The 121,896-nt window shown below is 35.2% G+C and overlaps 6 protein-coding genes across 12 annotated transcripts; 3 read left to right on the top strand and 3 right to left on the bottom strand.

Annotated features, from left to right (window-relative positions):
* The first annotated feature begins 2,519 nt into the window (after positions 1-2,519).
* LOC106061603 (heterogeneous nuclear ribonucleoprotein 27C-like) lies at positions 2,520-22,997 on the top strand. 5 transcript variants are annotated; one of them, XM_056018583.1, is made up of 12 exons: positions 2,520-2,676; positions 13,927-13,967; positions 14,389-14,555; positions 15,752-15,805; positions 16,374-16,484; positions 16,640-16,688; positions 18,033-18,115; positions 18,908-19,129; positions 19,207-19,291; positions 19,443-19,505; positions 22,112-22,174; positions 22,283-22,997. In XM_056018583.1, the coding sequence occupies exons 1-12, from the start codon at positions 2,660-2,662 to the stop codon at positions 22,411-22,413; spliced, it is 1,086 nt and encodes a 361-aa protein (XP_055874558.1). In that variant the 5' UTR covers positions 2,520-2,659; the 3' UTR covers positions 22,414-22,997. The 5 variants fall into 5 exon arrangements, with proteins under 5 accessions (XP_055874558.1, XP_055874557.1, XP_055874567.1 ...); XM_056018582.1 differs by having other exon boundaries at positions 19,207-19,306; XM_056018592.1 differs by lacking the exon at positions 19,443-19,505.
* Positions 22,998-26,664: 3,667 nt separating this feature from the next.
* On the bottom strand, positions 26,665-34,257 carry LOC106061616 (15-hydroxyprostaglandin dehydrogenase [NAD(+)]-like). The gene is made up of 7 exons (XM_056018580.1): positions 33,939-34,257; positions 32,733-32,856; positions 31,726-31,832; positions 30,080-30,176; positions 28,504-28,580; positions 27,906-28,048; positions 26,665-26,975 (listed from the first exon to the last, which is right to left on the bottom strand). The coding sequence occupies exons 1-7, from the start codon at positions 34,029-34,031 to the stop codon at positions 26,843-26,845; spliced, it is 774 nt and encodes a 257-aa protein (XP_055874555.1). The 5' UTR covers positions 34,032-34,257; the 3' UTR covers positions 26,665-26,842.
* Positions 34,258-34,355: 98 nt separating this feature from the next.
* LOC106061602 (adenylate kinase isoenzyme 6-like) lies at positions 34,356-44,792 on the top strand. The gene is made up of 4 exons (XM_013219781.2): positions 34,356-34,627; positions 40,244-40,395; positions 41,697-41,842; positions 42,124-44,792. Exons 1-4 carry the CDS (start codon positions 34,585-34,587, stop codon positions 42,308-42,310), a joined length of 528 nt encoding a protein of 175 aa, XP_013075235.1. The 5' UTR covers positions 34,356-34,584; the 3' UTR covers positions 42,311-44,792.
* A 69-nt stretch (positions 44,793-44,861) lies between these two features.
* LOC106061601 (protein obstructor-E-like) lies at positions 44,862-50,265 on the bottom strand. The gene is made up of 4 exons (XM_013219780.2): positions 49,884-50,265; positions 47,824-47,998; positions 47,127-47,333; positions 44,862-46,200 (listed from the first exon to the last, which is right to left on the bottom strand). Exons 1-4 carry the CDS (start codon positions 49,992-49,994, stop codon positions 46,013-46,015), a joined length of 681 nt encoding a protein of 226 aa, XP_013075234.2. The 5' UTR covers positions 49,995-50,265; the 3' UTR covers positions 44,862-46,012.
* Positions 50,266-52,642: 2,377 nt separating this feature from the next.
* Positions 52,643-65,076, bottom strand: LOC106061600 (LRP2-binding protein-like). Its single transcript, XM_013219778.2, has 8 exons — positions 64,884-65,076; positions 63,795-64,015; positions 62,286-62,399; positions 61,268-61,410; positions 59,620-59,783; positions 57,512-57,683; positions 54,259-54,430; positions 52,643-53,314 (listed from the first exon to the last, which is right to left on the bottom strand). Exons 1-8 carry the CDS (start codon positions 64,885-64,887, stop codon positions 53,249-53,251), a joined length of 1,056 nt encoding a protein of 351 aa, XP_013075232.1. The 5' UTR covers positions 64,888-65,076; the 3' UTR covers positions 52,643-53,248.
* LOC106061599 (armadillo-like helical domain-containing protein 3) lies at positions 64,682-106,684 on the top strand. 3 transcript variants are annotated; one of them, XM_056018569.1, is made up of 28 exons: positions 64,682-64,699; positions 66,739-66,885; positions 67,336-67,463; positions 68,656-68,712; positions 71,708-71,773; positions 71,930-72,010; positions 72,203-72,310; positions 73,893-73,985; positions 74,167-74,241; positions 74,450-74,536; positions 74,730-74,786; positions 75,424-75,467; positions 75,601-75,661; positions 76,552-76,598; positions 77,204-77,279; positions 77,403-77,475; positions 78,563-78,697; positions 78,821-78,879; positions 79,558-79,623; positions 80,140-80,209; positions 81,293-81,353; positions 81,589-81,677; positions 81,785-81,867; positions 82,044-82,170; positions 83,742-83,817; positions 85,433-85,511; positions 103,026-103,142; positions 104,763-106,684. In XM_056018569.1, exons 3-28 carry the CDS (start codon positions 67,341-67,343, stop codon positions 104,853-104,855), a joined length of 2,103 nt encoding a protein of 700 aa, XP_055874544.1. In that variant the 5' UTR covers positions 64,682-64,699; positions 66,739-66,885; positions 67,336-67,340; the 3' UTR covers positions 104,856-106,684. The 3 variants fall into 3 exon arrangements, with proteins under 3 accessions (XP_055874544.1, XP_055874539.1, XP_055874531.1); XM_056018564.1 differs by lacking the exon at positions 64,682-64,699 and adding an exon at positions 65,265-65,363; XM_056018556.1 differs by lacking the exon at positions 64,682-64,699 and adding an exon at positions 65,265-65,438.
* Positions 106,685-121,896: the final 15,212 nt, after the last annotated feature.

Genomic DNA, 121,896 nt, shown 5'->3' with positions numbered 1-121,896 from the left:
GGCTGTCGTTGGTCCACATTCGGGTTAAGTAGCAAAGGACTGGTATACTTAGTAGTGAGACTCTGAGGAAGCTGAAGGATGAATCATCATGTTATGTGTTTACCCTAGTGAATAAACACAACTATTATTTCCTGTTAATCTGTGTTGAGTTGCATGCCTATTCGTTGAGTGCCTAACCTAACTTCGATACTTCTGTTTTCACCAACGGAAGAGGCTCTGAAGGTGGTCAGAGGAACCCTGCAGCTGACGGACTTTTGCACCTGAAACGTTGTAAAGGTGCCTTACAGACAATTCTCCCTGAGACGGCTGAGGTTGACAGTTTGTTAAACAGCGTGGCTTCATGTGGGTCTACAGCTCTTTCACAAGTCATCCTTAGAAAGGGCCCGATGAAGCGCAGCTCTGAATCAACTCCATTAACAACAACAAGAGCTGTCACTACCACTCGATGTGTCAGATGGCTGACGCCAGCGCCAACCGTTAGGATGGAGAGGCCACGTTTGCGACATCGTGTCGAAAGAAACTTGGTCAACTGGAGAAGGAGAAAACGGCACCTGCAGAGAGCAGTGTGGATCGCTTTGTGGGGAGCACGCTCCATGCAATCTGTGACTCCCACTGACCGACCTCCACCTGCTCTGATCAACCGTGAACATTTTCTTTTCGGGACGAAAAGACTAAGGTGGGGGTAGTGTTGTAACCCTGCCTTGCACCAGTGCTTGAGGTGCGCACTAGCGCACTAGTAAACGTAAACAGGAAGAGACTAGAACGGAGAGAATAACAGTGCATCAGGGATTGTGAAGAGTCTGAATGTTTGGGAAACTAAGAAGAAGCCAGCTTTTGATGCTGCCTGAAGGTTGTAGTAGGGACCTGGAGCGAAGCGGGGAAGGCTGTCGTTGGTTCACATTCGGGTTAAGTAGCAAAGGACTGGTATACTTAGTAGTGAGACTCTGAGGAAGCTGAAGGATGAATCATGTTATGTGTTTACCCTAGTGAATAAACACAACTATTATTTCCTGTTAAACTGTGTTGAGTTGCATGCCTATTCGTTGAGTGCCTAACCTAGAGTTACAACAATATTGAAACCTGCCTTTTTAGCTGCCTGGGCGGACCACTTCTGATAGAATTTAATACCGACATTCTTCAGAAAATATTGAAACCTGACACACCAACTATCTTTGTAACCCTGTTTTTTTTTTCTTGCTTTCTTTGCCTCTTTTTGGTCTCTCTGCGTCTATTCCATTATATTTTTTTTCTTTATCTTACTTCATTCTGAATTTAGATAGCTTCAAGATTTCACTGCTAAAGCAAGATAACTATAGCAAATGTCAAAAACAAAGTAGACATTTTTTGATGGGGTAGCTCAGATTTTTGCTTGTTTCATCACAGGCAGTTAAATCACAGGAAATATGGGCTCATACTATATTATTGTATGTGTGTGTGTGTGGGCTTTCTGCCTATACTCCACGATAAATTTAGTTATCGCTCTGTTTGAATGTTTTTACAGTTTTCCTCCCGAAATCTTATTTGTTTTGACTATGGTTGAACAAGAAATTGAACATCTTTAACTATTAGTAAAAGAATACGATGATACTTATGCTTGCATAATTGACGATTATACCTAAATCGTATATTAGATTTCTGTTATTTGAAAAATAAAATAAAATGCTTATTTAAGCTTTACGAAAGTTGAATAATTAACAGCTGTGTCAAGATTTTAATTTGGACTTTCAGGACCATTCCTATAGACCTAATTGTCGTTCCTTATTTTCTTGTGCTGTGCGACACGTCAATATTTTCGTAACCAAACTCTCTCACCCCCTCCCTTTTTTTTTTCGATTCGGTTATACTATTAATGTTTTTATTAAGATTATATACATGGGGAAAAAACAAACTTCACCATTAACTCACAGTGCGATTAGGGCTAGACGCTATTCAAATAAGTCTGTTAAAAGCAGTTCCAGGCTTCTGGCACACAGATTCAAGCTGAAAACACAGGTCAAATTTTTAAAGTTGATGTTAAGTTTGGGAAGAAGGAGCATTTGTACAAATTTGTCCTAGCATATGGAACGAGGAATGTGCCTTTGTTTTTCTGAGTATTTTATTAGATTTCGTTTTTGTATTGCTACTTTACTTTTGAGTCTTCTATCCTCATCTAGATAAATATGATTTAAGGGTAATGATGTTCGGGCATAATAGTACTGTTGGGGGAAAAAAGGGGTGGGGTGGGGATTTTTGTATTTTCACAACGGCAAATTTATCACACAAAGAGGGCGCTTCTAGCCTAGATTTAACTACTTCATTGTTTATCGTATATGCCACATAAGCTACAAAAATATTTAATACAATGTAGATTGGCAAAAAATATAATTACTAAAGATTGCAAATGAAACATATAAGCTTTTAATGAAATGAATGAATTATGTTTTAAAGTATATAATAAGTCAAATAAAATGCAATAGCTAATTTTTACATGCTAATTAATTTTCCCTTATAGTTACGTTTTAAGTAAAATTACCATGATCCTGACTTAAGCACCTGGCATTTCTTACGCCATTTTGAAAAGCGTGTTTAGGAACACCGTAGATCTACACCCTTTGTTGTTCTTAGTTTTTTTTGTAGAGTCTAAGTAATAAATTTATCTTTGACAAAAAGTAAATTAATCATGTCTATGGAAAAAGGGTATGTAACAATGCATTCATAGTTAATTAAGTTAAATTGTATCGTTTTAAAGCAGTGCCTGCCCTGGTTCTGGTAATGTAAATTTTGAGATCTAACTTGTTACTTGAGAGTTGAAGTCATTGGATTGAAGTAAGAAAAGTTGAAGAATTAAGTTAAGTATCTTTGTTAGTATTCTTAGTATGCGGATCATCCCTATGGTATGGCCCTACCGCCCTCTGATCATCATCATGATGTACTATAGATTAGTATAGATGAGTCAATTTCGTTGACTAGTCTAGATAAATAAGTTAAAATAAAACATTAATTTAATTTACAAATTAAAATTGAGACACCAGACAGTAGGGAGGTGAACAAAAAAATGTTTTTTTGAAAAAAAAAAATTTGCTTAGTAAATCATTAAAATACTTTATTAGAACTGTCCATTGATGTAAAAATTATGACTGTATGTTTAACGGTTAGAAAGTTGTGATTTTTTTTGACGCGTTTTTGCTTAACATTGACCCCAATGGAAAAAGTGAGACGACATTTTGTAAAATTCAACAAAAAAACACACAGTTTCGTTAATTTTGACCTCACCATTTATTATTATACATCAAATGAAAGCTTTTGCTGTGCCCTACACAAGCATGTTATTAATTTATATAATGCTAAAGTAATTAAGATAAAAAAAATTAGAATAATGAGGTCACTAAACATTTTTTTTAACGATAATGCTTATAATTTCGTTATTTTTAATAAACAAACACAAAACCATGTATCAGAAGAAAGCTAAAGTTGTACATTACCTATCTATATATTCATTTGTATATTAATTAACATAAAAAAAAAGTTAAACTCATCAATGATGGGTAACAAAGTCACTGATGACAACTTACAATCAATTGCTTCATCTGGATATAATAAAGTTTCTGATGTATGATACTGAATATGACATAGAAGATACAGGCGATTCAGTATGGTAATATGAGGTATTAGCCATGACATGAGTTGTAGGCAGTAGTTGAAGATGATACAGTTGATTCAGTATGTCAAGATGAAGTATTAGCCATGACACGTGATGAAGGTAGTAGTCGAATGCAATGAAGATCTAGAGTGTTAGTACAACATTCATATAATACTGTTGATGGTGACATACATTAATACAGGTGATTCTTAGTAAGTTCAGGTGTTAACCATAGCATGAGTTGTAGCCAGTAAACGATAAGTACATGACATGAGTTGTAGGCAGTAGTTGAAGATGATACAGTTGATTTAGTATGTCAAGATAAGGTATTAGCCATGACACGTGATGTAGGTAGTAGTCAAAAGCAATGAAGATCTAGAGTGTTAGTACAACATTCATATAATACTGTTGATGGTGACATACATTAATACAGGTGATTCTTAGTAAGTTCAGGTGTTAACCATAGCATGAGTTGTAGCCAGTAAACGATAAGTACATGACATGAGTTGTAGGCAGTAGTTGAAGATGATACAGTTGATTCAGTATGTCAAGATAAGGTATTAGCCATGACACGTGATGTAGGTAGTAGTCAAAAGCAATGAAGATCTAGAGTGTTAGTACAACATTTATATAATACTGTTGATGGTGACATACATTAATACAGGTGATTCTTAGTAAGTTCAGGTGTTAACCATAGCATGAGTTGTAGCCAGTAAACGATAAGTTCATGACATGAGTTGTAGGCAGTAGTTGAAGATGATACAGTTGATTCAGTATGTCAAGATAAGGTGATTCTTAGTAAGTTCAGGTGTTAACCATAGCATGATTTATAGCCAATGAAGCTCTAGTGTTAGTACAATGCGATGAAGCACAAGAGTAATATGGGTGAAGCAAAGCAAAGCACAATGGAGTTAATTGAAAATTGTGGCAGTGGATGAAGTGAAATGAAAGGGTTATGATGTGAAGAAAATAGTGTTACTAGTTTAAATTACTTTTAAATGTTAGATATATGTGAGGTTATGAAAGCAATTAGTAATGTTAAAAAAAAAAATAAATGTGTAATTGTAATACTAAGAAAAATAAATGAAGAAGAAACATTACACCCAAGAAAACAAAACCATTTCTTTACTGCACGAGTCTTGAAGAGAGGACTGATAAAATATATTATTATGGTATAAAAAAATAGCAGTCAGTGGTCACAAAAATTAATTTTTAAGCAATAAATAGTAAATAAAAAAATTTCTTTAAATTTTTAAATATTTATTTTTTTATAAATATTTTTTTATTGTTTAATGTTAAACCTGCTTGAAGAAAACAATACAGATTTGTAAGTGTAGAACAAGAGACGTAAACCAAAAGAAATTTATGCAAAAGAATTCTGAATACAGTTGGTGTGCATAAAATAATATGAAGTAGTAAACATGTCAAAGTAAGAACTAATTTAATTATATGTATATAAAATGGAAAGTAGAATAAGTTGAAATATGCCACAAAGCATAATGATTTCAGCATGAAATAGGAAGAAAAGTAGTTAGGGAAGCAAAGCTTAGTATTTAAAAAATTAGAAAAGTAAATGACTATGTACAGTTCAATATGTTACATGAAAAAAAATTTGGAATTAAAAAAAAAAATTAAACTGAAACTGGCAAAGAAAAGTGTTATATCAGAGCAGCACTGAGAACTAGAGAATCACAATGTACTCTAATTCGTTTTGCGAAAGCGAGTTATGGAAATTATTGATTTAAATAAATATAACATGTACTTTAAAAATAAATATCTAAATTTACCATTGGAATTAATTTTAAATTCATATATGAAAGAGAACAATTTAGTAAAATCTAATTTTCACTTATAAAAAAATTAATGAAAGATTTAAAAAAGGTAAAAGAAGATCAATATAATAAAAGTAATTCTAAAATTAAATCCTTGAAGAATGTTCTTTAGAATTGGATAGTTTAATTTGTGACTTATTAAACACATTTTTTATTATTAAGTATTAATTTTTTAGTTAGTAATTAATTTGTTGTAAGGTAGATTTGAGGTTACGAATGATTGTATATTTATTAATTGTTTGTATTTGTTTGTGACCCAATTCAAAAGAACACCCATTTGCAAGACAGAAATCAAACTGCACAATTATTGCCAATGGATAGAAAAAAAACCATGATGTCAATAGTGTCTAATGTCCAGTCTAATTTACATTAAAGTCAGGTCTTTAAATAGTACGTCACAAGCTAATTCGTATTTATTCATGTCATAATCAACACCGTCACTTTCATCCTCATCAATCGACCAGTAGGACACCTCATATACATCTTTATTATATACAACTTTCTTTCCTTTCCATTCTTTCTTCACTCTCATTATTCTACCATAATAGGGTACATGCGCACCTTCGTCAAACCAGTAATGGCAAATCAACCTCCCAAAAATATTCCCTGATAAAATGTCCACAACATCAGTCAAGGTCTCTTTAGTCACATCCTTCATTTCTGTCCTTATTCGGTCAAAGTCTTCCTTTTTAATCAAGTTCTCAATCTGTTTCCATTCTCTCTTCTCACTTTCTCTGGCCTTTTGCTCTGCCCTCTTAACAATCTCTTCATTCACACTAGACGACCTCACTTTATTAGCCCGCCTTCTAATGCGTGCAGCTCCCATGGCCCATTCGACCCTTTCTTTCCGAGCTGATTCCGTCAGGGAATCTAGATAGGCCACAGTTTTGTTCTTTTTGGAACGGACTTTAGAAGAGATGTAGCAGACTGTTGCACTGGGTGCACGTTTTTTTTCTGCACTGAACATGCCAACCACCTCTTCTGAGTCCATATTATGTGACCTAGCAGATTCTGCTTCAAGCTTCATCAGCTCAGATTCATCCATACTTAGAAAACTTTCATACTGCCTCTGGATAACAGACGCAATAGAAGACAGGCAATCTTTCAACATACGCTCAACTTGCATATCTTGAGGGCAGAGCAAAAGAACTTGCAGTACAAGGTCATTGGCATCAAGGTCTTCATCAAAGAAGTCTAAGCTCCTTGTAAAAATGCTGAAAGGATTTTTCAGACATTCATTTACTCGGGCTAGAACTCCTTTAATGACTGTGACGCCCTCATAATAAGAAATATTTCTCACATCATCTTGGGATGCGTAAAATTTTCTCATCCAAGGGCCAGTCAACAGTTTTCCTATTAGGCCCATGACATATAATTGTTTTTTTGCAGTTTGAAGTTGGAGGTCATACAGCAATGCTGCTGTCAGACCTCCACAAGGAAGGGCAGAGGCAGATCCCAAGAAATCTAAAAATTGTTGAGAATGAAGGACCAATATTCCACAAGTATGGAATAATACGTGGAAACGATTACCCCTATACCGTGGAATAAGGCCCTTCTTTAATTTTTCTTTAACTAAAAATGATACAAAACCTTTGGGATTGCCTGTACCCATTTTGTAACGCATTTTGGTCAGCTGCAAAACAATGTTACCTGCCAAGCAGTCACGACCAAAAAGCTTACCTTGTTCTGTCTGCAGGGTCTTAAGTGCCTCCGTGCAGCCTTTAGCAATGCTATCAAGCGGGTGCACGTGGCAATTAAGCTCAGTCAAGGATTTGTCCCACAACTCAGACAATCGCATCACAGTGGCATGATTTACACGAGCCCGGTCAGACATTGTGTTGGAAATATTTTGGATAATTTTATCCCGGCACTCATGTAAATCTGTCTTGTGAAAATTGGAGTACACTTCTGCCAAGTTTTGAATTGCTTGACAGATGTGATTCCCATAATCCTCAGCCGTCCCACCACTCAGGTCATCTAAAGCAATTACTAAAGTATTAGACTTGGTGGTGAGATGCACTGCATTGACATGTACACCCTCTTGGGTTGTGGCATCGAACCCAAGAGTTAGGCCTGGTGTAGCCATGACAACTTCAGCGGCTTGCAGGTCTGATATAACACCAAGTTCCCTTACACAATTTTCAATAGAACTTTTGTCAGGGACAGAATCAATAAGGATCCCCATTCTGTGTGACAAACTATCAATTACAGAGGGGATTCTTTTGGTGGGGACATTGTTGCAAATACAATCATAAATAATTAATCTGGCTATTACATTATAAGTTTTTTTGTCTTTTTTAAGGGAAGTAGCATCAGTATTTTCTAATTGGGAAACTTTATCTTCAAGGACCAGTTTGTCACACTGAAGGGCCTTAATGATTGTGTCCCTCTCAAGCAATTCTTTATTATGATTTGATTTCATTTTAATTATTGATTGATCATATTTATTTTTTGTGGCTTTTAATTTATTTTTCAATTTAGCTATTTCTTCTTTGCCAGATTCAGTTTTAAGTTTTTTTAATTCCTCTTTAAGATTTCTAATGGTTTGTTTTTTTCTCTCCACTGACTGTTTAAAGTTTTTAATTAAATTAGGCTGATAATTAATTTTTAGCTTAAGTTCCTTCATTTTTTTTATGTGTCTTTTTCTTTCCTCACTCCTAGACTCGGCGAGAAAAGATAAACGCCTTTTTAAGGCTTTTTTTCTGGGTGTAAGTTCCCCTTTTGTGTTTAAAGCAGGGGGAATAGATTCAGTGACTGGTGTATGTATGTTTTGCACAGCTGGTATTTCAATATTGGAATTAGGATTAGGGACAGTATGAGAAGGGAGTTGATAAAAAATTTGAGAGCATATTATTTTTATTTGTCCTAGATTTCTGTTTAAATTTTTTTTATATTTTATAAGTGTACTGTGAATTAATCTTTTTAAATTTACTAAGGTTTCAGAGGAAGGAATTCCAAAGGAAGAACTTATAATTTCTGTAGAATTTGGATAAGATGAGTCATTGGCTATAAAAACATGAAGTGCATGGCCATTTAAGCACATCTTATTAGTAGTGCCAGATCCAGGTTCTGGTAAATCACCATAGTTTTCAGATAGAAACTGAAACAGTTCTGAGTCTTTAAGTGACCAAACTGCTGCAGTCCTTTTTTTAGACATGATTTCTGAAAATAAAACTGCATATTAATATTTTGTGTAATAGAAATTTTGCCCTATACTTAGCAATTAGAAAACTGTAACTGTAAGGCATTTTTAAATTTTACTTCTTTCTAATCTGAAATATTCCTACTCTTAGGATTCTAATATAATTATGCCAACCATTTATATAAAATAATAGATGTATTGCATCATTACTAATGCTTACATTTATGTGCAAATTATTTTTATTTAGTGTAATGTAAAGAATACAGTTAGTAAGTTGGGGAGAATGCAGGTGGTAACAGTTTTTACATTTAGTATTTACATAGCAAAAAGCAAGCCAGATGTTAATGATAACTTCAGGAAAGATGAATGACTAATTAAAAATAAAAGGTGAATCTAACAATGATAACAATGTAAATATTAATCTAATCTATACTATAAATATAATATTAGTAATGTTACTAGTTAGTAAATGAAGCTTTAATTAATAATTTAATTTAATAACTTTAAAGTTAATTAATAAATTATTAATAAAATTTAAAAAAAACTTGAATGAAGTAGCCAAAATTAAAATTCAAAATCATTACTAATAAATAAATAATCATTATTTATTTATTTAAATATTAGTAATGATAATTTAAATCTTGTAAATGAAATTATTATAATTATTAAATGATTACGATCTCACTGGCTGACTCAGTGACTGACTGCTGAGTCATCACTGAGTGACTGAGTCTGACTCACTGACTGCTGCTGAGTCAGCTGAGTGAGAGTCAGAGTGACAGTCAGCCGGGCAGCTATTTTTTAAAATTTTTTTACACTTGTCACTTCATAGACATAACCAAATCAAGTTTTAGTCTAGTCTATAGCTCAGTATTTTCATATTTACCTATTCTGTATTAGTATTAAGACAATTAAACAGTTTAAAAACTGAAAAATTATCAAAAGCTAACGTAAGACTTGTGGCTTGAAATGAAGTTGAAAAAGCAAATATGGCGGAAAGTAAATATTTAGAGTTATCTCGCTTGACAACCGTTTAAAAATTGTAATCAAAATATTTATAAAACAATTTTATTTCAAATGCGCTTTAAGATTAATGCGACGATGATTAATACACAAAAACTATTTGAATATATCCAGAATATTAGGCCTTACATGACCTCAAGTGATTATAAGTTGATGACGAAATTTTCTTATGAAAATTCACAAAAACTGTAAGTCCCATAGCCCACAATGGTAACCGTATTTTCAAGTTTTTGAACGATGCGACGGAGATATCGCGATAAAACTTGGTAGAATTATAGCCAGGCATGATATCTACCGTGAAAAAAAAATGAATCATTGATCATTTTCCTGGACCGAGTATTGCTAAAAACAAAAAATGAGTATTTTTTTATAATAAATGTAAAATTGACGACAAACTTTTAAAAACAAAAGTAATTCAGCTTTATATAGGCCATTGTCTAAAGTAAACGATAACACAAGTTTAAAACTTCTCGCATTTCATTCAGAAGTGCTATAAATTTGCAAGTGTGGCCGATGTGAAAAAAAGTCGAAAAGGCAATCTCAAGTTTATCGGTCATTTTTTACTTTCACACTTCCGGGTTTTTTCGCCTAGCTACAGACAGCCAGACCCAGAGCAGATTTCCATCTAGACTCTTAGTAGGTATGTGACAATTTTTTTTTTTTTTATAAAAAAAAAATTGTTGATACCAAACTATTAAAAGCACTCTATCTGAGCTTTCCAATGATATATAAATTATTGTTATAGGACTATCCATGAAAAAAAATAATTTTTTTTTTGACGCGTTTTCGCTTAACATTGAAGTCAATGGACAACATGAGGTTGAATTTTCTGAAAATTTTAATTTATTTTAAATGCGTACCATTTCGATAATTTTTATCATACAGTTAAAAATAATATATCGAATGAAAGCTAAGGATGTGCTTAATAAGAGAATGCTATTGTTTTATACAATTTCTTTACATAATTTCTTTTTTTCTTACTTTACTTAACATGACATTATTACCTTTAATTTTTGTAATAAAAGTTTATTTTATTTTGTTGAAATCAAATTTTTGATAGTAAATCAGCAAAGAATTAGTTGTAATTAGTTCAATCCAAAAATTAACCAATTAGTTAGTAAATAACTACTACTTAATTAATTAAGTCTTATATGTTAGAAAGGGAGTGAAACCCTTTTCAGAAAAGGCAGAAATTAGCAGTTTTTATCTTAAATACATTTGAGACCAAAAGAGAATCTGCTGCCGAGGACAAGTACAAAAAAAGTCTTAAAAATCTTAACGACCACCGGCAGACAACGGTTATGCTAACTCTGGGTGTGGCAAAATATGTAGGTCACAGCTGAGGCTGCATAGCCACGGGAAATACTGCATTCTTCAATAATCTTCAGACTCGAAGACAAGCTTTATTATATATGCATAAATGATATATATATGTATATAGTGTGTGTGTGTGTGCATGTTATATATATATATATTGTTATAAACCTGGTGGTGGCACAGTTGGGGGTAGTGGTGTGTGTGTAGTCAGCCGACGCAAATCGCCCCAGGCCAGCGCTAGACGAGCGGTCAACCGTGACGATTTACCACGGTCAGCCGAGACGAGTGTCAACACGGCGGTTCGGGAAGGATCGACGGCGGTCCGGGAAGGATCGACGTCGTGAACAGAGCTCAGGAGCGTCACGAGAGTTGTAGTCATCTGACCACCTAGAAACGTCGAGCGGCGTTCTGTCCGGTTGGAGAAGGCCAGTAGGGACCCTATATAAAGAGCGGAGGTGTCGCAGTCAAGACAGTCGAGAAAAGGGGCTCAATACAGCAAGGTTCACGGCAGGGGTTCAGAGCCCGGTTCACTACATTCCGGTCGACTACAGCACAGTTCAGCGGTGTGGTTCTGTACGGAGCATTACGACGGTTCAGTTCGGAGTACTATCAAGTACAGTTGAGACGAACGGCGTCTTGATCTTGGTCTGTGATCGAGTCCGACACAACGAGCCTAGTGTGTGAAGTCAGTCCTGAACTGTTGAACCCAGTGAAAGCCCGGAACGAGACGGAGAGGCCAGTGCAAGAGTTGATACGGCGGAACGGTGTTATCGAAGAGGTATTTGTACGGTCCCGTGTTAAGTGCTGCCAATTGTACAGTATTGGCTGTTATTTATTCAACTATTAAAGTGTTACGTTAATTTGGAGCCCTGAGTTGTCAAGTTCTTTAAGTTGGTGGTGTATGGTGCAGTTTGCAGAGAGCCTGGATAGTGAGATTCGTAACAATATATATATGTATGTATATATATATATATATATATATATATATATATATATATATATATATATATATATATATATATGTGTATGTATATATATATATATGTATATATATATGTATGTATATATATAATATATATATATATGTATGTATATATATATATATATATATATATATATATGTATGTATATATATATATGTATGTATGTGTATATATATATATATATATATATATATATATATATATATATATATATATGTATATATATATATATATATATATATGTATATATATATATATATATATGTATATATATATATATATATGTATATATATATATATATGTATGTATATATATATATATATGTATGTATATATGTATATATGTATATATATATATATATATATATATGTATGTATATATATATATATATGTATGTATATATGTATATATGTATATATATATATATATATATATATATATATATATATATATATATATATATATATATATATATACATAAAAACTCAACTGAAATTTTTTTTTTAATGGGAATATGAGATTAAATTTACTATCACTCTATTTCTTTCTTTGTAAAATGGTTTTACTTTTTGCATACATCATATTACTTAGCTTTTCTTTATGAATATGTTATGAATTTTTTTTTTAGTGAAACAAACCCACACAAGAACACATACGTAACTTAAATATACATTTTGTACTATATTATTTTGACAAACAACAAAATTTTTTATATAATTGTTTTTAAAAAAAAATATTATTTCCCCTTCTTTACTGTGTCAAGTTATTTCCCTTTGATGATTTTTAAGTGGGAAAGGAGAGTCTGTGTTGTGAAATGTATCTGTTTCTATTTGGAAGCATTATATCTGGGTTTTAAGTGGCTAATGCATCTAGGGACTTAAAAATCATCTTAACTCCAGACCCTACCTCCTTCTTCCCCTCGGGAAGAAAAAAGGTCAGTTTTACAGTAGTTTATTTTGACCCCAGATAAAATTACTTTCTTTCAATGAAAAGGTACATGTTGGAAGTGTGGCAAAGTGGTGCATTTGCAATATTTATGAGGAAGTTGGGTAGTAAACATTCAAATAAAGAAGATCTAGATAAGTCATTAGAATAATTGGATCTAGCAGAATCTAGCTAGACTAAATGTGATTGTTTTTATGTCTAAATTGACTAGAACAATATATCTCGTAATTCTAGAACTATTATGAGTATTCTATGATTGAAGTTAGATCTAAATAGATATTTAATGTCTTCTGCTAGGTTACAACTTTTTTGTTTCAGCTTCCCCAGGATTATTGTATCTAGAATCTAAATCTAGGTCTATAGTGACAATTTTTAACACCACCTATTTTCTGATATTAACAACACCTTACAGTATTTGTTAAAATAAGCCTTTATTTTGATAGCTATGTCTGAACTAGTCCTGTCCATATATATTTTATCACATAATTAAAATCAATTTACATAGTACCAAGACTAGTATAGTAAGGCAGTTCAATAAAAGACAATGACTCTAAAACCTGTGTCTACATTGTTGAAAAGAAATTGAAAAATTTAAGTATTTTCCTACTACACCAAATAGATTTTACTTCTTCTTAACTTAGTTAATGTCGCTATTGCATTAAGTGCTTTTTTTTTTTTTTTTAACAATGTTCGTTTAGTTTTATTATCATTTTGAAATTTGTATTGAACTGCCTTGATTTTGTAGATGTTCATCAACTTTGAGGTTATGATCAAAAGAAAAATTAAAGCAAATGTGTTGGATATGTAGACAAAAAAAAATGAGTATGTGCAGTATGAGTTTGAGTTTTGGCACATCAGCACAATTTAGGCCACGTATGTGCAGTATCACTTTAGAGATTAACAAAAATATTAAGGTGCACTGTTGGATAGTTATGACTAAATGTTATTTGATAAGTACACACTATACAATATATATATATATATGTGCTTAGATATTTCTTATGAATTTAATGTCATTATCTCATTGGTTGTTTGGAATCACTTTGTGCATTTTTAAATTTCAGAAAAATTTTTGTTGGTGGTCTTAGCTGGGATACAGATAAAGGTAGGTCTATAATCATTTTTTTTTTCAAGACTACATGTCTCTTGTAGGTAAAACACAATGTTTATCAATTACTACCTTTTTGCATGTGCAAATGACTAGATTTGTATAATTTAAAATATTTAGACTTGTAGCACAATGTATACAGCAGACTGAGCTCCAACCAACAAAATGTGAATCAAAACTTACACATTTATCAACTGGCTGAAGTAGGAAATAGAAAGCATTTGCCAGCCACAATCTTTATTAGGGCTGCAACTTTTTCATATGTAAAATGTAGAAATTCCAAAATTTTATAACATTTCTTACACATTGCCATACTAATTTTGTGACCTAAAACAAGTTTGAAAGTAAAGTAGAGCAAATCATTTTTCTAAACCTTTTATGTTACACTAAATTTGAGTACATTTTTTTCTTCTTTTAGATGCATTACAGTCATATTTCTCTCAATATGGTGAAGTCACAGATTGTGTTGTTATGAATAATCCTCAAACTGGTAAATCTAGAGGATTTGGATTTGTCACATTTAAAGATCCTTCAGCAGTTGATGTTATTTTGGCAACACCCAAACACACTCTTGATGGTAGAAATGTAAGTACACCTCTACAATCATGTCTACTTTTTAGAATATCATTAGGGTGATGCATTATTGATACCCGTATAGGTCTTGGGTGATGCATTATTGATACCCGTATGGGTCTTGGGTGATGCAGACCTGCCTACCGTTACGCAAAATGCGTATTCGTTACGCAAAATCTCCCAAAAATGACAGCCAGTACGCAAATACGCATTTAACCCGTCGCGTTACGCATTTCGTATGCTTTTTTTTCCTCCTCTCTAGACTAGCTTACAAGCGGTCACGGAGGTCACGCTAAGCCCACCTGTGGGGAGAGGGGCGAAACAGAAAAGGTGGGGTGAACACAATGTGCCCAGATCTATACGTTGATTGGTACTTAATAGCAATTAGATGTCTAGAAACGAAGTACGCGAGAGTGAGGGGTTGGCGGGCTGGTACCAGGTTGGTACCGTCAGTTAGCTGATTCACCAGCGTGACTTTTTTTGTGTGTAAGTTCATGAGTAGAAATTAATTATGTTGGTGCATTCCTGATTCTCGTTTTCATTTGTATAGAAAAAAAATCGAAGAGCTATCGATTCAAAACACATTGAGTGACATTGTAGATATCTAGTCTAGATCTAGAATCTAGATAACTTGTTATACAGGAATAGATCTAGCTCGAGTCTAGCTAGTCATTACGTTATGATTCTCTACATTACCCTACAATCTATTTGTAGTATTATTTAGAATTTAGATTGACTAGATCTAGATCGATAACATCTACTACCATCTAGTCTAGATCTAGACTAGATTCTTAGTCTTAGTATAGAATAGATCAAGTATGAAGGTAGGCCTACGAAAGTTTGGAGTAGACCTACGTTTGTAGTGGATCCACTGTTTACATCGACTTCTTTTTCGTTCTGTCTCCAAAACTAATCCTTGTTTTTACTAGTCACAGCATTGTCACTAAGTCAAAACTTCCCCTATTTCCGAAACAAATAATTAATTCCTAATCGTGCCATAGCACATACTGAAAAATAGGGAAGTACCCAAAATAATAACAGAAGTCTCGTTGAGTTAATCGTCACATTTTTTGTAAAGTTGACAATGTGACTGGTCTATACTTAGTGTGGCTGCTATAAAGTTACTGAATTCAGTTGACCAGTTTATATAGCCATATAGTTTTTATTGTGGACTTTTAGAACTGAACACATTTTTTTTGTTTTTACAGGTAGATGCTAAGGCTTGCAGTGCACGGGGAGCAGGAGGGCCTAGTGCTAACAAGGTTGGTTTTATTATATTAAATATAATAGAAGCAACAACAAATTTTTTTTATTTTTTTTTGAAAGACAATTCCTCTTAGATGAAGCCAATGATTGCTGACTAATTAATGATAGGTTTTAACAAAAATGAAACTTCTTTTAAAAAATATTTTTTACCCCACCCCAATTTCCCCTTCTCATGAAAAAAAAATCTTGATTAAGCAAGCATAAGCAGATTCATCAGAGATAAAATTCTAATGATAGGCCTAGAAGATGTTTTAATTTAATAAACTCTTTAATGAATATGGCCTACATGTGGAATTACCTGAAGACTTAAATTTGTTCAAGAAAAAGATGTAGTCCTCTAGCCAAATTTAAATTATTTTTTTTAATACTTTTATTACTGCCAAACTTGAGTTTTCTCAGTGTTGCCTTATAGCTAGTAATTCTTTTCCCAAAGATATACATACATCAACTGTAAAATTTATAGGAAAGTCATTAGAGCCATTATCGATAATAGTATCAATGTTTTGCAGATTTGAAAGCTGAATAGAGGAATAGTACAAATAGTTTCTTATTTTTTTTTTTCAGGCTCGCACAGGAAGTAACTTTACTGGAAGAACGACAAAAATATTTGTTGGGGGGTTACCTAATGATGCTACTAGTGATGGCCTCAAAAGTTATTTTTCACGCTTTGGTGAGGTATGAATTACATTTTTTTTTTATTTACCTTTAGTAATTTTTTCTAAAACGTATAATTAAATATATTTGTCTGATGGGTTTTTATATTCTAAATATATGCATGTTTCTTGTATATCGCATGTTAGGATCATTAAAGTAAAAATGTTTTCTTCTAGGTCGTTGATGTGGTGATAATGTATGATGAAGAAAAGACCAGGCCAAGGGGTGAGATTTTAAACTTTGAAAAATACTTTTTTTTTGTGTGATGTTCTTTGGTGGGAATTCTCTGAATCTGGACACTCAATATTTATGACGAAGCACTTCAGTTGGTCTTCATAACAAAACAAAATATTTAATAGAACTTTTTGTTGAAGTTTTAGTTTTATTCTTTTCTAATGATTTTGGCTACAAGCTTAGTTACACTAATTAATTTTAAGAAAGGTAGTTTTAGCTTTCATTTCTTCTTGTTTAGATATAATTTTGATTGCCTCATTTCTTGTGGCGAATGTTTTACTCTAGATCTTAATAAATGTTTATCCAAAACTTGAGCATAATTAGTGTCTCGGTTTGAATGTGTATATTATTCTATACACCTAATTACAATAACAGATCAATTACTCTTTCTTTGACCTTTATTTTTGTGGTCTATACCTTTCTTTTAGACTCATGCATTTTATATGTATCTAAAGAAAATATAGAAAACTTGTACATCTAGTTTCAATTTTAAGAAAAGTCTTATCTTGTATCTTAGTTTTATTCAGTGTTCTTAGGAAACCAATTTAATATTGGTATATTATTTAAATAGTTTTTCCTAATTAATAGTCTTTCTTTTTATAAGAAAAAATCTTAGCTCTAAGTTCTATGTGTTAATCTTATCTTGGTATTCATTCACTTACTCTGTTAGTGAGGACTGTTCATACTTTCCTTTGTTTATAGACCTCGAGTTCATATAAAAGATTTTATATATAGTACAAAATCCTTTGTACATCTTAGTGTTTAAATCTTTTGATTTGTTACTTCTTTTTTAGTAATAGTGCTGGCATTGTTCAGATATTCACTACACTTAAGGATTTAATAATTTTAGCCTTACTAAATTGATACAGATGTTGTCTAATGGTAGTCAGAAATTCATGATTACAAATTGATTTGTACATGTTTTACGTTTTAATATTTGTATGTTGTTCCAGATACTTGGTAAGATTCTTCACAAATTTAATGATCTTCTAACTTTTTATGTTTTAAATGATCAACTTTTAAATCATCCTTTTAATAACAAAATATTGATTGAGTCCATTACTGTTCCATCTTCTTTAGGGTGGGGGTGGTTTGTTGGAATTTTATTGCCCTTGGTCACATTCTGGCTTCTATTGTGACACTGATTAATCAATAAATTTACTAAATGGATTTGGGATTTCTCATCCCAATGCTTCTTTTTTTTTCTTTCACAAAGTTTTTAATTTAAAAAAAAAATATTTTTTTTTGAGAAAAAAAAAAAACAGCCACTTTTCGTTTGAGCATGTTTAGCTGACCTTGCAAATGTTATTTCTCTTCTGGTTATGTTACTCGTAGGCTTTGGATTTTTGACCTTCGACACTGAAGAAGCAGTAGAAGCAGCAGTTAAAGAGCACTTTGTGGACTACAATGGAAAAAAGGTTAAATGAGTCTCTTTGGTATATCATTTCATGACTTAGTCGTTGCTAAGTGATGATTCCCTTGGTTTGGTTAAGAAGATGGCTTTACAATAATTTTTTTCTAGAGATCCACGACGATGCCTCTGATGGACCACAGTTTATTTTAATTAAGTTAGCATTAAATTACGCATTTTTTATAGACAAAAATTGTTAAATTAATTTTTTTTAAAGTATTAATCTTAATTAGCCCTTACATAATTAAATTCATAAAAATTGTTAAATTTTTTTAAAGTTAGTTATTAAGCTTCTTTTAGTCACAATTGTACACTTTTTAAATTAATTAGTAGCATAAACAGTTTTATGAGATGTTATTACTGTTGTGCATTTGTTTGAATACATGCCATTGTTAGACATTAAGATGGTATTTTTTTAAAGTGCCTTATGTGTCACTAGCAATAGATGTAGGATTGCGCTATTAAATTTTTTTTACAATTAAAATATTGTAATTTAAGCTAACAATTTTAATGTTTAATTTAAAGTGGTTTAAATTATGCCATCATTTTAATGTCACTTCTTAATCAATATACCAACCTTTTGTGTTTTACTTTTCTTTGTGTGATTCTTGGTGAAATCAAATGCAAATTGCTAAGAGAAACATTTCATTTCATTTTTTTTCCTTCTAAAAAGAAAAAGGGAGGCGGAGGGTTTAGTCAGATGTTCTATCAAATTATAAATTTTTGTGGGCATTTTCTTTTTAGTTATGTTAAACCATAGTTAAATATTTGTTAATGAATGTTGTGTTTATTTCCTTAGGTTGAGTGCAAACGAGCTGAACCCCGTCAAGGTGGTGGAGGTGGTGGTAGAGGCGGTAAAACCATGCATGGTGGTGCTAACTTCAATGGTGAGCAGAATTGGGGCGGTATGGGAGATGGATCCAATTGGAATCAATATGGTTATGGCCAGCAAGGCTATGGTTATGGAAATCAGGGTTATGACCAAAGCTGGGGACAGCAAGGCTATGGACAGTATGGACAGGTAACTTCTTTTTTCATATGCGTTAACAGATACGTTTGTTGTTTGGTGATAGATATAATTGGATTTTTTTTATTCAGGGCTGGGGACAACAAGGCTATGGCCAGCAAGGTTATGGTCAGCAGGGCTATGGGCAACAAGGATGGAATGGCCAGCAGCCTAATGGTGAGTTAGCTGAAGGTACGTGTGGATTTTCTTTTGTTAAATATAAATGTTATGATTCTGTACAGTAGCTTGTAGACTGGGATACCTGCGGTAATTGATTCAGCAGTAATAAAACAAGTTGATCACAGGACATTTGCATCTTTTTGCTCAGGTCAAGGCCAAGGCTATGGTGGCTACAGTGGTGCAGGATTTAATAATTTTGGTGGCAGTCAAGGTATGACAATGGAAACTTGACACATTCTTTTTCCATTATCATAAAATCTGTCTGCAACATTATATTCTCATATACATAGTGAACACCAACTAAACTAATGATTGTTTGTGACACTATTTGATCAACATCAGTTGCTTGTTGGAGAATCCAAATCAATTTTTGCTCTTTATATATAAATAACATCATATGGTGGCCAAAAAATAAAACTTGTGTGAAATTGACAAAACTTCATTAATATCATTCATAACACATGATGTTATTTCAGATGCTGTCACAATTTTTGTTGCACATAAGCTATTGGCTGCTACATTTTAAAAACCTTAAAATATTATTAGTAGATAAACCAGATAGGTTGACATCTTGTTAATGTACATCAGGAGTAGTAGAGAAAAAAAAGGTTGGATATGAATTAAAAAATATGGCACTTTAAAACATTTTTATTTTATGTGTATCTGATGGAAAAACACTGTTATTGCTTTAAAAAATCTGTAGCCATTTTTATGAGTCAACCTTTTTTTTTATATATGTGTGTATATATATATATATATATATACAACACTAGCACTTATCTATGTATATTATAACGTTTTTTTTTTCATTTGAAATGAAAATGTTATCTATTATATTTAAGTTTTATGAAACTATCATTGATTGAAAGAATTCTATTGATGACTTGAAAAAGTAATATATTAAGTAGTATCATAATATCAAAGATTTTCTACTTTTTATGGCCATGATCATATGTAGGATCTAGCTTGCTTTCGCTGCAAAAAAACAACAATGCTTATGAGTCTGTAGAGAAATTATAATTTTTTAAAGTGATGGTTTTAGTTCAGAAGAAATAAGCAAAAACATCTTTCTTTTTTTAGTAAAGCTTTTTTTTTTTTTTTGTTGATTTATTAGTGAAAAGCCTTTTTATTTTTATATTAGGTCCATTATTTTGATTGTGTGTTAAAATAAAAGTAAAAATCAAAATTTATTTCACTTTGCATTTTTCAATGACAAGAAACACCTTACATTGTCTGTGTACTCAAGAACAGAATGGACTTGTCAAATTTCTTTCTATTTAAGGCTTTTTAATTGTTTAGGAAAGTCTCGTTGATTGGCATTCACTATAATACTAGCACTTCTATTCTTGAAAGAAAGGTCAATTGGTGAAGTGCTTATTAGCTTAGCACACTATCACCTGCATGCAGGCTAAATCAATTATACCTGCCTACCTAAACAAAAGTTTTTAGATGTAACAGTAATGGTCAAAATGTGTATTTTGGCACCATAATGTGTAACACTTACATGATCGACTATTTTGTAAAGTGTCATATATATTTTTTTGTGTGCATGTTTATACATTGAAAACCAACAGAATATGAAGAAAATTTCCATTCCATCACTGTAGTCACAACTGTCTCCAGAATTCACTAGATCTAGTAGAGTTCTTTATCTAGAGTGTATATCTAGTATCACTAAATACAAAAAAATATGCATTTTGTTATCCATAACGGTACGTAGGTTTTAAGAGTAAAAACATAGCCCACCCATTTCTTTCCCAGCCTTTTCAGTTTTTTTTTTTATGAACTCGGACTTTGCCAGATTTTTTTTCCAATAGTAGTATACTGTTGTGAGAAGTAGTAGGAATAGATCTACTAGCTTAGCTGAGCTTACTTAATTGAACTCTAACATGCTTTTCCTTGGGTGAATATTTAATCAAGTATTATGCAATTAATAACGAAAATGTAATTAAAACAGTGCAGTTCAGGTTGCTTTAATTAAAATAGTTATTTTTTTAAGTTTTAATATTAAATTTAGAATCAACTAAAATCAAAGTATAAGCTAAATCCAGATTGTGGACAAATTTTGGCCTGTGGCTTTAGAATTAATGCCTTTTGTCCAGTGAATTAAAAGTTAAAACTATGTATCTAGCTATCAAAAAGTAAAGGTAGAAGTGTTGTGGCAAGTAGGTTCATGCGTATATCAAGGATCTTAAGTATTAGTACACAATGAAAAACAAACATTCTGTTTATATTTCAATAATTTGCTTTTTTTAATGCTTGCATATTGATATATCAACAAAAAAGTTTGCTGTTTTTCTAACATCTAGAGAAGACATACATTTTAGAACGTACAATTTGATTTTTATTTGTTAGCCTGAGTATCACAATATGGTTACTTCATTGTTACAAGTAGAAGTGTTTCTACAGGTCTTTGAATCTGTCCAAAGATCAAATAGGCTTTAAGCTTATTTTTGATTTGCTAATATGCAGAGGTTATTGAAAGGTAGTCATGAAAAAATCTGAAGTACAGTAAATGTGAATTTAAACAAAAGATATTTGTATTGATTTACGTTTCAGTAACTTAAAAAATGTATCTAATGTAACAGAACTTTGCCATTAAATACCTTCCTTTTTAGCCAAAATAAAGTCTAAATTTAGATTAGGGACTAAGCATTAGTAGTCTGTGTTATTAGATACCAATACCTTGAAGTTTAAATCTGGGAATCGTGTAGATTGTTCCCTACTGTACAGCATTTGATTGGGTTGCTTGCTTTCATTGTGTATGAAATTGAGACACACTAAGAAAGTTGAAGTAACATTTTTTATTTTATTCAGGCCAACAAGGCTATGGTGGTTATAGTGGACAAGGCTTTAGTAATTATGGTGCTGGCAACCAAGGTATGCTTGACAATAAGCTACTGTTATATATTTCTGCGTCATTTCTTACTAAGTACCCACAAGTAACAGTTTAGTTTCTACATTTTTTTATATTTTTTTTTTTTATAGCTGGATACACTCAACCAGGAAACCAAGAAGGCTATGGCAATGGATATCAGCAGGCACAACCTCAAGGCAGAGCTCCAGCTCCAAGTGCAGCCCAAAGTACAACTCAAGGATATCACCCATATAAGCGTTAATTTTTGTTTTATGTAATGTCATTCTTAAAGCCCTTGTAAATAATGGACACACAATGTTGTTTTTTTTTTAAAGCAAATTACAATGGTTATTTTAGTTAAAAGTCAGCTTCAAGTATTTCTTGTCTGTTTTTTTTTTTTTATTTATGTATATTGTTTGATTGTTTTATTCCTGGCCAAGACAAATGTACCACTAAGACTCAAAATGTTTATTTAGGCAGTATTAAAAAGGAAAAAAGTGTTACATTTGTTTTTTTTATTACTGTGGATGCATGAAAGTAATGATTATGTGAATGGAGTATGAAAAGAAATAGTTGCTTTTAGTTTCAGCATCAACTGTGAGTATGCTGTGTTTTATTAGAAGGACCAATTTTGTTTCTTTGGTTAGGTTTAAATAAAAGTTTTAATTTAGAGCAGTTCAGAACTGTCAGTTTTGTATAGTATTGGCAGCTCAGTGTAAGTTTGTACAAGAAAAATGTTCATTTCTCTTCATTTACATGTTGTCATGTCTTGTTTTTTTTTTTTTTTTCCCTCAATGTCCATCATGTGTAAATAGTTAAAAATAAATCTCATTTCAAGAACACTCACTGCATTTCTTTTCTGATGTTTTCAATAGGTACATTTTAAATAGAATATAAAATGAATTATTATTTATAGATATGAATTTTTTAAGAAGTGCTTCAAAAATATATAATATCCATTAGTTGAAAGTGAAGTACAACAAATTAAGTTAATATTGAAATCATTAAATAACTTAACCATCCTTTCATTGCAGCAAAGGCACTAGGTCTGTAGTAATAGAAGTAGTAGTGGTACGTGTATTGACACCATTTTTGAAGGTTTATGCATTAAAAAAAAAAAGACTTTCTACTAAATTTAGTGAATTATTGCATCGATCAAATAAGAGGTATTCAGATGTCACACTAAGTCCTATGAGAGATGGTTACCTTTTTTAAATTTTGGTTTATGGAAAGTCATTCAATTAAATTACATTTTAATTTAGGTATAACATTAAAGTGCAAAAAGTTATCTTTGAAATATTATTCAATCTACATGTGCATTTTAATGACATGTTGGTTAAGTGGGTTTACATCACTCAGGGCCAAGTCTTTTAAATTACCTTACTTCATAGTACAAGTAGCTATCGTTTTAAAAAACCTTGATTCTTGACTCTCAAATTGAACCCTAATGAAATTCCTTTTTGACAGCTAAAAAGTGGAAAGAGTTAAAAAAAAAAAAAAAAGAACATCAGCTATTATAGACTTGTTTTGTCATCACTAAAGAATTTCATGAACTCAAGACATTTATAAACATCTGCATTTTATGCCTGAAAATCAGACATTTTTAAATATTTAGGAAGCATGAGTCATTCCAACAACTAGCAACAGTGCTTTCTAAACACATAGTTAATATCAAACTTATATCAATGAAAACAATAATCAGACCTGCAGTCCTATATGCAAGTGAAACCTGGAGCTGACAAAAAAAACCCCAGAAAATATGCTCAATTACTTGGACAAGAAAAATGTATGGTGCCATATATGAGGAAACTGGATGGAGTATTCACACCAAGAACTATACCAGCTATATGAAGACTGCTCCATAGTGACAGAAATAAAAAGGAACAGATTTCGTTTATAAGTTCACCTCGAAAGAATGCCATAGAACAGAGGAGCAAAGATTGCTCACCGGCAAAAACCAAAAGGCAGGTGCCCCAATGGCAGACCACGTGGACGGTGTCTTGACGTAGTGGCAGATCTACAACAGCTAAAGTACGGGCATGGAGACGTAAAGCCCAGGATAGATGAGAATGTAGAGACGTGCTAAAGCAGGCCAGGGCCATCTATGCGCTGTAGCACCACTGGCGTGATGATGAAAAATACAAAGTTAGGGTAAAATTAAGCATACAGCTAAATTCAAGTTGTCTTTCCTGCCTTTGCTTCAAATCAGTTACTTGAGCAAGCAAGCAGAATGAACTTTGCTAAAGTAGTTTACACAGGAAAACTAAGTTATTGAAATATTGTTTCTAAGCTGTACCCCTATGCGAATTGTGAATAAGAAATAAATTTCAAATCAATTTTCCTTCATGCACATAATATTTACTACTGACATCTTTTGCCTGAATTTTTCTTTTCATTGTTGCATAGTTACTGGTAACTTAAGCCAAGGTGTCAATAAACTCCAAAATTTTCAAAAGCTGGACTCACACAACTAGTGAGGTAAAGCATTTCAATTCATTGATCAGTTTGAAACATGGTCTTACATTGTTCACACCGCAGGGCCCAGATTTTCAAATTCATGAGTAGTATTTGCCTTCAACATATTTTTGAAATTTAAAAGGGTTGAATAATACCTGGTAGTAATAATGTGTCTTGCAATTGTGCTTTACACATAACAATACATAATAAGCACACTTTACATGTGAACTTAAGGTCTTTGACTTTGTGAAGTTAACTTTAGAAAGGTGAATTTTATTAAATGATTTAATTGCTAAGAGTTCTTGTGCCTGTCTGTTTGTATGTTTGGGGTCGCAGAAATGACTGTTCCACAGTTTCTCAGACTTCTTCCTGTTCAGATCTCCTACAAAGCACCTTCACTGTTCCTTACTTTACTAGCCTGTCCAATGGCAATGATCCCTTTTATAATTTTAGGAAGATCAAGCCAAGCTCTAGCCCATAAGACATTCTGTCTCTTCTTTCCCTTAGGCAGAAATCAATTGTTTCTTATTTCTCATCAAAAAAGTCTGTCAAAATCCAGTGTTGAACATTGTGCTAGTGCCTTTGCAGAAGCAGTGTTATTACAATAACATGGCATCTAGCTTTAGGGGTTCAGATGGGTGTAGAGTACATGATCTGATAAAAGTGTTCAGAACATGAATTTTTTAAAAGTGATAACCCAATAGGTTAATTAATGTTGAAAAAATATATTTCTATAAAACATTAGATTAGAAGAACAAGTATTATTTAAAAAAAAAGTTACAAAGACAGTTTGTGTGGAAACACAAACTCAAAATCGGCCCCCGAAGTGGTCCACCCAGGCAGGTAAAAAGGCAGGCTTTAATATTTTCAGAAAGAATATCAGAATGAAATTCTATCTCAGGCAAATGACAGAGAAGAATGGAGAAAGAAGGTTGACAGATCTTGTGTGGTGCCTCAACGGTTCAGCATATCAAGGGAAAGGTGAAAGTAAAGGAGAAGTTCGATATGTACCTGGCTTAACTAATGTCCTATAATGATTATCTAATTGATGTGTTGTTCACATCCGTCTCAGACTTCTGTGCTACTGTAAACTGCATTTAGTTTAAAGAGTGGCATTGGTCTGTGCGAGCCAATTCTCACTTTAAAAATCACTTTATCTCCTTAAAAATTCTCTGCGCAGGCTGGAGGCAATGCAGTAATTAGCCCAAAAATGACTAGTCACAAACGAGTCGATAAAAGGATACCTATCTAAATCGACCACCTGCAGACAATGGGTGTGCTTGCCCTGGATGTGGCAAAATATTTAGGTCACAGCCATGGGAAATACTGCATTCATCTCTAATCTTCAGACTTGAAGACAAGCCTTTTTATAATTGTAATTGATCTAATTGCTCTGTAAAGGGTCAATTTCTTATTCAAAGCCTCAAGAAAAAGAAACATTTTCGTAAAAAAAAAAATAATTCTCCCCTTCCTTTAGTTCGGTGTTCCATGTCTCTAGTGGAGCCTTGCAGTTCATGTAATATTTTAATAATATGAAAATCTACTTATTATTTGTTTTAAATTATGTTCCATTTATATGCATACTAAATAGATTTTTTTGTAAAGGTAGTAGTTAGTATGACATAACTTACTTAACTTAGCAATACAATTTTTTTACAAAAAATCTAAAACCATTTGCATTAATGTTAAAAATATTGGTAATTTGAAATCTCCCTTACTAAATAGCCTCAGTGTTTGTTACTATTTATAGTGAATAGTTGTAAAAATGGTGTATTTTTATGAAAAAACAGCTTGCATAGTTGATTTTAAAAATTAAATTTTTAATTTTCAGAAAAAAGCACATTTGCACCAGCACTTTGAAAGGTCTAAAACATCATGATGTCAGATTTTCAATATCTTTTCTAGTTTACGAGATCTAAACAGAATGGACAGACAGACAGACCACACAAAACTAATAGCGTCTATTCCCCTTTTGGGGGCCACTAAAAAATGTAGCCTACAATCTAATAAAGTTAATTACATGTAAAGACAATTTTAATTAAAAAAACAACTCAGGTTTGCATATATAAAAAAATTTATAAAATATAGAATACAAGTTGTAAAATAAAAATATATATATATTTCACTTGTAAATAAATTATATTCCAAGATGGTTTTGAGCACATTATAATGCATTGAAGCTAATTTTTTTAACAGAATCAATGTCTCAGAAAAATTTTTATTTGTAAACACATCTATAAATTACTTTTCTTTAAATTTTCTTTGTAGTGATACTGAATGCCATCCTGTGCAGTAACTGTAATAATATCTTGATTACAATTTTCTGACTCCACTAACATGAGAAAAGCTTCAACTACAGTCTCCACTCTGTGCAGATAAAATAACAAAAAACATTTCTAAGTTGAAACACATTTTTTCAAAGCTAAGTAAAATTTTGCATTGAAGAGTAAAAAACAACTAAAAACAAGAAAAAAAACAAACTAAGATAAAGTGTAATTGTATCAATTAGTTGGCATTATGAAAAGAAAAGTATAAAAATACTTAAAAAACAACAAATAAGCTTATATTAAGTGTAGTTGTATAAATTAGTTTGGATCAGTCATGTCAATAAATTTGTAAGAGATCTAAACTAACAATAATATGTCTGTGGGAATAGAAATATTTTTACCAATTGTTTTTGTTTAGCACTATATCAAACTTTTTTAACTTTCTAAATGCACTATGATCTTATTATTTGTCTGGACCACTTTGGAAAATGGGGGGGGGGGGGGGGGGGGGAGGGGGGGTGAAGGTTACTCTGATAGCTTTTACTTTACTTTATGAAAAAAAAAATTTTATGAATTGAATTCAAACATGACATTTCAAGCCTCCTCAAGTCAATACGTCAATACACTAACCACTGTATGCCAGATAAGTGCTTATGAGAATAGAATGTTTTATAGCTATCTATTATTAGCTTCAAACTTTTAAGTGACAATCTAATAGGCCCCTACTCTGCACAAAGTATAAAAGGGACTAATTCAACTTATATTGCCACATCTGTCAAGTAATATTTCTTTCCCTTTTTCAATATCAAACAAAATAATTAATTACCAATAATTAATTAACTAATTCATACATTTTTTTTTATTGATTCTTGTTTTGTCAGGTACAAACAAGAAATAATAGTGCAAAATTTCAACTTGATCTAAGATATGGCAAATAACGTGTATAAAATTGTACGAGACATACAGATAGACAGACAGACAGAGTAAATTGATATAAACTACATAAAAAAAGAAATAAAAATCATTATACTTATTCACTCCATATTGGCCAATGAATTTTTTGAAATCATCATCATACTGGCTTTTGCTTTTTGGATATAAAATGGCTGTGTCAGTGAAGGCAGGACAAAGACATCCAAATTGCAGACCAAGTTGGCCAATGTAAGGGTTGCTCTAGTTATAATTAGAATTAAAATAAATGCAAATAAAATTCAGATGTACAAACATTTAAGAGAAGGAAAGTAAGAGCTTATTTGAAAAAGTAATGTCTTGTTAATCACACTGTCAGCATGCCTTTTGTTAGTTCAAAGTAATTGAAATGCTGCCCTTCAAGACATAATATGGTTCATGGTCTTTTATTGAATTCAATTCCAAAGTGTACCCATAAAAAAAAGGTACTAATTGCAAAATATGAATAACTTTTCTCTCTGTTACCTTTGTATGAATTTACTGAATGCATAATATCAGTTTTGAGAACAGGCATTTGACACTAGCTATCAGCAATCTATTGCATTCCCATTTTAACAACAAAAAAATACCATAATAAGGTTATAGAATCCCATTATCAAGTTAAGAGAGTTGTTGGTTCTGTAAGAAAATTTTAACTTAAAACAAAAAACAAAACTTACTGCCCAGCTTCGATGAAATCCAACAAGCCCAAACTTGGCAGCACTGTAGAATGGTGTGAAAAAAACTCCTGTGAGTCCTAAATAAAGTTTAAAAATTGAGTTATCAATTTTTAAAGAAACTTCAAATCTCAATTTCATATTTTTTGTGTTTTGAAATAAATAATATCCATTGTATATGTTTTTCAAACTTTTGTTCAAAGTGGTATTGAAATTTATTAAACCATCCTTTGAATTTTCATTAGCAATTATAAATCTTCTATGGTGTTAGTTTTAACCCAATAGCTCCTACTTCTGGTTTAAATAGTTGTTATTTAAAAATTATATATATATATCTTTTTTTTTTACAAAAAAAAAAAAAAAATACAAAGCAAAAAAAAAAAAAAAAAATTGTAAAGAAAAAGAACAATATGTCTAGTTAGAAAATAAGTTCAATATATCTAGAACAGAAAAAAGCCTTTTAAAAAAACACTCAATTTCTATGGTTGGCATAAGACACTTTTGTTTGAAAGAGGAAAAAAATTAAAATAGATATTTTATTAAAAAAAAAAAAAGCTTAGTTTCTCTTCTTGCTTTGAATGAGACATGAAAAGCTCTTCTTATACAAAATATTAACTTACTATCAAATTGCTCCGTATTAGGAGGTATAAGAAGTTAACCCTAAACAGGATATTCTACTGCAATAGAAATTAAGAACAAAATAAGGATGCCACTTGACTATTAATATATAGCCAGTAATATAAGACTTGGGAAATAACCTTGGTGAGTAGAGTTGGTAGAGTACTTTGATAAAGATAAAAGAATAAAGAATAAAGGAAGAAATTATTGAATAATTTAATTAATCTCATTGATATTTATTAAAGAGTAGCAAAACAGAATATTCGAAAAATTAAACTTTCCCATCCTGCCATGATCAAGTAATAAATTAATTTCTTGTTAATGGTTAACAATAACCTCAAAAACAACAACTTGTGAACTTAAGATATGTATTAAAATATCAAAATGTAAAAAGTCATTTTATAATGGGATTCAAACCCATCACCCACAATTTGGAAGCTAAGCACTTTATCAATCTGATACCATGCCTCCATGTAAAAATATAGTCCTACTAGAAATGAAAGATTTCGAAATAATGTAGCCTACTAGTAAACATTCCATTTTTTAAAATCAATTTAAATATGTGAGAAAGATTTCATATTTTTATTGCTTTTTTTTTGTTTTTAAATTATACTTATCAAAACAAGGAAGAAGTCATCCTATAATGATATTGAAAGTTGACTACCAAACTTGGTCATTTTATTTTAAGATTTTCTAGAACTATCTTTATCTTATAATCTGTGATGGTCCTCCTAAAAGAAAATTGTATATGTCCTGCTAAGCAGATTCGAATGATATGGTAAAAAAGATGTTAGTAATATTGGTTAGAGTTGGAAAAAAGTCAAAAGTCGTAAAAAGGTCAAACAAAAAGTAAGATTCACCTATTTGTTGAAAAAACAACAACACATACACACAGCTAAAGAACCTACATTGAAACAGTGTCTTCACATTTATAATTTTAAAACACTGTTTTCCAATGTACCTGCAGTAGAAGCAATGTTGATTATCTTTCCACCTTTTCCGCCTTTATCTGTTCTCATATGTTCAATTGCTAACATGGAGCCTTCTAGAGCACCAACCTAGAAACACAAAAAATGAATAAAGGACTCAATGAATGAGCTAAAACTTGCATATTTTTTTAAAAAACTTTCAAATTTTTCAATTTTGACATTATTCCAATCAATCCTGTTCATGATATTTTTTTCCTTGTTTTTTTTTTTTTTTTGCCTTGGTCCAATAGCTAGAAGAAAAGCTGGATGAGAATTCATTCAATATTTCATCCAAATAATCTACCATCTGAAATATAGATGATCTAATAAAAGACCTCCCACCACCCCATGTCACAGAATTGTTTGAATCACTGTGACATGAAATGAATAATGCTCAGTACATCAGTTCGTATAATCTCATGTGAAAAGTTTCAGTCTGAATCTGGCCATGTGGTCGTAAGTTAGTTGTTACTTAGTCCTTGGAGAGGAAAGATGTATAATCCATATTTTTTATGTTGCAGGGAATAAAGTATTTTTAAGTATCATTATGAAGAGTATTTGATGTTGGATTTTACAATTGATTCTTGAAATATTGTTTATTCATTCATTGAGCCTGTGTATTATTTTATATATTAATAAAATATATTATATATATTATATGTGTGCTGACAAAGTGTTATTCTGTGAATTTCAAAGTTTGTGTCATACATAAGACTCAAAACACGCACACAAGAACCCAAAGTAACATCTAATAATTAACCAGTAATAGAGGTGTTATCCCCTCCCCCCCCCCCCAAAAAAAATAAAAAAAATTTAAATAATAAAACACAGAAACTCATATATATCTATGGTTAATATTTTAGTTTGCATACATTTTGCTTCTCATTGGCATCTGAGATGCCCATGTCACAGTTAAGTGCTCTCAAGAAACATTACTCAATCCTAGTTAACTCTAAAATTAGGCATTTAAAAAAAAATACATTAAAGACACCACACAACAAGAAATACAAAATGTAGTATGGTAAAACAGCAAATCCCATTTTCAGCAAAGGCAGTAAAGTTAAACGCCACTATTAGTTTTGTGTGATCTATCTGTGTGTTAGTCATGTTCAGGTCTTTAAACTTTGAAAACTACTGAATGGTTAATCTTCTTAATTATTTGCAAATTAATAAAACTTGTCTTCGAGTCCAAAGATTAATGAGGAATGCAAGTATTTCCCGTTGTTACGCAGTCCATCTGCGACCTACATATTTTGACACATCCAAAGCAAGCATACTGATTGTCTGCCGGTGGTGGATTAAGATTTTCTTTTCAATGTCTGTGTCTGTCCTCAGCAGTGGATTTTCTTTTGGTCTCAGATGTGTATCCCGTGGCCTTTGTAAGTGACCTCCAGCTGTCTCGTTCTGAATCTGCATGCAACCAGGTGCTCTCTTCTGTGTAAGCTAAGGCAAAGTTGGCGCCTAAGCTGGTCTTTAAAGTGTTTCCATGGGGCACATTTGTTAAGTCGACCACCATATAGCTTAACAAAAAAAGACTGCTTTTGGCATACCTTTGTCCCCCATATGGGGTGCGTGCATTGCCCAGCATCACTGTCGGAGCATAAAAAGTCCCTTTATACTATATTTGCAAATTACTAACCAAGTTTATGTTGATCACATTTTTCCAATTTTCCTCATCAACAATGCCAGCATTATTAACCATTATATCAACACCACCAAATGTCGACACAGCTCTTTGGAAGCAATCTGTTGATAAAAGACACATGTACAGTAATTAAGTATAGAAGTTAAAAAAAGACAATCAATATCTGAAACCTATTCAGTGTAGTGTATAGCCAACATATATCATGCCATTAACAATTGTTATTGGATATACAGATTACACTGTAATCTTATAACTCGATAAAACAAAAAAGACAATATCCAATCTCCAAACAGACTATAAGCATTAAAAAATTCACATTCTGCAACTTCAAAATGAAGTAAATCTATTATTACCTCCCTTTTATTGACTACCAATGCCACTAATGATTAAATTAAAAAGTTTTTACTCTGCCCTAATAAACTCTTCAAAATTAGTATTTACCAGACAAAAGTTTTTAAAATGTTTTAATATTTATCCTTCTATCAATAACAAACTACATAGAAATATAAAAAGTTTTCTGGTAAACATTATATATATGTGTAGAATTCTGGAATGTTTGGATTTAAACCTTATTGAGTCTAGATTACAACTAACCACTTTTAAAAGTAAAGGTACTTAAATTGGTCAAAGAACTTATCACATAATATAATATTTTTACAAAACTCACTTCGTCGGTCTGGTACAAATATTGTGCACGTTTTTTCTCCCACTTCTCATTCTCGGATCTAGTTGAAATTTTTCACAATTATTCATAGTTGATGACAATACATGAATCAATAAAAAAAGTTAGTTAATCAATTTCTAATAATTAATTATTATTGTTTTACATAGAAAAAGGAGTTAAATCTTTCAATATTGAAAGATGTGGCAATGATTTTTGTAGATAAGTTTGTTTAAAAAAAGACTATTTTAATAATATTTTGCTTGTTTAAATCTTGCATCAAACGAAGCTGATATAGTTCCATTAAAAAAAAAATTTTTTTAAAGTACTTAAGACTTACTTTTTAAATTTTGAGATGACGACACATCGCAGGTTAAAAACAAAACATTTTTTTGTCCATATTTCCCTTTAAAATCACTTTCAACTTTTTGACCCTTTTCTCCCTGAATATCTGTGAAACACACCTAAAGAAAAAGAATTGAGTACATGTTTATATCATTACTTTTTGTCCTCATCATTGTTATTTACAAATATTTTTCGTTTCATATTCTCAAAGACAAATATATTATAGGTTTAACTTTTTTTTTTGCACAACACATAAATCTGTGATGCCTTATTGTATTCATTTTAACAGAGCCATGCATATGGCTTGATGATGGGGCATGACCTGAGAAATCAATCTTGTTGTAACAATTATTTTGTGGGCATTTGAGGATTTAAAAAAAATTAAATAAAATTAACTTTTAGTTCCGAATGGCATTGGCATAGAAGAATGCTGAGATCCCCTCATTCCTTTTTTTTAAGGCTTGGTGTATATTAATGCAAATCTGTAAAATAGAAGTGGACTATCCAGGCCTTAAAATGTGTGCAATATTGGCCTGTCCTTTCTATTTTTTTTAATTCATAGTTTTCAATGAGTGAAAAAAAAAAGAATTTTAAGCTTTCATAAAAAAATTGTTCAGCATCAAGTGTACCACAAAGCAATGCCATTTTTGCAGATGACTTAAAAGTTAAAACATTGCAATTGCTTCTTTAACTTATAAATTACAGACATCCCTTCAAAAGGATGAACATTTGAAACTTTCTGAATGAAAAAAATGGAAATACTCATAAAGTGTTACTAGTTATAAGTTCTATCCCAACTCCTATATACACCATGAAGTAGGATATTGACCTGGGGCATCAATCAGACACATTTACTTCTCCATGTTCAACTTTTGTATTTAAAAACAACAGCTGGGTACCTGAGCCTATTTAAGTAAATTAATAGTATGGGTCTATACATTTTTTTTATATAAATTATAGATTATTTTATATGGCAGGCGATTAACTTAATTATTTAAATATTAAAAGGAGTCAAAACTTGAGACTAAAACCACAACTTTAATAATTTTATGATTCAAGAATATTTATGAAATAACAATGCCGGTAACATTAGGCATAGCAGCTAGCCCTACGATAAATTAAAATATTTCACAATTTAACAATCTAACATTATTAAAAGACAAAGATATTAAGATTAGATTAAAAATTAACTTAGAATTACCCTTGCACCTTTCTTTAGTAGTGCTTCTGTAAAAGCTTTTCCTAGACCTTGGGCAGCCCCGGTTATAAAGGCTACTTGATTTATAAAATTCATTGTGATTGTATTATGAACTTTCTGACTTTAATTAAAGTTATTAGTATTAGATCTGTAAGATTCTAAATCTGGTCTATTAATGGCAACGCAGTTAATTGGACTTGAACTTAGATCTAGACTAGACTGTATTATATAAGATATATATGATATTATTTTAAAATGATTTTATTATTAATATTAATAATACTAATAATATAGATCTATCTTAATGTTTTTTTTTTTTTTTTTTTTTTTTTGGGGGGGGGGGGGTCAAAGTTCAAAAATTATATAAAAAGATTTTAGATTCTAACAGTAGTCCTCTAAAATCTAGACCGATCTAGATAGAGTAGCATTACAGATATAGATTTATAAGACTATCTAGATAAATATAGGTAGATAGTCTATCAATCTAGATTAGATATTGTCTTATAGTAATAGATCTAGCTAGATGTAGAATATTATTGAAAGACGGTTAAAAAAATAGTTTCCATTCAAAACTGCGTTCTTCCATAGGTCAGTGAATAAATTAAAAGTTAGTATCATTTCTCCGAATTCAATAGATTTATTTACAAACATGGCTGGGGCTTCACGTGGTGCTCCTAATATAATGATAGCAGGTAAACTCAAGAATATTGTCTAGAGTAGTCTAGATATAGACCTATTGATATTAAATTAAGATGTAGAGTCGCGATCTACTATTAAATTAATAATTAATTATATTATTAAATTTCTCGATTGTGTATTAAATTAAATCCAAAAACAAGTCCCAAGCGTCGTGACTACAGACTCAGTACAGACTACACTAGGATGGCTGCCTGGTCGTGAGGTTTGCGCGCTGGACTGTCGTTCAGACTTATCGATGGTCAAGGGTTCAAATCCTGCCCGCTCCCATCCCCCGTCGTCCTGCGGGAGGTTTGGACTAGGAAGTAAACTATCTTCAACTCTGAAGGAACATCCGAAACATGTAAAACATTTTACAAACAAACATACACTCCCCTACAGACTAGATGTAGTGACTAGTGAAGTGACCACTTCTCACTGTCAGTTCACTGCACTGACTTGACTGACTAGACAGAGTCACAGACTACTAGACTTACTTATGACTAAGACTCTATGTCTTATACCACTTAGACTTTGATTTGATTTAATTTAATTTAACCCTAACCTTAACTTAGGCATTGTAAACCTTAAACTAGATTTAGACTAGACTCCTTTAAAAACTAAAATCAAGAACAGTCATCATGAAATTGCTCTGGCTATTTATCCTAATAATCACCAAATGCACACTAGCTGAACACAGAACTAGATCTACCTTTGTCAACACTAAACTTAAAAAGGAAACAACAGTCATAATCAATCATCACACTTTAGAACAATGCAACTTCAAAAATAACCTAACATACACATCTATAACATTAAAGAAGATTACCCATCACAAATGGAAGTTCTCAATCAGACACAGCAGAAATAAATACCTATCACTGTTAATATTAATGGCAGGAGATGTAGAGTCAAATCCAGGGCCTAGATCTAAAGATAGATGCAACATCTGCAAAAAAATATGCACCCTGAAACAGAAAGCCATTCAATGTGACACCTGCGATGAATGGTACCATGCATCATGTCTCCATATGAATACACCTGTGTATTATGCCTTAGGCAACAAAGACGCATCATGGCACTGTGTACCGTGTGGGTTACCTCAGTTTACATCAGGACTGTTTGATTCCTTTGATGCGGACACTTCTAACCCATACAACATCCTAAACACCATCCCGAACCAAACTCACCAACCACTAGCCAGATCCACTCCTGTTAAACCTAAATCTACTAAAATTAATACAACAGCCTCACTAAACAAACCTACTAAAGAAGTAATACCAAAATACCTTAAAACCTTAGTTATAAATTTTCAAAGCATTAGGAACAAAACAGCAGACTTAGAAATTTTATTAGAATGTGAGAAACCAGACATAATTGCAGGAACAGAAACTTGGCTGCATCCTGAAATTTATAATGCAGAAATTTTCAATAGTAATTATGAAATTTTTAGAAAAGATAGGGCTGATAATCATGGAGGAGTTCTTTTAGCAATAAAAAACACTCTTATAGCAGAAGAAATTACCTTACCTAACTCAAAAAATGTAGAATCAACATTTTGTAAAATTAATACCACCTCAACATCCCTAATAATAGGCAGCATTTACAGACCACCAAATTCTAGTTTAGAATACATGCAGGAACTATGTAATCAGATTACTACACTTAAAGAGACAAATAAAAATGCAGTTTTTTGGATTATGGGTGATTTCAACCTACCTGATATAAATTGGAAAACACTAACCATAGATAAACACCAAAACCTTAAGGACATAAATGAGCTTTTCATAGAAACTTTACACAACCTAAGTTTAGATCAAATCATTAAAAAGCCAACTAGATTAAACAACACATTAGATCTCTTCTTAACCAACAGACCTGGATTAGTAGTTGATTATGAAATTATCCCTGGTCTATCAGACCATGAGATCATAAAAATACACAGTCAGATAAAAGCAGTAGCCAATACAAAACCCAAAAGAAAAATCTTACTCTGGAATAAATGTAACCTAACACAACTACACCAAGCTGCACTAAACTTTCAACAAACATTCTTATTAGAAAAAGACATTAACCAACCAGTCGATGACCTCTGGAATTTCATTAAAAACCATCTTAAAAGCATAATAGAAAATCATATACCAACTAAATACACATCAAACAAAATAAATAAATGCTGGTTTAATAATAGACTAAAGAAGCTTTGTAAACAGAAGGAAAACCTCTATAGAAAATTTAAAGAAACTAATGCAGAAAGAGTTTACAAAAAGTATATAAAAATTAAACACTTAACCCAAAAAGTAAGCAGACAGCTGCAGAGTGAATACATAAACAATGTAATATCTAAAGATAACAACAAAAACCTATGGTCATACATTAAGTCTAAGAAAATGGAAACAACAGGCGTAGCGCCATTAAAAGATGAACATAACATAATACATAATGATAATGAAACTAAAGCAAACATTCTAAACAAATACTTTGCATCAGCATTCTCAGCCCCAGGAGACAAAGACATATTACTGAATTTGAACCAAGTAGACAACATAGAAGATATAGTAGTACAAGAAAATGGAATTCAAAAACTATTAGCCAACACCAAACCAAATAAAGCTTCTGGACCTGATGGTATTCCAGCTAGATTACTCAAAGAACTAAGTAATGAGCTAGCCCCAGTGTTCAAAATACTCTTTCAGGCTTCACTTAACCAGGGCAGAGTACCAAAGGACTGGAAAGAAGCTAATGTCACCCCCCTATTTAAAAAAGGAGAAAAATCTGACCCAGGGAACTACAGACCAGTATCACTTACCAGCATCACATGTAAAATCCTAGAACACATAATATGTAGCAACATCATAAACCACTTAGACAAACATAATGTCCTCACACCATACCAACATGGCTTTAGGAAATATAGATCATGTGAAACACAACTAATAGGACTAATTGATGATTTTTCAAAAGGTTTAGATAATAGTGAACAAATAGATGCTATCTTACTAGATTTTTCTAAGGCTTTTGACAAAGTTCACCACCATAGTTTGCTTAAAAAATTAAAATATTTCGGCATTAATGGTCCACTGCATCAGTGGATTAAAGACTTTCTGATAGGGAGAGAACAAACTGTAATAATAAATGGCTCTAAATCAACACCGATAACAGTAAACTCAGGTGTACCTCAAGGTACAGTCTTGGGTCCACTACTATTTTTAATTTACATAAATGATTTACCAAATTGCATTAGTTCAGGAACAAAAGTCAGATTATTTGCAGACGATTGCATAATATATAGAACAATAAAAACAACACAAGACACAGATATTTTACAAAGAGAATTAGATGAATTACAGAAATGGGAATCAAATTGGAGCATGTCTTTCCACCCAGAAAAATGTCAGTTGTTAAGAGTAACAAAAAAACTAAAACAAATTAATTCCACTTATCTTATTCATGGCAAACCAGTATCACAGACTAAAAACGCAAAATACCTAGGTGTTATAATAAATGAAAAACTATCATGGAATCCACATATTGATGAAACTACAAAAAATCAAACAAAGCATTAGGATTTATTAAAAGAAATTTCTATAAATCAAATAAGAACATAAAACTAAAATGTTACTTAACCTTGGTTAGGCCAATAATAGAATATGCATCCTCCGTTTGGGACCCCTCAACTCAAGAAAACATTAAGAAACTGGAACAGACACAAAATAGAGCAGTGAGATTCATAACAAACGAATATTCACATTTGACTAGAGTAACACCTTTAGTAAAATCACTAAATTTAGAAAGCCTTCAGGACAGAAGGCTCAAAAGTAAAGTAGCAATCATACATAAAACACTGAACCATAATCTTCAAATACAAAAACAAAATTTAATAAAATACTCTGAAAGACACAAAGATAAAGGCACATTCCTCGTCCCATATGCTAGGACAAATTTGTACAAATACTCCTTCTTCCCTAGTGCTATTAGAGCATGGAATGGGTTGCCTGAGCTAGCCAGGAAAACCAGTGACTTGGCAGAATTTAAGTCATTGGTTAATATGCATGACTAAATGCATGACGCGTAGGACGTAATCATCTTCTTTTTTGAAGTAACGTCTGTATTATATAAGATAAGATAAGACTACTAGACTAGTAGTAGTAAGTAGTAGATCTAGTCTAGATCTAGTAGGCTAAGTAGGGACTCTATTAATAATTAACTCTATACTTCAGCATCAATGCCCAGATACCTTTACTCAGTCAGTTTACTGACTTAACTGGCCACCATCCACCATGTAATAGATCTATCATGTAACATAGATGTTGTTTTTAAAGGGAAACTCCGATGGTTTTGACAATTTTTGATATAATATGTGTTTAGATTTACAGATAATGAATATATGATTCTTTTTTTCTTCTTTGCAATAATAACTTAGTAATTGATGTTTTTCCGACGTAATTTTCCTGCGCATCCAAAACAGTCAGACTTTCACCGGCCCTCACCGGGTTTCTATGTGACATCACAAATGTGTTTTAATCTATTGACTTATTGTATAACAGGAGACCATACAGCAAAGTTTACATTCTCGTAAAAGAAATATATCTTGGTCTATGCAGTTAGATCTTGTAAGCAAAGTAAAAATGCGTATTAAAATTAGATTTACATGCTTGACTAACCACGGCAGTCTGTATTTTCTCGCCAGACCACTCAACACACAACAAACACTATCGCTTGGTTGTCTTGTCATGACCGACGTAGTCTCGACTAGCCTTACACTGACCAGTTTGTTCGAATCAGTCAGACACACGATCTATTTAGGCCTACTTATCTTCTTATCTTATATAATACAGACGTTACTTCAAAAAAGAAGATGATTACGTCCTACGCGTCATCTTGGGACAGAGAGAGGTATAGATGAAAATGTTACTCTTTTTGTCGAGTTGATTATCCTAATGCTTTTAGATCTATCTATACATATATATAACTGTATCATAGCTCTGGACTAGGCCGTCACTAAGCTTACAGCTACTGTAAGAATGAAGCGATACGATTGGTCAAATCTAGTTTCTCTTTCAGTATTGTTGATGGAAGTGACGTATGAACTAGCTTAAAACAAAATCTCATAGAACCTGTTTTTTTGAGATGTCAAGAATTTACTAGCTAATTTATTAAATATAAATGTTTCTAAGCATTTAAATAAAAAATGGTAAAATGTTTACTATTACAACTTTTTACGCAGAATTTAAATATGTCAATAACTCAAATTTGAAAAACTACTGGAGTTTCCCTTTAAGCATATTTATCTCCCTTATCTATATTAAACTTTCAATAACCTTTTTTAAAGAGATTTTTGTTCTTATGCTGTCAACTTATGTATTTTTAAGTGTATTTACTGAAATGAAGGTCTAAAAAAATATATATTTTAAAAACTATTTATCTCTGAGGAAATCAAATTACATATTTGTAATCTGCATTTTTTTCTGCATATTCTTAAAATATAAGAGAAACCTGATTTAGCGTTTCTAGTCACGTTAACTAATACCCTATTATTAATTATATTATTATTATTTATGAATGTCATTTCGTTGTTAGGTTTTTAAAATTATCTATTTTTATTGATGCTGAAGTCTTTTAATGATTTGCAGGAACACCTGGTACAGGAAAATCAACCCTGGCTAAAGAGCTTGCACAAAGAAGTGGACTTAATTACATCAATGTATCTGAAGTAGCTCAAAATGCAGACTGCCTTGATGGCTATGACGAAGAGCATGAATGTGGAATTTTAGATGAAGACAAGGTTAGTTCTTTAAATGGAATTCCTTTGATTTAAAAAATAAGCATTTAAAACAAAGGTGCCTAATATATTTTGGCCTGGAGCCAAATTTGTAAAATTTATGTTAAATGTTATGGGCCATATTATAGCCAAACATTGTCGAGCCAATGGATTGTACACTGATAGCAGGAGTTTTGAGGGGTCTATAGAAAAGCATTGGGGCAAAGTGGCTGAATGGTAAGCCCTGGGCTATTAAATCTGGGATCGAATTCTAGTGAAGACTGGGATTTTTAATTTTGAGATCTTTAAGGTGGCTGAGTCCACCCAGCTCTAATGGGTACCTGACATTACTTGAGGAAAAGTCAAGGCGGTTGGTCACTGTGCTGGCCACATGACACCCTCATTAATTGTAAAAAAAGTAAAGTTCTCCTTTCAGACCTTGCAATCTGTAGGGCAGTTGATGTTAAGGTCATCTGTTTCTGTGGCCCACTGTTTGAAAAGATTGTTTACTCTGTAACTAAGTAGCTGACATTTCACAGGAAGTGATTTTGATTGATTGAAGAAAATATTTTCATTGGTTAGGCCAAATGTCAAATTGAAAATTAGAAAAGGAGCCATTGAGAACCTGGAGTCGAAATGTACACTTTGTAGAGATAGGATATGTATTTTAGTTTTGAGTTACAATTTGTATAGATCAGTCTTGTACTTTATTAGATCTAGTAGTAAATTTGAATATATTATTATTGTACTTTTGTACTTATTTATCTGATACAGTTTTATTTCTGTACATTTAGTGATTCCAAGTTTTGAATTAAAGTTCTGTATTTGATTTAAAAAAGGATCTTCATTTATTGAATCTCTACAATAGTATTTAGATCTAGAGATATACATCTATAGAATCCCTGGCATGTCATAGTAACTTCTTGTAACATCTGACATCACAAGAAAGATTCTACAACTTTAGCACTTCTCAGCACTATCAATGAATTAGCACTTCAATCAACAAGAAGAACCTGTGACACTAAAAGCTATCCACAGTCTCTCTTATAACACTATTAGTGTTGTGTTTATCATCTATGTTGTGTCTCTATCTATCTCACTAGTAATACAAAGGTGTGTTTATAAGACTAACATTGAACCCATGACAGGAAAAAGAGTGCAACAACAAATACACTCAATTCAGTAACAAATTATGAAATATATACATGAAAGGTCGTAAAGATGTGTTGGAAACCAATGTAAATGCAAGCTTTATGTAGGATTCATTATCTGTCTCTTGCTATAATTGTGTATCTCAATGATTTCAATGTAAATTTTGTTTGCAGGTTATAGATGAACTTGAGGAGACTATGTCAGCTGGAGGCAATGTAGTCGATTACCATTCATGTGAGTTTTTCCCAGAGCGATGGTTTGACATTGTTTTTGTGCTGCGCACTGACAACAGCATTCTTCATTCTCGTTTAACAGAAAGGTGTGTACTATTAAGACATAATCTTGTTTTCTTTTGAAGTGATGCTTATGATTTATAAGATGAATGCTATTTACGCTTAACATGAAAACGTCATCTAGTCGAACCTCTTATACCACATGAGAAAAATAATTTCGCAAAGAAAACATGAGCTTTTCTGTCTTTATTTACAGTGGCATTATAGATCTAGTGCTAAAAAGATTAGCTTATTAAAGACATCTCTAATTGTGCACTAAGAATAAAATTAACCTATATTCAGTTTTTTTTTTTTTTTTTCCTCTCAGGGGCTATAGTGCTAAAAAAATAGAGTCCAACATTTCTTCAGAAATATTTCAAGTCATTTTGGATGCTGCCAAAGAATCATATAAACCAGAAATTGTTCATGAATTGCCTTCTGATACTGCTGATCAACTGGAGCAAAATTTGGACAAAATTGCAGAGTGGATAATTCTGTGGAAGCAGCAACATTGATCAGCGAGCATCTCTTTCTTTTGAAAATGTAAATTATTCAAGATAATGTAAATATTTGATGTGCTGTTCAAAAATGTAACAGGTCTTTTTGTTGTTTACTCATTCAATTTAAAATGGATGCATCCCTCTATTGAGGACAGCTTAAACCCCCAAATAGAAATTACATGATTCAATAATAAAAAAAGCTTTTTTATTGTGTGTAAGCATGCAAATAAGAAGAAAATAAATATTTTTTCTTTATATCTTATCAACTTCTTTCGAAAAAAATTTTTTTGAGCCTTTTTTTTTTAGCTAAAATGATGAGAAAATAAATTAATTTTTATGTCAATATTTCTTGAAAACTACTAAAACTTCAGCTGTTGATTATTCAATCCTAGTAGAAGGCTGTGAAGTAGAATTAACCATACTCATTCAGTAGATAAAAAGTTACAGATCTGAACATGGTTGTGGCCCATTATTTCATGTTTTTATAGGGGTTTAGGCATAGAAAAAAATTTATTACTCTAAAAGTTTTCAATCTTTTGTATTTATTCTGCATCATTTTCATACTTGTATATATAATATTATTTGTAAGTACCAAATTTCAAGGCGAAATATTCATATATACATTTTTTATCACGCCATCTCTGAACGAAAAAATATGAAAATGGCTTATGGGGAAGAAAAATAAATTTCGATATATATATATATATTATATATATAAAATTACATAATATAAATAAATATTTAAAAAACTTCCACTTTGAATGTATACACTAAATTGTTCAGAAATGAATGCTGTATAATATTCAGTTATAAATAAAAAATCAATCATTTTGACCCATAGGGGGGGTTTAAGCTGTCCTTAAAGCTTGAGTTGACAGTTTAAGTTTATAATAACTTCAGCCCGTCGATGAAATACATCAATGAAATGTAATACATTCTTGTGATTGAATCAAGTGTTGAAACACACATCGTTATAAATTGTTACAATGCCAAAGGTGTTATGTACATAAGAAGTTGAAACAAGAGGAAAGGCTATGTCTTTAAATTGTTTTTAAAGATCACAGGGTTGATGGGGAAAAAATAAACCTTTTGTAGTTCTAGTACCAATATTGCCTGTTTTTATTCTTATCTTATATAATACAGACGTTACTTAAAAAATGAGGAATCAGAAAGTATATGAATCCTTATTGCATACTGATATTGATGCAATTTTCTTGTTTTGTTTGTTTTATGCATTGTCTTTTTAATGAAACATACTTTTATTCATAGACATTTCATGCTTGTTTTAAACTCGATTGACCACAGTTGGTTGTAATTTTACATTTCTAATTAACTTGGATAACCACAAGCTTACCATTGGTCTTGTTCTTCTTACTCTTCCTAATAGCTGGTGATGAAAAAAGTGAGTGGACGAGTTTTGTTTGACTCAACCATCTAGACCTTTCAGTGGTAGTCTTTATGATAGGTCATTTTTTATTACAAGTTTCTGGATCAGACTTTCTGTTTTGATTGGTGCGAGTAGCATTTTCAAAATACAAGTTTACTCCGTCAAGTACCATTTTTACCACTTTTTCTTGCATTAACTCTAAATTAAATGTTTTCGCAAGATGGTACTTTAGTTAGAGTAGTTTTAGTGTTCAAATGCAAGTTAATATTGTTAACCCTCTATAATATTTTAGCTTTGCTGTTGTAGTGCACTTAAATGCAAATGCTGCTTTTTTTTTCCTACTACCTGCTTGAGTCAACAATTTCTCTGCAGCTAATTCTATGGACAAACTTGGGGTCTTGGAGTTGGTGTCTCTGGTTGTGGAATAAACGTTGGGACATGATTTCTTGTTGACTCAACTTAGTTTGGAGTTAGCTCCTATCTCTTAAACACTGTCTGTCTGGAGTTATTTCCCCATTCTTTAAACATTGACTTGTGTGTCAACATGCCCCCCCCCCCCCCTCTTGGAGATTATGTTGTGTTTAATCAGGTTGTAGTTAAGTGCCTGTTTTCTTTAAATTTAATGCTCAGATGAGCATTTTTGGTATTTTACATGAAGTTTTTGTTTTGCTCCCCTAAATATTTTGTGTTAAATTTTGATTTTTGGTTATGCAACTTAATTTAATGTTGATAGCGCTTTTAATGTATTCAAGGATAAATAATAAAAAAATCTTAACACATTTAAGTGCAAAGATAGTTAGGAATGAATTTTTTAAGAATTAAAAACTCTTTTTCAATTTATAGATTGGCAATTTATTATCGTTTTATCTTTTTTTGAGACATCAGAGTATAATCTTAACCTAACTAGTCATAGAATGTTTTTAACTATGTTTATAGGACTCTTATTCTCAGACTTCAATGTTTACTCAGTTTTATTATATAATATGTATGTATATCTTAACATGATCTAATGACTGGATGTCAATTTCCAATCTTAAATTTGATTGGTTGAGCTGTAGGTATGTAAAGTTTATTGGATTGAGTTGTTTGTAATAAAGACAAATAAGATTTTTCTCCTTTTCTTCATTGACTCATAGTTGTAATAATTCCATATTCTGGAGAGAGTAAAGCAACAACAAATAACATTGTAAAACATTTGAGTTTTATTCAGCTTTTTGATGAGGTGCAGAAATGTCAGCTGTATGGTACAGTAATACTGTATAGGTGATGTCAGGGTTCTAATAATTAAGATTTACATTTTTCACAAATTAACACAATCCACCATTTTTAAATAATTTAATGAGTCTTTATATTTAAAAAAAAATTACAATAATGAACTAATAAAAAGTTTTGGCAAAAAAAAAAAAAAGATTTTAGTGATACACAATTTCAATGTAAAAAAAGTATATGCTTGAAATAGAGAAACTTGATTTTAATCAGGTTGCTATTTGAAATCATTTTTTTGTGTGTAGCTTCATCTCAAGCAACATACATTTTAAAAATGTCATTATTGGTCAATCTTTGCCAAGTCTTTGTCTTTGCAACTCTGTAAGTGTCCAAGTTAAAAACTAAACATTTCTCTGAAAGTTTGTAATGGTAAAGGTGATATGTAAGAAACTGACCAACAATAAAATATGTGATAAATGAACACCATTGTTAAATGTTTATTTGTGAGCATATGACAAACTAACAAAAGTCATTCCAGCTGTGATCAATTATGAAAACAGAATCTCTACCCAAAAACAAACAACAGGATAATTGATTTTTTTTTTTAAAATTACCAATAGCTGATAATGAACACTTAAAATGTAACTAAAGTTATGTAATTGTTAACAAAAATAATGAATGTTATGAAAATTTAGCTATTCAAAACTTAAAACACTCAAACTTTACAAATATTTTATTAACGCTTTACGGGCACAACATGGCCTAAAGTGTGCCGATGTGCCAAAAACTCATTAACGCTTTCTGCTGACAGGTTTTTAGTAGGGGGATGCTAAAATGCAAATGAAATAGCAGCACTAGAAAATCATTATTTGGGAGAAGGAATCTCATTTGGATGCATTTTTATTCACCATTTTGTATTAGGTAAAGAAAATGTAAAAATTGAACAATTCTATATATTATTTCAAAAGCATAAGTTGTTATATATGGGTTTTTGTGCACAAGATAAACCTAGACTAAACAAGTATTCTTGTTTAAAAAAATTAATTCTATTATACAAAGGTAGACAACACTATATAATTATAAAGAGGTACTTTTAAGGTTAGACAACTTAATGAAAGTGGTTTCTAGACAGCTCTGCTGCCACAGTGAACCTCCTCATACCATTCACACTGCTTTGTTTTGTCGGAGAAGGCAGTGCCACGGGGACATTGAATCCTTTGCACTTTCTTCCCATGAAGACACTGAATGAAGTGACGGCAGCTTGTTGGATCTGGAACTTGGCCGTTCGTTTTGCACAAAGGGTCGTCTTCATCTATTTCAAGTATAAGGAAAACTTTTTTAAGTAAAACATTTTTCAATTTCAACATTCTGATTCACTTCACTTACAAAAAAAAAATTGAATGAATCTTGATGTCTTTTATAATACATTGAAACAAATGGTATTTATAAATATAATGCTTTCAAAAATAAAAAGGGCAGGCTATACTTTATCAATCAAGTGGTTTGTTTATTAAGCAGACCGCATAAGGATCCGAATCCTGCTCAGCAAACATATGGAAATCTTATTTTCCCTACGATCTTAGGTATATGTAATCAGTTCGCAAAGACCTTCAATCAGGGAACAGTACCAGGAAAAAGAAGAAGAGGCAGACATAAAGCCATGGGAAGACAACATAAAAGAATGGACAGGACTGACATTGAAAGAGGTTGCAAAAGACAGAGAGGAAAGGAGAAAGACGGTCAACAAGTCTTGCATGGTGCCCCAAGGGTCCAACTTACTAAGGGATTGGTAAAGGTAAATCAGTTCCAATTCTAAATTACTTTTTTCTGTCAGTTTTTCTGTAAAATTTTCTAAAAAACCCTTTTCACTTCAATAAATAAATCTCTATATCGGAGCATAAGTACCAACTATAAAAGTGATGATAAAGAGGTAGTTTAGTTTAATAAAGAAACCTTATCAGCCTGATAGTAATAGCTCCTAATCAAATATAAATCTATTATATTTGTAAATAAAAAAACAACAACTTAAAATTAAGTAAATAACATTGAAGAAAATGCTAATATTGATGAAATAATGAGTTGTTTTTTTGTTTAGTCAATAGAAAGTTTATAATTGTAATATTTTAAACTTGAATGAACATTGAGAACATGTGTGTCTTTAAAGTATGGAAATAATAAGGCTTAAAGTAAATATAAATTAACTGAAAATAAATTTAATGATAGTTAAATTTTGCTTACAAATTGGAATAGACATTGGGATTTTTCTATGGCCGCAATCAAAAGCAACATTATCAGCAAATTCACAAGTGGCATTCCGTGGCCAGTATAAGGTTCCATCTGAACATCGCTGCTCTGCCACCATTGTGCCATTAGCACAGGACAAGAATTTGGAGCAGTCTTCTGGGTGAGGGTTATTACCAGTTTTCTTAACACACCTGGGATCCGCTACAAAATTAAGTAAATATAAAAATATCTTTTGAAAACATTTTAAGATTGATGGTAAATTATATAGATTTTATTATATGTAAACTTTTGTTTTAAAATATAGATAATAAATACATGAGTTTATATTGATTCAATTATTACTGAAAATATCAACCCTTACATCTTTTACAACCTAAAATACATGTTTTTAGCAAGCATAACAATTTCAATAGCATAATGACCTATTTTATAGCAAAAACAACAATTATAATAGAATAATGACACCAAGTTTATTGCGAAAATGACAATTTCAATAGCATAATAACTAAGTTTATAACAATAAAATACATTTCAATACCCTTTTGACTTATCTTCTTATAAGAATCTCCAATAGTAATAAAATAATCTTTCTAATCTGTTGAAGTATCAAGTCCTATTTCTAAGCAGTCTCTGAATTCAATCAGGCTGATAAGGTTTGTATGGAACTAATTAACTCTATACTGCTACTCACCATTAATGGACAATTGTGGCTTTCCATTGCAGTCATCTCTGTCTGGGTCCCATTCCCATACACAAGCAGAGGCCAGTTTGGACCAGACTTGACTAGCATTGCATTGAATAGACTGTATCACTTCCATGTCAAAGCCACATTGGTGGGCAATGGTGCAATCTACAGTGTCCCTTACCTAAAAGTATATTTATTCCAATTCTTTTTATAGAATTTATTATTAAAGAAATCTTTAGTTGTAAAAAGGCATTAATTAATTTCATATTCAAACACCAAGATAAAATATAAAATTTTATGCTTGCTAATCTTGGACACTGACTGCAGATCTTGAGAAGAGGATCCTAGTAATGGAAGTAAGAATCTTCGGAAAAGTCCTAGATATCACTTACAAAGATGGCATCACAAATGAAAAGATTAGAAACAGGATGAATACAGCAATTGGAACCCATGATGACCTGCTAACCACTGTCAAAAAACACAAACTTAAACTCTATGGCCACATCTATGGTCCTCACTGCTCACAAAGACATTCCTTCAGGGAATAGTACCAAGAAAAAGAAGAAGCAGCAAACAGAAAAAGCGATGGGAAGACAACAAAAAAGAATGGATAAGCCTGTCACTGAATGAAATTCTATCCAAGGCAAAGACAAAGGAATGGAGAAAGATGGTCAACAGATCTTGTGTGATGCCCTAATGGTTCAACAAACTAAGGGATAGGTGAAGGGGAAGATAAAACAATATTCAGATTTCCTGAGAGATTTTTATTACAATCAGGTCATTGACAGATCAATTGTTTGATTTCTAAACCAGTTTTTCCTCAAAGGCATCTATTAGTTCTAAGAGCTGATTCATTCTTCCTGGCTCCTGAAAGTCACATGACAAGGAAGACGTTGCAACATTGAGATACTTGCTTGATCAGTGGATGCATTGATTTGATCATTTAATCTTTTATGGGCAAGTTGCATTGGGCACAAGAAAAACTGCCCCATCCCCTCTCCAATATGTTGATGTAATTAAATGGTACACAAATGTTGACTACTGGGAAATGAAGGACCACACTAAGTGTAGAGAATTGGTGACAAACAAGGAAAGCATTGGTCAATGAGAAAGGCATGACCACAACCCTGAAAGACAAACAAGCCTCTTGAAAAATGCCTGGCCACTTTTACATGTAATGCAAGTGGGCCAAAATGTTTCTCCAGCATGAGGCTCCACAGCTACAAGAAGAAATGTCCTATGTGATGAACAACATTTGTTCTACAACTGAAGAAAGCCAACAATATCTTGATAATGACAGAATGACAAAAATGGTAGAGTGCATTTCTAACTCCTAAATTCGAGTTTTTTTTAATAGGAAAATAAGGATGGTTTGTTGTGCATGCCGCATAATGCCGCCCTGATACACAGAAAGCCATACAGATATGCATGAGCTCTATGTCCTTCTAAACAGACCACAGAAATGGGTGATCTCTACACTTTTGTAAACTGTTGGCCACTGTCCCATACCTCAAAATAAAATATTAGGAGATATCCATTATCTTGAAAAAAAAAATATTGCTTATGAATGATGCATAGAAATGCAGCACTAGGGACCAAATTTTTAGTAAGAGAAAATGGTGAGTTGAATACATGGAAACAATGGACAGTACTTATCATTGCTCAAGCCATGTAAATATTTGACAACTTCCCTTAAAAGCAACACATGTGCAGGCAAACAAACCATGCGACCATCATGAAGAATATTTTTTGATTGGTAGTGTTTTGCCATTCCACTTCGCCACCTGACCCAACCATTTCTGCCACATCTCGTAATACTCGCCTACACCAATAATCTTAGCAGAGTAAACACAAATAGCTTTCATAGAGCAAAGGCTCTATTTTAATTGTATATAGGCCTATATATATATCTCTTAAAAGCAATATCATAATAAATACACTGCATAAAGAAGCTTCTTTGAGGATGTAGCAAATAAGCTGTTTGTTATAATCATATTACTTGTAATTATAATACTAAAAATTATTGATGTAATAACTAAGGCAAAGGGGAAAAAAAGATGACTTACCCAGAGTCCAGGTTGTACATTTTCACAAATTGTTGGGTCATAGTAATAGTAATCATAGGAATATGATGACATCACAAATAAAAATATTATCAATGATATACGCAACAACATTTTAAAAATAATTTAAAAAAAAGTTTGTGTAAGTTTTGTTTGCTTCTCAATTAATAGGCTTCAGTCTGAATGCAGAATGTGATGACCAAACATAGGATTCCCAGCTCATAAACTCTTCTTTACATTTTGTGAAAAGATAAGTTGGCAAGAACAGTGGGGTTAGAAGATAAAACAATTTTCTCAGGCTTTTCACTTTAAATATTAGTGCAGATTGTTTGAAGATACTAGCTGGAAATTGGGGGCTGTTAAGGGAGGAGGGAATCTTCAGTGATGGTACAGAAAGCCTTCCATGGGTTTGTCTGGAGCAGAAAGACAACACTTATGTTGACATAGGTCAGTTATTTGTTCTTGAATCAGTCATTTTGTCAAGTCTGACGAAAATCATGCCTTTGGAAGTGAAGGTAAACAAGGGAGACAAACACAAGAGAAGACAACTGCTTTTTTTTTTTTTTCTGGAGCTGCTTTCATAACTGAGAGTTGAATTACATGGCACATCCAATACTTCTCACTTCGCTTTAAAATTTTGTGATAGACATGCCACTGATTACCAGTTTAATAACACTTAGTATTGGAAGTTATTTGAATTTGTCTATACATCAACAGTAGGCCTATATATGCATCTATGAAAAATAAATTTGACATTAAATATTTTAAAATAGAATTAGAAGAAAAGAATGTCAGATAACCTGGATGAGGTGGCATTATTGTAGAAAGACCTGACAAGGTAACATTTTTGGTAGAATGACCTCAGCAAGATATCTTAACTGTAGAATGACGTGGACAAGGTTACATGATTGTAAAATGACCTTCACAAGACAACATTATGGTAGAATGACCATCTTAAAAAATTTTGATGATAAAAAGTGACAGTTTGTAACAACATATTTTTTTTTTTATGAAGTCTAAAAATACATACGAAACACACATTTTATAGGGTTTTGGGCTTTGAAAAGGTTTCAGCCAAAAGTTTTCAAGCTACTAATATATTGGTTGCTGACTTTTTTTCCAATGAAAGCTGTTTTAGTAACATTTGTTGTAGATTTTTACTTTTGCTTTTTTCCATATTGCCAGCAGTTGTAAATATGTTAGAAACAAATAAGTTGGCTGTGATATTGATTTGAGATCTAAAACTGGGTCATCCTATTCACTGTCTAGTCCTCCATTTTCCCACTACATTGTCATCTGTTTTAATGTACATCTCACTCTATGATAACAACATTTGATGCACCAGGTGCAGACATTAAGTTAAGTAGGAGGCACTGATTTTCAGGGATCTTTGGGCGCCTCTGAGTTCACCCAGGTCTTATGGGTGGGTACCTTACATTAGTTTAGGAAAAGTAAAGGTGGTTGGTCATTGTGCTGGCCACATTATGCCTCATTAACCATGGGCCACAAAAGCAGATGACCTTTAAATCTTCTGCCCTATAGATCGCAAGGTCAGAAAGGGGTACTTTTTTTAATGAAAAAATCCAGATGAAGAAAAAAAAAATGCTTTAATATAGTGCATTTTCATACTATAGCTATGCTCAGTGCACTGTGGACATGTGGAGGGAGAGAGTATCTAGGAGGTTTCTGTGTTGCCTTTTGGTGCTCTGGAGACATTCAAACTTGAGCCCCTTTGATAGGTAGTAAAGTGGTTTATGCTACTCAGCCACATATACCACTTAAGTCATTATAGACTGAAGTAATTTTGAAATTTATTGGCATTGTATGTAATAAAATTTTTTATTGTTAAGTTTATAATGCTTTTAATTGATAGAAAACAGGTGAAGGATTAAATCAAGGCGTTTTAAAGAGTAAAAATTCTGTGATCTTAATACAGGTGATACTAATTCATTGAAGCAACCCACTAATAAAAGAGTCAACAAAAAGTCATAAATGTTATCTTACTTGACAATAGAAGATACAAGCCCATGAAAGCCAAGCCATAAAATTTGTAATATTTGTTTTATATAAAACATTTGATTCCAAAGATTAAGGAGTGCAGTATTTCACGTGACCATTTAGACCAGATTGTGACCTGCATATTTTGCCAGATCTTTTATAAACCAGTGAAATGTAAGGGTCTATGCTAACGTATTTAGAATAATAATATTAAATAAAAACATCAACAAACTTTTTTTTTTTTTCTTCTACCTTTTTTTTGTGTGTATGTTGTAAAAAAAAATACAAAAACAGAGGACATTTAAAAAATATTTTGGCAATACTGTTTGAATGAAGTAGAAACAGAAGGTAAAATTTGTACAGCACAACTATTCTATTGCTAAGTACTTATAAGATTTAAATCAACTCTTTATATTATTAGAACACATTTGTTTCAAAAATCAATTTTACGACAGGGGCGTAGCTAGTAATTTTCCATCGTTTGGTGGCCCAGGGGAAGAAGGGGGGGCTTGACCTCTTTGAGGGCCCCTGTATTTTGCATAATATTTAATTTTAATGTAAAAAACACTAATTTGGGGGTCCGGGGGGATTTTCAATTCCCCCCCCCTCCCACCACCCTATAGCTAAGCCACTGTTTTACACTTTTTTTTGTCTATATAGGCCTACATGTTTTGTTCATTTTTTTTTAAAATTAAAAGTATACAATCTTTTATTTCAACTTGACACTGAAAGATCAGTCAGTAAAAATATTTTTTAAGTCAAAATATAAATTGCAAAACTAAATTAGTAACTTTATTCTTTTTCTATAATCTAGGCAGATCAAACTTATTCAATTAAAAAAATACTAACAACACATAAAACATAAAATATTGCTAACTTTTTAGTCTAAACATGATGCAGTCTCAAATATTTTACAATAAAAATAAAATACAGTGGAAACATATAAATAGATTTTGTGTAGGTAGGTTTAAACATACATTCCTATTTTTTTCTTGGAAGAGGTTAAGTCATTGTATCATAATAATTTGACAACTTTGATTGGTTGAAATGCATAATTTAAGTTAATAGTTAAGTTTCTAGACTGGTGCCCATTAAAATAGCCTAGCTAAATAAATAATATAAAAACAAAATGAATATCCTCACTTTCAAGTTTTTTTTTTTTCTTAAAATAAAAAATACCTAGACTTATTCAAAATCAATTTCTAAATGTTAATTTAAAAAAAAAAAAAAGTTAATGTATCCACTAATGTTTTTCTGTTTATTTAGAACAATTAGTGTGACTGTGACTATGAATTAGCCAAAAAATAAAATGAAAGTTGTTTAAAATGAACAACAGTGTATTGTACTGACAGCTAATAATTAAAGCAGAACTATATGATTCCTTGTTGTGTCGAGTGCTGAAGCAGTGCACAAATGTCTGGATCAAATCTGTAACTCTGAAAAACATGTGAGAGAAAAAAAAAAGGTATGTTTCAAATAATTTAAGAAATAGAAGAATTCCATTTGGGCTTGTATATCATAATGAGAAAATAATAAATTATTAAATATTTTATCTGTAAACAGGAACTTTTTATTAGCAACATAAAATGGAATAATATATAATTATTCTGGTTTTAAGTAAATTTATTATTTAATAAACATATGGGAAAAACTCTAGTAACTGCAGAACTAATGTCTAGAATTTAATTTTAAAAAGCTTAGACTTTTTAGTTTTTAAATATATTTACTTTAAAAACATGAATAGGCTTACAAGACACTCAGCCACAACTATATTTTAAAGTGTATTATCATGCTCAGAGAATCTGTGCAATGTTTGAATCTTCACACATATTTTTGAATTCTTTTCACAAGTGTAGTCGAGAGGCTGAGTACGCTTGAACTTAGCTTGGCTACTTATGAAGGGGACTCACGGTTCGACACCAACTCGAGCAGAGTTGTGTTTACTGAGCGCCTAAAGGCAGCATGGAAAACCTTCTCCCAGATACCCTCTCCCCCACATTGGTCCACAAATGAGATTGGATATAGTGCTCTGAGCATGCTATTAGCATGAAAGTTGTGCTATATAAAAGCTATATATTATTATTATTAAAGAAACTTAGAAAAACTTGTGCCACAGCCAGAGATGACTCCTATATCACAATCTGAGCTGAATTATGTCAAACCATTATCAAACACTTACAGCTCCATATATTACATTTGTTTAATTTTGATATTAAAAATGTCCTCTTAAATTACTGTATTATTTTGCCACATCATTTTTTTTCCTTTTAGTTTCTGACCTGCTACTAGAGAAGATAAACATATTTTATAAGTCACTTATTTGAGTTAGTTGGTAATAAAATAAACAACAGCATCTACTAAGGAAAGATCAAAATATTACCTTTGAGTAATACATTTTGGCCAGTTCTTTATTTATCTTGAGGCTATGACCACCAACTAAGCACCGTGCATATATGAAACAGGCCATTGCTATTCCTTTAGCTATATACAAAGGTAGACAATCTGTGTCTGCAGCAATTAAAGGAACATCTTCTTCATTCAATTGAGCAGTTCTGAAAATAAAATGTAAAAAGTAATGAAAATATTTATACAGTTACTTATTTACTTAATCCTGTGCGCTCCCAAAGAAGCATAGGGCCGCAACCACACCTCTCCACCAAACTCGGTTCTGAGCAGCTTTCTTCATTTGCTCCCATGTCATTCTAGTACCCTCAGCTTCATTGATTTGCTTGGGTCTGCCCACTTTCCTCTTTCCTTGTGGGTTCCAGTCAAGTGCCTGCCTTGCAACATTGGTAGCTGGTTTTTGCAGGGTGTGTCCTATCCAGCTCCATTTTCGTTTTGTGATGTCTTGGGCTATGGGCTTTTGTCTAGTTCTCTCCCACAAATCGATAGTAGTTATCTTTTCTGGCCACCTAATTCCTAATATCCGTGTAGGTATCTGTTAACAAAGGTCTGGAGCTTTTCCATATTTGTTTTAGTGACTCTCCAAGTTTCTGAACCGTATAGAAGGACAGACTTAACGTTTGTATTATAGATTCGTATCCTGTGTCGAGCGCCAGATAGTTTGAAGAGTTGAAAAGGCAAACCTAGCTTTATTGATCCGAATTAGTATATCATCATCAGCTCCACTGTCTTTACCAACTCTACTTCCCAGATATGTGAAGTGGTCCATATCAAGGATATTCTCTCTCTGTAGAATGATTGGGTTCTCTTGTCTGTTGTTGATCCTCATAACTTCTGTTTTCTTTTTGTTGATTAGAAGTCCAGTCTTTTTCGCTATTTCTGAGAGTCTGGTCAGTTTGGTCTGAGCATTTTGTTGTGTATGGGAGAGGAGGCAGATGTCATCGGCTAAATCCAGCTGCTCTAAATGTTGTGTTAGTGTCCATTGCATGCCGCTTTTATTATCTAAGACTGTCTGTCTCATGACCCAATCAATCACCAGCAAAAATATCAAGGGCGAAAGCATACATCCCTGTCTTCCTCCTGTTTTTACTTGAAAAGGGTTGGTCAGCTTACCATTGTGTGTTACTTGGCATGATGAGTCATCGTATAACTGTTTAATGATATTGGTGAATTTTGTTGGAATTCCGAAGTGATTCATCAGTCTCCAGATTACGTCTCTGTCAATACTGTCGAAGGCTTTCTCAATATCAACAAAGGTCATGTACAGAGGAGATTGCCACTTGATAGATTGTTCTATGATAATATGTAGTGTAGCAATGTGGTCAGTGCATGATTTCTCTTTACGGAATCCAGCCTGTTCTGGTCTTAGTCTTTTGTCTAGGGCATCTTTTAGGCATTCCAATATTATCCTAGTTAAGACCTTGCTAAGGGTTGACAGTAACATGATTCCTTGCCAGTTGTTGCATTGAGTGAGGTCACCTTTTTTTGGGTAATTTAATTTGGTAGCCCAGTTTCCAGATTTTAGGGACCTTTTCTTGTTCCCAAATTTTGCATAGCAGTGGATGCAGCATTTCAGCTGATATTTTGGGGTCTGCTTTTAAAGCCTCTACTGGTATACCATCTGGGCCTGGCGCTTTTCCCTTTTTTGTATTCTTGATGGCCTTGATGATCTCCCCTTTAGTAGGAGGACTTGTGTTAACATCTATTTCTTCTGTTGTTTGTGGGAATGTCTGGAATCGATTCAGGAGGATGTCAGTTCAAAATTTCCTGAAAGTGTTTGGCCCATCTCCGCCTGGGTAAACCTTATAGGGGTATCATGCCGGTCCCAAGCCCGGGTAAAGGAGGAGGGGTGATCGTAAGGCTAGCAACCTCACATCACTAAACTATTGCTACAGAAACCGGAAATACACCAAACCAACTAGAACTTGGCCAGGAAGGTTCCACTGTGGAAGAGTCTATGACGTGTACTAGTGAAAGCCCTCTGGAAGCTAGCTCACCGACAAACCTTCTGACGACCAAGACCTCAACCAGTACAGTACTGAACCATAATTTGCTGTGTCTAAGAATAAATTACTAATTATGGCAAGAGATGAAATATATGAATGAAATATAAACCATACAGAATTATTAAATTTGGATAGGATTATAATTAAATATATAAATATTTATTAAAACATGTTAAACTTTTAAAAGAGATTTTACGTACACATATTGATACATTAACTGACAAAGAAATAATAATGATTTGACTGGGCATACTGAAAATATAACCTAAAAAATCTGACTGCATTCCAACAGAGCTCAAGAAAATAGTGAACTCTTTTCTACAAACTCATTACCCTATCAATCAGTGGATTTGAGTTTATACAGATGGTTCATCTCATAAAGCCACCACAAATGGAAGAGCTGGAATACTCATCAAATGGCATGATGGAGAAAAACTAGAAAAATCCATTGTAACTGACAGCCACACAGCAGAAAGGGAAGCACTAGAACTAGCAGCTACCACGCTAGCAAATCATCCAAATACCCCATACAGTCAGATTGTCTTTTTAACCCATGCTTCAAAGCCTGGAAAACTCTTGATTCCTCCTATGTAAAACAACTCAGGACAGCACTTATAATGCTCAACAATAGAAAAAAAATGGAATTCAATGGAGACCAGCACATAAATTGAAATAGAAGGAAATGAGAAGGCTGACACACTCGCCAAGTGTGGGAGAACAAACACACAAGTAAACATTGCACTCTATACAGAAGAAATGAAGAAAATAATAGTGAATAGAATAAATGAGAAATGAACAAGCTCTCATCTGAATCACAAGAAAGATGACACCTATTATAAGCTATCCTGACAAGTTCAGCATCTACTCTTTTGACTCACAACCAGACAACAGAATGAGACAACAAATGTTCTGGAAGCTCCAAATTGGAACCAATGAAATTTGCCCATAAGGAGTGTGACCAGAAAATGCTGACCATGTCCTTCACAACATTCTCTACCAAGAGACCCAAACAAGACACTGGCCCCAAAACACCCCAATAGAAAGAAAACTATATGAAGAGCTCCCTGATTCAGAAACCACTGGACAGTTCAGCTCATATATTGGTCTAGTCATCTGAACGCTCCAACATAAAAAATGAGAACGAGGAAGAAGAAAACTGGGCAAGACAGGTCCCCTACTGCATTTGGTGTGTTTTATAAATTTAATAACATATAAAATACTTACTGATAACCCAATTCACATGCTTTCGTATACAGTTTGCTTTTATAATACAGTGTAGAAAGGTTGCCCATGGCATAAACGTTGCCTCTCTTTGAAGCTTCTTTGAGGCAAATGTATGCAGCATCCATGTCTTTCTTTACACCAATCCCATATAAGTACATGACTCCCAATGCACCTGGAGAAGAAACATTAATTTAATCAATTTAACAATGCGAAAATGTCAATAAAACAAAGAGTACTGGGAGTATTTGAGTGAAAGATGTGAAGAAACACATAAAAAGACAAAGGGAGAGAATGAAGAAAATGAGAATGATGTATGACCTTTGTTGTACTGCTGAACTCATTCTCTAAATGGAAACAGAGGCGTATTGAGGGGGGGCAAGAGGGGCACGATAGCCCGAGCACCACCCTCATATTTCTATGTGATGTTCATGGAAAATGGGGGAGTGGAGCCAATAATGTACCTTTCCCCAGGTGCACGTTTTGCTCACTACGCCTCTGGATGGAAAAGATTTGTCACTAAAGAAACTGAAGTTTACAAGAATAGTAGAAAAGGCATGTCAATGTAATCATAAGAGTTGTGTCTTTCAAAAATTAGAATAATAACAATTCTCAGTTATTTTCTTATAAATTTAAACAAAGACATTGACTAAATAGACTAATTAAAAAAACCATTGTATATCACTCAAACACAGCTATCATCTCTTAAAGAACTGTTTCATGAAAGATGCCTTTCTAAAACACTCACGATTCTCAAAGACAACCTGCACCCATTAAACCACTGTTACATCAGATCTGAATGAAGTGGTCATCTCTTTTCATTAGGACCAAAACGGAAAGATATAAAATTTAATTTATCCCACTTGTGTCAGAATGTTACAAGGTCATCTGTCATCATGTAAAAGTACATAGAAGTCTAATTCACAAAGCACTGGTTGTGAGTGTGTATGTGTTTCGTATATAAATGTTGTTTGTATTTGCATCTATATTGTTATTGTTACAGTAGTTACACTGAGGTGGTCAATTGTAGTCAAACTGAATTTCCATTTGATTGGACCAATAAAAATTATCTTATCTTATCTTTACAGATATAACTTCAAAATAAAAGATAATTAAGTTCTATGTGTATCATATAATATGTCAATCCAGTCATGCTTGTTAATCATTGACTTAAAATTCTGGCTGATTCAGGCAGCCCATTCCATGCTCTAATAGCACAGGGAAGTAGGAGCATTTGTACAAATTTGTCCTACTGTGTCCATAAAGTCTTAGTGCCAATGTTGTGCTCTTATTCCTTCAAGGACCTCCTCCACTCAATGAGTACAGTATTTAAATGTTATATAAGTTAATAATTTCACTGAACTAAGCAACTTAAGCCTGTTCACATAATCATGACTAGAAATTATAGTTCTTTCATATGAGAAACAAAATTTTGTATAAACCACTTGAAAATTATGTCTATAAGAAACCAGTACTAGGCAAAACAAAAGAAACTTCACTCTAACTAGGAAAAACCCAGTTGAAAAAATAGCCTAATTCACATATGCAGCAATGTTAGTCCATTACATTAAGAGGATGGCTGTTGGCTTAACAGTAAATAAAATGTATGACACAATCTAATATATATAGCACAATGAAAGGTGTCATTCTTTATAGAAATCAAAGCCATTTGACCAATCTTGATGAAAATTGGCATGGATATTTCTTAGAAGGTAAATTAGAACTGTCACTGAGGATCCTAAATAGACCCACAAGCATGGGAAACACTTTGTTCAGAATTATGATTGATATTTTTTGCAATAATTATGCAACTTAATTATTAATAGACCTAGAGACTGGACTGTTATAGTTAGTAGACAATGTTGTTTAGATGGTAATAAGATATGCAATATTTAGAAATAAAGTTACATGAATCTGAAAATGAAATTATTGTAGAATTGGTTGAGAACAAGATAAAACATTAAAAATAAAAAAAAAGAGTATCTCCATTATTAAACTTCAAACATGACACTAGAAAGATCCATGGACACACATAGGACATGATTATCTACTACTGTGAAGGGACATAATTTATAAGATAAGATGATCATAGTGTTGTATAAGTTACCTACCCTGCGATTCAAGACTACCATTACCACAAGCTTCTGAATGCCAGAAAAAAGCTTTTTTAAGGTCATGATGTTCTGTTCCCAGACGCGAATAGAACATTCCAAGAACACTCTGTGCTTTAACACTAGCCTTAGGATTACCATCATCTGCTGCCATCAGAAGCCACCTTGATAAAATATAAAGAAAACAATTTATCTAGTTTAGAGTTGTTAGTTTCATTAATTTTAACATATTTTTTGAGTCATAAGTTTAACTACACTAATCAATAGAACTTTTGGATTCTAGAATATTTTTTTCAATACTAAAGCAAGAAAATAAAATAGAACTTTTGTTTCTGATGCTAAGCTTTCTATCATTTTTCTAATTGCACAATATATCATTTTTGTTAAAATTTTGTTAAAATATATATATATATGTCCCTGCTCCTGTGTCCATGATGATGGTGTGCACCAGCACACTGTCAACATGAGGAATAGAGGATATATTTATTCGGCTGAAGCAATCTGCAGGTTATGGAAGACTAAACTGTGTGGGAATAAGAGACGTCCTTTGTGCTCCCTGTGAACTATATTGACACTGGAGTGACACTGGGAAGTGTGTCAGTACTAATGTCGGTACTTATGTTTAGGTAGAAAAGGACTTGTAGAACTTAAGACTCCCTTTGATTTGATAGCTTAAGTCCAAGTCTCACTGTGTATGTTATACTGTAAATAAATACATCGTCTATTATTACTGCCTTTCATTGAGAACTTGTATTAGATTTACTACAACATATATATATATACATGCAATAAAATAATTAATTCAAGTAAAAGTGAAGTTCCCCATTCAGACCTTATGATCGATAAGGCAGATGATGTTAAGTACATAAAAAAAAAAACTTATGTTATGATCATGAAAACTCCCCTGGGCGTCATTTTTAAAATTATAATTAGTTTCTATGTTCTGACATATTGGGCTTCATTAGCAAAAATCTCAGCCTCCTTTAAGATAAGATAAGATAAGATAATTTTTATTGATCCAATCTAATGGAAATTCAGTTTGACTATAATTGACAAGCTCAGCGAAACTACTGTACAAAAACAATATTGATTAAAAATTCGAACAACATTCACACACGAAACACATACACATTCAGAACCACCACTTTATGAATTTGACTTCTATGTACTTCTCGATGAGGGCAGCTGATCTTGTAACACTCTGACCGAAAGTGGGATAAAGGAGTTTTTAAATCTTTCAGTTTTAGTCCTAATGGAAAGGAGATGACCACTTCATTCAGATCTTATGTAACAGTGGTTTAATGGGTGCAGGTTGTCTTTAAGAATCGTGAGTGATTTGGAAAGGCATCTTTCTTGGAAAAGCTCTTCAAGAGATGGTAGCTGTACTTGAGTGATAAACGATGCTTTTTTAATTAGTCTATTTATTCTAAGTCTTTTTGCCAGTGAAGTATTACCATACAACAGGTGATGGAAAAGTTAATAAGACTGCTGATAGTTGCTGTGTAGAAAAGTTTGATTATTGTTTTGTCTATGTTGAATTTTCTTAGCTTTCTGAGATCTCAAACTCAGAATTTTTTGGTTAGCAGCCAAGCATTGAGCCATTCTAGTCCATAAAGGAAAAAAATATTGTGTTCAAAGGACAACAAACCTCTCAGCTTCTGAATCTGACTGCATTTCTCCATAGCCTTGATAGTGGGACCTGCCTATGTTATAACAAGCTGCATAGATTAAATGCTTGGTCAAAGGGGAATCCACCTCAGTAATCTGCAGCATGCTGTCTAGACCTTCCTTCTGTCAATGCAAGAAATTAGAACAGAAGCTATAAGTTATTTCAATATAGCTCTATCTACATCTGCTATATGGTGTGACTGCTAGTTTTCTTTTTTTTTGTTGAAGAATTTTTACCTTTAAAGGGTTTTGTTTCTAACAATCATATTTCTGCAACTTATCTTATAAATTAGAGATGTTCCTTCAAAAGAGAAGATAATTATGTCCTACATGTATGCAGGTGTTAATCTAGTCATGCATGTTTATTATAGAATCAAACTGTATTAAGTAATTGGTTTTACTGACCTATTAAGGCAACCTGTTCCATGCTCTAATGGCACTAGGAGGAGAAGCACTTATATGAATTTGTCCTAGCATATGGAATAAGAAATGTGCCATTATCTTTCAGCTTTTCTTAGTACTTTATTAAGTAGTGTTTTTGTATTTGTAAGTTATCTTATCTTATCTTATCTTATATAATACAGACGTTACTTCAAAAAAGAAGATGATTACGTCCTACGTCCTAGTTATGGTTAATCTGTTTGGGGATTCCACTGAGACCAATCATTAGACATAAAACCTCTGACATGGCAATGAGCTATTGGTTTCCACTGCCCACAGGTTGTGACATTGCAGGTCAGCAGGCCTTCTATAACTAATGGTCTTGATCCCACAATAATTTTTTATTTTAACACCAAGGAAATTTTAAGTTTTTAGCGAATGTATACATTGTTTTTATTTGTTTTTAGTTTTTTTTTGGTTAATAGTTGGCATTTTTCTAGGTGGAAAGATATGCTTAAATTTGATCCCCATTTTTAAATTCATCTAATTCTCTTTGTAAAATCTACACAGGATATGAAACAAATGACATGAAAGTGTGGGTAAAAATATCCTCTTACCATATTTACTTCTCCTCCAATTCCATCATACTTCATGACCCCATACATAAATAGAGACTGGTAGTTGAAACTTTTAGATTCTTCAAACGTGTTTAGAGCTTTTTCAAATTCATTCTGATGGCATATAAGAAATAGTAAACAAATATGTGTCAGTGACAATGTGATACTGATGGAAGTTAGAAGAAAGTCTTAGTCTAATTTGTTTTTTTTAATAGCAAAGATTTTTTTTTAACTAACATAAAGTACAAAATATTTCATACAAATATATGTACATCAGTCTCATCATAAGGAAGGATGAATCTTTCATGTGTGGGGTTGGTGAAGATCAAAAACAGAGGTGGTGTGACTAAACAAGCAAGCAAAATATAACAAACCCTTCTTTAATAAACAAAGCTTATCCGAGGGAAAGAACTCCACATTTACAACAATATATTTCAATACTGTAAAAGTTATTTCCCTTATTTGATATAAAACAAAATAATTAATTAGGTACCAATAATCAATTGATTAATAATTTAATTGATTCATGTTGTGTTAGGTACAATAAATAACTGTTTTAAGTTTCAACTTGACCCAAGAATGGGTGTGGGAGAAATAACACTTTCAATTATCTAAGGGGATGAAAACCTACATATTTAGCTGTGTCTATGAATACCAGTACTGAAGAATGTATTGCCCTTTTTGGTATCAAACAAAAAAATTAGTTACCAGTAATTAATTGACTAATTGGTTCAATTTTAAAAATGATTTATGTCATGTCTATGCTGATGAATATTGTGCAAAGTTTCAACTTGATCCAAGAGTGGATGTGGAGGAAATAATGTGTACAAACTTTTTACCAGACAGAGTGATTTGATATAAGCTTTGTAAAAAGAGAGTATGGGTGAACAGAAGTAAAATGCCTAAAAAATTAAGAAAAACATATTCAAGAAAACACTTTCCTTTTTACTCCTTGTCAACAAGCCCATAACAATCAAAATGTGTTGTTTTTTTTATGTAAAGAGAGCTTGAAGATTAGTAGGCTATTCTCATTTTTAGCTATTAACCTAAGAAGATAAAAGGGCAGTTTGGATTTTTTAAAGTTAAAAGGGCAGTTTGGATTTTTTAAAGTATAAATAAAATACCAGGTATTTTTATCATAATGACATGACTTAAAAAACTATTTGCTAGTAGCTATAATATAATAAAATATTTTTCTTGAAATTTTAAAAAGAACATAACTTATTTTTTTTAAACTACCAGTATTTTCTTTTTTTTTAAAACTGCTGTCAACTTTGAACTTGATGCAACATTTTATAACTAGTAATTAAATTTCTTGATTTAAAATTTGTATAAAGCAAAATAAGGTGACTGGTATAACTGTTTAATTAATACTTTTTATTCTATGAGATTGGCTCATTTACCCCAAATTCCTTTGGTTTAGTGTAAACATTTTTGGGACTTTGGGAGGGAAGGGCTCTTTTGATTGTGATACATACTGTCAGTACTATACACCAGTGCTTATTTTACCTGATAAAAGTAAAAAAGTCCAAGTTGAAAGTAAGCATTTTTCTCCCCAGCACTGATTTTGTCTAATAAAAGATGTTCTACTTGTTCATAAACGTCACCATCTTTAACTTCTGATTTACTAAGATTCTCTTTCACTTTTAAAGTCAGCTTTCCAAGTTCTGCATCATCTTCAGAGAATCTTGCATGTTCTGAAGTTAAATCCTTTGTAAGCTCAATAGCAGCTAAAAAAAGAGAAAAGCAAAATTTAAAACCAGTCACATTGACCAAGACAGCTATGTGATTTACACAACATGACAGGAGAATGAGATGGAGGGCAGCTTATTATTACAACAGTCCATTGAGAAAGTAAAATTGCGTTCACTTTTTGATGTTTCATACACAAAGGGCTGAAGAAGACGTTTCATTATAAAGAAAAAAAAACTTTAAATATTATTGTAGATTTTTTTAAAATAAAAAATTTCTGTACTACTTTGATTTCCTTTTATTATTACCTAACATACAAATATCTATATGAATCAGAATCATTTCAAATATTTTATAAGATTTGTGTGTTTCTGCAGAGAAGAAAATTATTGCTTACCTAATCTTCAGCAAGATGTTAGAAAACTAGATCTAAATTCTAATAATATTATATCATTAATATTTATCAAAGTAACTCTAAAATCTATTAATAAAAAGTATTTTTTAAATATACTACTAGATCTAGATCTATATAAAACAGTCTCAATCTACTCTAAGCCCTAATTTAAGCCGACTAGTTTAGTCTAGACTCTAGAGTAGTCTAGCCCTAGGTCACTAGCTCAAAAACTCAATACCAACGAACAGTCAACAGTAACCAAGTCTTAAGTCTAAGTACTCTAAGACTAAGTTAAAAGTTTACTATTACTAAGATAAGAGTACTAAGAGTAAGAGTTATGAATATGAGCCATATTACCATATAATCTAATTTGTAATTAAGTAATTAGATTTAATTAGATCTATAATATATTAAGTATAATTATCTATTAATTAACTATAAGTATAGATCTAGTATAAGTATAGTAAAAGTAGTAAAAGTTAATAAAAACCATTTTATGTTTAGTGACTTACCCATATTGATGTTGTAGCTGAAATTGACATCAAAATTATATTCTAATCACAAGCATAATTTATGTTTGCACCAACAATCCTAGAACTAGACTAACGAGGAGTTTTTGGTACTGTTGAATCCATTTCGATTTCTTTTGTTTTATTAGATAGAACTTTACAGTTATCTCCCCCATTTTAAACGTTACCATGACATCACAATTTATCTTAGATTTATCTAAATTTGAAAATTGAATGTACACATAGATCTACCTCATATTTAAAGTTAGTTATTGAAAGAATATATAAATAAATTCTATATTTAAAAAGATCATAAGAAACTTTAAATAAAATTTTTTGTTGAAAAGTTTCAAGTGTAAACAGGAAGTTGCATTTACTGCAAGCCTTCAATATGGTTGATAACTGTTGTGTGTATGCATACAAATCTATGCAGACTACGTTTATTATTAACTAGATTTAGTATTGTCTATAAATCTATATCTAGTACGTGCATTTAGATTAGGGTACTAGATATCTTACTAGGGTTAGAACTCTCTCTAAATATTTTCAAATATAAAAGTGAGTCATTCATCATGCTTAGAAGTTATACCTCGACCTCAGTCCTCAGTTTTTGTTTACTTTGCTGACTTTGCTTGAGTTTGATTGAAACTTTTACTTTGTGTTTGTCCCCACTTTGTGAGAACTTCAGAGAAGTTTGTCACTTTGTGGTTGTCTACTAGACTAAGTCTAAGTACTAAAGTAGTCTACTTACTTACTATTCTTAGAATTCTAGACTGTCACTGTCAAAAATCAAAATATTATCATAGATGATAGATCTCTCACTCTCATCTACTAAAAAGTATGATCTACTGACTACTCAGCTAGTTTATTCTAGACAGTCTAGGTCTAGATTACTCTAGATAGTAACGATAGTTTAATTAGTTATCATATTAAATTTAAATTTCAGATTACATTACATACAGTTTACACATTTTATCACATTACAGTTACATGATATGACCATAGTCCATATGATTACATTTCCTATTACTGTGATGATTACCAACATTATTACAGTGACACACACAAAGTCACAAGTGCTAGAATTAGTCTACTCTATTCTAATAGACCTAGTCTAGTGACTATTAGTATTGGATACAAAGTATGAATACTCAAATCATTAAATTGTTAATCATGATCATATTCATTATATATATATCATATCTAGACCCCTGACTAGATTGTCACTAGAGTAGAGCATATTACTAGTTTAGTATTAGCGGTAGCGGGTAGACAGAAGTTGGGTTAGGGTTAGTATAGATCAAGATTAGAGTCAGTGTCAGTAGAGACTGTATAGAAAAAGACATTAGTAGATCTAGGTACTTTACTACTACTCTTAACTCTTGCTCTTATTATTCTAAATTATAATATAAATATATATTATTATTATATAGATAATAGTACAGTAATATGTAGAATTGTAGGGTATACCAAATGTGAATCTATTCAATATTGCCATTGGAATTGGCATGTCTGTTTATTAGATTTAGATTACAGTTAAATATTAGATAATAGATTTAGAGTAGATCTAGAGATCTAATATCTTGATCTAGGCTCTAGACTACCGGTACTCTAGATTACTAAAAAAATATTTTATTAGATCTAAATCTAGACAAGATCATAGATATTATTGCATAGTCCTGTATTCTATATCTAGAATCTTCAATTTTGACCTTGCCTTTATAACTTTAGTATATTTAGATTTTAGATCTGTTATTTGAGTCTAGTTTAGCAAAAATACATATAATTTAAATTTTAGTTACAGCATATTAACTGTATCTCTTCTGTATCTCTTCTGTATCTCTCTTTAATTTGACAGTCAATCAGTTAATCCAACTTTCAAGTGTCGAACTGTGGAACATAGCAAATCAGTGAGTTGAATTTGTCTAGAACTAAAGTGATCCAGTGATTTCTGATTTCAGAATAATGATAGATTGATGCCATGTTAAATCTTAGAAACAATTAGGTAAGTTTACATAGGCTTAAATAAAATAAAAATATAAAAATATTAAAGTTTGTTAATTTACATTAAACTGTAACTCCCTGGGAGCATCATGGTGTGTTTAGATCTAATTTATCTAAAAGCTTGGTGGCACCAAATCCCCTACAAGCTATGCCTGACCAAGTGGTATGTATGCAGTATACATGTTCAGGTACCTACTGAGCTTTTTCAGGAACCTTCTAATTATCTGGAAATAAAAAAATAATACTTGGTTTAAAACTTGAAATCACTTAGTTTAAAAGCAAAGAATGTTATTGCCTGAAAAGGCACATTACCATAAAGCAAACTAATTAGAAAAAAACAAAGTTCTTTAAAAAACATGTTTATACCATTGGCTAACTGCTGCCTGTTTTATTACTTAAAAAAAACATTTTTTTATATAAAGGTGCACACTTAATATTTTTATCTCAAAAGAAACCATGAATCCAGAGATGAACACAGGAACCAAAGAAAGGCCACATTCTATCTTGACTAGAAAAAGCAGCACCCAGAAAATGGTTTTGAAGGAAAAAGTAGTGCAGATATATGAAGCATTCTTTCATGTGAGCTAATCACTTTTATTTTTTTGTAGATTTTTAAAGAGTACCACAGAAATTGTTTAATTGTAAATAGTTTATTGAGATAATTTCTTTTACCATATATGTTTTATTATAGGTATAGTGTAAAGACTCTGAAATTGAAGCTTTTTGATTATATCTATCTGTAACTATTTCAAGCAAAGGATATATATATATATATATATATATATATATATATATATATATATATATATATATATTGTTATAAACCTGGATGTGGCACAGATGGGGGTAGTGGTGTGAGTGTAGTCAGCCGACGCAAATCGCCCCAGGCCAGCGCTAGACGAGCGGTCAACCGTGATGAGTTACGACGGTCGGCCGAGACGAGTGTCAACATGATGGTTCGGGAAGGATTGACGTGGTGAACCGAGCTCAGGAGCGTCACGAGGGTTGTAGTCATCTGACCACCCAGAATGGTCCAGCGATGTTCTGCCCGGTTCTAGAAGGCCAGCAGGGACCCTATATAAAGAGTGGAGGTGACACAGTCAAGAAGGTTCATGACAGAAGGTTCACGACAGGGGTTCAGAACACAGTCAACTACAGCACAGTTCAGCGGTGTGGTGCTGTACGGAGCATTACGACGGTTCAGTACGGAGTACTGTCAAGTACAGTTGAGACGACTGGCGCCTTGATCTTGGTCTGCGATTGAGTCTGACACAACGAGCCTAGTGTGTGAAGTCAATCCTGAACTGTTGAACCCATTGCAAGCCCGGAACGAGACGGAGAGGCCAGTGCAAGAGTTGATACAGCTGTACGGTGTTATCGTGTTATCGGAGAGATATTTGTACAGTGTACCTGTTGGCACTTGTACAGTATTGGCTCAGATTTATTCAACTATTAAAGTGTTACGTTATTTTGGAGCCCTGAGTTGTCAAGTTCTTTAAGATGGTGGTGTATGGTGCAGTTTGCAGAGAGCCTGGATAGTGAACAATATATATATATATAGGTTTAACTGTGTGCTATCAGTTGACAATTGTGACACTGGCCAGTACTGCAGGTCAGCATGCTACTTAGCAATCAACTGTGTCAATTTATATTTTTTTAAAATTCCAATTGATAATAGGGTGTGCCTTAATTGTTAAAACATATAATTTTTTTTTTTAACTATAAAACATATCACATCATATAGTTATTTAGTAAGGTATAATTTTTACAGGGTGAAGACCCATCAAGTTCTAATTCAAATTTTTGGGATGAACTTTTTCTCTTGAAAGTAAGTATCACTTAACATCACTTCAGTTTTACATTTTTATTTACTCATCATCTTATACTATGAAATTATCTGTGGCATTTTACGTCTCGTGAGACGATCTTTTCCCTTTGCAACTTCTTGTGTGACTAAAGAGGCCAATCCTTGATACACAGCTGCGATCACAGGTTGGGCATATAAAATCACCAGGCGCCATTGCATTTTCACCCTTCTTTCTGCTTCTGTTGTGTATGACATCTGCAATCTGTGACCCTTCCTTTATGCTCTCTCTCCATGTGGATCTGTCCAGTGCCACCTCTTCCCAGTTGCCAGTGTCGATTTTGAAGAGCTTCATGTCGCGTTTGCATACATCCGTATAACGTAAAAGTGGGCGACCAGCGGCTCTCCTGCCTTCAATTAGATCGCCATACAGGATGTCCTGTGGAAGTCGACCTACTGGCATTCTACGAACGTGGCCAAGCCAGCCAAGGCGTCTGCTGCTGATAACAGAGCGGATGTCCTGGCATCCTGCTCTATGTAGCACTTCCTCATTTGTTATCTTATCTTGCCACCTTATTTTAAAGATCCGCCTTAGGCATCGGAGGTGGAAGACATTCAGCTTTTTTTCCTGCCATGAGTAGGTTGACCATGTTTCACTTCCGTACAGCAAGGTGCTCAACACACAGGTCCGGTAGACTAGGGCTTTAGTACTGCTAGTCAGCAATATGTTGTCCCAGACTCTTTTCTGCAACCGTGACATGGTGGCCATTGCCTTGGCTATCCTGTTGTTTATGTCTTTATCCAGTAGAGTGTTGTTGGATATGATGGAGCCAAGGTAACAAAAGTGATCAACAATTTCTAGTGGTTGGCCATTAATGCTTACTTGAGGTGCAGTGTTTGTGTTTTGGACAAGTATCTTAGTCTTGCTTTGACTGATGTTTAAGCCGAACTTCTGGCAAGCAGCAGATAGTTTGTCAACCATGGACTGTAGCTGAATATCAGAATCAGCCACAATAGCTGCATCATCAGCATACAGGAGTTCCCTGACGAGTAGCTTCCTAACCTTGGTTTTTGCCCGCAGCCTTGATACATTAAATAGTTTTCCAGAGGATCTTGTATGGAGAAACACACCTTCGTTTATGTCGCTGTACGCATAATGCAGTAGACAGGAGAAGAATATGCCAAACAGAGTAGGTGCGAGCACACATCCCTGCTTGACACCACTGCAAACCTCAAAAGGTGCTGATTGGGCTCCATTGAATTTGACAGTACATTTAGTTTCCTCGTGAAAACATTCAATTAACTTCAGTAGTTTGGGAGGGCAACCTATTTTCCTCAGGAGTTTGAAAAGGCCACTTCTGCTGACCATGTCAAAAGCTTTAGTCAGATCGACAAAAACAATGTAAAGGGGTCTGTCTCTCTCTCTGAATTTCTCCTGCAGTAGTCGTAGAGAAGATATCATGTCTATAGTGGACCTACCACTCCTGAATCCACACTGAGACTCTGGGTAGACTCTAGAAGCTATCACTTGCAGCCTGGATAGTGCCACTCTAGCAAAGATCTTGCCCACTATACTGAGGAGAGAGATACCCCTATAGTTGTTGCAATCACTCCGATCCCCTTTGTTCTTGTATATTGTGACTATAGTTGCGTCACGCATGTCCTGTGGGACATGACTGTGGGACAAATACATTCTTCTCTGGCAAGGAACGCCATAAAGTCTCTTGGCAGCACCCACGCTCAAAAAGGTGGCACCAGCTTGACCTCTGCATCACCCGAAGGATGGATCTGAAAAGTGTCATCCACACCCGTTCATACCATAGTGCGGACTGCAACTCAGACCATTCACTAGTGCTAAGCAAAATCAAACTACTTCTCAAGAAGGCTTACACTTCCACTCAACCCAGAACTAGGCGAATTAACGTCAACCATGTAGGTGACCCAGAGAAGTGTGCACTCTTTGGCGAGCTCCTGAACAGTTCAATCCCCTCGTTAAGTGATGAAGAAGACATCTCGATCAGATGGGAGAAATTAAGAGACGTAATCTACAGTTCGGCAATCACCGCCTTTGGGCCTCAAAAACACAAAAATGTAGACTGGTTTGAGGCGAATCTAGCACATATGGAACCTTGCATCGAGAAAAAACGATCTGCACACCTCGCTCACAAGACAAAGCCTAATCCAAAATCTCTGGAGGCCTTCAAAAGTGCTAATAAAGAGGCAAAACAAATGGCTAGAAAATGTGCAAACAACTTCTGGAGGGATACCTGCAACAGAATCCAAGACAGTCTCCACTCAGGAAATAGCAAAGCTCTATTTGATATCATTAAAGCGGCCCTGGGTCCAGCAGTGTCTAAGCCTGCCCCCCTTCTATCCAAATCAGGAGAAAAAATTACAGATCAAACCAAGCAGCTAGAACGATGGACAGAACACTACCTCGAAGTCTATGCCACACAGAATACAGTAGACGATGTCGCCCTGGCTTCTCTACCAGATCTTCCAGTACTGGAATGCCTAGATGAGCTTCCGAGCCTTAGTGACCTCAAAAAAGCCATTAACTGCTTAAAAAATAGAAAATCTCCTGGGAGTGATGGTATCCCAGTGGAAGTAGTGAAAGTCAACGAATCACTCCTGCTCCCTGAACTATGAAATTATAATATTGTAATAACTGAAGGGAGGCAACTCAACGAAACATGGATCTTTATTTACATGAGGACATCACATACATGTAGAACAACATCTGCCTTGAACACATATTGGTTCTAGACTTGTGGAAATCGTTCTCTCTCTCCTCTTATGTCAACATCCTTCCTAGTCTAGTCACTAATAGTGCACACCTTTTGCACTATCTTGGATGGCAGGGCTATAACAATATAATAGCTAAAATAAACAGCTTGCCGTAAGTTTTAATTCATTGGAAGACCAAAAAAAAAAAAGAGAATGCTCAAAACTTTTTTTGTAATGAAAGCTAGTTATTTTATTATAGAGTTAAACTAATGTAATTCCTTGTGTTGCCCAGGTGAATACCCAGTTTATAGAAAGCGAAATAGATAAACTCAATGGAGAGACACTGCTAGAGCTGAAGGTATGAGAATTGTAAACAGATGATTATAAAACAATGATAGATGCTTGTAAACATCATATTTTACATTGACAAGATAGTGTGCTATTGTATTCATAGATCTCATCGTATTAGCCTAACTCTAAATATATTAGTTCAAACTTTGTTTGTTTATGACAGGAAAACTTGAATCTACTGTTTTACAAAGCCACTCAGGCACTTAAGGAGGAGAGCAACATCAGAAAAATTAATGCCTTGCATGTAAGTAAGCCCACTCACCATATAGTGTTCACTATGTACATTTATGGTAAATGTCAGACTGCCTGTGGAAAAAAAAAACAACAGAAAATTTTATTGTTGTGAAATAGATATATATTTTTATGAATAAAAACTCACATAATTTCTTTAAATGTATTCTTGCCTAAAATTCTATCTGTTTGTCTCCTTTTACAGACGCTCTGTGCGTTAGTGCGTGGCATCTTTAGAAAAAATCATGGTAATTATGGATTTGATGTGATAAATATTCTTGTGGGTTTTGATTCTGCAGAATCCACCCTTCAGGTTTGTCATTAATTAGAGTAATGTGATTATATATTATATATACTTTTTTTTTTTTTTTTTCAAAATTTGAAATTTGCTGTAAGTAGTGTCCTAAAATTTTAATGTAACAGCATAGTGATGATTTACTTTCACCTTGTGAATGGCTTATAAGATGTGGAGCTTTTGAGAATGAGTTTGAACTTTCTAAGTAGAATGTAGGGTTTCAAATTATTTGATTTTCATTTAGAGTTACTAACGGAACAGCTATCATGTTGTTAAAACTAAAATGTGAATGTTAGTAGCAAAGTGCAGAGGCTGCAAGAACTACATTCACTCCTTTGTTATTTATTATGATATGATCAGTGATAAAAGCACACGCTTTTAAAATTTATTTTTGAAGCCCCTTTTTACAAAACTCACTCTGTCTGTCTGTGTCTGGCCAAAAGTTTGTACACATTATTTCTCTGACACCCAATGTCGGATCAAGCTGAAATTTTGCCCAATTATTTCTTTTACCTGACAACACAAGAATCATTAAAAGCAATTGACCAATTAGTTAATTAACTATTGGTAATAAATTACTTTGTTTCGTATCTCAAACATGGGAAATAAATAGTACTTGACCGAAGTGGTGGTATAATCTGAATTAGTCTCCTTTATATTAGGCTGTCGTCTTAGGTTTAGTGAACACAAATATGAAATAGAAACAATAGATAACTATACAATCTTCCATGTTCATAGACTCTTCGCCAGTAGTGTGGTTACCGCGTTGGCTTGAGAAGCCTGAGAAGGCTTGAGCCATGAGTTCGAATTCAGGTCATTTCCCCCTCTTTTTTTTTATAAATGCTTTTTTATTGTTAGTCTAGATCTATTAAAAATTTAATTACAAGACTTATCCAAATTAACTAACTGATACAAGTACGCTTAATATAAGCTTTTTTTTTAAAAAGTATTTTCTAATATTTTTCGTGTTTTTAATTTAAGACTATTGCATTGCTTACTTTGACTTCTTTTGTTGAAATGAAGTAAAGTTGTGGCTTACTCACACTTAAATAATAATACCACTAAATCATATCTTTTTCTGTGGGTAATTTAGCTGATTTCCCTACTTAAGCTTTTAAATATAGTTTATCCATCATGGTTCGATAATGACCAATTTTGTCATCCAGGGGGCTGAGGGCTTTGCACTGGGTTCTTGTGTCAGCTCATTTGGCTGGTGAGACCTATGTGGTCAGCTCCACACTGGACAGGTTATTCCAGCTGGAGCTTGTGTCATTGGCTTTGCTTTTTTTCTCTGACGCTTTTCTTCTGCCAGCACTGTTCGCTTGTCCTCTGCTAGTTAACTTCTGGCAGACACATAACTAAATGCTTTTGGAAATGTAGAGGAACTAAAAAGCCTCTGGAAACCTTCAGCTACTAATATTTCACAATACAAAGCGCATGGCTTGGTAGCAAAGTGCTTGTGAAAAGAAGAAGAGTGTCTTAGTCTGAATTTATTTTGAATATATTAGAGTAAGTCAGTCAATGAATTTTCTTGTTTTAATTCGAAAAACTTATTTGTATGTGTGAATGTAATGGTCATTCCTTTATGTTATTTCTACAGTCTTTAATTGACAGCATCAATTCCTTCTTGACTGGAGAGTTCCCTATAAGCTTGAAACAGTTATCTTTGAAGTTTATGCTTGTTCTAGTAACAGTAAGTCTTGAAATACGAAACTGTAGGTTTAATAATGTAGAACTTTAAAAAATATATGATTATAAATGAATGATTTACTCGTCTAGTCCAACTTTTATACAATATTTTTTATTTATTTTTTATTACGATTTGAAGAAACTTCTTTGTATCACTTTTACTCAATGTGTTTTAACTATTTCAGGCAACAGATAATATCAGTCAGAATACAATGCTAGAATATGTTTTGATCAATAGTGTCTTTGAGTCACTTGTACAGGTAAACATTATTCTTACATTTCAAATCCACCATGAGTTTAAAATAAAAATGCTTATAAATATGGAAACATTTACTATTTGGTACTGTTACATTGTCCATCTTGATTTTAGAAAGGTAAAGTTATTCAGAGTAGTTTGTTTCACTGTTCCCTTTAAATCCATATCTAGCATTTTGTTTGTTTCTGAATTTGTTGTCCTGTTTTTGCCAGATCCTTGCCAACCGCAATCAAAGGCCACTTCTGGGTCAGGATGCTGTGCTTTTGCTGACTTTACTTGTACAGTACAGAAAGTATGAAGTGAGTCTTTTCAATTAGTATTAAGTTGTAAGGTTACTAATGAAATAGCAATAAAATGTTCAGTCACTAATGAGCTTTATTCTTTAAAGCTTTTTAAACATTGACTTTTAACAATTTTTTCAATTAAGTTTTTACATTACAGTAGATTTGTATGTAGCAACTATCTAGATCTATCTCCGATGTTGTGTTTCAGGCAGCCAATCCCTACATTGTTAAGCTGTCTATACTAGATGACGAACTGGCCCTTACAGTAAGTGACTTATGGGATACACTTTTTTTTAGCCCTTGTCTTAGATGTTTACATATTTTAAGTGTTTGGTGGAGGCTTCCAAAACTGGTGTGTTTTTGCTTTCACTAATCATGCTGCGGGACATATGTGAGACCCAGAGTAAAGCTTTTATTGAAGACATATGCAGAAAATGGAAAGAAAACTTAAATTGACCACCGGGCGTAAATGTATGCAGGTCGCAATTGGGCTTGTGTAGTCATGTGAAACACTGCTCTCATCTTTAATCTTCAGAATCAAAGAGATTTCTATTATTATTATTACTATTATTATAATCATGCTATAAACTAGTCCAATAACTTCAAGAGTGAACAGTTTCTAAGGATTGAAACTTAATTGGCCTGGCTAATGCTATAATAATTTTTTTTTTTTTTACATTTTCCTAATAAAAAAAATTCTAAGCTTGCTACTTTAAATATTTATTAGCCTGGTTGGGTGACAAGATACATCTCTTAAAATGGGACTTGATGTTGATACTGTTTGTTTCGGAACATTTCTTCAAAATAGAGACTTGAAATCAACCTTTACATATCTGGAGTAAATTTACATTTTGAATAACATCTACAGATCTATCAATAGTAAACTATTAACATTGTTTCAGGGCTATGCTCAGATTGTTTCTCAGCTGTTGTCAGAGTTTAACAGGTAATGTGACGGTTAAGTGTCTAAATACTTTAAATCATTTTTATGTTGTGATAGATATTTAAAATGCTGTAACAGATTTTAAACAAATATCTGTACATAATAAATTGAACAACTTTTTTTTTTTTCATTGTAGGGATTATGTGAATCAAAGTGAAGAACCTTCATCTGGTTGGTTTTCAGCACTTGCTAGCATGGTATGTGTAGATCTTAATTCCAATTAATGTTTTTATCTTAACATTGACATTGGTATGTACATTGGTGTTTTTTTTTTTTTGTAGGTCAAACACTAGAAACATTTGAAAGACATTTTTAAAAAAGGAATAAAAATCTTTTAAAATAAAATATATATTGGTAAAACTTTGGTTGGTTGATATGGCTGCTTGCATAAATATGTAATGTTTTAGCATTTTAACATTGCAGTTCATAAGACCATTTCTCTTGCCATTCTGTGCTTATCAGATCACTTGGGCTAATGACTTTGTATCAGTGCAAAGAACATTATATTATACTTAATTTTATGGAATAGGGTCAACAACTTTATTTTGTCTTTGCATTAACTACTAATTTGCTGGCAACTGGTACTTTTATGCACTGCTGCAACAACTAGCTTAAGATTTTTTAAAAATCTAAAAAGTTTTTACTTGTACACATTTGATTGCAAGAGAAAAGTTAATTATAAATTATGAGTAGGTACTAGCAGAAAATTGATTGAAACATATTTTTAGTAAATAAAAAAGTACTTTATTCTTACATTATGAATCAAGGGCAATCTTCATTATATATAAAATATAAAAAGGTTTTAGGTTCTAATTTCTTCTTCTTCGTTCTCATTTTACATGTCGGAGGGTTCAGATCAGTAATCCTTTATCTGAGATGAACCGCGCAGTGGTTTCCAGATCAGGCAGTTCTCTCTATAGTTTTTGTTCTGTAGGAAGGTTTTGGGGCCAGAGTCTTGTTCAGCCTCTTGATATAGTATGTAGGACATGGTCAGCATTCTCTGGTGATGCTCCACAAGGGCAGGCTTCGCTTGTCCAGACTTTAGGTTCTAATAAAAGCTAAGTCTTAAAAAATTCTTTGTGTTTAGGTTGGCAGCATGTTTGTTGGTGAGGAAAAGAAAATGGAGCTGATGAGGTGAGTGCTTTGATATATCTCAACTGTTATGCTTATAGCATGCTTTGGGTGCTAAGTCCAATCTCTTGTACTAGTGAAGGGAAGGGGTATCTGGGAGAAGGTTTTCCATGCTGCCTTAAGGCACTCAGTAAACTCTGCTCGAATCATTTGTTGAGCTCCAATCCCCCTTGATAGATAGCCAAATCCCCTCAATAGGTAGCAAGGGTTATAGCCTCTCAGCCGCACTTCCCCATGCTTCATAGTGTAGCAAGAAGTACGATGATACAGTAACTAAAATCTATTTTAATTTTGAAGTAATTAAACTGTGATATAAAAAGCTAAAAAAATTTTTTTTTTTTTAAAGGAATATTTGTAATTCATAAATTCATAAAATGTTACACTTATTAAAAAGATAATGCTTTGTGTAAAATTATTGATACATTTTGTTTTTAAGAAAATTGAATTTATAAGCCTGAAAAAGATTTTGTGAAGTTAAATCATGTTTTACATTTTCTATATCTCCAAAACATTAAAATAGCGATTCTAAAATTTAAAAGATTTAGAACTGTAATTAACGTTTATGTATTAAGTATGTTTATCATCTTATTTTTTGTGTGTCTTTTCAGAGCTAACGACTCGCTGCTTCTTGCTTTGTATGAAGCCGTACACTTGAACCGTAATTTTATCACAGCTTTGACACATGTATGTAGACGTATATAGATGTATGTAGAAGTTTAAACTGTGCCCTGCAATCAACTTTAGAGTTTTACTTACAAATAAAATTGGAACAAATAATTTAGCATTGTTTAAACTTTTTTGTTTCAGTCACACACTCCATCTTCAGCGACCACACCACCATTATCACCAGTGATAACAAACCCTCCTCCTCTTTCTGATGGTAACATTTTTTTCTTAAAGGCTTTAATAGTCACAAAAGTGTAGTCTTTTATAGTTTACAGAAAGTCTTTTGTAGAAATGAACTCTTAGGACTAGGAATGTGCTTAAAAATATAGTGACTATATTGTAGCATATTTGGCCACTTTTTTAGCAGATTGTTGGCCACATTATTTTATGACTATATTCCTATCCCTCCACTTTTAATACAAATGTTTTGTTGGAAGATATAGAAGATAGTTAGTAGTTTAGTGTAAGGTTTTCTCCTAGAATGTTGTTTCTACTCTTCACTCCACATTTTTCTTGGGCCTTCCTCTCAATTTGAAACTAAGTATCTCTTGTTATTTGTATTACCTCTCAACATCACATGGTTTGGATATTACATGACCAGCAATGCTGCTTGTACTTTAGTTTTCAGTTCCTGCTTTCATGTGTTAAGAAAAAAAAGCTTAGTTTTTTTTTTTTTTGTAATTCATGTTGCCTGCTATTTATTAATAAGACACAGGTATTCAAAACATTTTTTCTAATTATGTTGGATTTGCAGAATGTTATTCTCATGATTGGAGGCTTTGTGTCTGAGCGGTGAAATGCTTGGCTTCTATAACAGGGGTCCCGGGTTTGAAGACTAGGATTTTTACTTTCAGGCTCTGACATTAGTTGGGGAAAAGTAAAGGCGGATGGTCATTGTCCTGGCCAGATGACACCCTCATTAACCGTAGGCCACAGAAACAGATGAGCTTTACATCATCTGCCATATAGACCACAAGGTCTGAAAGGGAAACTTTTAAAATATTTTTTTTATTCTCATGTATGAATTTCCCACTTAAGTGTAAGTTCATTACTTATAAGAAGCCCAGTGTAATCTTCCAAGCAACTGTGGGCTGGCATTGTTGTTTTTTCCATGTCATTTTCTCTTTCATATTCTAAAATCATTATAAAGTATGCATGCTTGATGTAGCTACTTTGCGTTTGAATTTGTAAAGCTCCATTTATTATGTTTGGTTTCTATCAGCTTTGTGACTCAATTTGTTAAAAATAGTTGCTTCATGCATGCCAACCTTGTCTGATTTTATGTGTTATCTTTCTGTCAGGCTCCCCGTTACCCAGCCCAACTCAAGACAGACCAGCCAGCCCGCAGACTTTCCCTCCTGCTAATGTTATACAGCCTACCAACCTCCTGGTAACATTCCTCCAGTACAGTTCTATAGTCACACAAGAAACTAAAGGTGTTACTTCTGTTTCAATGTCCTGTGGTCAATGTAGTCTTAGCTTCACATTATTAGTATTTCTTGTTCTTTTTGTTTGTGTGTGTTTAGTTACTTTTTTTCTCTTGAATATTGTTTCTTCAGATCTTACACGCTACAACAATGCCAAATTATGTCTCATTATTTTGACATGTATTGCTGAGGTAAGTTTTAAAATGTTTTTGCAAAGCTTAGATCAACTCTGTCTGTCTGGTAAAAAGTTAGAACATGTTTTTTTCTCCCACTTCAAATTCTTGGATCAGTTGAAACTTTTTCACAATTATTCATTGTACCTGACAAGACATGAATGAATCAACAATTAACCAATTAATTATTATAAATTAATTATCAGTAACTAATTACTTTGTTTGATATCGAAATAAGAAGAATAAATGCTACTTAATGAGAAATCCGGATGTATATATGGATTTAATTAATTCCCTTATTACCATTTGCCACATTTTTTCTCCTGCTTCTCATTCTCAGATCAAGTTGAAATTTTACATAATTATTTATAGTCGATGACAATTCACAAATCAATGCAAAAATTAATCAATTAGTTAATCAATTAGTACTAATTAATTAATTTTGGTTTATATAGCAGAAAGGGAACCAAACCTTGCCATTTAGTAAATATTGTTTCTTTCTCTTATGATAAATTTTTGTTTTTAAAGAAGTATTTTTTTTTAGCGAAGATTATAATATAATTTTTATATTTTATGACACCAGCATTGTTATGCAAGCTTACAATACAACCTGCATTTGTTTTTGGCGTGTATCAAATAACATTTACTTGAAATAATGTCGAAAAAATCAAATTAGTTTTGTTTTGATGTTTGTAGGATCAGTATGCTAACTCAATCATGCATGACGCTAACATGACATTTCGAGTGCTTCTTCATAAAATGGTAAGTGTAGATTAGATTTCTTTTTTAATTGGAACTCAATCTTATCTTATGAAATACTGCACTCTTCCATAATTTTTGGACTTCTGAAGAAAATGCCTTATTATCTTCTTATATAAAATACAGGTGTTACTTCAAAAAAGAAGATGATTACGTCCTAGGTGTCCTAGGTCTTTCTAGTCATGCATGTTAATCAATGACTTAAATTCTGATAAGACATTGGTTTTCTTGGATGGCTCAGGCAACCCATTCCATGCTCTAATAGCACTATCTTATCTTATATAATACAGACGTTACTTCAAAAAAGAAGATGATTACGTCCTACGCGTCATGCATTTAGTCATGCATTTTAACCAGTTACTTAAATTCTGCCAAGCTTACACTAGGAAAGAAGTAGCAAGCATTCAATGACTATTTGTAGATTAAATTTTTGTTAAATATTGTCACATTAAAAAAAAGTTAATGAATAACTAATTCATGAATAAGAATAACAATTTTTTTTATATTGCATTTCTTAAGCCGATGAGACACAGGAAAGGTACGACAGAACTGAATCCTCCATCTCGTCCTTTGATTTGTTCTTTACTGGGTGAGTTGAACTAAGTGTACAGCAGCAAATAAATATTTGTCATTCTTGAAGTTGTGTGCAATTGTTTCTAAACTTGAAAGAAACTTTGTTAGTCTAGATCAGTGATTCCCAAAGTGGTCTATATAGACCCCCAGGGGTCTACGAAGACTTCCAAGGGGTATACGAAAGTGAAAAAATAAATTGGGGGTCTATGAGGTGTCCACGGGGGTCTACGATCATGGATGCCATTTAAGCGTAGAAAGTCTTGACTTAAATTTTTACATTCCATTAATGTAACTCTTTCATACACTAATATATTGTTTGTACTTCAGTTAATCCTTTAAATATTTATCATGCTGCAAACTGCCTAAGGGTTGCCGGCTCCTTATTCTACTTCAGGGTGTATCCACAAAACCTTTCCCATATTTGAGTATAGTTGCAAGGCAGGAGAGGTTTGAATTCAGTTTTCCTTCTGCTAGGTGGGTAGCAAGCCAAGGTTAATAAGCCTTTCCTGCTCGAAGCTTACTGGTTTAGGCACCAGTTACTCGCTTTTGCCCCTTCTCCTGTTAGTGAAAACAGTTCCGCGGACCCAATATTTAAGCCACTCGTGAAAGATCGAAAAATAAACGAGAAACTCTTTGCCAAAACTTTTACAATGATATTTAAGACAAATAAATAAATTATTATTTAACGTTCAAAGGACTACTTCATAAAACAACAAATTCCTATATGCTACATAATATCTGTAGCAAGGATATTCAAAAAAAAAAAAATTCAGTGTGTTTGTTGATTCCAGTAATAAATATTAAATGCTATTTTAATTTTTTAAAATTTGAATATTAGCAATAAAAAAGATAGATCTCTATAAATTTTAATGCTTTAAATGACTTTTTCAATATTCAACTCACTACAGTTAGAAATTCGTTTTTTTTTTTAATGTTGACGAATTTGCAAAAATGCAATACAAGTTAAGCAGGGGGTGTACCGAAAATCAGAAAACATGGCAAGGGGTCTACGAGACAAAAAGTTTGGGAACCACTGGTCTAGATGTTTATGTCTTATTTGTCACATCTGATTGAAAGCCTTTCTTTTTTTGTTTTTCAGATTTAATGGTTGAGTTTATTTTGAGTCATTTAATGAAGACTTTTCCTATGGAACTTTATATGTAAGTGTGATCATGAATGTAACAGGTTGTTAAAATGTGCCATAAGCTCAATCTTGAGCAAAGAGCTATGTTTCATAGTATTACAAAGTTTATTAAGATTGTTCTAATGCATTGAGCTCTAAACAACATCTTGTCAATCAATACCTATAACATTTTTCAGCTAATTCTTAATTTTTCAAGATGATTGTTATGGAAACAAGTATTGATCTTTCTGAAACTTCTATTTCTTATTTAGACGCAGCTTGGGAATCATCCATAGAGTTTTGTGCTATCAAAAAAAGCTTCGAGTCAGAATCCAGTATCCGTGGAAAGCTTTATGGACAGGCAAGTAAAAAGTATATTATGGAATGATTGAAAAATTTTTTTTCGTGCTTGTACAGTCATGATGTATTTCCCTGTCGCTAATTGTTCTGTTTTCTTTCCTTGTTCAGCCCTGATACTTTTACTGAAGTTTCTGCTTAACAATGAAAATAACCTGGTCAAGAAGCACAACATATTTCAGTTGGCGACAAAGGTTAGTCATTATTTAAAATAAATTATTTGTAGGACAAAATAATTTTCTATGTTAATTCTTTCTGGAAATCAAGGGATTATTTATTGGGCTTTATTTGTGATTGTGATATGAAAGCATTGTGATAGTATTGTGGTTGTATTGCTATTGTATTATGATTGTATTGCTTGTGCTTTCAGGTAGTGACCATCTTTAACTTGTTTGTGACCTACGGAGATACTTTCCTTCCAAATCCTACTAGTTATGATGAACTGTACTATGAGATTATTCGAATGCATCAAATCTTTGACAATGTGTATTCCATGGGTGAGTCAAACTTGATGTAATGATGTCCTTGAAATATTTTATTGGCAGCTCTGACCTCTCTCTCTCTCCCTCCCAATGATGTCCTTTAAATATTTTATTGGCAGCCCTGACCTCTCTCTCCCAATGATGTCCTTGAAATATTTTATTGGCAGCCCTGACCTCTCTCTCCCAATGATGTCCTTGAAATATTTTATTGGCAGCCCTGACCTCTCTCTCTCTCTCCCAGTGATGTCCTTGAAATATTTTATTGGCAGCCCAGACCTTTCTCTCTCTCCCAGTGATGTCCTTGAAATATTTTATTGGCAGCCCTGACCTCTCTCTCTCTCCCAGTGATGTCCTTGAAATATTTTATTGGCAGCCCTGACCTCTCTATCTCTCCCAGTGTTGTCCTTGAAATATTTTATTGGCAGCCCTGACCTCTCTCTCTCTCTCTCCCAGTGATGTCCTTGAAATATTTTATTGGCAGCCCTGACCTCTCTCTCTCTCTCTCCCAGTGATGTCCTTGAAATATTTTATTGGCAGCCCTGACCTTTCTCTCTCTCCCAGTGATGTCCTTGAAATATTTTATTGGCAGCCCTGACCTCTCTCTCTCTCCCAGTGATGTCCTTGAAATATTTTATTGGCAGCCCTGACCTCTCTCTCTCTCCCAGTGATGTCCTTGAAATATTTTATTGGCAGCCCTGACCTTTCTCTCTCTCCCAATGATTTCCTTGAAATATTTTAAACATTTTAACTTCTTCTGCCCAATGAAATGAAATAAAATCATTTAAGTGATACTTGAATCTTGTCTCTATGTAATTAATGAATACGTTGTTTTTCCCGATAACTTTAAAAATGATAACAGCTACTTTATAACGAAACAATTAATGATGGTATTCTAAAGTAAGAATGTTTGGTAGGGATGACTTATTCTGTAAAAATTCAATTTACAGTTAACTATTGATTTATACATTAATACACTACATTACAAATGACTATGTTCTGCTGGAGGCCAGTGTGGACAGTATAGAAGCACTAATCACCAATTGACAGCTGCGCTGGGTCGGACACTTATCCCGCATGTGAGACAACCGCATGCCAAAGGTGATCTTCCTTGGTGATCTTAAAGGAGGACGACGTCACAGAGGTGCCCCCGTAAGTGTTTGAGGATCAACTCAGGTGCCATTTTACCCTCACTGGCATAGAGGGAAATAGCTGGCAGGAGATGGCTTCAGAGAGAGATAGAGAATTAAAGAGCTCTCACAAAGGCTGCTTGGGCAAACATTTGAGACTCAAAGAAAAGCCATTATTGAAGTCAGGAGCAAAAGATGGAAAAAAAACTTAATAGACCACTAGCAGACAATTATTTTATCTGCACAAAATGCGTGAAAATATGCAGGTTGCTACTGGGTTAGCATAGTCATGTGAAATAATGCACTCAGTCTTAATCTTTGGAATCGAAGACATTCATTTGCCATTTATTAATTGGTTTATATAATATGTCCTGCAGAACTAAATAGTGGTCATGTTTGACCTTTAAGATCAAGCAAAGACAAAAATCATAAAACTTGTTTTTTTTGAACTTTTACCAGCATTAAGGTACACAACTACAGACAGTGAGTATAAAGATTCAGCAGCTAAACTGACCAGTCACTTGGTCAACATCAGGTGGGTAGCTTGTTCTGTCTTTTGTATTTAACTACTCAATGTTAATATTTAAGGGGGAGATACTCAAATCAAATTATTCTATGATAAACCTATCCTATTAGGTTGAAAAAATATGGTAAAATAAAAGAAGCATTTTTTAATGCCAAAACTTCATATCCCCATCACATCAATATGGGAGCACCAAATGAAACAGTTTTAAAGTTCCTTGCACAAGGAAATGGTTACAACACCTGCACTTAGATTACGAAATGCAATATTTATCTGTGGTCTCAACTTCTATAGTTAAAGTTTAAACATTTCTACATTCATTTACACTGATGCACTATGTCTCTGGCAGGAACATAGCAAAAAAAAACAAAACAATTAATTTGTCATTTCAATATCACATAAAACCAAGTTTTTCACAAAAGGCTTTAAAACTTGTATCCTAGTTTATCCCCCCCCCCCCTTTCCTTCATGGAGCTCTAATATCTTCTTATCTTATATAATACAGACGTTACTTCAAAAAAGAAGATGATTACGTCCTACGCGTCATGCATTTAGTCATGCATATTAACCAATGACTTAAATTCTGCCAAGTCACTGGTTTTCCTGGCTAGCTCAGGCAACCCATTCCATGCTCTAATAGCACTAGGGAAGAAGGAGTATTTGTACAAATTTGTCCTAGCATATGGGACGAGGAATGTGCCTTTATCTTTGTGTCTTTCAGAGTATTTTATTAAATTTTGTTTTTGTATTTGAAGATTATGGTTCAGTGTTTGATGTATTATTGCTACTTTACTTTTGAGCCTTCTGTCCTGAAGGCTTTCTAAATTTAGTGATTTTACTAAAGGTGTTACTCTAGTCAAATGTGAATATTCGTTTGTTATGAATCGCACTGCTCTATTTTGTGTCTGTTCTAGTTTCTTAATGTTTTCTTGAGTTGAGGGGTCCCAAACAGAGGATGCATATTCTATTATTGGCCTAACCAAGGTTAAATAACATTTTAGTTTTATGTTCTTATTTGATTTATAGAAATTTCTTTTAATAAATCCTAATGCTTTGTTTGATTTTTTTGTAGTTTCATCAATATGTGGATTCCATGACAGTTTTTCATTTATTATAACACCTAGGTATTTTGCGTTTTTAGTCTGTGTTACTGGTTTGCCATGAATAAGATAAGTGGAATTAATTTGTTTTAGTTTTTTGTTACTCTTAACAACTGACATTTTTCTGGGTGGAAAGACATGCTCCAATTTGATTCCCATTTCTGTAATTCATCTAATTCTCTTTGTAAAATATCTGTGTCTTGTGTTGTTTTTATTGTTCTATATATTATGCAATCGTCTGCAAATAATCTGACTTTTGTTCCTGAAGTAATATAAAAAAAAAAAGAAGTTTTCATCAGAAACAATTGTTCTAAACTGTCCAGAAGTTTTTTGTGTGTGATGTTTTCAAATTAAATTATTCACTTTATAGCTGTATTCCTACCACTTCACTTGTGAGATTACTGTGAGTGCTGACACAAATATAGTTTAGAATAGTGAAGATCTTTCTGATTCTTGTTCCATAAGTGGAACCACAAATTCAGAGCTACAATTGTATTGATGAGTGTCTTTTTTTTGTCTTATAATAGAGCTATCATCAACCATTTCTCTCCTAAAGTGGATGCTTGGGCAGCTGCTAATCATTTGTCTTCGTTAACTGAAGAACAGGTAAGTTCACTTTTGCTGAGACACTTTTGAAGGTTTGACTTCATGTTGATTTTTTAAAAATAAATTATTGGCAATTGATTGATTCTCAAAAAAAAAGTGGCATAAAAATGTGTGTCTCATGCTGTGCTGTGGTAATTGATGATTTAGTATTGAAATCTCACCTAAAATAAACAAAATGAAAGCAAAAATCAGTCACTTATACTGCGGGGGGGGATTTCATTTCGGGGGGGGGGGGGGTTGAACCCCAAGAACCCCCCCCTGGCTACGCCCATGTGGTGGGGTATCAAATACTCTTATGAAATGTGTGTCTCATGGTGGAGTATCAAATAGTCTTATAAAATGTGTGTCTTATGGTTGGGTATCAAATACTCTTATGAAATGTGTGTCTCATGGTGGAGTATCAAATAGTCTTATAAAATGTGTGTCTTATGGTTGGGTATCAAATACTCTTATGAAATGTGTGTCTCATGGTGGAGTATCAAATAGTCTTATAAAATGTGTGTCTTATGGTTGGGTATCAAATACTCTTATGAAATGTGTGTCTCATGGTGGGGTATTAAATACTCTTATAAAATGTGTGTCTCATGGTTGGGTATCAAATACTCTTATAAAATGTGTGTTTCATGGTGGGGTATCAAATACTCATATAAAATGTGTGTCTCATGGTTGGGTATCAAATACTCTTATGAAATGTGTGTCTCATGGTGGGGTATCAAATACTCTTATAAAATGTGTGTCTTATGGTTGGGTATCAAATACTCATATAAAATGTGTGTCTCATGGTTGGGTATCAAATACTCTTATAAAATGTGTGTCTTATGGTGGGGTATCAAATACTCATATAAAATGTTGTCTCATGGTTGGGTATCAAATACTGTTATAAAATTTGTGTCTCATGGTGGAGTATCAAATAGTCTTATAAAATGTGTGTCTTATGGTTGGGTATCAAATACTCTTATGAAATGTGTGTCTCATGGTGGAGTATCAAATAGTCTTATAAAATGTGTGTCTTATGGTTGGGTATCAAATACTCTTATGAAATGTGTGTCTCATGGTGGGGTATTAAATACTCTTATAAAATGTGTGTTTCATGGTGGGGTATCAAATACTCATATAAAATGTGTGTCTCATGGATGGGTATCAAATACTCTTATGAAATGTGTGTCTCATGGTGGGGTATTAAATACTCTTATAAAATGTGTGTCTCATGGTTGGGTATCAAATACTCTTATAAAATGTGTGTTTCATGGTGGGGTATCAAATACTCATATAAAATGTGTGTCTCATGGTTGGGTATCAAATACTCTTATGAAATGTGTGTCTCATGGTGGGGTATCAAATACTGTTATAAAATGTGTGTCTTATGGTGGGATATCAAATAGTCTTATATGACGTGTGTCTCATGGTGGGGTATCAAATAGTCTTATGACATGTGTGTCTCATGGAGTATCAAATACTCTTATAAATAAACCAACAGCAGATTATTAATCTTGTCTTGCTGGTCCACTGTTTAAATCTTAATTTAATTGTGCATTCGTCTACTTTCAATTATCCGTCCGTAGGTGTCTTACGATCATGCAAATTTATTCGTATTGAATTGTATCTAGTCTCTATATATCGTCTTTCGCATATTTATTTTGCTGTAGAATTTTGTTACTATTGTAACAATATTAAGCTTTCTAGCCTATTTAATCAGATAATTATGTCCCTTGGAATCCATTATATCCCCATCGTTTCTTTATACCAATTAACTATTTCATTACCTCCCATTTTTACACACACTCTGCCCACTCTCCATATTATGAGCTACATGATGACTCATGCAGTTATTTTTTTTGTTGGAAACTTTAGTCAGATAACGTCTGAATAGACAATTAAACAGCGAACGTCTGAATAGACAATTAAATAGCAAACGTGCAAGTAACTAAATGAAATAGACATTGTCACGACAAACGAACGACTTTGGGCTTACACTATTTGAATACACTTTATGGAGCGACTCCAGAAAGAAAAAGTAAGTTCCCCTTTCAGCCCTTGTGATCTATAGGGCAGATAATGTAAAGATCATCTGTTTCTGTGGTGGCGTGGTAGCTCCTGAACTAGAGATGGGAATCGAACCCAACTTTTAAAGTTCGGGTTTGGTTCGGTTCGGTCAGATTTAAGTTCGGATTCGGTTCGGTTCGATGATGATTATAGTTCGGGTTTGGTTCGGTCAGGTCTAAAGTTCGGTTTCGGGTTGATGTTATGAAATTAGGTAATAGAAACATTAGGTACATGTAATAATGTTTGATTTAATTATCATTGAGATAAAACAGCGATGTAAAAATTTATTCGACCAGTGGGCCATTTTAATTTCCAACACTCGTGTCGCGGACCACATAAAAGATACCAAAACATTTCATAAAAAAAATTAAGCACTTTTATTACACCATACAGAATTCATAAAAAGTTTTCCTTTCAGGATTTACGATCTATAGGGCAAATGATGTCAAGTGATTGTAAAGGTCATCTATTTCTGCTGTCCATGGTTAACGAGGATGTCATATATTCACAACAACGACCAACCGCCCTTACCCTTCCCCAACTAACGTCAGGTACCCATTAGAGCTGGGTGGACTCAGACACGACCTTATAATCTCGAAATAAAAAATCTCAGTCTTCACCAGGATTCTAACCTGGGACCCATCTGATCGCAAGCCAAGCGCTTTACCACTCAGCCTTCGCGCCTCCCACGTGAATAAAATATTTACACTTAATTCATGGGGTGTAGGAAGTTTTTCCAAAACCAACTTCTGAAGCTCCCACTGCATTGATGAGACACCAAGTTGAAGCACTGAATGTAGATACTCGTCTGTAAGGCGAAACGCCACAATTGTTTCCGCCTGCTAAATGAAGAGTTGCAATTTCGTTTAGAAGGCGCGTATGTCAGCCTGATTCTACGTCTTGCCACAGAGGTTCCGTTTGACCTGACAATTTTTATAATATCTCTTGGCGCTATGTCATCCAGCCATACTTCTGGCGGTATCAGTTTGTGTCACTAATTTCTCCCAAAGGAAAGAAGCCTCCTCCTCCATGATGTCTGAAACTTCTTTGAACTGGCCTCCGCCAGTGGTGGTCCCAATGCATGTTCGTCATAGCAGATCTCTTTTCTGTGATTTAAACATTGCTATTCGTACTGCGAATTACTGCAAGAGTTGAGCGCTATCAAATAGCCTATGTCGCTATCAAATAGCCTATGTCGCTATCAAATAGCCTATGTCGCTATCAAATAGCCTATGTCGCTATCAAATAGCCTATGTCGCTATCAAATAGCCTATGTCGCTATCAAATAGCCTATGTCGCTATCAAATAGCCTATGTCGCTATCAAATAGCCTATGTCGCTATCAAATAGCCTATGTCGCTATCAAATAGCCTATGTCGCTATCAAATAGCCTATGTCGCTATCAAATAGCCTATGTCGCTATCAAATAGCCTATGTCGCTATCAAATAGCCTATGTCGCTATCAAATAGCCTATGTCGCTATCAAATAGCCTATGTCGCTATCAAATAGCCTATGTCGCTATCAAATAGCCTATGTCGCTATCAAATAGCCTATGTCGCTATCAAATAGCCTATGTCGCTATCAAATAGCCTATGTCGCTATCAAATAGCCTATGTCGCTATCAAATAGCCTATGTCGCTATCAAATAGCCTATGTCGCTATCAAATGGCCTATGTCGCTATCAAATGGCCTATGTCGCTATCAAATGGCCTATGTCGCTATCAAATAGCCTATGTCGCTATCAAATGGCCTATGTCGGCGCTAATGGTAAACATTTCCTGCTCTACGTCTCTATCTCTTAGTTTTTAATTGAGATTTTTAATCGTTTTAATGTGGCGGCTTCAGCTGCATTCTTATTTTCAAGAGACATTTCTTCCGTCACTGATAGTAACACCCTCTAACCATTCCCCGCATTTGGAAAAAAAAAAGCTTCATTTCACTACTTAAAATGTGAGCAGCTCTGTACATGCCCTTACCGCCGACTCATTGTCTTGTCCCTTCTTGGTAAATAGTCTCGTCAATCCTCTCATCTCTAGGCGTTTCTTAGCGATTTTTTTTCTTGGTGGCTCAAACTAAGAATGCGCAATTTTTGTTTGTGTTTTTGATTTCATTATGCTGTTTAAAGTTACATTCTTTAAAAACAGACACAAACATCTCTATGCCAATTAAAAAATATTGACATATTTTCATGCTCCATCAAAAGGCAAAGATCTGTCCAACTTGTCCTGGTAGTTTCTACATTCACAGTCTACTTTTCGTCTCTTCCACTCTCCCAATTCATTAACGCACAAATCTTAAATGTTACGGTACCATTGGCGGTGAATCAAAAGAAGACGACCCCAATGGATGCAGATGAGTTTTCCAAAAATTAAAAAATAATTGTTAAAACATCTAACTGAAACTAAGTTTTAATTCCCTAACCCTAACCCTTGTGTTGCGAGACAGCTGCTGATTTCTGACAAATGTCACGGGATAGACATTTGAGACCAGAAGGAAATCTACTGCCGAGGACAGGCGGAAGAGAACCGAAACTGACCACCTATAGACAACGGTTATGTCTGCGTTGGTTATGTCGGTTATGTCTGCGCTGGATGAGGCAAACTATGTAGATCACAGCTATGACGCAGCTGGGTGTGGCTAACTATGTAGATCACAGCTATGACGCAGCTGGGTGTGGCTAGCTATGTAGATCACAGCTATGACGCAGCTGGGTGTGGCTAGCTATGTAGATCACAGCTATGACGCAGCTGGGTGTGGCTAGCTATGTAGATCACAGCTATGACGCAGCTGGACGTGGCTAGCTATGTAGATCACAGCTATGACGCAGCTGGGTGTGGCTAACTATGTAGATCACAGCTATGACGCAGCTGGATGTGGCTAACTATGTAGATCATAGCTATGACGCAGCTGGATGTGGCTAACTATGTAGATCATAGGACTGCCTAGCCACATAAAACACTGCACTTCTCTTGAACCTTCCCACTCGAAGACAAACATTATTATAATTTATTATTCACGTACTCGGGCTAATTATATCAAGGCTTAGTTAAGGCTTGTGTAGATTTGACTTGTTTCGATCTTAGACACCTTTAGTTTTTCTGATCTTTGAATGTGTGGGGAATAGCTGGAGGCCAGAGAGAAGGAATTTCGAGTTTCCATTGGTCCACATAGTGTGGAGTGTGTATACTCTCTGGGGAGGTTTTACTTCGACATGGACTATTGCTAATGGTTTGCTTTACAATTAGAATTAAACGTTGACCAAGGGGGGAGGGACTGTGACCTCTGTTTAAAATGGTCTCCATTGAGTTCCACCTCTTGGTACACTCATCCTCCCCTGCCCTACTTCTGCTTACACACAGCAGCACTTGAAGTCTATCACACTCCTCACACGTTGGGTAATTGAATGAGATTCCGTGAGAGAGAGAGAGAGAGAGAGAGAGAGAGAGAGAGAGAGAGAGAGAGATCGTGCCGAGATCACTTCCGGAAATGTCAACTGATTGTTGTTCACAACCAGGGTGTCAAAAAATGTGATTTGAAAACTATTTAGACTCGACTCCCATTACACCTAGACTAGTCCAGAGGAAAAGGGATAAACCTCCTAAAACCCCCCCCCCCCCCCCAAAAAAAACCTAACTTTGAACAGTACACTTCTTTTTTTTTAGTAGACCTCAACAGGAAAACCGCTATTGTGTTTGTGCTGTCAGTCTGTCACATTTACCTCTTTAAAACTCAATAAGTGCCTTTAATTATTCGATTTCTCCTAATGTGCTTAAAAGAGGTGCCACATCTAGGCTTGGTCTTTAAAAAGTGTATTTATTTTCTTTTTATGCACTTACGTATAAACCATACTTAGAACAAGCCTAGAGACCTAAACATCAGTACTGGTCAATTATTGGTCACTATGATAGATATTTATAGTTGAATTTGTATGTGACGTCAATGCGTAGGTAGCACTGACCAATCGTTATAGTAGTCGCAGCCTGTGGGCTGTGGTGACCAATAGCTCCGTTGCCACGTCATACAGACCTGTGACATGGCAACAAGCTATTGGTCTCCACTGCCCACAGGTTGTGACGTTGCAGGTCAGTGTTCAGGCCTTCTATGACGATTTGTCTCGCACTAACGCGCACTGTTTATGTCCGTCTTCTACTCTTGAATGTACTAGTTCTATTAGCTATCAGATCAAAGTCTGAGTCTTTCAATTCTCTCCTCTTCCCTTTCCAGCCTTTTGTTTTTTTTTGCCTGCTTTTTTTTTCCCTTCACATTTTAGTCATTAAATATTTTGTATTGAGCATTCAAGAAAACCGAGATTACAGCAGAACTTAAGAGATGACCCGCAGAACGAAACAAGATCACGTGACATCTGTATGATAAACATTTCTCAGTCCTGCTTTGCATACCGTTCCCTCTCCTCCTCCTCCTCTTTTGTTTTTTCCACGGGGGTTTCAACTATTGGCCAGTCAGACACCCAGCACTTTCGTTGGTCCGATGTATTATTGATGAAGCTTATAGACTAAATCCTATTTCTTTCTATTGGGGCTCACATAGAAGGAAAACAAAAACACAAGTTAGCTTGTCAATGTGTTAAAATACTCTCACTTGACAAAGGTTATACACTTGATCAAGATTCTATATTAAACTGTGGAAGTCAGTGTGCCACACAAGGTGTCAGTTATAATGTCAGGGGTTGACTTGTCGACAACAGAAAGACTCCGTACTACTCGGCAGATCTCTTAGTTTTGTGATTCGTGTTTGTTTTTAGGTTACAACGATAGGTTTATTTCTTTTTTAATCCTTTAATCTACTCGTCTATTAAACCTGAATAATATGCTCCGCAATTAATCACAGGCTTGGCGTGAATGAAGTCTTCTTTCTAGTGTAGACATCATCTAGACTTATTCTTAATGTAGAGTTAGTCTAGACATCATCAGACCTTTTCCACATGTTTATTCCAGTGTTAAACCATCTTATTCTGTATCTATGTTAATAAAAAATTGAAAATATCCTTTATCTTTTTTGTTTGTATTAGCAATTTATTTCTCTATTATCTTATCTATTTTGTTTGGCATTGTTTAACAATACCAAGAAACAATGATCCAATGTTTTTAAGGGATGGGGAAAGTAACTCTTCGACATGTTATAGTTTTTTCTTTAACACTAAGTAAGGCGTAAGACAAGCCGTAGTTATGGTGACGTTTAACGAGTCATTGGTTTATTTACATTGCAGTGTTTTATATTAGTTGAATAAGTCAACTTTTTTTTCTATTATAACTGACTCTAAATGATATCTAGACTAACTCTACCTTAAGAATAAGTATATATATATATATATATACACACACACGCTAAACACACATTCACAAAACCGTTCTTGTTCTAAGTCTTTGGCAATAACCGGGACCTTGTTGGAAGGTAAGACAGATTCTACAAACTGTTTTGTTAGATAAAATACTGATTTCCTAATCCTTGTCAGAGATGGAACGGAGGAACTGAGAGAGCGGAAAGAGAGAGAGAGAGAGAGAGATGGACGAGAGAGATAGAGAGAAGGAGAGGTCGCTTAAGTTTAGTCTATTTACTCTGGTAGCGATGATGGACCCCCCCCCCCCCTTCACCTTTCCCCCATTTTTTCCCCCGTCATTCCCCTCTCTTCTCTTGGCCAGTGAAAGTTCTCAATGGGACACGAGAGATTCAAATCGATGTGGCCCCAATGAATTGAGTAATCCTTGATCCAACTTGCTCCCTCCTGCAGGTGCCTCCTTTGCCGTTTTTGTGAACTTTAAAAAAAAAACTCCTTTGGGCGCTCACCACAGCTCTGCATCATCGTCGCAGGATTATAGATAACATCACATGATTATAGATTACATCACAGGATTATAGATAACATCACAGGATTATAGACCTGGGCTTATCATTATCAGACGTTTGGTCATAAATATATTAGTTTAATAGCAGATTTTATGTCACTAAGTAGATGTTACGTCACTTAGTAGATGTTACGTCACTTAGCAGATGTTACGTCACTTAGCAGATGTTACGTCACTTAGTAGATGTTAAGTCACTAAGCAGATGTTACGTCACTTAGCAGATGTTACGTCACTTAGTAGATGTTACGTCACTTAGCAGATGTTACGTCACTTAGCAGATGTTACGTCACTTAGCAGATGTTACGTCACTTAGTAGATGTTACGTCACTTAGCAGATGTTACGTCACTTAGCAGATGTTACGTCACTTAGTAGATGTTACGTCACTTAGCAGATGTTACGTCACTTAGCAGATGTTACGTCACTTAGTAGATGTTACGTCACTTAGTAGATGTTACGTCATTTAGCAGATGTTACGTCACTTAGCAGATGTTACGTCACTTAGCAGATGTTACGTCACTTGGCAGATGTTACGTCACTTAGCTGAAAGCTTTAACGAGTATTGGTCTTTTAGGGTAGTCTTTTCTTTTCGATCCTGTGATGGTGTATACTATGTTTTGATGGGACTGCATATTTGTTAGGGTCATGGTGGCTGAGGGGTTAAATGCTTCGTTTCCGAACCGAGATGTATTTGGTTTGAATCTCAGTGATTTCGGGATTTTCATGACACTCCTTGGTCCATCCAACTCTTATGGGTATCTGAACAGAGTTAAGGAGAGTAAAAGCAGTTGGTCGTTGTGCTGGCCATATGACACCCTCGTTAACCCTCGTCCATAGAAGCACATGACTTATATCATCTGCCCCTATAAATCGCAATGTCTGAAGGGGGTATTCCAGCCTCGCCCCTCGACCCTTCTGTGGGGTTACATTGGCGAAGGCGTGTAAAAGAAATGTGTGTTTTAGTGGTGGTCACTTCTAGACTACCTGATTGGATTCGGTGTCGTCTCAACACTTCTTTCTTGTCTAGCCTTTGTTTGTCTAAACAGAGACGGTCGTACCAGCAAACACAAACATAAACCCAGGGACCCAGTGGGCTCCAAGTATTGTCCATTCCTTCTTCAGCTCTCCCCTTCACCTACGTCTAGACGTCTGGAGAGCCATCACGTGGTTGCCTGGGGCTCTGTTGGGTGTATGTGTGCACTCATTATTAATTAAATAATTCTGTTTGTGGACATTGTTGACTTTCTACGGTAAATGTTTTCAGTGGTAACAAGTATATGAGTATATCACACACTGTTTTTTTTTTTCTAAAATAAGCTGTTTCCCCACTAGATTTAGCTACAAGCCGTGCTTTGATTCCTAGATCTCACTGACCTATAAAGAAAACAACATTGTCGGGTCACATGTCCAAATATTAAATCTTTTGGTTCTGCGGCGTCTCCTTTGTATTTTCCAAATCTAAATATAAAGAGACAGAGGCCAAACGTTTGTCTCGTGCCTCCCCCTTTCCCGGGCCTCTGTCCCCCTTCCCCGGGCCACTGTCCCCCTTCCCCGGGCCCTATCTCTGTGCCCCTTCCCCTGGCCCTACCTCTGTCCCTCTTCCCCTGGCCCTATCTCTGTCCCCCTTCCCCGGGCCCTATCTCTGTCCCCCTTCCCTGGGCCCTATCTCTGTCCCCCTTCCCTGGGCCCTATCTCTGTCCCTCTTCCCCGGGCCCTATCTCTGTTCCCCTTCCCTGGGCCCTATCTCTGTCCCCTTTCCCCGGGCCCTATCTCTGTCCCCTTTCCCCGGGCCTCTGTCCCTCTTCCCTGGGCCCTATCTCTGTCCCCCTTCCCCGGGCCCTATCTCTGTCCTCCTTCCCTGGGCCCTATCTCTGTCCCCCTTCCCCGGGCCCTATCTCTGTCCCCCTTCCCTGGGCCCTATCTCTGTCCCCCTTCCCTGGGCCCTATCTCTGTCCCTCTTCCCCGGGCCCTATCTCTGTTCCCCTTCCCTGGGCCCTATCTCTGTCCCCTTTCCCCGGGCCCTATCTCTGTCCCCCTTCCCCGGGCCTCTGTCCCTCTTCCCCGGGCCCTATCTCTGTCCCCCTTCCCCGGGCCCTATCTCTGTCCTCCTTCCCCGGGCCCTATCTCTGTCCCCCTTCCCCGGGCCCTATCTCTGTCCCCTTCCCTGGGCCCTATCTTTGTCCTCCTTCCCCGGGCCCTATCTCTGTCCCCCTTCCCCGGGCCCTATCTCTGTCCCCTTCCCTGGGCCCTATCTCTGTCCCCCTTCCACGGGCCTCTGTCCCTCTTCCCCGGGCCCTATCTCTGTCCCCCTTCCCCGGGCCTCTGTCCCTCTTCCCCGGGCCCTATCTCTGTCCCCTTTCCCCGGGCCCTATCTCTGTCCTCCTTCCCCGGGCCCTATCTCTGTCCTCCTTCCCCGGGCCCTATCTCTGTCCCCCTTCCCCGGGCCCTATCTCTGTCCTTCTTCCCCGGGCCTTATCTCTGTCCTCCTTCCCCGGGCCCTATCTCTGTCCCCCTTCCCCGGGCCCTATCTGTCCTCCTTCCCCGGGCCCTATCTCTGTCCCCCTTCCCCAGGCCCTATCTCTGTCCCCCTTCCCCGGGCCCTTTCTCTGTCCCCCTTCCCCGGGCCCTCTGTCCTCCTTCCCCGGGCCCTATCTCTATCCTCCTTCCCCGGGCCCTATCTCTGTCCCCTTTCCCCGGGCCCTATCTCTGTCCCCCTTCCCCGGGCCCTATCTCTGTCCCCCTTCCCCGGGCCCTCTGTCCTCCTTCCCCGGGCCCTATCTCTGTCCCCCTTCCCCAGGCCCTATCTCTGTCCCCCTTCCCCGGGCCCTATCTCTGTCCCCCTTCCCCGGGCCTCTGTCCCTCTTCCCCGGGCCCTATCTCTGTCCCCCTTCCCCGGGCCCTATCTCTGTCCCCTTTCCCCGGGCCCTATCTCTGTCCCCCTTCCCCGGGCCTCTGTCCCTCTTCCCCGGGCCCTATCTCTGTCCCCCTTCCCCGGGCCCTATCTCTGTCCCCTTTCCCCGGGTCCTATCTCTGTCCCCCTTCCCCGGGCCCTATCTCTGTCCCCCTTCCCCGGGCCCTCTGTCCTCCTTCCCCGGGCCCTATCTCTGTCCTCCTTCCCCGGGCCCTATCTCTGTCCTCCTTCCCTGGGCCCTATCTCTGTCCCCCTTTCCCGGGCCCTATCTCTATCTCTGCCCCCCTCTGTCCCTATCTCTATCTCTGTCCCCCCTATCTCTGTCCCCCTTCCCCGGGCCCTCTGTCCTCCTCCCCCGGGCCCTATCTCTGTCCTCCTTCCCCGGGCCCTATCTCTGTCCCCCTTTCCCGGGCCCTATCTCTGTCCCCCTTCCCCGGGCCCTCTGTCCTCCTTCCCCGGGCCTGATCTCTGTCCTTCCCCGGGCCTCTGTCTTCCTTCCCCGGGCCTCTGTCATCTTCCCCGGGCCCTATCTCTGTCCTTCTTCCCCGGGCCTTATCTCTGTCCTCCTTCCCCGGGCCCTATCTCTGTCCCCCTTCCCCGGGCCCTCTGTCCCCCTTCCCCGGGCCCTATCTTTGTCCTCCTTCCCCGGGCCCACTGTCCTCCTTCCCCGGGCCCTATCTGTCCCCCTTCCCCGGGCCCTATCTGTCCTCCTTCCCCGGGCCCTATCTCTGTCCCCCTTCCCCGGGCCCTATCTCTGTCCTCCTTCCCCGGGCCCTATCTCTGTCCTCCTTCCCCGGGTCCTATCTCTGTCCCTCTTCCCCGGGCCCTATCTCTGTCCTCCTTCCCCGGGCCCTATCTCTGTCCTCCTTCCCCAGGCCCTATCTCTGACCTCCTTCCCCGGGCCCTATCTCTGTCCTCCTTCCCCGGGCCCTATCTCTGTCCTCCTTCCCCGGGCCCTCTGTCCTCCTTGCCTACTCCCCTCCCGATTAAACATTAGACGAGATTGGACAAAATCCTCACTTCAAAACCAATGCAACAAATTGAAGATGAGGACATGGTATGCGCCATTGTTACAATGCAAAACGAATGATAAATTGAAAAAAAAAAAAAAAAAAGTACATTCTCATTTTATTGTCAAAGGAAATCGGTTCTGATCGTTCAGATCTGATCGAATGGGATCTGAACAGGTTGGATAGAATTGGATTGGGTCGAAATGGACTCGGACCCGATCGGAACGGCTTTGAATTTGATCTTAATAAAAAAAAAGACCAGTAATTAATTGACTAATTGTTAAATTTTTTAAATTGATTATTTTGGTTGTTGTTCGGTACAAGAGATAATTGTGGCAAAGTCTCAACTTCATCCTAAAATGGGTGTGGGAGAAATAACTTTTTACCAGACAGACAGCGTGAGTTGATATTAGCGTTATAAAAAAGTATCTTTCTGACCAGCCGTGTTTCGTCAGCATGCATTATCACTTAAATTAACAGCCATGTTTTAGATGATCACACACACACACACACACACAAACACACACACACAAAACGCTGATAGCTCCTCTCTCCTTCCATGCTCTTACTGCACCTCTGCTCAATTTAACAGACCCACACAGCCACAAACAGGCCCACAATACCCACACACAGCTCCTCAATACACACATATAGCTCCACAATACCCACACACAGCTCCTCAACACCCACACACAGCTTCTCAATAACCCCACACATTTCCGCTATACCCACTCACAGCTCCACAATACACACACACACAGCTCCACAATAAACACACAGCTCCACAATACCCACACACAGCTCCACAATAATCACACACAGCTCTACAATAAACACAGCTCTACAATATACACAGCCACACACAGTAACACTATACCCTCACATCGACACATTGCTTCACAATACCCAAACAGCCACACAATACACACAGTCACACACAGTCCCAAAATTCACACACACACACAGGCACACACAGCTCCACAATACCCACGCAGCCCCACAATACACACAGTCACACAGTCACACAGTCCCACAATACAGACACAGCCACACAATACACACAGCTTCACAATACACATACATCCCCACACATTTTGGTGCTGAGTTTCAATCAAAGGTTTTTTCGATCCGTTCCGTGTATGTCTCTCTTATTATTAAAGAGGAAAATTTCACATTCACACTGCTTCCTCGGGGGGAGGGGGAGCAGATTATTTGAAGTCCCCCTTAGGGCTAGTTAGGAAAAGGAAACAGATAAAGAAATGTCTCACTCTTTGACGCCTACATTTCTCGCTTCATAAGATCATCTTATTCTTAATCCTTCAGCATTCGATGCACACTGACCTGCTCAGTAATAAAGCTTATTTCTGTCTATGTTCAGCCTCGGCCTCTATGTTCGTACTTACTATTGACTGACTTCAACTCTAACCTCCTATCAACATTTTCTTGATAGCCTCTTGTTTTGTTTTCGTCTTGTTCCCCCCCCCCCCAACCCTAGAATAATGTTCAGTCTACACCTACACGTCATCAGAACCAGCATCTACGTCATCCTACTTGGTTCTAAGCATGTACAGACGTTCGCAATACATAATATATATATATATATATATATACGTGCTAAGTGAAATTATTTATAGTCGTATACGCTAAGACAGACAGACTTGTTATAGATGCGCGAATACAGACTTTGTACAGGCATTCTCACCAAGACAGATTCGTTTATAGGCATCTAGAAACACATTAGACGTAGACTAGAACACACCTCCCTGGACAAATTCAATACGTTTTGTCTGGCGATGTGTTTTTACTTTGTCTCAGAGTCTCCATGTCTGTGTGTGTACCTAGAGCAAAATGGACGTTAAGAAAGTTTTTTTTTTTTTTAATTGTTTAAAATCTTGAGAGTTTACTTTTGGATGTTCTGTTTTGTTTTGTATTTTTAAATATTCAAACAGATGTCTGGGCGTGTGTGTGTGTCGCCGATGTTCTTATTGGTATTAGTTTAGATTTTGTTAAAGTTACCAAACGAAACAAAAGTTGTTGAAACGTACCGCACCGTCAGAGGTTAGACTAAAAATAATCTGTTCACTTAGATCTATATGTACAAACTGAAACTAGACATCCCTTTTAGTAATGTCAGTCCGTCCGTCTGTCTCACGAAGTGCCCTGGCCAGCACGTCTTTCTATTCACATCTCTGCTGAACATTTCACCTCCACCCCCGAATTTGAAGTTGCCTCTATATCGTCATCTTATTCCCCCTTCAGTTTCAGCACCGAAATTCAATGTCGAGTCTCTTATTCCCACTTCAGTTTCAGCACCGAAATTCAATGTCTAGTCTCTTATTCCCCCTTCAGTTTCAGCACCGAAATTCAATGTCGAGTCTCTTATTCCCCCTTCAGTTTCAGCACCGAAATACAATGTCGAGTCTCTTATTCCCCCTTCAGTTTCAGCACCGAAATACAATGTCTAGTCTCTTATTCCCCCTTCAGTTTCAGCACCGAAATACAATGTCTAGTCTCTTATTCCCCCTTCAGTTTCAGCACCGAAATTCAATGTCGAGTCTCTTATTCCCCCTTCAGTTTCAGCACCGAAATACAATGTCGAGTTTAAAATTGTACCGAAGAATTGCAATGTTTGGACTATTTCTAGAGCTGTACTTTCTGTTACCATTAAAACACGTTCCGTACCTTGTCTAAATCAAAACATCTTTTCTTGGGCCATTACTTTGGTCAGTTTAGTGTTAGAAAATCGTCTCTGTATAGTGCTTCCAGACGTCCGGCAAAGGAGGACGTGCGCTACTTTTTGGGAACATGTCCTCCGTCCATCAGGGATTATCGAAACATGTGAAAATGTCCGGCATTTACTTTTTGTTTTTGTTTTCTAAATTGAAGTGGCCCCTACACTTATGATGTACTTGAGATGTTCTAAAGTCTACCTAAAACATTTCTTGGCCGCTGTGCTAGAAACTCGTTAACCCGTGGACTCCAGTATGATTGGGGGGGGGGGGGGGGTGTCTTAGTTTCTTGTGCTCATGGAGCACATGTGGGTCGTGACCCCATTGGGGTCAAATGACGATTAGCCAGGGGTCGCCTAAGGCCATCGGACTGTCCCAATACTATTGTGACAATTCATTTTATTACTGCTACGCTTTGTTTTTCACATAAATATGAAAGTGAATATGTACAATGAAAAACAAAATGCTAGTCAAAGCTACAATTTCATTTGTTAGTATCTACATATGAGAAATGTATATTGTAAGAATATTATTAAATATTCTTTCGTGATTAAACATAAAGCTTTGGAAATGCATATCAGACATTTAGACCAGAGCGCAACAAGCCTGCTCTACCATGAAGGATGTGCAATACAAAAACAATTATAAAAAAATGTGCTGTAATTTGTCTAACTTTCCGTTAAGATCTTGCATTAAAAAAAAAACATTTTCTAACAATTGTCTCTAAACATTTACATAATGGGCAGCGCTACAATTCGTTATTCTCCAAGGCTTTGACAAAGCACACATGGATAAATGATCTGCGCACGCGATCTTCTGGTTAGTTCGTGACGTGACAACAACAGTGTGGGCACAACTGTCTGAAGGCTGTTGAGCATCAAACTGATGGAAAACGTCTCTCGGACATGGGCACGACATGGCCTAAATTGTGCCGATGTGCCTAAACTCAAAACTCAAACTCTCGGACATAGTGACATTCTGAAAAGTCTTGAAATGATCTATGTCGATGTCAGACACTTGGTCAGTATTGGCAGTCTTCATTGGCATTAGCTGTGACCATTTTTGTTGTTGTTTTATTTATTTTCAAGTTGACTAGAAAACCAGTTGATGTTTAAATTTTGAGTATGGACCCGGGACTTGATGGAATCAAATAAAGACCATTCCACTCGTCTGTTCATTTCTCCTGACGAAGCTTGCTAGTAACTGACGTCGTCTTTTTTACGTCAACCCCCTTTCTTATCACTGAGGTCTGAGCAGACGACATTACGACAGGCGTCACTCCCAGCATTCTTTTTCTCCAAAGCGGATCATCACCATCGATTACTCACAACCCCTAACCCTTACTTCCGGCCTTCGATACCCGTGGACGAGAACTCGTTGATGTCATTCATCGATACTACCCAACGCTTTGCAGACTTGACGCTGTCGATACCGTAGGATAATTACATTAATCTCATTGACGAATCGGTATTTTTTTCTTGTCAGTTAGTAGAATCGATTTCTACAAGAGTTTTGAATCAAAAGGTTTTTGGACAAATTTTGATGTTTTCTATATTTTTTAAATTTTATTTTGGATATGAGGTCCCAAGTTCTATTCAGAATTAATTCAAATTTTATGGCATTTTTATTTTCAAACCTTAATTTTTATGTACCCCCCCCCCTTCCCGACCTCTTATGTTTTATCTACCACTAATGCTTTTCTTTATTACACGAAGGAAGAATGCAGTTCTTTTTTTTTTTTTTAGCTTAATAGTTAAAAAAATGAAAAATAAAAGGAATGGACTTAATCAGCCCTAGAATTGTGAAGCTTAATGTGTAGTATTGAGTTCACTTTAGGACATAATACACATCAATTATTTCATATAAACAGGTTTCTATACCTATTGTGTAATGAAGCGTTTTTCAAACTGTGGGGCGCACTGCCCTATGCGAACACAATTTTTGTTATTGGAGAGAGGGGTAGGGCACTACTTGTAAAAAAAAGTTTGAGTGTAATGTAATACGAAGCTAGGCATAGCGTTCCGTATTGTAATGATGGTCTAACTCAGTGGTTCTCAAACTTTTGCCGGTGCCCCCCCCCCCCCCCATTAAACGAGAAGTATGGTTTACGCTCCGGTTAGCTATCTGGGGACTTTAGGCATTTCTGAGGCTTCACTTTGGGTTCCGGGAGGGCTTTCAGAACCTAATGGAAAAGAAAAGAGACATAATTATAGCACAGTTTTCCGGGTAAATTTTGTCTCACTATTTACACATTATTTGGAAACCATATTTACATACGAAATGTTCATTAAAGGTAGTTCATTGAGTCATTTTTTTTAAAGGGAAAAAAGATGGAACAGGCCGATATGGAAGTGTTTTCTTATAATAGAGCACACCGTTCATCCTACTATACACAAAGTCGTAGATCAAATGAAGTCTTCTAAAGAAGGCAGCACTGGTCTATTTTTAGAGGGACAGTCGAGATACAGTTAGCGCTAGTAATGGGCGTGAATCGTCTTTAGTTTTAAGCAGGACGTCTTATTTTTAGTCACACAAAAGTTGTCAATCTATCGACGTACAACAGTTGGGGCGAATTTCGACCATTGCAACATAGAAAAGGTGAGAAGAATCACGTTAGCGGAGACGTTTCGAAATACCTTCTTCAAAAAGTTTTGAATTGCTATCTCATGAAAACGCTATACATTTTAAAAGGTCCGTACTAGAAGATGAAACGACGTTTCAAATAGTTTAATTTGTATAAATTGCTAATGGGTCATTCAACTTGGTTAATAAACAAACGTGGATTGATAACCACGACACAAATTAAAATATTTTTTTTGGCACCTAGGGGGCATGCACACAATTTGAGAAACGCTGGTACAAGCACTGTCTGTTCTATTGGTTTGAATAAAGTATGTAATTGTTGCACACTGTTTCCTAGTTAGCAGCCCGTCTTTCACTCTTGACTGTTCTCTCCCAGGTACTGGAAGTGGTTCGAGGTAATTACGACACCTTGACCTTGAAGTTGCAGGACAGCTTGGATCAGTTTGAAAGGTACAGCGAGAAACCCAGAGAGATGGCATTCTTCACCAACCAGGTAACTCTCTAGAATAGACTCTCAACTTACAGGCATCAATGAAAGTATGGCACATCAAATTCTGTCCGGACTTAAGAAATTAGTATCAAAAAAAGACAATTCCTTCAGTATACAGCTGACCAACCTTTGAAAGAGCGACTATTTTGATCTTAATAACTAATGAATGATAGATTTATATATATATAAAAAAAGAAACATTTTTTTTTACCCCGCCCCTTCCACCTGCCCCCATGGCACTGCGACATTTCAACGCGCTATTGGTCTAAACTGCCCACAAGTTGTGACGTTGCAGGTCAGTGTTTAGGCCTCCTATAACGGTTGGCCTCGGTCATAAGCACCACTGCAGGATCAGACTTATCACAATATGTAACTATCTGATGTCACTGTAGTTTATTTTAGGTAGAAGTAAAACTACAGTGGTCACCAAAAAACAAAAAACATGAAGAACAAACAATGTCTTTATTCACAGATATAGTGTTTATTTTAGCCATAGTGCTATTTCGGTAGTCATGTATCCTCGAAACCAGAAGATCAGTAGAGGAGTTGAAGTCCAGGCACTTAGTAGTGAACATTTTAATGCACTCACCAAAACAACATCTTTTAGTATTTATGGGTTCAGATGATATTTTAAAGCTACTAGTACATATAAAATATTTGTAATTCTTGGACATTGGACATCATTTATGTTGTACCGTAACATCTTTTTACTTCTTGGACATTGGACATCATTTATGTTGTAACGAATCATAGTTTTACTTCTTGGACATTGGACATCATTTATGTTGTAACGAATCATAGTTTTACTTCTTGGACATTGGACATCATTTATGTTGTAACGAATCATAGTTTTACCTCTTGGACATTGGACATCATTTATGTTGTAACGAATCATAGTTTTACTTCTTGGACATTGGACATCATTTATGTTGTACCGTAACATCTTATTACTTCTTGGACATTGGACATCATTTATGTTGTAACGAATCATAGTTTTTCCTCTTTGACATTGGACATCATTTATGTTGTAACGAATCATACTTTTTCCTCTTGGACATTGGACATCATTTATGTTGTAACGAATCATACTTTTTCCTCTTGGACATTGGACACCATTTATGTTGTAACGAATCATAGTTTTACTTCTTGGACATTGGACATCATTTATGTTGTAACGAATCATAGTTTTACTTCTTGGACATTGGACATCATTTATGTTGTAACGAATCATAGTTTTCCTCTTGGACATTGGACATCATTTATGTTGTAACGAATCATAGTTTTACTTCTTGGACATTGGACATCATTTATGTTGTAACGAATCATAGTTTTCCTCTTGGACATTGGACATCATTTATGTTGTAACGAATCATAGTTTTACTCTTGGACATTGGACATCATTTATGTTGTAACAAATCATAGTTTTCCTCTTGGACATTGGACATCATTTATGTTGTAACGAATCATAGTTTTACCTCTTGGACATTGGACATCATTTATGTTGTAACGAATCATACTTTTTCCTCTTGGACATTGGACATCATTTATGTTGTAACGAAACATCTTTGCAGTGCACTAGTCTTGCCTTGAGCTCATCGACTCATCCAATATTTTATCTTTCAGGTCAGGACAATCATCTGTGATGTCAGGAAGTCAGTGAGTAATCTAACTACTCACCAGCACGATGCCCTGCAGGAGTTGTCCTTAGTGCCCTAACGCCTCCTCTTCACCCCCCCCCTCCTCTCCCACACTGTTACACTGTAACGAAGCCCTATTCCTGTTGCCATGAGTCCTACAACTATTTCGTTGATGTCTACAATTGTATCATCTATTTTTTTGTTTTACAATCGATGTCGTTGTTATGAATGTGACAGGCATTGGCCGCAAGTGAAGGTTTCAGCCTTACATTTAAATGTATGTCTCAACTCTTGTTTAAAACTACAGAGTTCAATGTTCATATTCTTGATACCAGCTCAATATTTCACATGGAAACTTTTGAACAACGCTTTTGGATTCTCTTTGCTGTGAGACCAGGGGAGGCCTAGGGCATCAGAACATTGTCTAGCAGGAAGAATAAGAAATTTCTCTTCGTTCTGCCGTGGAAGATACACCACTGTGCAGTGGGACCCAGTTAATTCCATAGCTGCCAGAGCCAACTCTGCTTATTAGTGGATCAACTAGGCTTCGTGGCTAAGTGGGACCTTAGTTTTAATAATAATGGGTTAGGTGGATTCAATTTACTGTGCAATATGCAATTAAGTGGGTTTCAGTGTATGACAATGTTTTTTTTTTGTATGTCCTTTTTTGTGTGTGTGTATGTCCGCTAAGTTAATGGAGAATGTGTTTGTTCACATTGTACCTTAGTTAAATGCTGCAATAGTTTGAAAATCATTTGCAATCATTTGGTTCTGTGATGTTATAATTTAAATTCTTTTTTTTCTCCCCAATGAATTGTTTGATTGATGATGTAGTTGATGTGTCTGTGTGCAATAGCAGTCACGTGTTACTCCTGAAACATGCTCTCACCTGTTCTCTTCTTATTTTCTTAAATATCTTCTTATGTTTAGTCTTATATCAGATTATTGGCTGTATTGATATTGTTCATTAGATGATATTCTCTCTGTTATAAATATCAGCTCGTGGTCTGTTTGATTCGGAAGAACATGGGATTCTAAAGTTCGATTCGGTTTTTTTGATGTTGAGTTGAATGTATCCTGGGGGGCTGTTGCTTGAGAGGTTGCCTGCGAAGCCTTGAACTTCACAGGACAGTCAATAGTTGATGTGGCCAAAGCATGAAAGGAACTAGTGTGCCCTGGACTCAACTCAGCTGAGGACGATGTGGACTTATGTTTGGTTCTTAAATTTTGTTTCACTACAATTTGATGCAGGCTCCTATAATTTTAACTCATTCTCTCTGACGATACCAACGTTGATTCCACCAGAATGTGGTACATAATTACGGAGAGAAAGAGTTAACTCGATAGATGCCTTTTCATCACATCAGCCACAAGTCATTGAAAGCAGTAAATACAAACTTTGGATGTGGCTCACATTTTTGTTCTCTCAAGTGTACCACTGTGTTGTCAACTTACTAATTTCTTGACTTTGGCGCAGCGCCCGCCCCTAGGGCCCAGCTAGACCATCTAGTCTTGAACTGTACCTCTGCTCTGAGCGAAAATGAACATGATGTCCACCTTAAAGTCAAAAACAGTTTTTAACGTTTTCATGTTTCCGATACATTCATTCTTTTAAGATCACTTAGATGTGTACATATAGCTCTAGTGTCTGTCTGACAGGTTTAGCGTTTAGTTTTAAATATGGTCACATTAACATTCTTGCTTTTAAAATTGACCTTGTATGTTCCATGATCAGTTTTATTACAACTGTGGGTTAGCGGAGACAGTCAACTGTCTTTAAGGAAACAAATTCTACTTTTGTTGGTTCGCTGTGGGCAATGAATCAAACGCTAAATGTTGTCTATTGCATTGACTTGATTTACTTAAAACTTGTTTGAACATTAAAAGCGTCCAAAATAAAAAACAAAATTGTGTTGAGCTTCTCTACTCGTTGACTGGTGTACTTTGGCTTAAAGAGTGGGTTCTGGTTTGCGCATCCACATTTCTCTATGAAAATACCTAGCGAAGGCTAGAAGCTTTACTGTGTTTCACAAAACCTACGTTATTTAAAGTCTAGGTTGCAACTGGGTTTACTCTACAAATATTAAACAGTGCACTCATCCTTAATCTTCGAAATGGAAGACATTGCTGTCTGCGTCTTTTTCGACGCAAACTGTCGGAGCTGGAAAAACAAAACAAACTTCAACAAATTATAATTAATGATGGGGATATGAGGAGGAATCTGAGTTCGGTCTCGCTCCAAGTTTGAAGCACGGCAGGTTCCGCCGTCTCTTTGACGGTAGGCTTTACGTCTGGCAATAGTCAGTTCTCCTTCCCATTGCCATCGAGATGAACTACTTAACTTGGGGCTTGTTAGATTCTAGCAGCAGACATAACATGTAGATCTAGTTGGATCCTGTTTTATTGGGTTTCCTCTCTTGCAAGGGGAAATACTTGAACAAATAGTGTAGGTACTTGATAATGATGTTGACCAAATGGCGGCACTGGCATCGTAAGTGACCTGGGGCGAGTCTATATTTGGCAGAGTTCGAAAAACAGGCCGACTCGTTTTTGTTTCTTGTTCTAATTCACTCGTTCTTTCTTCCCTTTCTTCCTCTGTCTGTCTGTCTTTCCCTGTACCAGCCTTTTCATTTTGACCCAGTGGCGAAGCTAGTGTGGCGGGAAAAGGGGGAGGGGAATTGAAAGTCCCCCCCGCCCCCCCACTTGAAGGGTTCCCCCAAACGAATGGCCCTTTTTTTTTTGGTGAATTAAATATTAAGCCATTGCGATGCAATCCTGCTACTCACGTGGAGCCAAAAATAGTAGACAACATTCATCTAGATCAGCGATTCTCAACCTTTTATGCTCGGCGACCCCTTTTTACAATCCCCCACTCTGCCGCGACCCCCCCCCCCACATACAGCAAAAGAAGAATAGACAATAACAATTCATATTTTCGATGGTCTTAGGCGACCCCTGGAAAATCGTCAATCGACCCCCAAGGGGGTCGCGACCCACAGGTTGAGAACCCCTGATCTAGATGATGTTTGTTATAGATACCTTTGCTGCACAGAAAGCACGACGTGAAGCTATATGAATTGAGATTTGTCACTTGTGCATTATCTTGCCAATAAACAACAAAGAGTATTTTTTGATAATTTTACTTATATACTGTACCGATTGGAATTTAGGCATATATTTATTAAGTACATTATGATGTTGAATGTCAAAATGCAGGGGTCCCTAGAAAGGTGAAGGCCGCTGGGCCCTCAAAATCAATAGCCATTGTATTGACCCACAGCACTATTTTGCCGTCCTAATAAATTATAGGCTAATATTACAGTTTTGAACATTGTAGAAACTTATCTTCTAGAATAGGGCGCAAATATTATATACAAGTCTGCGAGATTAAGTCTTGATTGTTCACTGACCAACTTCGCTCTGAATAGGAAGCAGTACTACCAATGTCGTAAACGCGCTTCCAAGGTTTAAACTCTTATCAGTGATTGTGATACTAACTGCACAATGAGGATGCAAGGCATAGCCACCTTACGCGGTAGTTAAGTAGGGATTTATTTTTAAACGTCTAGAATTCGAGGTGGCTCTTCGCCTCTATTACAAGGCGGATATCATTTGCCTGTCTGATATCACTCCGCCTGTCTGATATCACTCCGCCTGCTCTAGCACGAGAAGGAGCGCTGGCCGTGCCCACTTTCGAGTCACCAAGTACGTACCAACAGGCTACCACAGTTATACGAGAGTGGGTGCATGACAGATGGTTGAAATCCTGGAATGACTCCAACACTGCCAGGGGAGTCTGGCAGCACATGCGCCGCCCAAATCGAGAGGACCCGTGGTGGAGGAACAAACAACAATAGCGCACTGGCGTACGGGACACTGCCCCATAGGTGCGTACTTCGCCCGGTTCCGGCCAAATTTTGATGCCCGTTGCCGACACTGTGGGGAATCAGAGAGACGGTGGCGCACGTCTTTGCAAGAGTGTCCGCAGCTCCGCGAGCTGCGGGAAGACGTATCCAGTGGTACACCTAGTTTGTATGGAAGCTATGAGGCACTATGCCAAACAGCAAGGTTCCTTACCAGGGCACTTGTCACCTTGTCACCAATTGGAGTTCATCTCATGTATCACTCCGCCTGTCTGATATCACTCCGCCTGTCTGGTATCACTCCGCCTGTCTGAACATGAATCAATCAAAAGGGTAACCAATTAATTAATTAGTGGTACCGGTAATTATTATTTTTAATAAAGAAAAAATAAAATAAATCTTATAATAATAATAATAATCTTTATTATCCGTGAGGAAATTTGTCTTACAATTTGTGCATTACACCAAATGCACAAATGCTAAATGCTATAAGCATGAAATTTGCGCGATATAAGGGCTATTAAAAACAAGGAATTATTTTTCAAATATTTTTACTTGCTTTAAATTGTGTCTTCTGTGGTCCATCACGCAGATTCGTACCCAGCAAGCTGAGCTAGGGGAGGTCGTCGCAGCGTCTCTCCGTGAACGAGGCCGAAGGTCGAGCACAACTGCGATATATGTGGACGGGAGCATCTCTCCAAAATGGGGCTGCAGTCACATGAAAGGCTGTTCGAGATGAATCATAGTTGTTCTACGACTGAAGGAGGTCTGATAAAAAAATTGATAATAATGCAGCATTGAAAGGGTTGCCTGAATCAGCCAAGAGAACCACTGCTTTGGTAGTTCTTAGATAGCATGTACGTTTAAGGTTAACTCATGGAAGCGCGTAGGTTTCAATTGCCTCCTTCGTATTGTCAACATCATTTGTAGTTTAAAAGTTAGCCAGCTTATTTATCGTGTCAAATTCTGTTCTCGGAGAGGGCCAAACCAGAGGCTGAGTAAAAGCACTCTCCGAGGGTCAACAATTTCAATGAATGAGGATCATTGATGAACTGGAGCTCAAGTTACAGTTAGATGAATTGCGTTGCGATCATTTTTAACAGTCTGGTTTTTTTTTCTTTCCATAAACTGTTTATCCATATGTTTATCTCTAGCGAGGGTTGTCTCCCGATTATCTGGTAATTCCCCTTGGCGATGAAATTAGATGTAAGATTTAAACAGTTGTCTTTCCGAGTTAATAGCCCTTGGTCCGTTAGTGTTTACACTAGAGAAAGTGAGGCGTGAGGCTGTGCTACAGGAAGTTTCTTATCTTTTTAAGGAGGCTTTCACGATAACTTTCTGAGCACGCTGTTAATTGCATCTATAAAATTCAGAGGTGTGTGGTGTCGTAGGGACCTATTTAAAAAAAAAAATCCTTATTTGATAAAGCACGCGGCTAATCTCCCTTGATTCAGCTATTGAATGTCTCCCCACCAAGTACCAGCACCACAAGATCAGTTTCCAACGAGACTCACTGCCAGTCATCACAGTCATTAGTAAATCAGCAGTCCGAGACACTTCGCACAAGCGCGAGCTATTCTATCAGCTGCCCAAAAGAATATTAAGACTAAAAGCACCAGCAAGCTAATGACCAGTTCCTACCAGTTTAGAAACTAATATCATCAGAGCAACGTTCATTAAAGCTGAATCCTGTGGCCTTCCTACTCCTCGCCAGATACGGCTACGGCCGGTCTTAGGCCACTGCAACCTATGCGGTCGCAGTGGGCCCCCGCGCTTTCGTAGGCCCCGCGCTAATTTTATGTGTAATTATTAATTGCAAAATATATAGGCCTACGAAAAATTCCTGGAAATAACCTGCACTTATTAAAATTTCCTGAAAACTCATACAAATCTCCTGAAAAATAGACAAAATTATCATTTGTGTGTGTCATACATTATGGAAAACGCCAATCCTACGCGCGATAAAAAAAGACATTGTCAGCTTTTATGTAATAAAATGTAATGATCGGACGAATGTTCCCCATAACTGGAAGCTCCAATACCTTATTTACTTTTATTGTCACAGGCATATAAATATGCCATAGGTTGCAAGGTTGGTAAACTATAATGAACTTCATCGCAATTTTGTACTTAGAAAAGAATGAATAAAATGCAAAGACGAATTTATTTTCTATTACAAAATCATAATTTCACTTATTATCCTCATTCCCACCCAGACTAGGCCCAGCGCAATTAGTTTCGCATAGGGCCCCGCAATCGCTAGGACCGGCCCTGGATACGGCCCAAGTATCATCTTACACTTACACTGGCATTAAAAAAAAAAGAAAAGCCCCTTTTCAGACATTGCGACTAAAGGGCAGATCTGTTTCTGTGCCCCACGTTTAACGAGGGTGTCATGTGGCCAGCACAACTACCTACCACCTTTACTTTCCCCAACAAATGTCAGGTACTCTCAAGAGCTGGGTGGATTCAGAGGCGCCCGAAGATCCCAAAGTTAAAAATCCCAGTCTTCACCAGGATTCGAACCCAGGACCTCGGTTCGGAAGCTACGTGCTTTACCGCTCAACCACCGCGTCTCCAAAGCATTATACATGTTTAGTAAGGGAATCGGCAGGGCGATTTTCCTCCCCTTAGTCTTATAATTTCTAAAAGTCATTAAATTTCTGTTGTCTTATTGTGTCTATAAAGTTCAATGTTATTACGACAACAAATTAAAGATGGAAATGTGCTATGACTACACAGGCCTTCTTGAATTTGTTTTTTCACGTTTCTCTGACCAAATGATACAACCACAGTCAAGTAACAACATCGACTCGAGAGAGACATGCGGTGTTGATGAATGAACTGTAGGCTAAACATTAAGAAGCCGACCACAGTCACTGCAACACAGATCACTAGATGGCACCAAACACAACACTCACCTCCCCCCTTCCCCCTCCCCCCCCCCAAAAAAAAAAAAAGAAAAAAAAAATTGCATTTATTAACACACATCGCTGGGAACAGTTTCCACACAGACCTGATGATGTGTTGGTAAAGAAACCACAGCGGTTAAATGTTGAACCACAGTGATCAAATGTTGAACCACAGCGGTCAAATGTTGAACTACAGTGATCAAATGTTGAACCACAGCGGTCAAATGGTGAACCACAGCGGTCATATGTTGAACCACAGCGGTCAAATGTTGACCCACAGCAAACATTACAAGAATCACAGTGTTTTTGCTGTGTAGCGGCTAGAGAAAGAAATTCTTTGTTCCATCAGACCATCCTAGGAAATCATAAACCCATATTGATTTTTAATTCTACTTCCTTCTCTACACATATGGGTCATAATTTGTACAATCTCGCGGGGACTCTGAGATTTCAGTAACATCTCGTTAAAGCCTCATGTTTTGACCAACTTTAACATATTTGAAAACCAATTATCTATCTTGTATTTCATTACCCTTCTTCCACGGGGAAAAGCCGCTATTTTTTTAAAACTCTTTCTCTCCGTAATTATTTACCACATTCTGGTGGAATCAACGCTGGTATCGTCAGTTAGGAGAGAAAGAGTTAAAGCTAAAATGTATAAATTACAGAACTAGTTGCCACGTTAATATCCACTCACTATGTCTGTCTGCTTGGCAGGACACATATCCTGTATGAAGGACGAACTTATGCAAAAAAAAAAAGCAGTATTTTTTGGTGAGCTAAAAGGTGGTCAACGTAACAGAGGTGCCCCACGGAAACGCTTTAAAGACCAGCTTAAGCTCCAACTTGACATAGAAGAGAGCACCTTGTTGCCGGCGGCTTCAGAACGAGACATTCACTTACACAAGCCGCGGGTTGCACATTTGAGACCAAATGAAAATCCGCTGAAGAGGACAGACGAAGACGGCGAAAAGAAAATCTAAATTGGCCACCGGCGGACATGGGTTATGCCTGCCTAGTATGGTTAAATATGAAGGTCGCAGCTGGGGCTGCGTAACCACGGGAAATGGCCTACTGCGTTTCTCATTATCTTCTGACTCGAAGACAAGCCTTATTATTAGTATTATTAGTAGTAGTATTATGTCCATCAGTGCACGTTATTTCTCCCCACTCCTATTCTCAGATCATGTTGAAACTTTACACAATTATTCATGAATCAATAAAAAAAATTAACCAAATAATTAAGTAATTGGGATATTGGTAATTAATCAATTTTTGAATGATACCGAAAAAGGGAAATTAAATTTTATATTATTGAGATATTTGGCTGTAAATGTGCACTTCTTTTAAAAAGTATTTTGCTTGTTTTATATTAAAACCGTAATGTCTCAAAGTCATAAACTGGTACTTCTTAAATAGATTATATTTATACCGAATCCTTGTCTGAAAGGCATTTACAATATTTCAATTCTTGAACTAGGAAGAACCTGATTATGCCTATACCCATATGGCTAGCAGTGCTAAAAGAATAATGTTACATCTTTATATGTCCATGAATGTAACTGATTTACTTCTAGAAGATAAAGACAGACCCAATGACTGTGTCCGCTCTGTTAAAGTTGTTGGCGTGGAGGGGTGTGGAGAGTTGGGAGCCAGGCTGAGCAGGGAATGTGACCGTTGAATGCTACAAATCAGAAAGCTTTTTATATATATATATATATTTGGATGGTCTAGACTAGTCTAGAGGCTATTTCGCTTCGTCCTATCGTAGGGTCACAGGCTCGTGCCCTGACCAGTGCCGTCCCTTATTTCGTTATATTTAAGCTCACCATTTTCTCTCCTTAAAGATGTGGTCTCTTATGCTGCCTTTTGAAATCTAATGCGTTCATTGTTTCATCACTCAGCTTCACAGTTGTATTGATGCTACACTACTGCAAGACTGCTACTTCTACTTCCATATACATAATGATGTGATGTAGCCCGTCAGTGTCACTTTTGTCCTGGTAAACTAATGCTAGTCCTTGTCTATGTATGTAACTCATTCCCTGCTATAATGCTGTTCACGTCTCGATATTTGGTAACTGAGAAACGGATTGTGAGTGTGCGTGGTTGAAAACAGGGTGGGGCAGGGAAGCGCATTGAGGCGTCTGTTTGCTAACATGCCGACACGCGATGTTCACTAAAACTTAAGCCCTGATGGTTTTGTTTTCACCTCGTTCCGGAATCGTTCATTTATCTACATTTATTGATGTCCACTTCCTGCGTGTCTGGCCGTAATAATAGACAGTCGCCCGCCCCCCCCCCCCTTTTTTTTTTTACTCCGGCCCCTTGCAGTCAGGCCTGAAAAAAAAAGAGAAAAGAGGGGGGGAGTTGGGTTTACAGACTAGGGCCCAAAGACTGGAACAGTGCTTGTCGGCCCACTCGTAAGCCATAAATGATAGAGTCTTTCCAGGATCGTTCGGCTGGGGAATTCCATGATGAATGACTTATGAACGCAGACGACCTGGCATCAAAGTCAATTTCCCCCTTCACCATGCCACGTGACCTTACTTCATCCCCCAACCCCCAGGCATCCTTTAGGTCAAGCCACTAATCTTGTGTACGGACTGAGGACCCTTTTGCAACCTAGTTCTTTGTTTGTACCAGAATTGTAGCTGCATGAATGATAATTGTCTCTCTCAAAGTATAGATGCAGTTTACACTGTCTTAAAATATTTTCTTCTAGCTTAAAGTCTAGAAAAATACTGTTGGAAGAGTAGACAACGATCTATCTATCTATCTCTATCTATCTATCTATCTATCTATCTATCTATCTATCTATCTATCTATCTATCTATCTATCTATCTATCTATCTATCTATCTATCTATCTATCTATCTATCTATCTCTCTCTCTCTATCTATCTATCTATCTATCTATCTATCTATCTATCTATCTATCTATCTATCTATCTATCTATCTATCTATCTATCTATCTATCTATATTTATCTCTCTATCTCTCTATCTCTCTATCTAACTCTCTCTCTCTCTCTCTCTCTCTATCTATCTATCTATCTATCTATCTATCTATCTATCTATCTATCTATCTATCTATCTATCTATCTATCTATCTATCCATCTATCTATCTATCTAGTTGGAAAGTCTTCCTATTCTCTCTTAATGTTTAGCAATGAACACATTCTCAGGCGTCACTTCAAGGGAGGTTCAGTAAATTATCAATCATTCAAAGAAGCCTCTTTCAGAATTTTTCTGTCTTAATATTTTCGTTCTTGAAGTCAGGAACTGAAATAGGAAAGCGCTGCACGGCCGTTTGAAATGGAAAATAGAAATGTCAATAGTTCCATGCAGAAACAAGAGCTATTGATAGAGATGACACAGCCCAGGGTTACGCCTAGTTATTATATGTTAAATATTATTTGCCTTGTTAAACTACTTCGCTCATCATTACTTTTGCATTCTGAAATGTGCTACTTTAAGACAGACGTAGACGCCGAAGAGAGAACCTAAACGGACCACCTGTTGACAACGGTTATGTCTGCGCTGGATGTGGCAAAATATGTAGACCACAGCTTGGACTCGAAGAGATGCTTCATTATTATTATGTTAGAAATGAACGAGTAATCATTCTCTGGCGCTGACAGGCAGGACCGGTCCTAGCAATAGCGGGGCCCTAGGCGAAACGGATTGCGCGGGGCCTATTCTGGGTAGGGATAAGGATAATAAGATTTTGTATTAAAAAATAAATTCGTCTTTGTATTTTATACATTCTTAACTAAGTACAAAATCACGATCAAATTAACTTTACGTTACGAGCCTTGTGTGTAGCGAAGTCATACAGTAGATCATCAAAATTCTGTTTCCTACATAGATCACGCTCAATAGCAAGAATTGCCACATTGTTCAATCTCTCTTCGTGAATTGTTGACCTTAAGTAATTCTTGATTAGTTTAAGACGCGAGAAACTTCTTTCACAAGATGCCACAGTTACAGTTCAAATCTCAGCTGCAAGGAGTAAATTGCAATTCTGTTGAAACATTTTATCCTGTAGCCATCTTCAGCTTTTCGATGTGTGAAGTTGTCCACAGATTTATCATACTGCCTTTTCCTTTGACTTTTGGCTGGAAAGATTGCAACAACATCCATGTTTCCAGCCAACTTCTTTTTGCTGTCACAAGAAGAAACAACAGGAAGATACTTAAAACGTTCATACACAACCACAAGCTCTTCCACATTAACCCTTATCTGAGAGATACCCATAAAATCTGCTCGTTGTGACTTATGTCTGGAGTACAATCCAATATCACTGCATTCTTGATGTCTCGAAGGATAGAATTCTCCACAGCATCAGCTACTTCAGTAATAAGTTCGTTTTAAATCCTCTTTCCCAGGTAACGATCATGAATTTCTGCATTGGTAACACATCGAAGTTGTTCACCCATTACTGGATCAAACTTTGCGAGTAATTCTACTAGACCAGGAAATTCTCATTACTTGGCTCTTTAAGTCTTTCAATGGTCCTTATGAAAGCTAAATTGCGCTTCGCTACTAATCGTACAATTGCAACTATTCCAACGTTTAGTCTCAGAATAAAGCATCTCTTGGTGAACTTTGTCAATGCCTGTTTTTGTTTTTTACTTAGTCTTGCTCCAGCTTCACAGCAGCTGGTCGTGGTGTCTAAATGCCTTTGCGATTTCTCATGCTCTGCTAGCCTTGCGGTACATCTTTGCCACTGGTCAAATCCGTCATTTAAAAAGGAACTTTTTTTGTTTTTCCAGTAGACGACAGTAGAAACAATAAATCTTGTCTGCTGACACAGAATATATCAGCCAAGGACGCAAAACACTTTCACCATTACTCAGGATTGCAATGCACTTAAGTGAAATGTCTACCATCCTTATTTTTCGGAAAATTCTCAAATCTAATCTCAGGTGGACCTTTTTGAAATAAATAGTCAATACAAGATCTTTTTTCTAGACACATGGCAGGATAATCCAGATTTGTCAATGAATCGACCACATTTAGCTCATTATCTATAACTACATGTTGATCAGTTATTACATTATTGCCTTCATTTCTTACGACAGTTGTTAGTGTTACACATTTTCTTCGCTTACGACATTCACCACTGCAGTTTTTGCATTCTTCATAGAATCTGTTTCAGCTGTCTCACTAGAAGTGATTATGTTCTCATTTTCGGGTTTTGATCGTTTTAAAAACGTATTCTAGTTCTATTGGAACTTTCGTTTCGGTTAAAATTCGCACTATTATTATATTTTTATTTAAATATGAAAGCTGACAATGCTTTTTTTTTATTAGTGTAAGATTTGTGCTTTCCATATAACAATTTAGTCTAATTTTCAGGAGATTTTAAAAATAATTTCCACTACTTTTTCGTATATTTTGTATCATTATGCAATTACATATATACTTAGCGCGGGGCCTATGAAAGCGCGGGGCCCACTGCGGCCGCATAGGTTGCAGTGGCTTAAGACCGGCCCTGCTGCCAGGGTCGAGTTTCGCTAAAATTCATCGTAGTCCCTTTATCAGTTTCCACTGAGGAATTTTCTGGTGATGTGGCAGGTCTGCAGCAGTACCGCCCTCTGACAGGCAACGGGGATGTTCCTAGGAATGTTAGGGGCCTTGAAGGTGTCTGTGAGGTCAGTTGTTATTATCCCCTCGGTTGATAAAACAATAGGGTATATTGTTATTTTGGACAATTTCCATAGACGCTTAATCTCCAAGCCTAGGTTCCCATATTTTCTTTGTTTTTCTATCTCATTTTTTCTTAAATTATTATTATTTTGTTCATCGTCTTCCCAAAAAATCTGACCATTTATGCATCTGGCTGTAGGTATGAACATCTGCAATGTGTTCTGTCATCACCGATCATTGTGACCTTTGATGAAGTGAAATGTTATTGTATATTTGTTTAATTTATATTTACCTACCAAGTATTTTAAAGAAAAATAGTAATTGTTCAGTGCCATATTTAGACTTGGAAAGGCCCTAAACTATTTTAGATTTGAGACCTTTTATCAATGCAGATCATACGACAGGTCAGTGCTAAATATTTCTTGTGGCCCTAAGTTATAAGCTATTGGTGCCTATAGGTAAATCCGGCCTTGGGATTATTGGTAGTGTAAGTTCCTCGATTGTTATAAATTAAACGTTAATATTTTCAAAGAAAATTTATTTATTTAAAAAATAAGCCAACGAAATCCATTAATTATTACTTGTATAAAACGTACTGAATAGACACGCATTCGGAAAGGTCAATGCACCTAGTAGAGCCAGGGGAGATAAATACAATTATCTCTTGTAGAATTGATGTTGTAGCAGCACGAAACAGCAGACGATCTAATGATCAGAGCTGAGACGTTCCTTAAAGTACATTCACCTTTTCATCTGGCTATGTATATTGTATAGACTTATGGCAACTGGTAATAGAGTAGGACACAGAATGGATGGATTCTCTTTGTATTGGAACCTTCAAATAACTAACACTAAAACTATACATTATATTTTAAATCACAATACGTAGTAGATGTATACCAGATGTACCAAAATAAACAGCAATATGAAGCTCCCTTCACAAACGGGAAACAATAAATACTACAAATCGATATGAGACCGGAATAACCATAAAAAAGCTCCCCCCCCCAAAAAAAAAAAAAGAGGCGTAAGCCCAAAAAGAAAAAAATAATTCCTTCCACTTGTTGCATTACAATTATTGCGAAGGAATCCAAATCAAAAGGATAAGAAAGACATGTATACACATTATTTAAAAAGTCAATTTATTCATTAAAACCAGTGTTTCTCATGTGACGCCCCTCTTAAAGACGCCAGTTGCTAATAGTCTCCTGCGTAGCATCGAACATTCCTTCTCCTGACGTTTACAACTTTCTTAAGTCAAATAAAGAACGAAACAACATTTTATCAGCCAGCACCTACCCAGACAACACTTACCCAGGCAGCACCTTTCCAGGCAGCACCTTCCCAGCCAGGCAGCACCTTCCCAGCCAGGCAGCACCTTACCAGCCAGGCAGCACCTTACCAGCCAGGCAGCACTTTCCCAGGCAGCACTTTCCTAGGCAGCACCTTCACAGGCAGCACTTTTACAGACAGCACCTTCACAAGCAACACCTTTACAGGCAGTACTTTTCCAGGCAGCACCTTCACAAGCAACACCTTTACAGGCAGTACTTTCCCAGGCAGCACCTTTACAGGCAGCACCTTACAGGCAGCACCTTTACAGGCAGCACCTTTACAGGCATCACTTTCCCAGTGCGCTATTGCGAAGAATATTCGAAGTGCATGAAGAGCATAAAGTACACGCATCTGGGGATTAGAGGCATGTAAGTGGGCGTAATCTGTAATGAGCGTGATCTTCTTAATATCACCCACGTGATTAGTAAAACGTTGCAGATTTTCGTTTCACTAATTTGACAAAGAAACACAGCAACAGTTCCAGATGTTTCTAGGATAACATGTAAAGTTCCCTTTTCACTGAGACATTACGATCTGTAGGGCAGATGATATAAAGTTGTAAAGCTCATCTGTTTCTGTGGCCCACGGTTAACGAGGATGTCATATGGCCAACACAAAGACCAACCGCCTATTCTAGTGTCCGATACCCATTAGAGCTTGATGGACTTAGATACCGAAATTAAAATAACCAAATTTGAACCCTGAATCCCCTCTGTTCCAAGCGTTAAAGGTCGTTTCAATCAGATCTTTTTATGGAAGCCAATTAACTCTATTTAGATGTTTAATATCCGCTGATAACGCCTGAATGCGCCTCCCCTTCATCTCGGCCCATTCATTCTAAAGAGAATTTCATTATTTGTTTACATTTGTCACATGTTGTTTTTTTTTGAAGTAGTTGCATCCTATTTGTTCTTTTATCTTTAACATTTTTTAGCGGCTCCCGAAAGGGGAAAAATGCTAATAGTTTTGTATGGCCAGTCTGTCCGTCCCGTTTAGATCTCAGAAACTAGAATGAAAATCGGACATCATGATATTTAGATCAATCAAAGTTCTGATGCAACGGCTACTTTTTCTTTTCCGAAAGTGAACCATTTAATTTTTAAAATTATATATGCAAGCAGATTTTTCAATATAAATATTTCAATAGTTATAGATATTCAACTAATTTTGTTCACAAACTATGATTCCTCCATAATAATAGGATGACCCCACCCCAATCAGAGGGCTAGAGCGTGGAAATAGAAATTGTCATGTAACTTATAGACGTGAAATCAATGCAATATAGCTGATATACATGATATTAATGTAATATATCTGATAGTCGGGATATCAACGTAATTTAGACGGAAAACATGACAACAATTTAATGCACGCTGATAGACGTGACAATAATATAATATAATATAATATAAGCTAATAGACGTAACTTTTATGTCAGGTAGCAGTAGCCGTGACCCATAAAAAAAATGTTTTATAGTTTTACGAGGAAATTAGGGGATCGGGAAAAACTTACACTAAAAAAGCCGCGTAGATTTATGAAGACGAACTGGATTACAAAGAGAGTTTGTGTTACATTCGTTCGCTAAAGCTTCCATGTTGACATGCATTTTAATAGTTCCATTCATGTGTCGTGCACACCGCTGTGTAAACGCACTATGATTGGACAGGCTTACATGAGGCTCTATATGGGGGATATTAAATATACAAACTTACAATAATTAATAAGCTTTTTGAGCCGTTCAATTCACTATTATTCTTATAATAGTAGTTCTACATCTATTATAATAGTATCTAGACTCTAGATCTAGATTTAAATATATGTAGACCTACAAGTATGGGCGGATCCAGAACTTTGGAGTGGGGGGGGGGGCTTTTTTTTTTCCAAAATATAAGTTACGTATTGATATGTAAACTCATTTGTATATTAGGTCGCACCACACTCTAATCTCTAATTTTATGATTAGTAAATATAAAAGGAAAAAAGTATTGGCTGTAATTTATCGAACATTAAAGTGTTACGTTACTTTGGAGCCCTGAGTTGTCAAGTTCTGGTGGTGTAAGGTGCAGTTTGCAGAGAGCCTGGATAGTGAGATTCACAACAATATATGTATATATATATACCTGAAAGAGGCCATAAAGAGATTAACTATTTATTCTCAAATTTAATATGTGTGTATGAGTTAACTGTATGCCCCAATGAATATAATCAATCTGTCCATATTTCAGTTTGGCGTCATATATGATTTTGGATACCTAGAGAGTTAGCCTGCTGTACAAATAACAATTATAGGTAGCGAAGAAGAACATTTTCATCTTTAAAAAAAAATCATTATTATTTATTACAATTTCACTCGGACGAATGTTTTGGGGACCCCTTTAGGAAGTGAGGCCCCTAAGCTCAACACTGTGTGTTGCATACGTGTATACGACAATGCACCACTGTTTCTTGATACAACGCTATGCTAATTGCTGTGAATGCCATTTCAGTCTAGAGTTGAGGAGCATGTCCCGATGTTAGATTGCGCAGCGTAGATCGTAGGCTTTAATCACTACAATTATACACATACAGAATAACACCAATGAGTATAAAGATTACGGGCGTAGCCAGAATTTGTTTTTTTTTTCGGTTGAGATCCAAAGGGAGGGGGATATTTTATTTTCCTTTATTTCTTTTTCACTTATAAAAACCCCATTGGCTAAGCTTGGAGCAGAGAAACTTTAAAAAGAATTAAGCCTATGAGGTCAAAATCCGCCCACCCCTCCAATAAAAAAAAACACTACCCCCCTCATTTCCGGTGGGATTCTATTTCGGGGAGGTATGTGTTTCAAACCCTGAAACTTCCCGGCTACACCTGATAGAGTTATTACTTTTTACAAACTAAATCAGTTGCTCAATGTTAATTGAATAAATACTATCACTTAAAAAAAAACACCAACTATCACTTTAATTCACTTATCATTATCTCAAGACTATACACAAACAAAAGATAATCATACACACGAAGAGATATACACAAAGTTTAAAAAAAACAAATGTCATTTAGATATCGATTTCAATTTGATTCTAATTTAGCATTGTCCTTGGTAAATAGATGCTCTAACTTTTTAATATTATATGACATATCATGGTGAATATAACAGAAAGGTTAAACAAAGAGATAACAGTTGAAATTGTTTACTGAATTATTATATATAAGTTGTAGCCAATAATAAGGCTTGTCTTCGAGTCCGAAGATTGATGAGGAATGCAGTATTTCCCGTGGCTACGCAGCCCCAGCTGTGACCTACATATTTTGCCACATCCAGGGCAAGCATAACCATTGTCTGCCGATGGTCAATTAAGATTTTCTATTTGC

The sequence above is a fragment of the Biomphalaria glabrata genome, chromosome 1 (genome assembly GCF_947242115.1).
Source record: "Biomphalaria glabrata chromosome 1, xgBioGlab47.1, whole genome shotgun sequence".
Classification (NCBI taxonomy): Eukaryota; Metazoa; Mollusca; class Gastropoda; family Planorbidae; genus Biomphalaria; species Biomphalaria glabrata.
The sequence above is the reverse complement of the archived record's forward strand: the minus strand, read 5'-3'. Positions and strand labels throughout refer to the sequence as shown.

Excerpts from the sequence above, each read along its gene's own strand:
- LOC106061602 (XM_013219781.2), top strand. The coding sequence starts at position 34,585 with ATGGCTGGGGCTTCACGTGGTGCTCCTAATATAATGATAGCAG. Across the intron at positions 34,628-40,243 it reads TCCTAATATAATGATAGCAG|GAACACCTGGTACAGGAAAA; the intron begins GTAAACTCAAGA and ends AATGATTTGCAG. Across the intron at positions 40,396-41,696 it reads GAATTTTAGATGAAGACAAG|GTTATAGATGAACTTGAGGA; the intron begins GTTAGTTCTTTA and ends TTTTGTTTGCAG.
- LOC106061599 (XM_056018569.1), top strand. The coding sequence starts at position 67,341 with ATGAATCCAGAGATGAACACAGGAACCAAAGAAAGGCCACATTCTATC. Across the intron at positions 72,311-73,892 it reads CTGCAGAATCCACCCTTCAG|TCTTTAATTGACAGCATCAA; the intron begins GTTTGTCATTAA and ends TTATTTCTACAG. Across the intron at positions 85,512-103,025 it reads CTTCGTTAACTGAAGAACAG|GTACTGGAAGTGGTTCGAGG; the intron begins GTAAGTTCACTT and ends GTTCTCTCCCAG.
- LOC106061616 (XM_056018580.1), bottom strand. The coding sequence starts at position 34,031 with ATGAATTTTATAAATCAAGTAGCCTTTATAACCGGGGCTGCCCAAGGT. Across the intron at positions 30,177-31,725 it reads ATGTGATCAACATAAACTTG|GTTGGTGCTCTAGAAGGCTC; the intron begins GTTAGTAATTTG and ends TTGTGTTTCTAG. Across the intron at positions 26,976-27,905 it reads GGCCAATATGGAGTGAATAA|AGTGGAGACTGTAGTTGAAG; the intron begins GTATAATGATTT and ends TTATCTGCACAG.
- LOC106061603 (XM_056018582.1), top strand. Across the intron at positions 16,689-18,032 it reads AGAAAAGACCAGGCCAAGGG|GCTTTGGATTTTTGACCTTC; the intron begins GTGAGATTTTAA and ends TGTTACTCGTAG. Across the intron at positions 19,130-19,206 it reads GCTATGGACAGTATGGACAG|GGCTGGGGACAACAAGGCTA; the intron begins GTAACTTCTTTT and ends TTTTTTATTCAG.
- LOC106061601 (XM_013219780.2), bottom strand. The coding sequence starts at position 49,994 with ATGTTGTTGCGTATATCATTGATAATATTTTTATTTGTGATGTCATCA. Across the intron at positions 47,999-49,883 it reads ATGTACAACCTGGACTCTGG|GTAAGGGACACTGTAGATTG; the intron begins GTAAGTCATCTT and ends ATATACTTTTAG. Across the intron at positions 46,201-47,126 it reads CCCAATGTCTATTCCAATTT|ATGAAGACGACCCTTTGTGC; the intron begins GTAAGCAAAATT and ends TACTTGAAATAG.
- LOC106061600 (XM_013219778.2), bottom strand. Across the intron at positions 62,400-63,794 it reads GACTTTTTTACTTTTATCAG|AATGAATTTGAAAAAGCTCT; the intron begins GTAAAATAAGCA and ends ATATGCCATCAG. Across the intron at positions 57,684-59,619 it reads TGGTAGTCTTGAATCGCAGG|GTGCATTGGGAGTCATGTAC; the intron begins GTAGGTAACTTA and ends TTTCTTCTCCAG.